The sequence below is a fragment of the Macaca fascicularis genome, chromosome 19 (assembly GCF_037993035.2).
Source record: "Macaca fascicularis isolate 582-1 chromosome 19, T2T-MFA8v1.1".
NCBI lineage: Eukaryota > Metazoa > Chordata > Mammalia > Primates > Cercopithecidae > Macaca > Macaca fascicularis.
The window spans coordinates 8,775,825-8,911,594 of NC_088393.1; the positions used below are offsets into that span (position 1 = coordinate 8,775,825).

General features: G+C 51.5%; 1 protein-coding gene across 14 annotated transcripts; it reads right to left on the reverse strand.

Moving 5' to 3' along the window:
• Positions 1-1,708: 1,708 nt before the first annotated feature.
• On the reverse strand, positions 1,709-90,858 carry FBN3 (fibrillin 3). 14 transcript variants are annotated; one of them, XM_005587796.4, is made up of 64 exons: positions 90,708-90,858; positions 88,520-88,703; positions 88,311-88,393; positions 87,314-87,412; positions 87,033-87,128; positions 86,061-86,156; positions 82,767-82,964; positions 82,544-82,669; positions 80,140-80,292; positions 79,869-80,051; positions 78,297-78,440; positions 78,101-78,220; positions 77,875-78,000; positions 73,778-73,900; positions 71,647-71,922; positions 71,310-71,363; positions 69,309-69,434; positions 69,097-69,222; positions 66,450-66,569; positions 66,205-66,342; positions 66,034-66,084; positions 65,620-65,745; positions 63,388-63,612; positions 63,069-63,194; positions 61,054-61,182; positions 58,190-58,315; positions 56,446-56,571; positions 56,173-56,295; positions 55,681-55,806; positions 54,538-54,663; positions 50,711-50,833; positions 50,398-50,520; positions 49,806-49,931; positions 49,593-49,715; positions 48,384-48,506; positions 47,982-48,143; positions 46,937-47,005; positions 44,437-44,562; positions 41,442-41,567; positions 40,605-40,754; positions 38,550-38,621; positions 34,598-34,723; positions 34,190-34,315; positions 33,756-33,881; positions 33,277-33,393; positions 32,677-32,805; positions 31,747-31,866; positions 29,419-29,544; positions 28,040-28,192; positions 27,833-27,898; positions 27,484-27,609; positions 25,994-26,113; positions 25,759-25,881; positions 25,010-25,144; positions 24,186-24,311; positions 21,658-21,864; positions 20,450-20,575; positions 18,322-18,444; positions 17,991-18,107; positions 11,604-11,732; positions 11,394-11,513; positions 9,392-9,626; positions 8,384-8,534; positions 1,709-2,560 (listed from the first exon to the last, which is right to left on the reverse strand). In XM_005587796.4, exons 2-64 carry the CDS (start codon positions 88,684-88,686, stop codon positions 2,219-2,221), a joined length of 8,430 nt encoding a protein of 2,809 aa, XP_005587853.3. In that variant the 5' UTR covers positions 88,687-88,703; positions 90,708-90,858; the 3' UTR covers positions 1,709-2,218. The 14 variants fall into 14 exon arrangements, with proteins under 14 accessions (XP_005587853.3, XP_065392456.1, XP_065392455.1 ...); XM_065536384.1 differs by having other exon boundaries at positions 28,100-28,192; positions 65,620-65,838; XM_065536383.1 differs by having other exon boundaries at positions 65,620-65,838.
• Between the last annotated feature and the right edge of the window lie 44,912 nt (positions 90,859-135,770).

Below are 135,770 nucleotides of genomic sequence, written 5' to 3' on the forward strand. Positions count from 1 at the left end.
AACCCTGGCTAATTTTTGTATTTTTAGTAGAGATGGAGTTTCACCAAGTTGGCCAGGCTGGTCTTGAACTCCTGACCTCAAGTGATCCACCCGCCTCGGCCTCTCAAAGCACTGGGGTTTTAGGCATGAGCCACTGCACCTGGCTGCCCAACTTCCTCCCCTTCCCTCGTCTTTTTTCTTTTCTTTAGTGGAGTCTTGCTCTGTTGCGTAGGCTGGAGTGCAGTGGCATGATCTTGGCTCACTGCAACCTCCACCTCCCGGGTTCAAGTGATTCACCTGCTTCAGTCTCCCAAGTAGCTGGGATTACAGGCGCCCACCACCACATGTGGCTTTTTTTTTTTTTCCAGTAGAGGCAGGGTTTCACCATGTTGGCCAGGCTGGTCTCAAACTCCTGACCTCAGGTGATCTGCCCACCTCGGCCTCCCAAAGTGCTGGGATTACAGGTGTGAGCTACCGCAACCCATCAGGTCACCCAACTTTCAACCTGGCCTGACCTTGGCCAAGGTGTTTAACTTCTCCAAGCCTGTTTTCCCTGTAGAACGGGGATGGTAATAGCATCTATCCCGTGAGGTTGTAGTGGCAACCAAAGTAGTCAATCATCCTAAAATACTTAGACACTCACGCCTGCAATTCCAGCACTTTCGGAGGCCAAGGCAGTAAGATCACTTGAGCCCAGAAGCTCAAGACAAGCCTGGGCAATATAGGGACACCCCTATCTCTGTTTTTTTTTGTTTTTCTTTTTGAGACGGAGTCTTGCTCTGTCGCCCAGGCTGGAGCGCAGTGGCACGATCTCGGCTCACTGCAAGCTCCGCCTCCTGGTTCACACCATTCTCCTGCCTCAGGCTCCCGAGTAGCTGGGACTACAGGTGCCCGCCACCACGCCCAATTAATTTTTTGTATTTTTAGTAGAGACAGGGTTTCACCATGTTAGCCAGGATGGTCTCGATCTCCTGACCTCGTGATCTGCCTGCCTCGGCCTCCCAAAGTGCTGGGATTACAGGCGTGAACCACCGCGCCTGGCTGGGACACCCCCATCTCTAAGAAAAATAAATTTTAGGCCAGGTGTGGTGGCTCACGCCTGTAATCCCAGCACTTTGGGAGGCTGAAGCAGGAGGATCATGTGAGCTCAGGAGTTTGAGACAAGCCTGGACAACATGGTGAAACCCCGTCTCTACTAAAGATACACAAATTAGCCAGGTATCGTGGCACACACCAGTAGTCCCAGCTACTTGGGAGGCTGAGGCACAAGAATCATTTGAACTCGGGAGGTGGAGGTTGCAGTGAGCCAGGACTGTGCCACTGTAGTCCGGCCTGGGTGACAGGGTGAGACTCTGTCTCAAAAAGAAAGAGAAAGAAAAAGAAATTTTAAAAAATTAGCTGGGTGTAGTGGCGTGCACCTTTGCTCCCAGCTACTTGGGAGAGGCTGAGGTGGGAGGATTGCTTGAGCCTAGGAAGCGGTGACCACAGTGAGCCATGATCGCGCCACTGCACTCCAACCTAGGCAACAGAGCAAGACCCTGTCTCAGAAAAAATAAAAAAAAAAATTGGAATGGTGTCTGGTATGCAGTACCTGATCAGGAAGCATGAGTCGTTATTACCAGTCTGGGGAGCCCACAAGGCCTTCTACTTCCCCAGGCACGAGATCTGCCTCGCCCAGCCCGAGGGCAGGATCTGCTTACTTCAAGAACTTGCCAACGGGCAGGCAGACTTAACCCAAAATAACTTTATTATCGTCTCCACTTTGATATAAAAGCATTCTCCAAATGGAGGGCAAATGCGGCAAGTCACGTGGGGTCTGGGCCCCCTGCACACCCTTCTGCTCCGAGGGATAAGCCCTGTGCCCACCCCAGTTGCCCACTGCCATGTCCTGCCAACCCCCCCACCAAACCAGGGCAAGCCACAGTGCAGTACAGAAGTGAAAGCCTGAGATTGACCAGACACGGTCACCACAGGGCCTCTTCCTGACCTTGGCTGTGGGGCGGGGGGTGCACATTGCAGCTTCTTCTTGTCTCCAGGAAAGACTGAGTAACTGGGGGTCCCCCGGGGCTGGCACAGAGGTCTGGGCAGAGGCCGGGCTCGCCTGAGGTTGACGTGTAGCATTTCACTCTTCCTGAGTTTCGGGGTTCCACCTGATCAGCTGTCACTGCTGGGGATCAGTCCTTCCCAGTTCCAGAAGCTCACTTCTCTGGACAGCTGAGGCCCATTGAGGCTCCTCCAACTAAAGCAACTGCAGCTGCACCTTCAGCCGCAAGGCCTGGCCCCGTGGCCCTGGCTGCCCCTCTGGCTGGACACCCCAGGGTCCTGCCACGTTGCTCACCACCTCCAGCTGGTAGGTTCCAGGCCTCGGCCGCCTCCGCCCCAGCTGCAGGGAGCTGAAGCCACGGAGGTGACGCATGCGGAAGAAACCTTGCTCATTTCCACGGGCAATGACGTAGCGGACCCGGCCCTCCAGACCCTCCAGGGCCGGCCGGAGCTCCACGATGCACTTGGCCCGGCCCAGGTGTGAGAGGTTCAGACCCAAGGTCAGCAGGGCCTCGGAGTCAAGGGTGGCCAGGCTCACCTGGGAAGAAAGGCCAGGTGTGTGGTCAGAGCCCATAATAATCCAGATGTGGAGTGGGTAGGGGGTCCTGGGATTGTGGCCAAAGAGGAGATTTTGGCCAGTCTCTAAAGTGAAGGAAAGAGCCATAAAAAGGAATGAAATCATGTCATTTGCAGCAATGTGGATGCAGCTGGAGGTCATTATCCTAAGCTCATTAATGGAGAAACAGAAGACCAAATACGGCGTGTTCTCAGTTATAAGTGGGAGCTAAAAATTACTTACCTGTAGACACAAAGATGGGAAGAACAGACAATAGGACTACTAGAGCAGAGAGAGAGGGAGGGAGACAAGGGTTGAAAAATGACCTATTGGGAGGCCAGGCGCGGTGGCTCACGCCTGTAATCCCAGCATTTTGGGAGGCCGAGGCAGGTGGACCACAAGGTCAGGAGTTCAAGACCAGCCTGACCAATACGATGAAGTCCTGTCTCTGCTAAAAATACAAAAATTAGCTGGGCGTAGTGGTGGGCGCCTATAGTCCCAGCTACTTGGGAGGCTGAGGCAGGAGAATCGCTTGAACCCGGGAGGTGGAGGTTGCAATGAGCTGAGATCACACTACTGCACTCCAGCCTGGGGGACAGAGCAAGACTGTCTCAAAATAATAAATAAATAAATAAATAAATAAATAAATAAATAAATAAATGGAAAACTACCTATTGGGAACTATGTTCACTGCTTGGATGAGGGATCAGCAGAAGCCCAAACCTCCTCATCATCCAATATACCCATCTATTAATAACAAACCTGTACCCTCTGAATCTAAAACGAAAAACAGGCTGGACACAGGGGCTCACGCCTATAATTCCAGCACTTTGGGAGGCTGTGGCAGGAGCTGAGGCCAGGATTTCTTTGTTTCTTTCTTTTCTTTTCTTTTCTTTTTTTTGAGATGGAATCCCGTTCTGTTGCCCAGGCTGGAGTGCAGTGACATGATCTCAGCTCACTACAACCTCTGCCTCCCAGGTTCAAGTGATTCTCCTGCCTCAGCCTCCCAAGTAGCTGGGATCACAGGTGCCTGCCATCGCGACTGGCTAATTTTTGTATTTTTAGTAGAGACGGGGTTTCGCCATGTTGGCCAGGCTGGTCTCAAACTCCTGGCCTCAAGTGATCCCCTCACCTCGGCCTCCCAAAATGTTGGAATTACAGGCATGAGCCACCATGCCCGGCCAAGGCCAGGATTTCAAGGACAGAAGGCAACATAGTGAGACCTCATCCACCCACAAAAAGTGAAAATAGTGCTGGTGCGCGTCTGTAGTCCCAGCTACTTGGGAGGATGAGGCGGGAGGTCCCAGGAGTTCGAAGCGGCAGTGAGCTGTGATCACACCTCTGCACTCCAGCCTGGATAACAGACTGAGACCCTCTCTCAAAAATATATACATGTGTTTATTAGGCACCCACTGAATTCCTGGCAATCTTTGAGGCACTGGAGGTTCAGCAATGAGCAGATAAAACTCCTTCCCCTCAGGGAGTTTACCTTCTAGTAAAGCAAAGCAGATAGTAAACAAATACATGGAAAATGTAAAAGTGACAAGATGTGCTATGAAAAAACATGAAGTTGGCTGAGGGCCAAGGTGGAGAGATCGCTTGAGCCCAGGAGTTTGAGACCAGCCTGAGTAACATGGTGAAACCCTGTCTCTATTAAAAATACAAAAAATTAGCCAGGTGTGGTGTTGCATGCCTGTAGTGCCAGCTACTGGGGAGGCTGACGTGGGAGGATCCCTTGAGCTCAGGAGTTCAAGCTGCAGTGAGCTATGATTGCACTGCTGCATTCTAGCCTGGGTGACACAGTGAGACCAGGCTCCCCGAAAAAAAAGAAATTGATTTTAAAAATCAATAAATAGGCTGGGCGCGGCGGCTTATGCCTGTAATCCCAGCACTTTGGGAGGCTGAGGTGGGCGGATCACGAGGTCACGAGATTGAGACCATCCTGGCTAACATGGTGAAACCCCGTCTCTACTAAAAATACACACAAAAAAATTAGCCAGGCAAAGTGGTGGGTGCCTGTAGTCCCAGCTACTCAGGAGGATGAGGCAGGAGAATGGCATGAACCTGGGAGGCGGAGCTTGCAGTGAGAGGAGATCACACCACTGCACTCCAGCCTGGGCGAGAGAGCAAGACTCCGTCTCAAAAAAAAAAAAAAAAAAAAAATCAATAAATAGGGTGGGCACGGTGACTCATGCCTGTACTTCCAGCACTTTGGGAAGCTGAGGTAGGTGGATCACTTGAGCCCAGGAATTTGAGACCAGCCTGGGCAACACAGTGAACCCTGTCTCTACAAAAAATACAAAAATTAGCTGGGCAGGCGTGGTGGTACACGTGCCTGTGGTCTCAGCTACTTGGGGGATTGAGGTGGGAGGATTGCTTGAGCCCAGGAGTTCAAGGCTGCAGTGAGCTAAGATTGCGCCACTGCATTCCAGCCGGGATGACAGAGTGAGACCTTGTCTCAAAAAAAAAAAGAAAAAAAAAAAGGAATAAAATATAAAGTGGAGAAAAATACTGCTTCCCTTGGCATCTCAAGTCTGGTTCTTCATCCGCAAGGCCAGTGGTCAGCTGGATCTGTAGACTCAGTGGCATAAGGCTGAGGCTGCTTCTGAGAGAGGCAGGGAGACAGCCACGGTTACACACTACAGATCCCTAGTCTCAGCTAAGGGACCTTGCTCAGACCCCTGCCAGCCTGGGCCAAGGGAATCAAAGATTTGCTCTCAGAGACCCAGCAGCCAGGGGATTATTCAGATGACATTGGGACCCAGAGCCCTAAGGTCACTCAGAAGCGTCTTGGGATGGTTGGTGTTAGGAACAAGGGCCTTTCCGCAGAAGCCAGCCCCTAAAAGAATGCCAGAGCTGACAGAGAAATGGGATGCCAAGCAGGGCCAGAGAGGACAGCGTAAAGGACCAGACAGAAGAGCCGCCTGATAGCTTCCGCTGTGCTTCCTGCATCTGGCTCTCTTTGAGAGCCCCCTGTGTGCCAATGACAAACCCTTCTTTATTTAAGCTCCTCTGAAGTGCCTTCCTGGTCTTGGCAGCTGGACAGGGCCCTGAATAAGACAGCGAGCCTCAATGGCAGGCTACCCCAGGGCTGGGTGACGTATCCAATCCCACAGAAAGTCATCTGTGTTTTCTTTGCCTTTGTTTTGGGGAGCACTGTGTTGGTTTGGCCTCATTTACATGCCGATGGAGTGTTTTGCTGTTGCATTCAAGTGAAAGTTATTCCTGTTCCCCAGCCCCTCAATTCCGGAGATCTCAGGCCTTCTTCCCACGGAATGTTGTTAAGACTTATGCTCTTACCGACACCTGCTGGCAGTTAGTGGGTATTGCAGGCAAAGGCACAACATAGCCCTATTTTTGAGACAGGGTCTCAGTCTGTCACCCAGGTTGGAGTGCGGAGGTGTGATCACAGCTTACTGCCGCTTCGAACTCCTGGGTTCAAGTAATCTTCCCGCCTCAGCCTCCCAAGTAGCTGGGACTACAGGCACATGCCACCATAGCTGGCTAATATTTTTACTTTTTGTAGGTAGAGGGGGTCTCACTATGTTACCCAGGCTGGTCTCAAAATCCTGGCCTTGGTTGGGCACAGTGGCTCACACCTGTAATCCTAGCAGTTTGGAAGGCTGACGTGAGCTGATCACTTGAGGCCAGGAGTTTGAGACCAGCCTGGCCAACATGGTGAAACCCCGTCTCTACTAAAAATATAAAAATTAGCCCTTCTCTGTCTTGATCTGCTTGTGCCCTGGGACCCTGACAACCACTCCACTCACTCTTATTGAGTACCAAAGGGTGTCAATACAGTAGTAAATCCTACAGACACAGTTCTGCCCTTATGAAGTCTACAGAAAATACCAGTAACTATGGGATAATATATACATCCACAGTTTTTCCCAGCAAGGGGGAAAAAATAACTAGAGGGGAAAAGGGCCTTTCAGTAATACAAAGTAATACACTCACATTTTATCTAATATAGAAAGCCTCTCAAGCCCAATAACTGTATCCCATTTCTCACTTTGTTTTTCCCCGTAGCACTTATCATGTATCATATTTGTCATGTGTTATAAAATATGATATGTTTTACATGTTGATTTCTTGTGTGTCTCCCTTTTAGAATATCAGTCTCACAAGGGCAGGTGTTTTTGTTGTTGTTTTTGTTCGCTGTTGCTCCATTACAGTGCCCAGCAGCGGTATTCAGTAAAATCCATGGAGTGAAGAAGCTTCGTCCTAAATGTCTGCAGTGGGGGTGAGCTTGGGGTAATGGTTTCCATGCTCAATGATAATTGTTTGGGAAACAATGTAAAGTGGTGGCTTCAGAAGGCAGAGGGGCCCAGGATGGCTGGCCATGGATGCCAAGGCTGCTTGTAAAGAGAAGTCCATGTGCCATAGCCATGGAATCTCTGAACCTCCATGTTCAAGTTCTGTAACTTGGGCATGTGCCCTAACCTCTCTGAGCCTCAGTTCCTCCATCTGTAAATTTGGGATAATAGTGGCATCTAGACCGGGTGCAGTGGCTCATGTCTGTAATCCCAGCACTTTGGGAGGCTGAGGTGGGCAGATCACCTGAGATCAGGAGTTCAAGACCAGCCTGACCAACATGGAGAAACCCCGTTTCTACTAAAAATACAAAATTAGCTGGGCGTGGTGGTGCACACCTGTAATCCCAGCTACTCGGGAGGCTGAAGCAGGAGAATCGCCTGAACCCAAGAGGCAGAGATTGCGGTCAGCTGAGATTGCGCCATTGCACTTCAACCTAGGCAACAAGAGCAAGACTTCGTCTCAAAAAATAAAAAATAAATTAAAAAAATAGTGGCATCTACACCTCCCAGCGTTGTCATAAACATTGAGAGGCTGTGAACACAGAGCACTTGGAGTGATACCTGCATACAGCAGGTGTTGAATACATTTTTGGCTTTCAGATCCCTTGGGTGATGGCTGCAGGACTGACCCGTAGTCAGGGACTCTTCAGTTGAGGGGCAAGCAGCTGGCAGCTGTGGCAAAACTGCCCTCTCTGCACACCTTGATGGGGTGGCCCGAGGGGGCAGGAGGGACGGAGGCATAGGCCTGCCCTACGGCTACCGAGTGGTGTGTTGAAGATCCCTGAGATTCCTAGAGACAAGGCAGGTTCAGGAACTCCAGGAGCACCTCAGGCACAAGAGCGGTACAGGGCAGATGCTGAGTGGGTATAGGTTGGGGTCCTGAGGCTCCTAAGGGGAGCCTTTGCTGGAGTCCCCAGAGAAAAGACTCGCCTCCCCAAGGCTCAGACAGGGAAGGGGCTTGGGCTTAACTTGGGCTAAAGGTTTGTGAGAACAGCCCAGAGGAATGCAAAGAAGAGCTGAGATGGGCAGAGCTGTGGCACAGAGGCCACTTAGGGCCCCATTGGAACTAAATCCCAAAAGGGTCCCAAGGGAGGGCTTCACCAACTAGGAGGTGAGGAGGTGACAGATTCCAGGGTGCAGGCAGGGTTGGAGGGGCCCGGGTATGTCCCCACATCCAAGTGCCTTTATAAACGGGACCCAGAGAGAGCGTCACAGCCCGGCCAGGATCTGTTTGGAAGATGCCTGACTTGTCACCAGGAGTGAGGTAGAGTGCTCAGGAGATGTGTCCCCCAGAGACCCCCCAAGAAAAATCCCAAGGCTGAGAAAGCACGAGAAGATCCGAAGCCAGCACATGACATGGGGAACCTGCTAGGATGTGGAGCCTGGTGCTCCTTCTTGGGAGGCTGACATGACTAAGTCGGGTCCACAGCCTCTTTCCTACACTCACCCGTTCCCTGGCCACCCCCGCCCAGTGCAGCACCCATGTCACCTGGTGGTCCCTGTGGGCACTGCGTCGTGGCCGGTCCCGAGCAGAGAGGCCGTTGATCTTGCATTCGTAGCAGGCTTCAGTCGAGAGCAGCTCCTCTTTGTCCGGGGCGTCCTGGGGTCCGGGACTGAAGCCCAGGCCGAAGACACAGTGCCTGCACCAGGATGAGCAGGGTGGGGGATTTCAGAGGTAGGCTCATGGGACCTCCCCAGCCACCTCGCTCCACCCGCATACTCTTTTCTGAGTCATGCTGCAGATGCCCACGCACACATGTGCCTCTAAGCATGTGCTGGTGTGACTCCGTGTGCATGAGTGTGTGTGCACCACATAAGGGTGTGCATGTGAGTCCCTTGGTTCACCTGGGCATAGGTGTGAACACAGGAGTGAGAGGACAGGCACAGGCTGGGATGGACAAATGGACATTAGCATACCCGGGGCGTGCGCGTGTGCCAACCTGTGTGTTCACATGGGGAATATCTCATGTGGGCACATGTGTGCTTGTAGGAATGTGTGAATCTCCCTGAGTGTGCCCGGGGCGGGGGGTGTGTATAATGTGAGCACTCATAGACAGCTGATGCGTGCCTCCTCACCTGTGCAAACCAGGATGTAGCAATGGCACAGTGCCCCCAGGGATGCAGGCATGCATGAGCCTGAGTGCACACTTGGACATGCGCGCATGCGAGCACACACACACACGTGTGCATGCTGGGATCTGTAAATGCACGAGGGTGCCCACGCATACTGGTACGGGTGTGTGCCATGTGGACAACTGCATGTTAGTGGTGTGAGCCTGTGTGTGCACAGATACAGGTGCCACTGTAACTCTGTGTGTCCAGGACTCTGTGCATATGTGGGTAAATGCCTGCATGCATGGGCAGAAGGAGCTCTTCTGGTAAATTCTTGGCATGCACAAAGCCCCGTGTGTGTGCGTGTGTATGTGTGTGTGGTTGCATGCACATGCATGGATGCTTGCAGGGCATGGAGTCTGTTCACCCCACTCCAGCCTCTCACCCTTGCCCAGCCCGGAAGAAGCCTTGAGGACAGCCACACAGGAAGCCACCGGGAGTGTTGGCACAGCTGTAGCTACAGGGGCCACGCCGTCCGGCGCACTCATCCACATCCTGGCAGCCCCCAAGGGTCTGATCAAAGTCAAAGCCAGAGGGGCAGACGCAGCGGAAGCCACCAAGAGTGTTGCGACAGGAGGCGCTCCCGCAGGTCGGGGGCGACAGGGCACACTCATTCTCATCTGTGGGAGGAAAGGAGGAGGAGAGGGAGGACACAGAGGTGGGGCAGGGCAGCCTTCTCACCCCCAGAGCCCTCCACCTGAAATGCTCTCTGTTCAGAGCCCAAGTCCAATGTCAAAGCCTCCAGCAACCTGGCAGTGAGCCCTGAGACTAGATCGGCCCCATAGCCCCGCTGCCCCAAACCCTGTGGTTCTCCTTCACTGCATCTCTCAACACTTCCCCTAAACCCCAAAGTGTGGGATGATCTAGAATAAGCTTTCTCACCCTCAGTGCTATGGACATTTGGGGCCGGATCTTTCTCTAGGGAGGAGCCGTCCTTGCACTGTGGGACGATGAGCAGTACCCCTGGTCTCCACCCGCTTGATGCCAGGAAAATCCATTTGCCTCCAATTGTCTGTTTAGAGCTGGGAGTTTCACTCTGTTGCTCAGGCTGGAGTGCAGTGGTGCAACCATAGTGCACTGTAGCCTTGACCTCCTGGGCTCAAGGGATCCTCCTGCCTCAGCCTCCCAAGTAGCTGGGACTACAGGTGTGCACCAATATGCCTGACTAATCTTTTAACTTTTTGTAGAGATGGGGGGTCTTTCTATGTTGCCTAGGCTGGTCTCGAACTCCTGGCCTCAAATGATCCTCCTACCTCAATATCCCACAAGAGTGAACTACCACGCTGGATCCCAGTTGTGATGATCAAAAATGTCTCCCAGACACTTCAAAATGTACTATAGGGGATGAAATGGTCCTCTGTTGAGAACCTAGTTAGGGGTCTAATTTATTCCTGTTTCCTTTGCTGGACTGAACAACTCAAGGCAGAAATGGTTTTTCAGCTCACTTCTGCATCTGAGCTCAGGGCCTAGTGAAAGGCAGGTCCTTGGCAAACAGTTGGGGAAAGAATGAATGAGTCAGTACAGAGCGGAGGAGACAAGTTGAGGAAGAGTTGCCAGCAAAGGCCGATGGTCTGTGGGATCCCCAAGATCCCCAGCGGACAAGCACCTTGCCTCGGGGGGCAGGGTCACGTGGTGTGGGAAGCCCGAGAACTTAGCTAAAGACCCACCATGAGAGACAAAAGGAGAGGGCAGAGAAGGCAGTGCCTGTGAGGCAGTGGGAGAGCAGGGACAGCCACATCACCAAGGCCACAGGAGAGAGTGTCCAGGAGGGGCAGACTGTGGTGCCCAGAGTAGTGGAGGTAGAAGATGGAGGCCAAGGAGAGGTCTCAAGAGAGAGCAAGTGGGCCTGAAAATGGTAGAGGGTGAAAGCTGCACTGTAGCGGAGGAATGAAAAGAGCAGTGAAACGGGCTGCCAGGAGGTCCTGGAGCAGCCAGAAGAAGGGGGAAGGTTGCGGGGCAGAAGGCTAGCTCCCCAAATAAAGGGCCTCTGCAACAGCTATGACAATGATATAGCATTCACACCTCCATCTCCCCTTGCAGCATCCATAGCAGACATCAGTAATCACACTCATGGCAGACATCACTAATCAATCACAGCACTCTTTCCCTGTGATCACAGAATTGCAGACTTCAGGTCTCAGAATCTTTCTCAACTGAGTCCTCCAGGCCACCATGCCCTAAGGAATGAACTCAGACACTTTTCCATGCTTATTCTGCTGCACCTTGACTCCCCAGCAGTGGGGAACTCACTACCTTCTGGGCTAGCCTGTTCAATCTTTATATAATTGAGCTTGTCACAACATCTTGCAGGGTAGTGTCTGTTAGTCGCCTGCTCTGAGCAGATTCTGGTGGGGGCCCCCGGCTTCTTCCCAGCCCCTTCCACTCACCCACACACTGGGCCCACTGGGAGTGCTGGGTGAAACCCTGGGGGCAGCCGCAGCGGTAGCCCCCTAGCTGGTTCTGACAGCCGTGCTGGCAGTGGTGGGGTCCATCACATTCATTCACATCTGAGACAGAGAGAGGGAGAGAGGGTTTACCAGACGGCTCTCAGGACCAACACCCCCAAACACTAGACCCCAGCCAAAGCTGGGCTATACCTTCACAGCCATGGCCTGAGCTGTCCAGGGTGAAGCCTTGGTGGCATTCACAGCGGAAGCTGCCCAGGGTGTTGTGGCAGTGCCCGTGGGCACCACATGGGCCAGGCTGGGCTGAGCACTCATCATTGTCTGCAGAGGAGAGAGATTGGGCAGGGTTGCTTGCTGGTTAAGGAACGCGTGTCAGGTGACACAATGCCAGTCCCACCACTGTGTGGCTTCAGGCAAGTTGCTCACCCTCTCTGTGCCTATTTCCCACGCTGTGAAATGAGATCTGTAACAGTTCCCGACTCACAGAATAGATGCCAATCTTTGAGATCCTGCACATAAAGAATCTCATCTCCACTGCCTTGAAGCTGTGTGTCCTTGGGCAACTTACCTACCTTCTCTGTGCCTCGATGTCCTCAGCTGTAACATGGAGATGATAATGTCTACCTCACTGCATTTTTGTGTGTGTGTGAGAGAGAATTAAATTAACTTAATCTTGTAAAAGACTTAGGGCAGTGCCTGGTAAAAGAGTAAAAGACAAACAAAGCTTCTTTTCCTTCTCCCATGGAAAAATGACATTGGGTTGCCTGTTGAGTTTTGTTCTCATGGAAACCTGACAATAGTGTGAGGTCAGCCGGTGCTATGGACTGAATGTGTCTCCAAAATCCTATGTTGAAGCCCCAACCCCCAGTGGGATGGTATTTGGAGATTAGGTGTTTGGGAGGTGATCAGGGTTAGAGAAGGTCATGAGGGTAGGGCTTTTATGATGAGAATAGTGCCCTTATAAGAAGAGATACCAGAAAGCTTGCTCTGTCTCCGCCAAGTGAGGACACAGCAAGAAGGCGGCTGTCTGCAAACCAAGAAGAGAGCCCTCACAGAACCAATCATGCTGCCACCTTGATCTTGAACTGCCCGGCCTCCAGAATTTAAAAAAAAAAAAATCTCTGTAGTTTAAGCCACCCAGCGTATGGGTTGTCCGTGTCTGTGTGTGTGTGTGTGTGTGTGTGTGTGTGTGTGTAAGCTATTGTTTTACACTGAATAGTCTGTGAACATCTTTCTATGTCTTTAAATAGTCTTACTATTCTTGGGGGCTGGTTACAGTGGCTCATGCCTGTAATCCCAGTGCTTTGGGAGGCCTAGGGAGTGGATCACCTGAAGTCAAGAGTTCGAGACCAGCCTGGCCAACATGGTGAAACCCCATCTCTACTAAAAATACAAAAAAAAATTTAGCCAGGTGTGGTGGTACACACCTGTAGTCCTAGCTACTAGGGAGGCTGAGGCAGGAGAATCGCTTGAACCCGGGAGGTGGAGGTTGCGATGAGCTGAGATTGTGCCACTGAACTCCAGTCTGGGTGACTGACAGAGAGAGATTTCATCTCGAATATATATATACACACACACATATATTTTTTCTTACTATTCTTATTTGCATAATTTTAAATGGCCACCACATCTTCACTTGGTGTGCATTTGCTCTGCTTCATTTAACCAACTGTTAATTTTCTTTTTTTTTTTAGATAGGATCTCATTCTGTCTCCTGGGCTGGAGTGAAGGGGCACAATCTCAGCTCACTGCAACCTCCACCTCCTGGGCTCTGGTGATCCTCCCACCTCAGCCTCCTGGGTAGCTAGGACTACAGGTGCACGAGACTATGCCTGGCTAATTTTTGTATTTCTCGTGGGGACTACATTGTCCACTATGTGCCCCAGGCTGGTCTCAAACTCCTGGGCTCAAGAGATCCTCCCGCCTCAGCCTCCCAAAGTGCTGGGATTACAGGTGCAAACCACTGCACCCAGCCCAGTTTTTGGATTTGAATTTGCTAAATCCTACACTTGCAGTCTATGGTATTTTGTTATGGCAACCTGAGCTGACTAAAATGGTCAGGTTGCTACGATGGTAGGACAGCATTGGTACAACGGCCAGAGAGCATTGCTACAAAGGTAGGAGCCCATGACTGGTATATTGCATTTGAACTGGGATTTTGGGGAATGAACAACAAATTCCTGGTGGAAAACCTTGCTTTTGGCTTCCTTGAGTACAGAGATTTTTGACTCCAAGCATATATCTGTGGAGATGTAGAGTCTCTCTCGGGGCCACGCACAGTGGCTCATGCATGTAATCCCAACATTTTGGGAGGCCAAGGTGGGCGGATCACCTCAGGCTGGGAGTTTGAGACCAGCCTGGCCAACATAGTGAAACCCCGTCTCTACTAAAAATACAAAAATTAGCTGGATGTAGTGCTGCATGCCTGTAATCCCAGCTACTCAGGAGGCTGAGGTGGGAGAATTGTTTGAACACAGGAGGCGGAGGTTGCAGTGAGCCACGATCACACCACTGCACTCCAGCCCGGGTGACAGAGTAAGACTCTGTCTCAAAAAAACAGAAACAAACAAACAAAAATTGAATATCTCTTGGGAACAACAGACATGGGAACATGAAGCTTCTAAGTAGGAGTGGCTCCTGCAGCTGCCTGAGCTGTCACTTGAGGGGCCACAGAGAATAGGTCTACACTCTGGCCAGAAAGAAATGTCTGGCACAGCCAGACACTGTGGCTCATGCCTGCAATCCCAGCACTTTGGAAGGCTGAGGTGACCAGATTGCTTGAGCCCAGGAGTTTAAGACCAGCCCGGGCAACATGGCAAAACCCTGTCTCTACAAAAAATACAAAAATTCGCCGGGCATGGTGGTGCACACCTATAGTCCTAGCTACTTGGGAGGCTGAGGCAGGAGGATCGCTTGAACCTGGGAGGTGAGATTGCAGTGAGCTGAGATTGCACCATTGCAATCTCCAGCCTGGGCAACAGAGCAAGACTCCATCTCAAAAATTAAAAACAGAAATATCCGCCACCACCCACAATTTCTTTCCCTTACATCTAGCAAAGCAAACCAAGCGTCAGGCTGGCCTACTGTGGTCATGTAGTTTGCTCTTCTATTAATAGTTTAGTCATCAGCAAATGGGAACACCCTGGGACAAAATCCAAGCCATTGTCTGTTGTATCAATAAAGTTTTATTGGCACACAGACACGGTCTTTCATTTATGTATCTCTCCGGTTGCTTTGATGCTACCACGGCAGAGTCCAATCATAGTGACAGAGACCATCTCAATTATAAAGCTGAAAATATTTACTTCTCTTGAGCCCTTTACAGAAAAGGTTTGTTGACTTTTTTTTTTTTTTTTTTTTTTTTTTTTGAGGTGGAGTCTCGCTCTGTCGCCCAGGCTGGAGTGCAGTGGCCGGATCTCAGCTCACTGCAAGCTCCGCCTCCCAGGTTCACGCCATTCTCCTGCCTCAGCTTCCCAAGTAGCTGGGACTACAGGCGCCCGCCACCACTCCTGGCTAATTTTTTGTATTTTTTAGTAGAGATGGGGTTTCACCGTGTTAGCCAGGATGGTTTCGATCTCCTGACCTTGTGATCCGCACGTCTCGGCCTCCCAAAGTGCTGGGATTACAGGCTTGAGCCACCGCACCCGGCCAGGTTTGTTGACTTTTGATCAAGTTGAGCCTCACACCACTACCTGCCTGGCTGAGAATTTAAACTCTTTTCTAGTGAGAGTCATGTGTGAGCTTGCTCCATGGATGGTACCCATGGGATGCATGGCCCTGGTCCATGCAGCTGCTCACACATCCAGTGAAAACTTTACTGTTTTTTTTTGTTTGTTTTTTTTTAATAGAGATGGGATCTCACTATGTTGCCCAGGCTGGTCTCAAACTCCTGAGCTGAAGCAATCCTCCTGCCTCAGCCTCCCAAAATACTGGGATCACAGGTGTGAGCTGAAAACTTTACTGTTGCAGAAAAAGTGAAATGCATCTTGTTTCAAGAGTCTTTGTTCAAATGTTCTCTCTCTCTTTCTCTCGCTCTCTCTCTTTTTTTTTTTTTTTTTCCGAGAAAGAGTCTTGCTCTGTCTCCTGGGTTGGACTGCAGTGGCATGAACATTGCTCACTGCAGCCTCAACTTCCTGGGTTCAAGAGATCCTCCCACCTCAACCTCCTGAGTAGCTAAGACTACAGTCAGGTGTCACCACCTCTAGCTAATTTTGTATTTTTTGTAGAGATGGAGTCTTGCCATGTTGCCTGGGCTGGTCTCGAACTCCTGGCCCTAAGCCATTCTCCCAAAGTGCTGGGATTACAGGTACGAGCCACAATGCCCAGCCAAATGTTCTCTTTTGGTGACACTTCACCTGATCCCTCTCTTAAAACTGAAGCCCTGGCCGGGCGTGGTGGCTCAAGCCTGTAATACCAGCACTTTGGGAGGCCGAGACAGGTGGATCACAAGGTCAGAAGATTGAGACCATCCTGGCTAACACGGTGAAACCCCGTCTCTACTAAAAAATACAAAAAACTAGCCGGGCGAGGTGGCGGGCGCCTGTAGTCCCAGCTACTTGGGAGGCTGAGGCAGGAGAATGGCGTGAACCCGGGAGGCGGAGCTTGCAGTGAGCTGAGATCTGGCCACTGCACTCCAGCCTGGGCGACAAAGCGAGACTCTGTTTCAAAAACAAAAAACAAAAAACAAAACACAACCGAAGCCCTCTCTGGAGGCTGAGGTGGGAGGATCACTTGACACCAGGAGTTTGAGGCTTCAGTGTGCTATGATCACATTTGTGAATAGCCACTGTACTCAAGCCCGGGCAACAGAGTCGTGAAGAGACTCCATGTCTAAGAAACAAAAAACAAAAACAAAAACAAAATCCAGGTGTGGTGAGCCTGTAGTCCCAAGTACTAGGGAAACTGCAGTGGGAGGATTGCTTGAGCCCAGGAATTTGAGGTTTCAGTGCACTGTGATCATATCACGTATTCCAGCTTGGGTGACAGAGCAAGACTCCATTTCTATAACAAACAAACGAACAACACAACACAACCAAAACCCAACAACAACAAATCTCTCCCTGCATCCCAAAACAACCCTGCGGTCCTCTCCTTCTTTCCTGAACTCCTGCTTTTATTTTTTCTTTCTTTCATGACACGCATCACCTTTGAGCACACTATTCTGTTAATTTTTTGTTTGTTTGTTTTTGAGACAGTCTTGCTGTGTCCCCCAGGCTGGAGTGCAGTGGCACAATCTTGACTCACGGCAACCTTCACCTCCCAGGTTCAAGTGATTCTCTTGCCTCAGCCTCCTGAGTAGTTGGGATTACAGGCGCCACCACCACGCCCAGCTAATTTTTGTATTTTTAGTAGAGACAGGGTTTTGTCATGTTGGCCAGGCTGGTCTCGAATTTCTGTCCTCAAGTGATCTGCCAGCCTCAGCCTCCCAAAGTGATGGGGTTACAGGCATGAACTACCACCCCCAGCCACACCATTCTGTTAATTTCTTGTTATGTCTGCTTCTAGTCTGATTCTGTGCCAGAAGGAAAGTTCCATGACGAAAGAGTCTTGCCTCTTATGTTTGTTGCTGTACCCCCAGGGTCTATAACAGGGCCCGACAAACCATTTCTGTTTCTGTAACAGGCTCTGTCCCAAGACTCTTCTCTGCCAATATAGTGCAAAGCAGCCACAGGTGATTGTAAGCAAGTGGGCTTGGCTGTGTGTCAATAAAACTTTATTAACAAAAGCAAGCAGGGGGCCGTGCTTGGCTGGCAGGCTGGAGTTTGCCACCCTTTGGTCTGGAGCACTGCCTGGTACACAGTAGGTGATGTCTGGGCAGATTAGTTGGAGCATGAATGGTGCCACCCTTGACTGGGCTCTGCCTTTGGGGAAGATTGGGTTCCCTGGGAGCCACAAGACACTAAGAAACAATGATGGTAACAGATGCTCTTGTGACTTTAGCTGTGGAACTGATTTCCTCTTGGGACTATGTGAGACCTGGGATTTCAGGAGCACTCTGGGGAGGCTCTGGGAGGGAGACCCAGCAGGCACTTGTCAGGGGGAAGGCAAGGTGCCATGAACCAAGGCCAGAGGGCCTCTCTCCTCCCAAAGGAGAGGAAGGAGGTTCTAGATGCCTCCAGGAAACAAGCACTGAGGAAGTAAGGACTTTGTTCTGATCACCCCCACGTTCCCAATGTCCAGTAGATGTTGGGTGCTTTTTTTTTTTTTTTTCTGAGACAGAGTTTCGCTCTTGTTGCCCAGGCTGGAGTGCAGTGGCGTGATCTTGGCTCACCACAACCTCTGCCTCCTGGGTTCAAGCGATTCTCCTGCCTCAGCCTCTCGAGTAGGTGGGATTACAGGCACCTGCCACCATTTCAGGCTATTTTTTTTTGTATTTTTAGTAGAGACGGGGTTTCACCATATTGGCCACGCTGGTCTTGAACTCCTGACCTCAGGTGATCCGCCCGCCTTGGCTTTCCAAAGTGCTGGGATTACAGGCAAGAGCCACTGTGCCCGGCCAACTTGATATTTTCTTGGTGAGCAAAATAACTAAGGCTAGGGTTGTGCATCACCTCCCGGTGAGGGGCAAGGGTCACTCACCGAAGCAGGCCTGGTGGCGCTGGGTGAAGCCGGGTGGACAGCGGCAGGAGAAGGCGCCCACAGTGTTGACACAGAGGAACTGACAGTTGTGCTGCCGGGAGGTGCATTCGTCCAGGTCTGCAGCACAGATAGTCCAGCAGGCTCAGGGCAGGGCCCAGTCGGGGGTTAGGGGCTTCCCTTGCCACCTCCAGGCAGAGGGATGACAAGAGAAAGATCCCGGAGATGGTGCTTGACTCCATGCAGATGGGAGGGGGTGAGATTGCAGGGGACAGGAGCAGGACCCTAGAGTGCATGCAGTGGCGGGAGTGGGGGAGAGTTGAAAGGACATCACCTTTGCAGGTCCTGCCATCCTCCTCCAGCAGGTAGCCTCGGGGACAGCTGCATAGGAAGCTGCCCTTCGTGTTTTTGCAGAGGAACGTACACCACTTGGGGACCTGGCTGCACTCGTCCACATCTAGGGAAGGACAGTGGGGTGTGGTGGGGTGGGGTTAGACAGACATTCCCTGGGGGTGTTCAGGGACTGGGGTCTCCACCCAGACCCGGACCATCCGGAATCTGTGGACTTACATAGGAATTAACACTTTTTCTGCAAAAAGCCAGATGGTAAACACATTTGGTTTTGCAGGCCACATCGTCTCGGACACAACTACTCCATGTGGCCTTTGTACCAGCAAAGCAGCCACTGAGGGTAAGCAGACAAATGTGTATGGCTGTGTGCTAATAAAACTTTATTGACAAGAACAATTGGAGGGCCAGATTTGACCCTCAGGCTGGGGTTTGCCTCCTGCTGACTTAGATGTACACTTGCTACAAAACGTAACTGAAAAATCTCAGGATGTGAAAAATAAAAGAAACAACAGCAGGAAAGTGGCCCAAATGGGATGGGGGTGGGAGAAGGAAAGGATGCTCCCTCCCTCCCTTCCTTCCTTCCTTCCTTCCTTCCTCTCTTTCTTTCTTGAGATGGACTCTTGCTGCATCACCCAGGCTGGAATGCAGCGGTGCAATCTCGGCTCACTGCAACCTCCGCGTCCCATGTTCAAACAATTCTCCTGCCTCAGCCTCCCAAGCAGCTGGCATTACCGGCACATACTACCACACCTGGCTAATTTTTTTCTTTTTCTTTCTTTTTTTTTAGTAGAGATGGTTTCACAATGTTGGTCAGGCTGGTCTCAAATTCCTGGCCTCAAGTGATCCTCCTGCCTCAGCCTCCCAAAATGTGCTGGGATTACAGGCATGAGCCACCTCACCTGGCGTTCTTTCCCTTCCTTCCTCTCTTTTCTTTCTTTCTTTTTTCTTTTCTTTCTTTCTTTTTTCTTTCTCCTTTTTCTTTCTTTCTTTCTTCCTTTCTTTCTTCCTTCCTTCCTTCCTTTCTTTCTTCTTTTCTTCCTTTCTCTTTCTTTTCTCTCTTTCTTTCTTGACAGAGTCTCACTCTGTTGCCCAGGCTACAGTGCAGTGGCATGATCTCAGCTCACTACAACCTCTACTTCCCGGGTTCAAACGATTCCCCTGCCTCAGCCTCCCAAGTAGCTGGGATTATAGGCGTGCAGAAGTACGTGCAGCTGATTTTTGTATTTTTAGTACAGATGGGGTTTCACCATCTTGGCCAGGCTGGTCTTGAAATACTGGCTTCAAATGATGTGCCCACCTTGACCTCCCAAAGTGCTGGGATTATAAGCATGAGCTACCATGTGTGGCCAGTTTTTTTTTTTGTTTTTTTTTTGTTTTTTTTTGTTTTTTTGAGACAGAGTCTTGCTGTGTCGCCCAGGCTGGAGAGCACTGGCATGATCTCAGCTCACTGCAACCTCCACCCCTCCAGGTTTAAGCAATTCTCTGCCTCAGCCTCCGAAGTAGCTGGGATTATGGGTTTACCGGCGCGTGCCACCATGCCTGGCCAATTTTTTTGCATTTTCAGTACAGACGGAGTTTCACCATCTTGGCCAGGCTGGTCTTGAACTCCTGACCTCGTGATCCACCCGCCTCGGCCTCCCAAAGTGCTGGGATCACAAGCCAACACGCCCGGCCTTCTTTTTCATTTTTTAAGAGACAGGGTCTCACTCTGTCACCCAGGTTGGACTGCAGTGGCACAATCACAGCTCACGGAAGCCTCAGACTCCTGAGCTCAAGCAGCCTCCCCAAGTAGCTGGGGCTACAGGCGCATGTTGGACTACAGGCCACCATTCCTGGCTAATTTTTTTTAGTGATGGGATCTTGCTATGTTGCCCGGGCTGGTCTGAAACTCCTGGCCTCAAGTGATCCTCCCACCTCAATCTCCCAAAATACTGGGATTACAGTGGCGGGCCATCGCACCTGGACCTCAGTTGTCTGTATGGTTCGGGCACCACTTTGTAAATGAAACCCTAACATTGCAAACCGCAAAGTCTCAGGGAAGTTGTGGTCAGGGGCTGCGCAGGAGGTGGCCGGGCTGGGCCAAGGGTGCAGGTGCAGAGGGCTGGGCTCACCCAGGCAGGTGGTAGCAGTAGCATCTGGTGTGTACCCGGCCTGACAGTGGCAGCGGAAGGAGCCGAGGCTGTTGATGCACTCTCCATGGACACACAGGTGAGCAAGCATACGGCATTCATCTACATCTGGGGAAAAGCAGGGCGCAAATGGGGCTGGCTGGCCGCCTTGGGCCATCGAGGCATGTCTCCTTCTCTCTGGCCGCAGCCATCTCCTCGGAGCAAAGTCCAGCCTGCCTTCCACACCCGCCACTGCACCCCAGCCCACGTGGACCCCATCCTCAGGCTGCGGATGACACCTGAGCCCGCAGGACAAGCCCATGAAGCTTCCCAGGGAGGGGGACACACATCCACCTCCCCCGGCCTCAACAGCGACACCTCCTCAGTGCACCAACATGCACAACAGAGACACACAGTGCATGCAACATGACACAACAACCACACACCGGACGCTCCTGCAGAAACATGGGAACATACACCCACACTCAGGGACTCCCGCATCTCCCCCCAGACACACCCCCAGAAAGCCATTTCCTCCCCAGTCCTATTGATGTCACTGCTGGTCACACAGATAACCCATCTCACTCTCAGTGACACACTCAGTGAGACACGCTGATGTCCCCACACTGGCTCACACGCACTCACACACCTGCCCTTGTACACTCACCCAAGCCCACAACACACAGGCCACCTCCCAAAGTGCTGCGATTACAAGCGTGAGCCGCTGTGCCCCGGCCTATTTTGTTTTTGTTTTTGGAGACAAAGTCTCGCTCTGTCGCCCAGGCTGGAGTGCGGTAGCACTATCTTAGCTCATTGCAGCCCCAAATTCCTGGGCTTAAGCTTAAGCAATCCTCCAGCTTCAGCCTCCCAAAGTGCTGGGATGACAGGTATGCCACTGGGAGGCAGAGGTTGCAGTGAGCTAAGATTGCACCACCGTACTCCAGCCTGGTAACAAAGCAAGACTGTCTCAGAACACACACACACACAAACATTGACTCACACACCTGCTCCCTCAACCCCTCGAGTTCTTCCACGCATATGGAGCACATGTACTGGTTCTCATATCTGCTAGCACAAAGACACACACACACACACACACGCACATAGAGTGGCTCACACATTCTAGCACCTGCTGCAGTACAGACGCATGACCCTGAGCAAATTCCCCCGCTTCTTGCCTCCCTGAGGGTCCTGAGGGCATGGGCACCCACCTCGGCCCTCAGCAGTGTAGCCTGAGCCGTGGGGGCACAGCTTCCTGTAGGCGGAGGTGCCAGGCAGGGGACAGAGCTCGCAGCGGGGCCCCCAGCCCCGACCACCCCCACAGCAGCACTCGGCCCTGGTGACAGCCTCGCTGCTGCTGGACAGAGCCTGGCACATAGCCTGCAGCACCTCGGCAAAGCAGGGCCCCTGCCGGATGTCTGCGGAGAACAACAGGAAAGCCAAGGGTCACTCCAGGAGGCCGGTTTGGGGGCAAAGACTGATCTTAGTTTGGGGCAAGCTGTTCTTTGGGGATGTTGGGAATAGGGGTGTCCAGGAGGGAGCTAGATACACAGGACAGATGGCTGGGGTTAGTTCCCAGGAAGTGGGAGATCTGGGGAAGGCTGGTTCCAGGGTGTGGCACCAGTGAGGTTGGAGGAGGTGTGGAGAAGGCCTCCCACTCTTCCAGGATTTAACAGAAGGGACAGAGGGAAGAGGGACAGCGGGGGAGCACTGGACGTGTGTGTCCAGATTAGCTCAGCAACCCCCTGGGTCGCCCCTCAGTGCCCCAGGCCCCTTGGGGAGCTCCCAGGCAGTGGGAGGGACAGGTAGTGGGGAAACAGGCAGTGGGAGGGACAGGCAGTAGGTGAGACAGGTAGTGGGAGGGACAGGCAGTAGGTGGGACAGGTAGTGGGAGGAACAGGCAGTAGGAGGGACAGGCAGTAGGAGGGACAGGTAGTGGGAGGGACAGGCAGTAGGAGGGACAGGTAGTGGGAGGGACAGGCACTGGGGGGACAGGCAGTGGGAGGGACAGGCAGTGGGAGGGACAGGCACTGGGGGGACAGGCAGTGGGAGGGACAGGCAGTGGGAGGGACAGGTAGTGGGAGGGACAGGCAGTGGGAGGGACAGGCAGTGGGAGGGACAGGTAGTGGGGAAACAGGCAGTGGGAGGGACAGGCAGTAGGTGAGACAGGTAGTGGGAGGGACAGGCAGTAGGTGGGACAGGCAGTGGGAGGGACAGGCAGTAGGTGGGACAGGTAGTGGGAGGAACAGGCAGTAGGAGGGACAGGCAGTAGGAGGGACAGGTAGTGGGAGGGACAGGCAGTGGGAGGGACAGGCAGTGGGAGGGACAGGCAGTGGGAGGGACAGGCACTGGGGGGACAGGCAGTGGGAGGGACAGGCAGTGGGAGGGACAGGCAGTGGGAGGGACAGGCAGTGGGAGGGACAGGCAGTGGGAGGGACAGGCACTGGGGGGACAGGCAGTGGGAGGGACAGGTAGTGGAGGGACAGGCAGTGGGAGGGACAGGCAGTGGGAGGGACAGGCAGTGGGAGGGACAGGCAGTGGGGGGACAGGCACTGGGGGGACAGGCAGTGGGAGGGACAGGCAGTGGGAGGGACAGGCAGTGGGAGGGACAGGCAGTGGGAGGGACAGGCACTGGGGGGACAGGCACTGGGGGGACAGGCAGTGGGAGGGACAGGCAGTGGGAGGGACAGGTAGTGGAGGGACAGGCAGTGGGAGGGACAGGCAGTGGGAGGGACAGGCAGTGGGAGGGACAGGTAGTGGGAGGGACAGGCACTGGGGGGACAGGCAGTGGGAGGGACAGGCAGTGGGAGGGACAGGCACTGGGGGGACAGGCAGTGGGAGGGACAGGCAGTGGGAGGGACAGGCAGTGGGAGGGACAGGCACTGGGGGGACAGGCACTGGGGGGACAGGCAGTGGGAGGGACAGGCAGTGGGAGGGACAGGTAGTGGAGGGACAGGCAGTGGGAGGGACAGGCAGTGGGAGGGACAGGCAGTGGGAGGGACAGGTAGTGGGAGGGACAGGCACTGGGGGGACAGGCAGTGGGAGGGACAGGCAGTGGGAGGGACAGGCACTGGGGGGACAGGCAGTGGGAGGGACAGGCAGTGGGAGGGACAGGCAGTGGGAGGGACAGGTAGTGGAGGGACAGGCAGTGGGAGGGACAGGCAGTGGGAGGGACAGGCAGTGGGAGGGACAGGTAGTGGGAGGGACAGGCACTGGGGGGACAGGCAGTGGGAGGGACAGGCAGTGGGAGGGACAGGTAGTGGAGGGACAGGCGGTGGGAGGGACAGGCGGTGGGAGGGACAGGCGGTGGGAGGGACAGGGAGTGGGAGGGACAGGTGGTGGGAGGGACAGGTAGTGGGAGGGACAGGTAGTGGGAGGGACAGGCAGTGGGGGGACAGGCAGTGGGGGGACAGGCAGTGGTGGGAACAGGCAGTGGGAGGGACAGGCAGTGGGGGAGACAGGCGGTGAGAGGGACAGGCGGTGGGAGGGACAGGCGGTGAGAGGGACAGGCGGTGGGGGGGACAGGCGGTGGGGGGGATAGGCGGTGGGAGGGACAGGCGGTGGGGGGAACAGGTTGTGGGGGGGACAGGCAGTGGGAGGGACAGGCAGTGGGGGGACAGGCAGTGGGGGGACAGGCAGTGGGAGGGACAGGCAGTGGGGGGACAGGCAGTGGGGGGACAGGCAGTGGGTGCCACATGGTAGGTGGGGGCATCCACTGTGCGTGGCCAGCCACACTCACCGTGGCACTCAGTACGGGTGGGGCTGGGCTGGAAGCCCTCATCACAGTCGCACCGGAAGCTGCCCTCGGTGTTGACGCAGCGGCCATTGACACAGAGGTCAGGCTGAGCGCGGCATTCATCGTCATCTGAGATGGGAGGGATGAGGCAGACCAGGGTGTGGGGTAGGCCACAGGCAACCTGTCTCTTCCACAGCCCCAAAGGGCCCCTTTGGGTCTGCCCAGGCCCTCTTGCTTATTTTTATTTTAATTTAATTTTATTAATTTATTTTTATTTTTATTATTTTCTATTTTGAGACAGAGTCTCACTCCGTCACCCAGGCTGGAGTGCAATGGCACCATCTCAGGTCACTGCAACCTTTGCCTCCTGGGTTCAAGCAATTCTCCTGCCTCAGTTTCCCAAGTAGCTGGGATTACAGATGCCCGCCGCCTTGCTCAGCTAATTTTTTTTAAATTTATTATTATTTTTAAATTGTTGGTAGAGACGGGGTTTTGTCATGTTGGCCAGCCTGGTCTTAAACTCCTGACCTCAGGTGATCTACCCGCCTTGGTTTCCCAAAGTGCTAGGATTATAGGCGTGAGCCACCGTGCCAGGCCTTATTTTTACTTTTATTGTTTTTGGAGATGGGGTCTCGCTCTGTTGCCCAGGCTGGAGTGCAGTGGCACTGTCCTAACTTATTGCAACCTCAAATTCCTGGGCTCAAGCGATCCTCCCGCCTCAGCCTCCCAAAGTGCTGGGATGACAGTTATGAGCCACTGTGCCTGGTCCGACCCTTTTGCTTCCACAAGGGGTTCCCTACACCCCTGAAGCTCCAGTACCCCCATACCTGTGCAGCCCTCCCCGGAGCCAGGCAGGGGCCGCATGCCTGGGGGACAGACGCACACGAAGGTACCGATGAGGTTCTTGCACTCCATGCCCCGGGCGTGGCAGTCCTGCTGACCATCTGCACACTCGTCCACATCTTCGGATGACCAGGGACAGATGGTCAGCCAAGGCCAGGCACCCCACGGCTGTGGGGACCTGGATTCCACCCTACGTCAGCCCTGGTGGGACCTGAGTAAATTCCCTGCAGGCCCTGTCAGGTGTCCATCCCTCCTAGGAAGGGAGCCTAGGAGGCTCCTGCCCAGCCCCAGCTTCCAAGAAGCTAAGGGAATCAGGAATTGTCCCACAAAGCTTGCATCCCCTGCCCACGTCAGGGTCTGTGAGTCTGCTCCTGGCCCCTGGAACACTGACTCTGAAACAGCCCCACAGACATTGAGTCCCAGACCAGGGTCTCCCACCCTTGACACTGTGAAATTTGGGATAGGAAAGCTCTCTGTGGTGGGTGGCTGTTCTGTGTGCATTGCAGGATTCTTTTTTTCTTTTTTTTTTTTTTTGAGACGGAGTTTTGCTCTTGTCGCCCAGGCTGGAGTGCAGTGGCAGGATCTCGGCTCACTGCAACCTCCGCCTCCCAGGTTCAAGTGATTCTCCTGCCTCAGCCTCCCAAGTAGCTGGGATTACAAGCATGCGCCACCACACCCAGCTGATTTTGTATTTTCAGTAGAGACAGGGTTTCACCATGTTGGTCAGGCCTACCTCGACACATGGCCCCATCCTCCCGCAGGGTGTAGCCGGCTGGGCAGGTGCACAGGTAGGAGCCCTCGGTATTGTGGCAGCGGAAGGCACAGAGCAGCGGGTTCAGGGAGCATTCGTCGATGTCTGGGGAGGCCAGTGGAGGTGCCAGCTGTGGGGGGGCTGTGGGTAGGACCTCCACTCCCTCCCCCAGGCATCTCCGTCACACGGCCCAGGTCCTGGGCAAGCAGAGTCGTACCCTCACAGGTCATCATGGGGCCAGGCTCAAAGCCGTCAGCACAGGCACATTCGAAGCCTCCGATGACGTTGGTGCATGTGCCCTGCCCACAGGGGTGGCCGACAGAGCACTCGTCTGTGTCTGGGTGGGGGTAAGGGGGTGGTCAATGCCTGCAGAGGGTCCCCCATCCTCAATAGCATCCCATCTGCCTGCCTGTTGACCACCACAGTTCGGATGGGGCCAGATCGAATGCACCTCTAGTCTGGCTATGGGGCAGGCAAGTGGTATGTGTTTAGTGAATGAATGAGTGAATGTGTGAGCAAGTGGGCAGGTAAGGGAATGCATGAGTGAGTAAGGGAGTGAGTGAATAAGCAATAAGTGAACGAATGAACCAGTGAATGAAGGAGTGATTAAACCAGTAACTGAAACTGAGGCAAGAGGGTCTCTTGAGTCCAGGAGTTCGAACAGAGCCTGGGTAACATAGCAAAACTTCATCTCTATAAAACATATAAATGAATAAGTGAATGAACGGTTAAATGAATAAGGGAATGAGTGAGTAAAGGGGTCAATGAGTGGGTGAATTAGTGAGTGAGTGAATGGAGGAATCAGCAAGGAAGTGAATGAATGAACAAGGGGGCAAATGAGGAAACGAATGAGTGAATAGGTGAGTGAAAGCATGAATGAATGAACAAAGGAACGAGTGAGTAAGTGAATAAATGAGTGATTGGATGGGTGAATGAGCAAGGAGACAAATGAAGGAATGAATGAATGAGTGAACAAATAAGCAAATGAATAAACGAGGGAGCAAACGAGTGAATGAGTGAATGAATGAGTGAATGAATGAATGAGCCAGTGACTAAATGAGGTGTGAATGAATGAGGGAGTGATTGAATGAACAAGTGAATGAATAAACAAGTGAAGGAATGAGTGAGCAAAGGAGTGAATGAGTGAGTGAATTAGCAAGTGAATAAGTGAGGGAGCAAATGAGTGAATAAGTGAGTAAATGAATAAATGAATGAGCAAGTGAATGAATGAGTGAGGTGTGAATGAATGAGGGAGTTAGTGAATTAACAAGTGAATGAATGAACAAGTGAAGGAATGAGTGAGCAAAGGAGTGAATGAGTGAGTGAACTGGTACATGAATGAGGGAGTAGATTGAGTGAATAAATGAGTGCATGAATGAGAAAATGAAGAAGTGAATGAGAAAATGGAGAAGTGAATGAGTGAGCAAGTGAATGAATAAATGAGTCAGTGAATGAATGAGTCAGTAAATGAATAAGTGAGTGAGTAAATGAATAAGTGAGTGAGTGAATGAATGAGCAAGAAAATGAGTGAGTAAGTGAATGAATGAGTGAGTGAAGTACAGAGGGAGGAAAAGCGAATGGGGGAGAGAGGCAGTGGGTAAGGACAGGATCTCGCCCACTGCCTGGGAGTGTCTTCCCTGCCCTGCTCTGTTCCTTCCTGTCCTGGGAGGGGCCTGGGACAGGGCTGGAGCAGGGCTGGCCACTCACCCACACAGTTGATGCTGGTGAAGTCCAGGCTGTAGCCAAGGGGACACTCACAGCGGAAGGATCCATCGGTGTTGACACAGATGCCGTTAGTGCAGACGCCAGGGTTCTCTGCACACTCGTTCACGTCTGCGGATGGCAGGTGTTGCAGACATGGCTCCTGTCACCATGCAATCCCCAGAGCCCTGGCCACACTCAAGGCCCCAAGGGGATGAGAGCCCAAGCCCCAGGCTGGGAGGGTCCAGGGCCACTCGGGCTCTCAGCGGGAGCCTGAGACTCAGAGACCCAGGCAGTGCGGAGATGGATCTGGGTGGCCCAGAAGGGGCTCTGAGCACGTGGGTGAGGGGCTCACCTTCTCGGGAGTCATCCGGGCCTGGGACTGCCCCGTGGCCAAAGGGGCAGAGCTCCTGAAAGGCAGCTGGACAGAGAGGGGGAGGGGAGTCAGAGTCAGGGCCCAGGTGCAGCCCCCAGGTGTGTGCAGGGAAGGATGAGGGAAGAATGAGAGAGGAAGGTGAGGGCGCATCATGACAGGGGAGGCTGGACAGGGGTGGGCACTCACCGCTGCCTTCCTGGGGACACAGCTCACAGGGGTCTCCCCAACCCTCCCCAGGCCTCTTACTGCAGCAGCAGCGGGTCTTGGTGGTGTTGAAAGCTTTGGGCACCGAGCACTTCCCAGCCTCAAAACGGGTGAAGCAGAAACTCTTCCGTGTGTCTGTGGGATGGGGGCTCCATTACCCTGATTGAGGGCCACTGGCAGTGCCCACCTGCCTCTCTGACCTCTCGCACCCCAGTCCTGGTGAATAGGTTGTGCTGATCCTGCCAGTGGCCAATCAGAACATGCCACGCCCCTGGTCATGGTGATTGGTTTGAGGATGGACATGTGACCTACTCTGGGCCAATGAGGATCTGCCCTGGGTTTTTCATTGGTGGTGGTGGTGGTGGTTTTTTGTTTTTTTCAGATGGAGTCTTGCTGTGTTGCCCAGGCTGCAGTGCAGTTGTATGATCTTGGCTCACTGCAACCTCTACCTCCCAGGTTCAATTGATTCTCCTGCCTCAGCCTCCCAAGTAGCTGGGATTACAGGCATGTGCCACCACACCCAGCTAATTTTTGTATTTTTAGTAGAGACAGTGTTTCACCACATTGGCCAGGCTGGTCTGAAACTCCTGACCTCAGGTAATCAGCCTATCTCAGCCTCCCAAAGTGCTGGTATTACAGGCAAGAGCCACCGACCCCAACCTGCCCTGGGGTTTTTAGGGGACAGCTGGAATTGCACCCCACTTTATTGCTTTGGGGTGTTCTCATGCCAGGAAGAAAGATCAAACTTGGTGGTTACTCTTGGATCAAAAACCCCTTCCTGGAGAGGCAAAATGACTGATTCCAGAAAGCCCGAGGAACCTGGAATTCAGACTCCAAAACCCAAATCTTCGGCTCTGGACGCCTATCAAGTCCTCACCAGCAGGCTGGGGTCCCAGCCTCCCAGAACAGCAATTATTCGTTGAGGTGCACTGCAGGCTCTGCTCTCACCCTTATTGCCCCTGACCTGTGAGAGAACAGGCTGGCTCAAGCTGGGTGAGGTTAGCCCACAGTAGATGAGGCTAGCCCAGTTGAAACGGAGCCAGCCCAGAGTAGTCTAGGCTAGCTCAAACTGGACAAAACCAGCCCACTGACAGCCTATAGTCATGTGACCAATACAAGGAAAACCTAAATGAAGCACACACAGGCTAGCTCAAAATGGACCAGGTTAGCCCTCTGTAGACATGACCTCTATAGCCAAGAGGTTGCTGGCACTAGGATAACCCTGCTAATGCAGAGAGACACCTCTGCCTGGTCAAAGCTCCCGTAGGGTCATACAAGAAACTACAGCCCTCTTTTCTGGGCAATCTGACCCTTCCCCGCCCCACTTCCCACCCTCTTCCCTGAGCCCTGTGCAGACTCACCAAAGCAATGGTGCTCATTGTCAGAGAGGACAAAGCCAGGTGGGCAGAGGCACTGGAAGCTCCCAGGGCTGTTGCTACAGGTGCCAAAGAGGCAGAGGTTGGGCTCATCTGAGCACTCGTCGATATCTGGAAGGGCAGGGACATGAGCTGGGTGGGGGGCAAGCAGGACCTCCACCAGTGGGGAGAGGACTCCGCTGTGAGGAGGGGCAGATGGAGTGCAGGTCCAGCCAGGGGCTGCAGCGGGGCTGGGGTCCTGAGAGCTCAGTATGAGCTGTAGCGCGAGGTGAGCATTGTGTATGCACGTAGGTCCTTCCCGGAAGGTGTCTCCAGAGTAAAGGTCATGGTCAGGAAGAGTTCATGATTAGAGACTGAAACTGCACATAGTACAGCCTCTATGGAAAACAGTGTGGAGATTCCTTAAAGAACTAAAAGTGGAACTACCATTCAATCCAGCAATCCTACTACTGGGTATCTACCCAAAGGAAAGTAAGTCATTATATGAAAAGGACACATTCACATGCCTGTTTATAGCAACACAATTCACAATCGCAGAAATATGGAACCATCATGTTTATAAATGCCCATCAACCAATGAGTAGATAAAGAAAATGTGGTATGCAATACACCGTGGAATACTACTCAGCCACAAAATGGAACAAAATAAGCGCAGTGGCTCACACCTGTAATCCCAGCACTTTGGGAGGCCAAGGTCGGTGGATCACTTGAGTTCAGGAGCTGGAGACCAGCCTGGCCAACATGGTGAAACCCCCGTTTCAACTGAAAATGCCAAATTTAGCCAGGCGTTGTGGTGGTGCACACCTGTAATCCCAGCTACCAGGAGGGTGAGGCAGAAGAATCACTTGAACCCGGGAGGTGGATATTGCAGTGAGCAGAGATCGTGCCACTGCACTCCAGCCTGGGTGACAGAGCGAGATTCCATCAAAAAAAAAAGACAAAATAATGTCCTTTGCAGCAACTTGGATGGGGCTAGAGGCCATTATTCTAAGTGAAGTAACTCAGGAATGGAAAATCAAATATCGTATGTTCTCACTTACAAGTGGGAGCTAATCTATGAGGATGCAAAGGCATAATAATGACATAAAGGATTTTGGGGACTTCCAGGGAAAGATGGGAGGGGGGTGAGGGACAAAAGACTACATACTGGGTACATTGTATACTACTCAGATGACAGGTGCACCAAAATCTCAGAAATCACCACTGAAGAACTTATCTATGTAAGCAAAAGCCACATGTCCCCCCTTAACTGTTGAGATTAAAATAAGAAAAAATAGAAAAAATTTTTAAAACCTTAAAAAAAAATAAAATTGCACAAAGCTAACTGAGACTGGATATATTTACCCTACACTGGATGGGGTTAGCTCATGTTGTATTAAGCTAGCCCAAATAGAATAAATCACAATAGGCTGGGCGTGGTGACTCATGCCTGTATTCCCAGCACTTTGGGAGGCTAAGGTGGGAAGATCACTTGAGGTCAGGAGTTTGAGACCAGTCTGGCCATCATGATGAAACCCCGTTTCTACTAAAAATACAAAAATTAGCCAGGTGTGGTGATGAGCACCTGTAATCCCAGCTACTCAGGAGGCTGAGGCAGGAGAATCGCTTGAACCCAGGAGGTGGAGGTTGCAGTGAGCTGAGAGTGAGACTCTGCCTCAAAAAAAAAAAAAAAAAAAAAAAAAAAGAATAGATCAGAAGAGATCAGGCCAGACTGGTTCAGATTATACAAGGCTAGCCCAGATGGAAGCCCAGATCAGAGGAGTTCAGGCCAGACTGGTTCAGGTTAGCCCAGGCTAGCCCATTTGCTCAGGCCAGACTGGTCCAGGTTAGACTACAGTGAACAAGGTAGCTCATCTGCTCAGCCCAGGTTGGTCCAGGTTAGCCCACACTCTCTGAGGCTAGCCCAAGTGGATAAATGGACCAAAGGAGATCAGGCCAGACTGGTTAGTCCAGACTGCATGAAATCATCTCTATAGGTGATTACAACAGTGAAGCTTGGGCCAGACTGGTCCTTGATCACCAGTTAGCAAGTGAGGAGCTCTACATTTGGGTGCACTGAGAAACGGTGAGACCCCCCACACCCATGTCAATTTATAGGATTCACGAGGAAGCCTGTGGGCACCAGAGACAAAATCCTGAGCGCAAAGTCCAGAAACAATCAGAATGACAATAATAGTTTATGAAGCTGTGTTTCACTCTGCGTTAAGTACATCTCCACCTTCGTCACAACCCTAGCTGGTATTCCCATTTTATGGATAGAGAAAGAGAGGCACTCCCTGGTCCCAAAAATGGGAGTTGGGGCTGGACACTCACCAATGCAGTGGTCACTCTGCACCTGGAAGCCAGGGGGACAGATGCAACGGAAGGAGCCCTCGAGGTTCTGGCAGGTGCCTGGTAGGCAGGTTCCTGCGAGGCTGAGGCACTCATTGGTGTCTGCGAAAAGAAGAAAGAAGGGTCCTTGTGCCAGCCAGGATGCAGGGGGCTCACCTGGGACTGGGACCAACACCTGCAATTACTGTGTGATCACCGAGGGCCCAAGGACAAGCCCTCGCAGTGGCAATTCTGGCTCCAGGGCAAGGGCTGAGACTCAGGACCACAGGGACAGCTGGGGAAGGATTATCTGACTCTCGTGGGGTTATAGGTGGGGCCAGATGGTGTCCAGTGGGAAGAGGTAGCAAGATTCCTAATCTGGCACCACCAGCAGATTCCTTCCATGGTAACTATTTAGCGCTTCTACTATTCTTTGCTTCTGGAAACTTACATTTTCAAGACAGCCTCACCCTACACCTCAAATCCCATACATAAAAACATAGGTTTGATGTACTGGTTTTATAATTATTTAATTAATTTATTTATTTTGAGATAGGATCTTTCCCTGTTGCCCAGGCTGGAGTGCAGTGGTGTGACTCCAGCTCACTGCAGCCTCAAACTCCTGGGCTCAAGTGGTTCTCCTGCCCCAGCCTCCCGAGTAGCTAGGACTACAGGCAATAGCCACCACTCCTGGCTAATTTTAATTTCTTTGTAGAGACGATAGCTCACTATGTTGCCCAGGCTAGTCTCAAACTCCTGGCCTCAAGCAATCCTTCCACCTCAGCCTCCCAAAGTGCTGGGTATTATTTTTTTAAACCTTAATATAAATGCTTGGGTAGTAAAAGGATCTATGCTCACCCAGAAGTACCAAACTGTGGTGTACATGGAGCAGGGGCTGGTTAAGATGCCTCCAAGCACCATAGGCAGACTCACCCACACAATTCTTCCCATCAGTTGTGAGCTCAAAGCCATCCTGGCAGAGGCAGTGGAAGGAACCAGCTGTGTTGAGGCAATGGCCAAATCGGCACACCTGCCCCACCAGGGTAGTACACTCGTCAAAATCTGTAGAGGGGAGATAGGCAAAATCTGTAGAGGGAGAGGGTCACCCACAAAACTTGAAGGGATCAAGGCTTCCTTGTACTTCTGTCTGCAACTGAGTTGAGTTGATAGCATTGGCTTCAACTTGAGCACTCATGTATAGACTGTGTATTAACCTTCCACCTATCTTACAAGGTAGTTGCTGATATTTTCTAATATAACTATGTAATGCTATGAATTTGCCTCTAAGTGCTCCCTTAGCTGCATCCTATGTATTTTCATATGTTATGCTTTCATTTTCATTTTCTTTTACTTCAAAATATTTTCTAATTTTCCTTATGATTTATTTGACTTGTAGATTATTTAGGAGTACGTTATTTAATTTCTAAATATTTGGAGACTTTCTGGGCATCTTTCTGTGGTCAATTTCTAGATTCACTTCCTTAGATTCTGAGAACCTACTTTGTGGCCAGCCTGCCAACTGAGCGGACTCACCCACACAATCCCCATTGTGTGTCACCACAAAGCCAGGGAAGCAGAGGCAGTTGTAGGAGCCGATGATGTTCTTGCAGGTCCCATTTCCACAAGGCTGCTGGTCACACTCATCAATGTCTGCAGAAGCAAAGCCCAAGAGCCCAGCCCAGCTCACCCAGGGCATTGGGGGACTTAGGGAGTGAGAGGCCAGCTGGACCTAGTGGTCCTCCCCTGCACCCAGTCCTGCCTAGATGACTGGACAGTGACCCCTGGGGGTGATGGCTGGGAAGTACTCCTGTGTGATCTATCACCCCCATTTTACAAATGGGAAAATTGAGGCACAGGGAGGCAGATCAGCCATTTACCCAAGATCTTAATGTCAGGACCCAGACTTGGATCTGTCTGTGAACTAGGATGGACAGAAACACCACTTCCATCCCAGGGGAGGTGTAGACCCCAGGCAGCCTGACTTGAAAGGAGGGGGAAGATGAAGGTCTCACCCATGCACAGGGTGTGGTCTGCAGAGGCCTGGTATCCACGGTGACACAGACACATGTAGCTGCCTTCTGTGTCCATGCAGTCGCCATGGCTACAGACATTCGGGATCTCCCGACACTCATTCCGTCCTAGGGGTGCAGACAGCATGGTGTCCCCAGGGCCCCTACCACACAGTGTTTGCCTGAGCTCTCCCTACTGCAATGGAGAAGCCAGAGCCTGCCTTGAAGTTCCCCACTCAAACTTCCACCAGGGGTGTCAGGCTCTCAGCATTGACCTGAGCTCTCACTTCCATCACATCCTATTAACAGACACTCTCAATACATCCCCGATCCCTCTAATAGTATAGATAAGGAGAAAGACCTGGACAGATCCATACCCCATCTAAGTCCCCATGGGCAACAGAGCCCAGCTCCCTCCTCCCAGAGACCCTGCTCACCCACACAAGCCCCGCCTGGCGACAGTTTGTACCCTCGGGTGCACTCGCAGCGGTAGCTGCCGGGGACGTTGATGCAGTCGGCATTCTGCTGGCAGGGACTCTCCCTGCTGCCACACTCATCGACATCTGGGCAAATACAGCAAATGAGGTGGGGGTGACAGAGAAGCCCATCCTGACAGAATCAAACCTGAAACCCAGTCCAATGCTTCGGAACAGGTGGTCTCTCTGGAAGCAGCCAGAGCTGGAGTGAGGGTGGTTATATGAGATGGAGGCCCTTGGAAAGGTGTTAGCCCATTATACAGATGCAGAAATGGAAACTTACGGAGTTTTAGTTACTTGCCCAGATTGCACAGTGGCAGACATGCATCCCACCCAGACCCCAGGGCTGGGAACAGGGAGAGGTGGCACCTTCACAAGCCAGCAGGATGCTGTTGTAGTTGAAGCCTGTGGGGCACTCGCAGCGGAAGCTCCCCATCTGGTTGATGCAGACACCACTGGCACAGATGGCGGGGATCTCCCCACACTCATCAATGTCTGCAGAGGGCATCTGCCATTAGGGGCAGCCCAGCCCCCTGGGACTTCCAGTGACCCTCAGCGAAGGGACCCACTAGCCCTGCAATCTGGTTGAGGATGTTGTGGCCACAAATCAGCACACACTCAGAAAAATCTTGCTGTGGCCAAAATACATCCACTCACACCAGAAAGAGATCAGGATGTGAGAGGAAAGACAAGAGCAGAGAGCGAGTGTGTGTTTTTCTAAACTAAAAATGCACATTTCCTGTGACCCAGCAACCTTGCTGGAAAGAAACGGCCTTAAGCGTAAGCAGGATAGCGGTATGAGATGCTATTTAGCAAGAAACTGGAAACATCAATTGATGAATGCAGAGCAAAATATGGGATGTCTGTACCATGGAATATTCTTCAGCCTTATTAAGGAATAAAGCCCTGTAACATGTGACAACGTGGTTGAAACCTAAAATAATTCTTCTAAGAGAAGCCAGACACACAGGAACAATATTGCATGACTCCATTTAAAGGAAATGTCCAGAAATAGCAAATCAATAGAGACAGAAAGTCGATTTATGGTTGCCAGGGGCAGAAGGGAGGGGGTAAAGGGAGTGACTGCTAATAGGCATAGGGTTTACTTTTGTGTGATGAAAATGTTTTAAACTTAGATTGAGGTGATGGCTGTGTAACACTGTGAATGTACTCAAAACCACTGAATAGGACACTTTAAATGGGTGAAGTGTGTGCTATGTGAATTATTTCTCAATAAAGCTGTTATATATAAACAATGTAAATGTCTATCAGTAGGAGACTGGAAACAACCTAAGTGTCCATCAAAAGGGGACTTGAAAGAACCTAAGTGTTGGCCGGGCGCGGTGGCTCAAGCCTGTAATCCCAGCACTTTGGGAGGCCGAGACGGGCGGATCATGAGGTCAGGAGATCGAGACCATCCTGGATAACACGATGAAACCCCGTCTCTACTAAAAAATACAAAAAACTAGCCAGGCGAGGTGGCGGGCGCCTGTAGTCCCAGCTACTCGGGAGGCTGAGGCAGGAGAATGGCATGAACCCGGGAGGCAGAGCTTGCAGTGAGCTGAGATCCGGCCACTGCACTCCAGCCTGGGCGACAAAGCGAGACTCTGTCTCAAAAAAAAAAAAAAAAAAAAAAAAAGAACCTAAGTGTCCATCAATGGGGAACTGAAAACAAAAAAAAAAAGAACCTAAGTGTCCATCAATGGGGAACTGAAAACAATCTAAGTGTCCATCAGTGGGGGACTGGAAACAACCTAAGTGTCCATTAATAGGGGACTGGAAACAACCTAAATATCCATCAATGTGGGACTGGAAGCAAACTAAGTGTTCATCAGTGGGGGACTGTGATGAAAATGTTATTTTTGTGTGATGAAAATGAGTTCTAAACTTAGATTGAGGTGATGGTTGCATAACTCTGTGAATGTATTCAAAACCACCAAATAGGACACTTTAAATGGGTGAAATGTGTGGTATGTGAATTATATCTCAATAAAATTGTTATAAACAATATAAGCGTCCATCCATAGGGGACTGGAAACAATCCACCTATCTATCAATAGGGGACTGGAAACAACCCAAGTGTCCATCAAAAGGGGATCTGAAACAACCTAAGTGTCCATCAAAAGGGGACTTGAAAGAACCTAAGTGTCCATCAATGGGGGACTGAAAACAATCTAAGTGTACATCAGTGGCGGACTGGAAACAAACTAAGTGTCCCTCAATGGGGGACAGGAAACAACCTAAGTGTCCATCAATGGGGGACTGGGAACAACCTAAGTGCCCACCAATAGAAGACTGGAAATAACCTAAATATCCATCAAGGGGGGACTGGAAACAAACTAAACGTCCATCAATGGGGGACTGTGATGAAAATGTTATTTTTGTGCGATGAAAATGAGTTCTAAACTTAGATTGAGGTGATGGGTGCATAACTCTGTGAATATATTCAAAACCACTAAATAGGACACTTTAAATGGGTGAAGTGTGTGGTATGTGAATTATATCTCAATAAAATTGTTATAAACAATATAAGTATCCATCTGTAGGGGACTGGAAACAATCCACCTATCTATCAATAGGGGACTGGAAACAACCCGAGTATCCATCAAAAGGGGATCTGACACAATCTAAGTGTCCATCAGTAGGGGACTGGAAACAACCTAAGTTCCCATCAGTGGGGGACCTGGGATGTATCTGCACCATGAACCACTTCTAGGCAGGGCAAAGAAAGAGGCTGCATGGCAGATAGTAACCTGGCCAGTTCCTCAAGACACAATTTGGATGAAAAAAGCAAGTTGTAACCAACATGTCAAGCATTACATAATTTATGTAAAATGCCCCAGAAACCAACGTCATATATTTTCAGTGGGAGACCTATTATGTAATGAAGGAAGAAAAAACTAGAAAGAAATATTCCAGCTATAAAGCATAAGAATGTCCAGAGAAGGAGAAAAGAGACAGAGTTGAGGTGATAACTGGAGGAGAAGTGAGTTTTATTTGCCATGGTTTGATTTTTTAAGAAGAATATATTCAGAGGATTAAAACAAATGAAAATGGGCTTATCAGTTAAACACTGCATGGTTGAAATTTGGCATGCAGGTGTTAAATTATGCAATACCTTGCTAACTTAAAAAGGGAGCATTCTGGCCAGGCGCAGTGGCTCACACCTGTAATCCCAGCACTTTGGGAGGCTGAAGTGGGTGGATCACCTGAGGTCAGGAGTTTGAGAACAGCCTGACCAATAGGGTGAAACCCTGCCTCTATTAAAATACAAAAATTAGCCGGGCGTGGTAGCAGGTGCCTGTAATCTCAGCTACTCAGTAGGCTGAGGCAGGAGAATCGCCTGAACCCAGGAGGTGGAGGTTGCAGTGAGTTGAGATCGTGCCATTGCACTCCAGCCTGGGCAACAAGAGCAAAACTCCATCTCAAAAAAAAAAAAAAAAAAAAAAAGGGGCGGGGAGCAGTTTGACACAAACTGCAACACAGATGCACTGAGGACATCATGCTCAGTGAAATAAGCCTGACACAAAAGGACAGATCCTGTGGTTCCACTCACAGGAAGTCCCTAGAACTGTTAGATTCAGAGTCAGAAAGTAGAATGGTGGGTTCCAGGGACTGAGGGGAATGGGGAGTGAGAGTTTCATGGGGACAGAGTTTCAGTGGGAGAAAATGAGAAAGTTCTGGAGATGGCGATGGTGATAGTTGCAAAACAATGCAAATGTACTTAATGCCACTGAACTGCGCACTTAAAAATGGTTCAAATGGTATTTTTCTGGAGACCAAAAAAAAAAGTCTCACTCTATCCCTCAGGCTGGAGTGCAGCGGATCTCGGCTCACTGCAGCCTTTGCCTCCCGGGTTCAAGCCAGTCTCATGCCTCAGCCTCCCGAGTAGCTGGGATTACAGGCATGCACCACCACGCCCAGCTACTTTCTGTATTTTTAGTAGAGACAGTTTCACCATGTTGGCTAGGCTGGTCTCGAACTCCTGATCCACCCACCTCGGCCTCCCAAAGTGCTGGGATTACAGGCATGAGCCACCGCGCATGGCTAGAAAGGTAAATTTTATGTTGCATATATTTAACCATCATTTTAAAAAATGGATAACGGTTTAATAAAAATTTTAAAGTGTCATTCTTTAAAAAAAAAAAAAAAAGTGTTTTTGAGGGCAGGATTCCTGGGGAGTTGGAGGTCTGTGGGAGGAGGAAGAGGGGAGGATGGAGGAATGGATGTAAGGAAAAGAGCTGTAGGGGAGGGGAGGGGTGGGAAGAAGCAGACCCAGGTGGATGGGTGCCCCGGGATAGAGCAGGAACCGCTCACTCACCAAGGGGCTTCCGAGTGTGGATGTCAATGAGGAATCCCGGGGCCTGGTTTCCGCATAGAATCTGGTAGTCAGCTGCGCAAAGGGGAACAAAGTTGAGTCTGGGGCTGCAGGCCTGACCCCAGCCTGCTCCCCATCTAGAGGGGACACCTCATCCCTGGAGCCCAGCCCTCAACTGGCCACCTTGAACTTTTTTTGCTCTCCCCACCCTTTGCCTCCTTCCACTTATTTAATTTAATTTAATTTAATTTTTTTGAGACAAAGTCTCACCCTGTCACCCAGCCTGGAGTGCACCGGTGCAATCACGGCTCACTGCAGCCTCAACCTCCCAGGCTCAGGTGACCCTCCCACCTTAGCCTCCCAAGTAGCTGGAATTACAGGCATGAGCCACAATGTCTGGTTTTTAAAGCCACCTAGTTTGCAGTAATGTTTTGCAGCAGCTCTGGGAAATGAATACGGAAATGAATAAACCCCTAGAAGCCCCCTTCCCATCACTGCCCCATTCCTGCAGCTCTTCCTGGTGCCTGGGCTGGCTGCTAGATCATTCCGACAGGACTCATTCCTGCTGTCAATACACTCTGTTCAGTCCTGCCTCCAGGCCTTGGCTCCTGTTGTGCCCCTGCCTAGAACACCTTCCCTCATCCTGACCGATGTTCCCATCAGGGTCCCAATCCTGGCTCTGAGTTTCTCCAGGTCTGCCCCTTCCCCAGCCCAGGAGGTCTATGGTCTCTCTAACCAGCTGTGCTTTCCTCCCCAGCCTGGGACATTTACCGACCCCCTCCCACCCTATCCCACCCCCAGCTACTCCTGTGAATCATCAAGGGCCTTCCCTACCCATGAAAACTCCATTGATCCATCCTGAATTCTCAAAATCTGCAAAATAGAAGAAAAGCTGCCTTGCTCACTTTAAAGTATTGCCTTCTATACATGGGAACTGACACAGTTTGGCTGCGTCCCTACCTAAATCTCAACTTGAACTGTAGCTCCCATATCCCCACATGTCATGGGAGGGACCCGGTGGGAGGTAATTGAGTCGTGGGGGCGGGTCTTTCCCGTGTTATTCTCGTGATAGTGAATGAGTCTCATGAGATCTGATAGTTTTATAAAGGGCAGTTCCCCTGCACATGCTCTCTTGCCTGCCACCATGTGAGACGGGCTTTTGCTCCTCCTTCACCTTCTGCCATGATTGTGAGGCCTTCCCAGCCATGTGGAACTGTGAGTCCTTTAAACCTCCTTTTTTTTTTTTTTTTTTCTGTTCTGAGATAGGGTCTTGCTCTGTCACCCAGGCTGGAGTGCACTGGTGTGATAGCGGCTCACTGCAATCCCCACCTCCCAGGTTCAAGCAATTCTCTTGCCTCAGCCTCCCAAGTAGCGGGGATTATGGGCCTGCATCACTACGCCCAGATAATTTTTTTTTTTTTTTTTTTTTTTTGAGACGGAGTCTGGCTCTGTCACCCAGGCTGGAGTGCAGTGGCGCGATCTCGGCTCACTGCAAGCTCCGCCTCCCGGGTTTACGCCATTCTCCTGCCTCAGCCTCCCGAGTAGCTGGGACTACAGGCGCCCGCCACCTCGCCCGGCTAGTTTTTTGTATTTTTTAGTAGAGACGGGGTTTCACCGTGTTAGCCAGGATGGTCTCGATCTCCTGACCTCGTGATCCGCCCGTCTCGGCCTCCCAAAGTGCTGGGATTACAGGCTTGAGCCACCGCGCCCGGCCTATTTTTTTTTTTGTATTTTTAGTAGAGACAGGTTTTCACCATGTTGGCCAGGCTGGTCTCGAATGCCTGACCTCGAGCGATCCACCCGCCTTGGCCTCCCAAACTGTTGGGATTACAGGCGTGAGCCACCACGCCCATCCAAACCTCTTTTTCTTTATAAATTACCCAGTATCCAGGATTTCTTCGCAGCAGTATGAGAATGGACTAATAGGGGGACAGAACTTCAACTCTCTGGCTCTCATCAGAACAAGAATTAATCTAAGAGCCCTAAGGGCACTGTGTTTCCTTAACCATTATGCTACGAGGGGCCAGGCTGGGAAGAAGGTTGAGGAGGGTTACTCACGGCTGGTGGGAGTGGGGCAGGCCTCACAGGGTCTATTCCAGGCCTGGCCAATGTTGTAGGAGCAGCAACACATTTTTCGGGTCACGTTGAAGGCCAGCTCATTTTGACATGTGCCGTTATAGTGCCGGAAGCAGACACTCTTCCTCATATCTGTAGTTGGCATAAAGGAGAAGAATGTGGGTAAGGGTCACCTAAATCAGTGGAAGAGGGAGCCAAAGAGATGGGAACTCGTTAACTCATTCATTTGAAGATTACTGGCTTGGCCAGCCACAGTGGCTCACGCCTGTAATCCCAGAACTTTGGGAGGCTGAGGTGGGCAGATCACTTGAGGTCAGGAGTTCGAGACCAGCCTGGCCAACATGGCGAAACCCTGTCTCTGCTAAAAATACAAAAACTAGCTGGGTGTAGTGGCACACGCCTGTAATCCCAGTTACTTGGGAGGCTGAGGCAGGAGAATTGATTGAACCTCAGAGGTGGAAGTTGTAGTGAGCCGAGATTGTGCCACTGTTCTCCAGCCGGTGCAACACAGCGAGACTCTATCTCAAAAAAAGAAAAGAGAGGGATTACTGCCTGGCTTGATTGGCTTGATGTCTCTCCCCCAACACACTTGGGGGATCTATTCATTTTTTTCAGCCTTTTTTGAGCAGTGCACAACCTGAGCAACTGTTCATGGCAGCTCTGGGCTCTTGAATCCTGCGGTTTTGTTTGCTGCCACATATCAGCACATCATATATGCTTATCCTCCCTGTCCATAGGCTTGAAGGCTCCCAGCAGTTCCTCCCATGCCCAGGTGCTGCTTCTGTGACTGCCATTTCCCTAGGTCATCATGCTTCTTACCCATGCAGTTGTTGCCACCATTGATTTGGAGGTATTCTGCAGGGCAGACACAGGTGTAGTTTCCCAGGGTATTGTAGCAGGTGCCAGGGCCACAGATGCCCGAGTGTGTGGAGCATTCATCAATATCTGCAGGGAAAGGAGGAGTGGAGGGGAACAGTGGGCAGCATCCAGGAATTGTCTGAATAACTCCCCTCCAGAGACCCAGCAAGGCCACTTCACTAGGGACCTAAGTTTGGTTTCAAAATCAGCCTAAAACGCACACACATCTTAGTGATGAAGAAAACTGTAATATGGGCTGGGCACGGTGGCTCAAGCCTGTAATCCCAGCACTTTGGGAGGCCGAGACGGGTGGATCACGAGGTCAGGAGATCGAGACCATCCTGGTGAACACAGTGAAACCCCGTCTCTACTAAAACTACAAAAAACTAGCCGGGCGAGGTGGCGGGCGCCTGTAGTCCCAGCTACTCGGGAGGCTGAGGCAGGAGAATGGCGTGAACCCGGGAGGCGGAGCTTGCAGTGAGCTGAGATCAGGCCACTGCACTCCAGCCTGGGCGACAGAGCGAGACTCCGTCTCAAAAAAAAAAAAAAAAAAAAAAAAAAAAAAAGAAAACTGTAATATGGGCCAGGCATAGTGGCTCATGTCTGTAATCTGAGCACTTTGTGACGCCGAGATGGGAGGATCATTTCAGCCCAGAGTTCGAGACCAGTCTGGGCAACATAGCAAGACTCCATCTCTACTAAAAATTTTAAAAAATTAGCTGGGCATGGTGGTGCATGTCTGCAGTCCCAGCCACTTGGGAGGATCACTTGAGTCCAGGAAGTTAAGGTTGCAGTGAGCTGTGATCACACCTCTGCACTCCAGCCTGGGTGCAGAATGAGATCCTGGCTCTAAAACACAAATAAACAAAAACCCACAAACAAACAAAAACAACATGATGTTAAGGGGAAAAAAAAAAGTTTACAAGCTGGATGCAGTTGCTCATGCCTATCATCCCTGCTTTGGGAGGCCAAGGCAGGAGGATCATTTGAGGCCAAGAGTTTGAGACCAGCCTGGGCAACATAGTGAGGTCCCATCTCTTCAAAAAATGAAAATTTAGCTGGGCATGGTGGCATACACCTGTGATCCCAGCTACTTGAGAGGCAGAGGTGGGAGGATCACCTGAGTCCAGGAGGTCAAGACTACAGTGAGCTGTGATTACACCACTGCACTCCAGCCTGGACAACAGAGTGAGACACTGGCTCTAAAAAAAAAAAAAAAAAAAAAAAAATTCATAAAAATAAAGTTGATGATGATACTGCTTCTATTAGGAACAAAATGACCTGAGTTCACGAGTCAGTTTTATAATCACCAAGAATGGATCATCCACGTCTTCCCAATATGATATGATAGGAATCAAGAACCTTATGGATAAAGTATTCTTGGGGGAAAAAAATTGATTCTCAATCTGATCATTACTCTAGTCCATGGGGCAGTAAGCTTTTTCTGTAAAGAGCCAGATTGTTTTGGTTTTGCAGACCAAACTACAGTGTGTCATGATTATTCAATCTGCCAATGTAGTAAGAAAAGCAGACACAAAAAATATGCAAACACACTGTGGCACTGGTTGTGCTCCAAGGAAATTTTATTTATGGACCCCTGAAATTTGAATTTTATACAACTTTCTCCTTCCTTCCTTCCTTCCTTCCTTCCTTCCTTCCTTCCTTCCTTCCTTCCTTTCCTTCCTTCCTTCCTTCCTTCCTTCCTTCCTTCCTTCCTTCCTTCCTTCCTTCCTTCCTTCCTTCTTTCCTTCCTTCCTTCCTTCCTTCCTTCCTTCCTTCCTTCCTTCCTTCCTCTTTCTCTCTGTCCTTTTTTTTTTTTTTTTTTGAGTCAGAGTCTCACCCTGTTGCCCAGGCTGGAGTGCAATGGCCTTATCTCGGCTCACCGCAACCTCCACCTCCAAGGTTCAAGTGATTCTCCTGCCTCAGCCTCCCGAGTAGCTGGGACTATAGGCGTGTGCCAGCATGCGCAGCTAATTTTTGTATTTTTGGTAGAGATGGGGTTTCACTATGTCGGCTAGGCTGGTCTCAAACTCCTGACCTTGTGATCTGCCCACCTCGGCCTCCCAAAGTGCTGAGATTACAAGCGTGAGCCACCGTGCCCAGCCTTTTTCTTTTTTTTTTTTAAGACAGGGTCTTGTTCTGTCACCCAGGCTAGAGTGCAGTGGCATAATCACAGCTCACTGCAGCCTCAACTTCCGAGGCTCACGTGATCCTCCTGCCTCAGCTTCCCAAGTAGCTGGGATTACAGGCATGAGTCACCATGCGTGGCTAACTTTTTAATTTTTTGTAGAGACAAGGTCTTGCCAGGTTGCCCAGGTTTGTCTTGAACTCCTGGCCTCAAGCAATCCTCCCACTTCAGCCTCCCAAACTACTGGGATTACCAGTGTGAGCTGCCACGCACCCAGCCTTGAATTTCATATAATTTTCATGTGTCAAAAAATGTTATTCTTCTTTTGTTTTTTTCAACCACCGAAAAAAGTGTAATAAAGTATTCTTAGCTAGCAGGCAAAAATAGGTTGTGGAATATTAGCATGCTAAGAGTGATGTCACCAAAAATAGCAGAGTAGGGAACTCCAGGGCTCCATTCCTCCACAAAAGTAACTATTGAGCTGGCAAAACAGACAAAAATCAACTTTTGCAGAACTCTGGAATCCAGTCAAAAGCTTACAACACCCAGACAAAGAAATGGTGAAGAAAGAAGCTGCTGTACTTTGTAAGGGAGTGTCGTGGCGTTTTTAAGGGCCTGCCTACCATCCCCCACGCCACAGATCCACAGCAGCCATGAACATCTTAAAAGCAGCAAGAGGGAACTGACAGATCATGACAAAAGAGGAGGCAGGGGGCAGAAGCCTTTCTATGAGGCCTTCCCTCCTCGACCCTTGTGAGGCTTGGCAGGGCACGAAGGCAGGGAGAGAGCGGAAGAGCCTGACCCACCCCAAAGAGAGTCCATGCTCACCCTCACAGATGCGGGTGTGCTCACTGAGGTGGTAGCCAGGTGGGCACTCACACTGGAAACTGCCAAAGGTGTTGATGCAGTCACCCCCTTGACACAGCCCTGGCAGCTCTTGGCACTCGTCGATGTCTGTCAGGAAGTAAGGAAGCCATGTTTGGGAGCTAAACTCATGCAGAGGACTTAAGGGGCACCCACGCTAAGCTCTGGGTTTTCCAGGGCCCTCTCGAGGATCCCCAAGAGCTGTCCATGACTGATAGACATTCGAAGGGTCTATCTTGACGGCTGGACACAGACTCTCTTGAGTTAATGTTACCCTAAATTCAACTCCATTCCCTTCATCTGTTAATCCATTCTCCCATCCACCACATAGTTTCCTCTAGATAGAGAACTAGATAGTTTTCTTCCTCTAGATGGAGAATAGATAGTCTTCTCCAACCTCGTCACTCCCTAACAAAAGGATGGATGGGAGGATGGATGAATGGATGGATGAGCGGATAGATGCATGGATATGAAAACAGTGAATGGGTAAATAAGCAAGTGGGTCAATGAATGCGATGATGAGTGAGTGGATAGATAGAAAGATGGATGGGTAGGAAGGTGGATGGATAGGAAGGTGGATGGATAGGAAGGTGGATGGGTAGGAAAGTGGATGGGTAGGAAGGTGGATGGATAGGAATGTGGATGGATAGGAAGGTGGATGGATAGGAAGGTGGATGGGTAGGAAGGTGGATGGGTAGGAAGGTGGATGGGTAGGAAGGTGGATGAGTAGGAAGGTGGATGGGTAGGAAAGTGGATGGGTAGGAAGGTGGATGGATAGGAAGGTGGATGGATAGGAAGGTGGATGGATAGGAAGGTGGATGGGTAGGAAGGTGGATGGGTAGGAAGGTGGGTGGATAGGAAGGTGGATGGATAGGAAGGTGGATGGATAAGAAGGTGGATGGGTAGGAAGGTGGATGGATAGGAAGGTGGATGGGTAGGAAGTTGGATGGATAGGAAGGTAGATGGGTAGGAAGATGGATGGGTAGGAAGGTGAATGGATAGGAAGGTGGATGGATAGGAAGGTGGATGGATAGGTGAGTAGATAGATAAAAGAGTGAATGGGTGGGTGGATGGATAGATGGATGGATGGATGGATGGATGGATGATGGATGGAGGATGGGGGATGAATGGATGAACAGATGGGAGATAGAAGATGGATGGAAGGGTGGATGAATGGAGGGATAGAATGGGTGGATGGGAAATGGGTGGATGGATGAGTGGATGGATGGATGTATTGAGGATGGATGGGTGAATGGGGGATAGATGGATGGGTGAGTAGATGGATAGAAGAATGAGAGATAGGTGGGTGGGAGATGGATGGATGGAAGAGTGGGAAATAGGTTAATGGATGGATGAATGGGGGCTAGCTGAAGGATGGGGATGGATGGATGGGTGAATGGATGCATACAAGGATAGCAGAGGGATGAGTGATGAATGGATGAATGGGTGGATGGAGCACGGTTGGATGGAAGGATGGAGGGATGGATGGAAGGATGGACGAACGGAAGGATGGATGAATGGGTAGATAAAGGATAGTTGGATGGAAGGATGGAAGGAAGGATAGATGAATGGGTAGATGGAGGAGGTTAGATGGGTAGAAGGATGAATGGATGGAAGGATGAGTGGAGGATGGATGAATGGATGGATGGTCGGGTGGAAGGATGGATGGATGGATGGATGGAAGGATGGGTGGATGGAAGGATGAATGGACAGAAAGATTGGGGATGGATGAAAGAATGGGGTACAGATGAAGGAGAGGGGATGAATGGGAAACCAGATGGATGGATAAAAGGATAGGAGAGGGATGAGTGAGGGATGGATGAATGGGTAGATGGAGCATGGTTGAATGGAAGTATGGAAGGAAGAATGGGTGAATGGGTACATGGAAGATGACTGGATGGAAGGATGTATGTATGGATGGATGGATGGAAAAAATGGGCAGAAGGATGGATGGATGGATAGATGGATGAATGGATGGATGGAAGGATGGATGGAAGGATGGATGGATGGATGGATGGATGGATGGATGGATGGATGGATGGACGGAAGGAAGGATGGAAGGAAGGAAGGAAGGATGGATGGATGGATGGATGGATGGATGGATGGATGGATGGATGGATCGATGGATGGATGGATCGATGGATCGATGGATGGATGGAAGGATGGGTGGAAGGATGGGTGGATGGAAGGATAAATGGATGGAAGGATGGAGGATGAATGGAAAGATGGAGAACAAATGAAAAGATCAATATACCAACAAGTGGAAGAAACGGCTGAAAGAACAGATTAAAAAAATTCAACACAAACTAAAAGCATAGTGTGGTCCTGCTGCCCAGCCTCCAGGTGTAAAGATTTGCCCCATCCCAGGACAAAACTGCTCAACTCTGCACTTTGGTGAGATGGGGATGAGAGAAAAGTCAGTCTTTAGGCAGACGGATGGATGGATGGTCTGCCAGGAACTCACCTTCCAGAATGACAGTGATGGGGTTAGGCCGGAAGCCCTCACCACCTGGGCACAGGGTTCTGTACTCAGCTGTAAGGGAAACAGACTCCTGTGAGGTGGAGTATTGGGGCAAAACTTAGGGGAAACAGGGGAGCAACAGCAGGAAGCCTGAAAAGGGCGCAAGAGCGGGCTCCCATCCTTCTACTGTACTAACTACATCCCCATATCTCTTTAGCCTCTTAGGGCCAAGGGACTTCGGCCAGTCCTGGGACTGCGTGTGTGTGTGTGTGTGTGTGCATGTGCGTGTGCATACGTGTGTGTGTGTAAATGTGGATTCCCATTCAACATGTGAGCAGAGTTACATGGTAGTGGCTGGGGGCAGGAAGGAGAGAAGATGATTCCTTCTGATCCAAAACCATATCCTAGTGTAACTGCAAGTTTTCCCCATGCAAGGAAGACCCTGGACATCCACACACGCACACACCTGAATAGGTGGACAGGTACCTCCCTGTTTCACACCTGAGGACTTTGCACATACTGTTCTCACTGCATTGCACATCATTCCCCCTACTCTGCTAGGAAAACTCCTACACATCCTTCAAAACCTCACTCACGCCTCCTCCCCTGGAAAGCCTTCCCCACAGCTTTCTCTTCTCCACAGCTTTCTCCTGAGCTATGGCTATGCCTCAAAGAAAACCCTTAGGACAGCTCTACTCTCATAGTCCTGAAACTTGGTTTAAGAGTGAGGGAGAAGCAGTGTGCAGAGGCTGTGGTTCATCCTTCTCCGAGTCCCCAGCCCCCAGCACATGACACAGAGGAACTCTCAGTGTTTGCTGACTGACTGAGTGATCAAGTGACTACAAACACAGAGAATTTACAGAAAGCAGCCTTGGAGAGAGGCCCAGCCAAGAGTACACTGTATGACCCAGGATGAGCCCCTCTCCTTCCCCAGTTCTTGGTTTTCCTGTCGCCTAAGCCCCACCTCCCCTTAGCAGAGATGACCCCCTAAGCTCCCGGGTCTCGGTGGCTCAGGCCACGGTGCTCAATGGTCCCCACAGGGACTCACTGGTGTTGGCCACTGGGCACAGCTCGCAGGGATTGCCCCAAGCCCGGCCCAGGGAACAACAGCAGGAAGCCCGGGTGACACCAACTCCGATCTCAGCACTGCAGGAAATGCCACCGTCCCCTCGGTCATGCGTCTCCAGGAAACAGTTCCCAGCCCGAGTGTCTGAACAGGCAGAAGGGGATGGTTAGCAGGTGTCAGGGGGAAAGCCGCACGTGTTCGTGTGCATGCATGTGTCTATTTCAATGGGTGACAAGGACAACCGCTCTTGCGGGAGACCAGCAGATGTCCCGTTTGTCAGGAGCAGGTAGATTTGAACACGTGGACATCTGAGTTAACCCGGGGGCAATCCCACCCACCTCTGCTGGCCCCAGAACCCTGATCTGGAGCTGAGCATGGACTCACCCACGCAGCCCACTCCGCTGGGGTTCAGCTCAAAATCCTGGGGGCAGCGGCAGAGGTAGCTGCCGGGGGTGTTAACGCACACGCCGTTGATACAGTTTACTGGGTCTGCACACTCGTTAATGTCTGTGGGGAGGAGGCGCGGTCCTCAGCAGGGAGCCCTGCCTTGGCCCCCCTCCCTCCTGGCTTCATCCTGGGAAGCTGCAGCCCTCACTCAAGGTCAACTTCTGGGCACCAGGGGACAATGTCATGTCCGTCCCTGGGAAGAAACCTAACGGGACAGGAACCTCCAGTCTGCCCTGTCCCCTCCAATCCCATTCCTTCTCCTGCTCTGTTCTGCTTGGCAGAGTTTTGCTCGTTGAACTCTACCTGCCCTGGGTTCCATGCAGTCAACATATGAAAACCATATCTATTTTATTTTTCTTAATTTATTGATGTTTAGAGACAGGGTCTTGCTGTGTTGACCAGGCTGGAGTGCAGTTGCGCAATCACGGCTTACTGCGGCCTCAGACTCCTGGGTTCAAGCAATCCTTCTGCCTCAGCCTTTGGAGTAGCTGGGACTACAGGTGTGCACCACAATGCCCAGCTAATTTTTTATTTTTACTTTTTAGAGATGGGGTCTTGCTATGTTGCTCAGGCTGGTCTCCAACTCCTGGCCTTGAGTGATCCTCCCACCTCAGCCTTCCAAAGTGCTGAGATTATGGGCATGAGCCACCACACCTAGCCAAAACCCATCTATAGAAAATACTTTCAAACCATGGGTTAGCACATTCCAATCTGTAGGCCAAATCCGGTCTACCACCTATGTGTGTCAATAAAGTTTTATTGGTACAGGGGCCACATTCATTCATTTACATATTGCCTGTGGCTGCTTTTGAGCTACAATGGCAGAGTTGAATCATTATGACAGAGACTGACTGTGTGGCCTGCAAAGCCAAAAATATTTACTATCTGCCCATTTCTAAAACACACAGAGGTGGGAGACCCTTTTGGCAGCTAGGGTGGAGAGGCCACTTCAATCACTGAACTTATTCAGCTGGGGAACAGGCACGGGAAATGATGGGGACATCAGGCAAGGTGCTCCCTACCCCCCCACAAGACTCCAAGGGAGGATGCTTGAGAAGAGATCTGAGGGCAGTGAGGGAGCGAGCCATGTCCCCTGCCCCAGCTCCTGCTCTCTCCTCCCTCCTTCCAGCCCAGATGACCTCACACCTGTGCAGTTGCCACCCCCTCGGTCCAGTTCGTAGCCACCATCGCAGATGCAGCGGAACATTCCAGGCAGGTTCTCACAGCTCCCAAATGCACAGAGGTTCCCTTGCGCACACTCGTCCACATCTGCGGGGACCCTGGGTCAGCCTGCCCCACCCAGAGTCTGCGGCAGGGACCCACCCACTCTGTCTTCTGCCCTGCCGGGCCCGGCCTCACCCTGGCAGGCCCGGTGGTCCTCAGTGGGGTCAAAGCCCATCTCACATTCGCAGCGGTACCCGCCGGGCGCATTGAGGCACTGCCCGTTATCACAGAGGTCCACGTTCTCGGCACATTCGTCTCTGTCTGAGGGGTCCCAAGATTCGGAGGACTGGAGACTGGTGGACCCGGACCCATGCAGGGTGGGTGGGAGGGAGGCCCCAGTCACTGGAACACTTCGCTGTCAGCCAGAGTCCCAGGCAAGTAGCCCTGGGGACTCCGTCTCTGACTCAGGGTGGGAGGCAAGTGACCAAAGAAGGGTCAGGGAGGGGAGAGGTGGTCTGGACTCTTGGACCCCAGAGAGGGTACCCAGTCACTCCGGATCCAGGGAGGAGAGCAGCCAGGAAGGAAGTGTCTCATGCACTTAGGGGTTCAAGGGAGCCGTGGGCAGGCAGTAGCACCCCCTGGGCCGAGGACACAGCCTCTCCAGCACCCATGGAGCGATGAGTGAGTCAGAAGGAGTCAGGAGGTTGAGTGACCATGGCGGCCACCGTGAATTCAGCCCCCGTGGCTGTCCCTCTAGGGCCCCTGCCCTCCCACCCCCTAATCTCACCTTCGCAGGAGAAGCCATCCCCGGTAAAGCCCTGGCGGCAGGTGCAGCGGTAGGAGCCAGGGACATTGAGACAGTCACCTTTTGGGCTGCACCGGTGCTCCTGGGAGACGCATTCATCCAGGTCTGCAGGAGACGGAGCCCAGGCCCCCCACCCCATGGCGTGTGCATTGTGGGGGGCAGAAGGGAGAAAGACTCTTCAATCCTCCAACCCTGACTGCCCCCCTGCAGACACCCCCACACCCCACCCTCCCACTGCCTTGCCCCTCACCTACCTCTTCTGCTTTGCCCCGATTTCCTGCCCCCAGGTACTCACCATGACATTCGAAGCCATGCCCCTCCCAGCCTGGCAGGCACCTACAGCTGAAACTCCCTGGGATGTTGAGACAGGAGGCATGACTGTCACAGTTGTGTCCTCCAACCTCGCATTCATCCACATCTAAAGGGAGAGGAGGCACAACGCCGAGACCCAGTCACAGAAGGAAAGACTCGATGCAATAGCAGCTGAACGGGCGGGGACTCTTCCTCTCTAGGGGAGAGCTGGTCCAGAAAGCCTCCTCCCCTCCACTGGGGGAGCTTCCATCTTTACCCAGAGCCCGAGAGGAAAACCCCCAAACCTAACAGACATGACTCTCAGCAGCCCTCAGAAATGGTCTGAAATAGCAGCATGAAAGACTTGGGGTAGATATTAAGAGTGACTGTCCAGCCAGGCACGGTGGCTCACGCCTGTAATCCCAGCACTTTGGGAGGCTGAGGCAGGCAGATCATGAGGTCAGGAGATCAAGACCATCTTGGCTAACACGGTGAAACCCTGTCTCTACCAAAAATACAAAAATTAGCTGTGCGTGGTGGTGGGTGCCTGTAGTCCCAGCTACTCAGGAGGCTGAGGCATAAGAATGGTGTGAACCCAGAAGGCAGAGCTTGCAGTGGGCAGAGATCGCACCACTGCACTCCAGCCTGGGCAACAGAGGGAGACTCCGTCTCAAAACAAACAAATGAAACAAAAACAAACAAACAAAAAAACAAGTGACTGTCCGGATGAACACGCCCCCTTTCCAAGCCAGGATTTCCCTGTCCACCAGCATTTCCAATCCAGAGTCAATTCTGCCTCACCCTTATGATCTCTGCCGCGTTAAATCTGGGTGAGCTACTGTTACTAAACATTTGTTTACCACACTCCTGTTCTCGCTGACATAAATCATGTTTTAAAAGACAATTTTGGATCCACATCAACAACCTCTAAGAAGTCATGAGCTTGATGCTATGTTGTGTAACATTTGTTTCTAATACACATTAAAATAACCATCTAACTGGAGTCGATAGAATTGTGTCCCCTTAAAAGGTATGTTCAAGTCCTAAACCCTGAAACCCGTGAATGTGACCTTATTTGGAAACAGGGTCTTCGTAGATGTAACTAAGTTAAGATGAGGTCATCCGGATTAAGGTAGGCTCCGGTCCAGTGACTGGTGTTCTTCTAAGACCAGTGACTGGCTGTGTAGCCAGATGCAATGACTTACATCTGTAATCCCAGCTACTCGGGAGGCCAAGGTGGGAGGATCACTTGAGGCAAAGAGTTTGAGACCAGGTTGGGCAACGTAGTGAGAACCTGTTTCTACAAAAACACCTTTCATTCCCCCCCTCGAGGCATGGTTTCACTCTGTCACCCCAGCTGGAGTGCCGTGCAGTGGTGCAATCTAGCTCACTGCTGCCTGGATCTCCTGGTCTTAAAGCAATCCTCCAGCCTCAGCCTTCTGAGTAGCTAAGACTACAGGTGAGCGCCAGCATGCCTGGCTAATTTTTTAAATTTTTGTCTCAAACTCCTGAGCTCAAGAATCCTTCCACCTCCACCTCCCAAAGTGCTGGCATTACAGAAATGAGTCACCATGCCTGATCAACAAAAACTTTTTAAAAAATTAGCCCGGCATGGTGGCATGCACCTGTAGTCCCAGATACTCGGGAGGCTGAGGCTGGGAGGATTGCTTGAACCCAGGAATTTAAGGCTATGAACCAGTTCATGAGCTATGATCACACCACTGCACTATAGCCTGGGCGACACAGCCAGACCTTATCTTTACAAATTAGATACTATTGGGTGCAGTGACTCGTAATCCCAACAAATTGGGAGGTCGAGGCAAGAGGATTACTTGAGTCCAGGAGTTCAAGACCAACCCGAGTGACATAGTAAAACACTATCTCTACCAAAAAAAAAAAAAAATTAGCTGAGTGTGATGGCACGTGTGGGAGACTGAGACGGGAAGATCACCTGAGCCCGGAGAGGTGGAGGCTGCAGTGAGCTATGATTGCATCACTGCACTCCAGCCTGGGAGATAGAGTGGGACACTATCTCAAAATAAATAAATAAATAATGTAAAAAATGAAAAAATTTAAAAAACAGATACACAGAGAGAAGAAGGCCTTGTGAAGATGGAGACAGAAACTTGAATGACACGTCTACAAGCTGAGGAACACCAAGGAGGCATGGAACAGGTTCTCCCTCTGAGCCCCCAAGAAGGTACTAACCCTGCAGACACCTTGATTTCAGACTTCTGGTTTCCAGAACTATGATTCTAGAAGGAGAATACATTCCTTTTTAATTAAAAAACAAGTTTTGGTTTTTCTTTTTGAGATGGAGTTTTGCTCTGTGGCCCAAGCTGGAGTGCAGTGGTATGATCTCGGCTCACTACAACCTCTGCCTCCCAGATTCAAGCGATTCTCCTGCCTCAGCCTCCCGAGTAGCTGGGATTACAGGCATGCGCCACCACGCCCAGCTAATTTTGTGTTTTTAGTAGAGACGGGGTTTCACCATGTTGGCCAGGCCGGTCTCAAACTCCTGACCTCAGGTGATCCACCCACCTCAGCCTCCCAAAGTGCTGGGATTACAGGTGTGAGCCACCCTGCCCAGACTAATTTTTAAAATTTTTAATGGAGATGGGGTTGTTGTCTCTATTAATGTTGCCATATGGCCATGTTGTGATGTATCCATGTCACCCAGGCTGGTCTCGAACCCACAGGCTCAAGCAATCCTCCCGCCTTAGCCTCCCAAAGTGCTGGGATTACAAGTGTGAGCCACCGTGCCAGGTGGAGAATCAATTTACTTTTTTTCTTTTTTTTTTTTTTTTTTTTTGAGACGGAGTCTCGCTGTGTGGCCCAGGCTAGAGTGCAGTGGCCCGATCTCGGCTCACTGCAAGCTCCACCTCCCGGGTTCGCCATTCTCCCGCCTCAGCCTCCGAGTAGCTGGGACTACAGGCGCCCGCCACCACGCCCGGCTAGTTTTTTGTATTTTTTTAGTAGAGACGGGGTTTCACCATGTTAGCCAGGATGGTCTCGATCTCCTGACCTCGTGATCCACCCGCCTCGGCCTCCCAAAGTGCTGGGATTACAGGCTTGAGCCACCGCGCCCGGCCACTTTTTTTCTTTTGAGATGGGGTCTCACTCTGTTGCCCAGGCTGGAGTGCAGTGGTGCTATCTCGGCTCACTGCCACCTCTGCCTCCCGGGTTCAAACGATTCTCCTGCCTCAGCCTCCCAAGCAGCTGGGATTACCATGCCTGGCTAATTTTTGTATTTTTAGTAAAGATGGGGTTTCACCATGTTGACCAGGCTGGTCTTGAACTCCTGACCTCAGGTGATCTGCCCACCGCAGCCTCCCAAAGTGCTAGGATTACAGGCATGAGCCACCGCGCCCGACCCAGAGAATCAATTTCTTTTTTTTTTTTTTTTTTTTTTGAGGCGGAGTCTCGCTCTGTCGCCCAGGCTGGAGTGCAGTGGCGCGATCTCGGCTCACTGCAAGCTCCGCCTCCCGGGTTCCCGCCATTCTCCTGCCTCAGCCTCCCGAGTAGCTGGGACTACAGGCGCCCGCCACTACGCCCGGCTAATTTTTTTGTATTTTCAGTAGAGACGGGGTTTCACCGTGTTAGCCAGGATGGTCTCGATCTCCTGACCTCGTGATCCGCCCGTCTCGGCCTCCCAAAGTGCTGGGATTACAGGCGTGAGCCACCGCGCCCGGCCTCTGCTCTTGCTTTAACACAAGAAGCCATCCGTGGAAATCTATGAGCATGAACTCTGGCTGTGCTCGGCATGAATCGCATGATTCCCAAAAGGGCCCAGGGAGTCTTCTCTGCCTGCACCGCTGACCGCCGGCTCACCAGAGCAGCCCGTGGCCCCCTTCCTGACCATGTAGCCCAGCTGACAGTGGCAGACAAAGGAACCCTTCGTGTTCTCGCAGTCCCCGTGGAGGCAGATGTGAGGGTTCAGGTCGCACTCATCCACATCTGTTGGGGAAGAAAGCATGAGGTCTGAGGACTGGGTGCAGGGGTGACGGGAGAGGAAGTGGGTGAGGGTGGGAGGGAGAGCCCCAGCATTCCTGACTGTCCCGCCACACGCGTCCTCTCTGCTAGGACTCGCTTTCTTTTCTCCAGGGGCGGGGAGCTCCCTCTGCATCCACTACTGGGTAATCGGGAATGTTCTGTGAGCCTTTCGCAGTGCACATTCCAAAGAACACACCAGGAATGTGCTTCCAAAAGTATTTTATGGTCAAATACATTTAGAGAAGGCTGAGATCCACAAAGCTAACCAGGGTTTCCTCCTGCAGGACTTTTCAGAGCCTTTATGCCAACGTGCACAGTGGATCTGCAACAGGGGCATGGAGTAGAACGCATTCCCTAAATGCATTTGTTCACAAGGCCCATCGCTGAGACTTGTTTGCTCTCTGAGACTCCTATAAACTGGAACACTCTAAGCTCTTTAAGCTTCACTCGGTTTCTTGGCCGGGAGTTACATTGTTACTTCCTGGAACTTCCACAGGCAGGCCTCAGCTTTGTCCTGATGGGGCACCCAGCACACAACAGGACAACCTGTAGCTGGGTGAGGATAGCAATCGCCACCTTACAGAACACAGCTCTGAGTCTGTTTCCCGCCTTGTCCACTGTCCTCTGCCAGAAACCCCTTTGTCTTTGGTAATCGTAACGCACAGACCTTGAACAGGACACGATCCTCCGATAGGTGTAGCATATGTCATATTAAACAAACGCCATTTAAAAGAGCAAGGTTTGGGGAATTCTGCTTCTGTTCCATAAATGGGATCTCATGGGCTTTGGGAAGCAGACTTGGGATACGGGGGATGCTTAAGTGGAAAACCAAGTGCTGTTACAAAACCTCATCTCTCTACCCGCAAATGGCAGGGGTGGGGTCCAGCATTTGTCATTGTCATGCCTATGTACCACCTTGTGGAAGACCTGGTGTGTGAATTCTGACACCGCCTCCTCCACCCCGCCATCCCGGCTCCTCACCAACACATGTCCTCATGTCCGGCGTGGCCACGAAGCCATCATAGCACAGGCAGCGGTGACCCCCTGGCACGTTGGTGCAGTGGCCTTGGTCACAAACACTGGGGTTCTCTTCACACTCATCCACGTCTGGGGGAACAGGGTTGGGGACTGTGCTTAGCTTTGCCCTGATAGACCACCCAGCACACATCTGCTCCCCAGCCCCCAGGACGACCTGTAGCCAGGTGAGGACAGCGATGGTCACTCAAGCAGTCTGGGGGCGCCCAGGCAGTTCTGAGTTTGTTTTCCACCTTATTCACCCTCCTCTGCAAAAACCCCAGGGGCTCTCCCACAGGGTGAGCAGCCTGCCTGGGGCCAGGACAAGCCAGGCAGGGGGTGCCTCGGGTCTGGTTGGCTTCGCTACGCTGTGCTGGGCTCCGGGCCAGTGTAGGACCCGGCCAGCACCTCCTCCTCATCCCCCACGCCAGGCAGTGGGAAGAAGTTGTGCCCACCTACCTGCACATGCCCTTCCGTCGGGCATCAGCGAGTAGCCCTGCCCACAGCTGCACCGGTAGCTGCCCTCAGTGTTAATACAGTACACGTCACACCCACCATTCCGGACCCGGCATTCGTTGATGTCTGCAGGATGCAGGGCAGACAGGGGCTGGGGCTGGGGGGAGGGGGCTGGTTTGGGGGTGGGAGCAGAGTGGAGTTGAGGACAGGAGGGGCTGCCACTATGGCTGGGGATGCGGTTGGTGCCCAGGGCCCAGCAGGTGGGCACAGTCTCACCCACGCAGCCTTGGTGGTCAGGTGTGCCCTGGAAGCCGGCGTGGCAGGAGCACTGGAAGGCACCGATGACATTGACACAGTGGCCATAGGGACATAGGCCATCCCTCAGGGAGCACTCATCGATGTCTGCGGGGGAGTGCAGATGAAAGACAGGCCTGTGCCCCATCTGCCGTCTGTGTGACCGTGAGACACACTGGGGCACACACGCATGCTAAGCAACTCACGCTGCCGACACTGGCACAGCCCCGCATGTGCCTGTCCATACACTCGCATTCACTCACATGCAAATACCCACACTCTCCTATAAACACAGACACCCAGATACACACCACACATGCCTGCTCACACAGGCTCACAAACACACCCCGGCACCCACTCACGTGTGAACACACTCGCCCTTGACAGACACACACAGGCACACTCAGATACACACTCACACTCAGGGGCACACTCCTAAATTCACAACACACCTTATATCCACTTGCATACAAATACACTCACCCGTGTGTAAAGACACATCCACACCCAGGGCACACTCACACCCATGTGCACACACAGACACACAAACACCCACATGCACAAACACACACACACACAAACACACCCATGTGCACAGACACACACATAAACACACCCTCAAACATACCTGTCCTTGGACAAACACAAGTCCACACCCAGACAGCCACACCCAGAGGTACACCCACACAGACCCACTCACAAACACATACTCACACCCACTCACACACAGACATACCTCCCTTTATAAACATGCATTTGCATCCAACTACACATCACATTCTCTTGCACACGCGCACACAGACTTACATACAAACACAACTGCTCAGAAATTAGCCAGGCATGACCGGGCGCGGTGGCTCACGCCTGTAATCCCAGCACTTTGGGAGGCCGAGGCGGGCGGATCATGAGATCAGGAGATTGAGACCATCCTGGATAACACGGTGAAACCCTGTCTCTAACTAAATACACAAAAAAAAATTAGCCAAGTGTGGTGGTGGGCGCCTGTAGTCAGGGTTCCTTGGGAGGCTGAGGCAGGAGAACGGCGTGAACCCGGGAGGTGGAGCTTGCAGTCAGCCGAGATGGTAGCCACTGCACTCCAGCCTGGGCGACAGAGTAAGACTCTGTCTCAAAATAAATAAATAAGCCAGGCATGGTGGCGCATGTCTGTAGCCCCACCTACTTGGGAGGCCGAGGTGGGAGGATCACCTGAGCCTGGGAGGTGGAGGCTGCAGTGAGCTGTGATCGTGCCACTGCAACCCAGACTGGACAACAGACTGGGACCCTGTGTTAAACAAAACAAAATGAAACACACACACGCACGCAAACACACTTGCCCTTGGTAGATACATTCATAGCCAAATACACACTCAAACCGTCTTGTGTGTTCACACAGATGCACACACACACTCACACCTACTCACATGCAAACACTCCCCATTGTACAGACACACACACAGTCACACAAATGCACAAACGCCTGCCGTTGTACAGACACTCACACATGTGCGTGTTCATCTAGACACACACACTCCCGCCATCTTGCATATAAACCCACTTACACACACAGGTACACACTGACACACACTTGCACGCTCACACACTGGCCTCAGAGAGACAGATACACATGCCCACCCTCTCACTCATCCAGCCCACATTCACCTGACACCCACGCACTCTCACACACACGGGCTCACGCTCACACTCACACACCCGGATGCACACTCACCCTCACAGGCAGTGCCCTTGGCTGTCAGCTCGTGCCCAGGGGGACACTGGCACTTGTAGCTCCCATCCGTGTTGGTGCAAGTGCCTCCCCGGCAGAGCAGTGGGTCCCTGGCACACTCGTCCACGTCTGAAGGTTGGTGTGGAAAGAGAGAGCAGGTGTGAAGGTGCTGACACAGGGAGGGAGCGATGAGGTTCATGCTGGCTTCTCCCCCCACCTCCCCAGCCCCCTTCACCCCAGTGGGAGCCAGGAGAGCCTGGGGGCTCCGGGCTGGGATGACTCAGGGGAGTGGGGTCTGCACCAGGAGCAGAGACCAGCCAGATAGGGAGGGAGGCTGAGATTCTCAGAAGAACAAAGGCCATGAAGTTGACACTCTTGGTGCCGCTAGAAAAGGCACTAAGAAGTGCCATCATTGACTTTGTTATTCATTTGATGAGCATTTCACGTGCATCCTCTGACCTAGAGGCACTGCAGGGAGCTCCAGCTCCAGGGAGCCCTCTTTCCTCCTCCATTCCCTGCAGGACACGCCAGAAAGCTGAGGCTCAGTCCCGCCAGGACTCAGGGCAGGGAGCAGGCAGCCTCACCACGGCCTCATCACTCTTAAGCCACAGGGGCATCCTTCCATTCCTCAGGCCCGCCCCAGGGCCTTTGCACATGCTGTTCTCCAGTGTCTTCACCCTGTTCACTGCTACTGCATTCTTTCTTTCTTTTTTTCCTTTTTTTTTTGTTGTTGTTATTTTTGAGACAGAGTCTCACTCTGTTGCCCACGCTGGAGTGCAGTGGCACCATCTCGGCTCCCTGCAACCTCCGCCTCCTGGGTTCACGCAATTCTCCTGCCTCAGCCTCCCAAGTAGCTGGGATTACAGGCGTGCATCACCAAGCCCAGCTAATTTTTGTATTTTTAGTAGAGACAGCGTTTTACTATGTTGGTCAGACTGGTCTCGAAATCCTGACCTCAAGTGATTCAACCTCCTCGGCCTCCCAAATTGCTGGGATTACAGGTGTGAGCCACTGAGTCCAGCCTTTTATGTTTGGTTTTTTTTGAGACAGATTTTCACACTGTCACCCAGGCTGGAGTGCAGTGACACGATCACAGCTCACTACAGCCTCCACCTCCCAGGTTCAAACTATCCTCCAACCTCAGCCTCCTGAGCAGCTGGGACTACAGGCAGGCGCCACCACGCTCTGCTAATTTTTCAATTTTGTGTAGAGATGGGGCCTCTCTATGTTGACCAAGCTGGTCTTGAACTCCTGGCCTCAAGCAATCCTGTCTCAGCCATCTCTCATCAGACCATGTGGCCTTTTTAAGTGCTTCTGACAGTGGCAATTTTGCATTTTTTTCTTTTCTTTCTTTTTTTTTTTTTTTTTTTTTTGAGACAGAGTCTCGCTCTGTCGCCCAGGTTGGAGTGCAGTGGCCGGATCTCAGCTCACTGCAAGCTCCGCCTCCCGGATTTACACCATTCTCCTGCCTCAGCCTCCCGAGTAGCTGGGACTACAGGCGCCCGCCACCTCGCCCGGCTAGTTTTTTTTGTATTTTTTAGTAGAGACGGGGTTTCACGGTGTTAGCCAGGATGGTCTCGATCTCCTGACCTCGTGATCCGCCCGTCTCGGCCTCCCAAAGTGCTGGGATTACAGGCTTGAGCCACCGCGCCCGGCCTTTTTTTTTTTTTTTTAATTTGGAGACAGAGTCTCGCTCTGTCGCCCAGGCTGGAGTGCAGTGGCACGATCTCAGCTCACTGCAACCTCCACCTCCTGGGTTCAAGCAATTCTCCTCAGTCTCCCAAGTAGCTGGGACTACAGGCACCCACCACCACACCGAGTTAATTTTTTGTATTTTAGTAGAGATGGGGTTTCACCGTGTTGCCCAGGCTGGTTTTGAACTCCTGAACTCAGGAAATGTGCCCACCTCAGCCTCCCAAAGTGCTGGGATTACAGGCATGAACCACTTTGCCTGGATTTTTCTTTTTCCTTCCTTCCTTCCTTCTTTCTTTGTTTCTTTCTTTCTCTTCCTTCCTTCCTTCTCTTTCTTTCTTTCTCTCTCTCTCTCTCTCTTTCTTTCTTCTTTCTTTCCTCTTTCTTATGACAGGGTCTCACTCTATCGCCCAGGTTGGAGCGCAGAAGTGCAATCATGGTTCACTGTAGCCTCAACCTCCTGGGCTCAAGGGATCCTCCCTTCTCAGCCTCCCGAGTGGCATGTGCCACCATGCCCAGCTAATTTTTTAAAAATTTTGTAGTGAGAGGGTCTTGCTATGTTGCCCAGGCTGGGCTCGAACTCCTGGACTCAAGCGATCCTACTGCCTCGGCCTCTCAAAGTGCTGGGATTACAGGCAAGGGCCACCGCACCTGGCCCAATTTTGCATTTCCTCAGCGATTCATGTTATTCATGTCTGTCTTCCTGTTAGGCTGTGAGCTCCAGGGAAAGAGGGCTCCCTGGAGCTGGAGCTCCCTGCAGTGCCTCTAGCTCAGAGGATGCACGTGAAATGCTCATCAAATGAATAACAAAGACAATGATGGGGACGAGAGGCCTTGTAACTGGCAGTATTTCCCAGGCTTCTCTGAGGGGCCCTGTCCTCTACCCAAGCTACACACCCTCCCTGGGAGACCTCACCCACCCCAGTGTGCCGGCCACCCCCAGGTCTCAGCCCCCAGGTCTCTTTCCTAAGGACGATGCCTCATGGACCCCAGACTCACCACAACCCAGCTAATTTGCAGCTCCTCCCTCCTCCTGCCCCCTCCATCCACGTCCACACAGCAACAGCCGTCCCCACCCGTCCCCACCCTCCGTCTCCTCAATGCCCCACCCTCCGTCTCCTCAATGCCCACCCTGCCCAGGGCGCCCACCACACCCCTGCCCGGCAGTCACCAACCCATGCAGTCCTTCATCAGCATGAAGCCGCTCTCGTAGCCGGGAAAACACTCGCACTCAAAGCTGCCTGGTGTGTTGACACAGGCGCCCTGGCCGCAGAGGTCAGGGGAGATGCGACACTCGTCGATATCTGTAAGGAGAGGAGGCAGAGGCTGGAGGCGCCGTGTGTGCCACATCACGGGGCACAAGGCAGAGGGGTCTCTGTCCTTTGATGGGGGTGTGGGCTAGAGGAAGCCTGTCTGCAGACATAAGGAGGCACAGGCCAAGAGGGGAGGGGTCCCTGGATGCAGACACAATGGGGTGCCGGAGGGGGTCATCAAATCTGTAGATACGACAGGCGGAAGAGAAGCTCCCAAAAGGAACTGAGGAAATGGAGAGACCCCGAACTAAACATGACAAGGGCAGGGAATTTTCTCACAGTCCGGAGCTCTCCATTTTCTTTATATTGGTGGTAGATTTGTTTGTTTTATTTTATTTTATTTTTATTATTTATTTATTTATTTATTTATTTATTTATTTATTTTTAGAGACAGTCTCGCTCTGTCACCCAGGCTGGAGTGCAGTGATGCAGACTCGGCTCACTGTAACCTCTGCCTCCCAGGATCAAGCGATTCTCCTGCCTCAGTCTCCCGAGTAGCTGGGATTACAGGCATGCGCCACTGTGCCCGACTAATTTTGTACTTTTAGGAAGATGGGGTTTCACCATGTGGGCCAGCCTGTTCTCGAACTCCTGACCTAAAGCAATCCACCCACCTCGGCCTCCCAAAGTGCTAGGATGACAGGCGTGAGCCACCGCACAGAGCCTGTTTGCTTTTTCAGAGACAGGGTCTTGCTCTGTCACCCAGGCTGGAGTGCAGCGGCGTGATCACAGCTCACTGCAGCCTCAACCTCCCGGGGGCTCAAGGGATCCCTCTGCCTCAGCCTCTCGAGTAGCTGGGACTACAGTTAATGCAATAATAATTTTTTATTTTTTGCAGAGATGGAGGTCTTGCTGTGTTACCCAGGCTAGTCTCAAACTCTTGGGCTCAAGCAATCCTCCTACCTTGGCCTCCAAAAGTGCTGGGATTACAGGCGTGAGCCACCAGGCCAGCCCTGGAGGCCTCTAAAGGTCACCTTTGCCAGCCCCTTCTTTTATGTTTTATTTACTTATTTATTTATTTTTGAGATGCAGTCTCGTTCTGCTACCCAGGCTAGAGTGCAATGGCACGATCTTGGCTTACTGTAACCTCCGCCTCCTGGGTTCAAGTGATTCTCCTGCCTCAGTCTCACAAGTAACTGGGATTACGGGTGCCCGCCACCACACCCAGCTACTTTTTGTACTTTTAGTAGAGACAGGGTATTGCCATGTTGGCCAGGCTGGTCTCGAACTCCTGACCTCAAGTGATCCACTCACTTTGGCCTCCCAAAGTGCTGGGATTACAGGTGTGATCCATCGCGCCTGGCCCAGTCCCTTCTTTTATAGTCAGGGTTCCTGCAGCCCAAGGAGAGCAATCACCTGCCCTAGGTCACACTGCACAGAAGCAGACACAAGAAGTGCCTAAAGAACAGGTGCTTGCTGGGCACGGTGGCACACGCCTGTAATCCCAGCACTTTGGGAGGCTGAAGTGGGTGGATCACCTGAGGTTGGGAGTTCAAGATCAGCCTGACCAACATGGAGAAACCCCATCTCTATTGAAAAATACAATATTAGCCAGGCATGGTGGTGCATGCCTGTAATCCTAGCTACTCAGGAAGCTGAGGCAGGAGAATCTCTTGAACCTGGGAGGTGGAGGTTGGAGTGAGCTGAGATCGTGCCATTGCACTCTAGCCTGGGCAACAAGAGTGAAACTCCGTCTCAAAAAAGAAGAAGAAGAAGAAGAAGGAGAAAGAGAAGGAGAAGGAGAAGGGGAAGAGGGAAGAGGGAAGAGGAAGAGGAAGAAAGAAGAAAAAGAAAAACGGGCATGTCTCTACGTCTTATTCGAGGCCCCATCCCTGGCAAGGATCACGCTCTCTCCAAGAGGCAGAGGTGGCACCTACCTGTGCAGTTCCGTTCTTGGGCATCCAGGGCGAAGCCCCCCGCACAGGCACAGTGGAAGCTGCCCACCGTGTTTCTGCAGGTACCGTGCGTGCAGAGGCCAGGGAACGCCTTGCATTCATTCACATCTGAAGTACAGGAGCATCAAATCACCCTGATGTCCCCAAGTTTGGGATCCATACACCAAGCCCTCCCTGGGTTCTTCATGCCTGGCCTTGCCCACATCCCCTTTTCCCCAAACACACCTCCCATCTCCAGGCTTTTGCCCGTGCCGTGCCCCTCCCCATCCTTCCGGGGGCCTGACTCCTTCCCCAACCGCACCTTTATAGAACGGCCGGCCAGACAGGAAGTCCCGGCTGGCAAAGCCCAGCCCCCGCGGGCACAGGCTGGCGAACTCCAAGGACTCGGGATCTGGGCAGGCCTCGCACTCGGCTCCCCAGGCAGCCCCAATGGAGCAGCAGCAGACGTCCATCCGGTACTTGCCAGGCAGGGTGACCCCACACTCATCCTCGTCCCATCGCAGGAAACATGGTTCCAATCTCACATCTGCACAAGGGAACGGTCACGGCGTCCCCACCCCTGCCACACTGTGCCCGCTGCGAGACAGGCGTGCCGCTCAGTCACTCTCATCGGAAACTTTCTCCCGGACGCGTCAGGTCGAGGGCCAGAGTGAAAATGGGTGACTTCCTCCAGGCACTGCCTGGGGGGGTACTATGTGTGCTGTTCTGTAGCGCTGTTCTATCCGTTTATTTTTCTTAATGATTGATTCATTGGTTGATTGATTTGTTTTGAGACATAGTCTTGCTCTGTCGCCCAGGCTAGAGTGTAGTGGCACAATCTCAGCTCACCGCAACCTCCACCTCCCAGGTTCAAGCAATTCTCCCGCCTCAGCCTCCCGAGAAGCTGGGATTACAGGCGTGTGCCACCACACCCAGCTAACTTTTGTTTTTTTTTAGTAGAGACTCGATTTCACCACGTTGACCAGGCTGATCTCGAACTCAAGTGATCTGCCCACCTTGGCCTCCCACAGTGCTGTGATTACAGGCATGAGCCACCGTGCCTGACCAATTTTTTTTTTTTTTTTTAAGACAGAGTCTCGCTCTGTCCCCTAGGTTGTAGTACAATGGCACAATCTCAGCTCACTGCAACCTCCACCTCCCAGGTTCAAGCGATTCTCCTGCCTCAGCCTGCTGAGTAGCTGGGATTACAGGCACCTGCCACCACGCCCGGCTAATTTTTGTATTTCAGTAGAGATGGGTTTCACCATGTTAACCAGGCAGGTCTTGAACTCTTGACCTCAAGCAATCCACCCGCCTTGGCCTCCCAAAAGTGCTGGCATTATAGGCGTGAGCCACCACGCCCAGCCTAACTTTTGTATTTTTTAATAGAGACTCGGTTTCTACACGTTGGCCAAGCTGATCTCAAACTCAAGTGATCTGCTCACCTCGACCTCCCAAAGTGCTGGGATTATAGGCGTGAGCCACTATGCCTGGCCACTAAGGATTTTTAGGGCAGTGAAACTACCCTATGTGACACCACAATGGTGAACGTATGTCATTATACATTCGTCCAAACCCACAGAACGTCCAACACACCAAGGGTAAACCCTAAGGTGCTCTATGGACTTGGAGATGACAATGATGTACCTGTGTAGTTTCATCCATCGTAACAAATGCACCCTCTAACCCTGGGGCAAGATGTTGATAGTGGAGGAGGCTGTACGTGCGTGGAGGTGGGGGCTATGTGTTCATATTTGCTGTGAACCTAAAACCGTCCTCAAAGATAAATCCTGGCTGGAATTCCAGCACTCTGGGATGCTGACGTGGGGGGATCCCTTGAGGCCAGGAGTTTGAGACCAGCCTAGGCAAGATAGTGAGACCCTGTCCCTACTTGAAAAAAAAAAAAAGTACCAATAAAGAAATAAATTAGCTGGGTTTGGTGGTGCACACCTGTAGTCCCAGCTGCTCAGGAGATCAAGGTACAAAACTCAGCTGAACCCAGGAAGTGCAAGTTGTAGTGAGATGAGATTGTGCCACTGCACTCCTGCCTGGGTGACAGAGTGACATCCTGTCTCAAGAAAAAAGAAGAAAGAAAAAAAACCCACCCAAATGTCTTTCATGATGTGTTAGCTGAAGGCGGAGGATCCCAAAGGATGCCTGAAATCTCTCCTATTCGGGCTGGGTGTGGCGGCTCACGCCTGTAATCCCAACACTTTGGGAGGCCGAGGCGGGCAGATTGCCTGAGGTCAGGAGTTCGAGACCAGCCTGGCCAACATGGTGAAACCTTGTCTCTACTAAAAATACAAAAATTAGCCAGGCGTGGTGGCGCATGCCTGTAATCCTAGCTACTCAGGAGGCTGAGGCAGGAGAATGGCTTGAACCCAGGAGGCGGATGTTGCAGTGAGGTGAGATCGCGCCACCGCACTCCAGCCTGGGCGACATAAGCGAGACTCCGTCTCAAAAAAAATAATCTCTCCTGTTCCTAGAGTCGCTGCGGGTGGAGGGAACGAAGGAAGGACGCGTGGGCCCATGTGCGGACCTCGCCTGGACTCACCCACGCACAGCCGGCCCGAGGCTTCCAGCATCAGGCCCTCTGGACACTCGCAGCGGAAAGACCCAGCGGTGTTGACACAACGCCCGTTGGGACAGGCTCCCGGGAAGGTCTCACACTCGTTCACATCTGGGTGGCGGGAAGTAAGGGAGGAGGGAAAGCCGGAGGGTCCAGGGAGGGGAAGGGCGCTGGCTGGCCATTCCCCTGGGGTCTCAAGTTGTCCTTGGGGAGGAAGGAAGGGGATGGGGACAGGGATTGGGGACTGTCAAGAAGGCCTGGGGACCAAGGAGGGAGAATGGCTGTCCCCATCGTAATAGACTCCAGGGCGGGGCTGGAGGTGGCACCCATGGGGGTGATGCAACTGGTTGTGTACGGGCTCTGGAGTAGGGGGTGAGCTGGACATGGGCAGGGAGTTACCATCGCAGGTGACACCCGTCATCCGGGCAAAGCCCCGGGCACAGGCAGGGTCTGCAATTGGAAGAACGAGAATGAAAAGTGGAGTCATTCTCTCATGCCAGCCCCAGGGGGGACCTGCCCTGTTGAGGGCTTTTCCCATGGGCACCTGGGAGGCCCTGAGGAGGATGTTACCGATCTCGCAGCGTTCGCAGGGGCTCCCCCAGGCTGCCCCGAGGGTGGCGCAGCACTCGGACCGCAGGCTGGCTCCCTGAAGGTTCACCTCACAGCGGTTCTCCTGGATCTTCAGCCAGCAGGTGCCCTTGGTGCTATCTGGGGAGAAAAGGCGGGTCACCTGTCTCACCTGCCGAGCCCACACCTGCACCCTGACCCACAGATGCCCAGCCTCTGGAACGCCATCGGGCTCCAGGGCCGCTCACCTAGACAGATGGTGCCAGAGGGGTCCAGCCGGCTGCCAGGGGCACATTTGCAGGTGTAGGAGCCAGCCAGGTTCTGACAGACGCCGTTCACACACGGGCTGGACAGGCATTCATCGACGTCTGCAGGGACAGCCCCCCACCAGGCCGTGAACTGCAGGAGGAGGAGCCTTACCTGGCCAGGACCCCTCCTCCCCCAAGGGACCGCTGCACCCAGTGGCACAGGGTGCACCCAAATGCACAAGTGTGCAGAAGGCACTGGAATCAAATGCGTGTGCAAGCACACATGTGTGCTGAGCTGTGTGTGTACACGCTGTAAGAGACAGGAAATGCTAAACTGTTTTCTTTTTTTTGAGACAGAGTCTCGCTCTGTCACCCAGGCTGGAGTGCCGTGGCACCATCCCAGCTCACTGCAACCTCTGTCTCCCAGGTTCAAGCGATTCTCATGCCTCAGCCTCCAAGGTAACTGGGACTACAGGCATGTGCTACCTTGCCCGGCTAATTTTTTTTTTGCATTTTTAGTAGACGGGGTTTCATGATGTTGACCAGACTGGTCTCAAACTCCCAACCTCAGGTGGTCCACCCGCCTCGGCCCCCCAAAGTGCTGGGATTCTAGGCATGAGCCACTGCACCCAGCCAAAACTGTATTCTTACTCTCACCTTCAACACACACAACACAACACAACACAACACAGAATACATCAGTGATCAGACGTGGATTTTTTTGTTTGTTTGTTTTTGCCAAACTGCCCAATTCTCCGACACCAGCAGGGTGCCCTATAGTTCAATTCTGACGCTATCTGCCTGGAGTTGAAGTCTGACTCCACAGGTTGAGGGCTCAGTCCCACAAGACTGCCATCCACGCAGATGCCAATTGAAAATCGGGGCCTCCAGAATTTCTGCCTTCTCCTCGGGCTTGATCATCCACTAGAGTGACTCACGGGACTCAGGGAAATACTTAACTTATGTTTACTAGTTTATTATGAAGGATATTACAGGCTGGGTGCAGTGGCTCATGCCTGTCATCCTAGCATTTTGGGAGGCTGAGGCGGATGGATCACTGAGGTCAGGAGTTCAAGACCAGCCTGGCCAACACGATGAAACCCCATCTCTATTAAAAATACAAATTAACAGCCAGACGCGGTGGCTCAAGCCTGTAATCCCAGCACTTTGGGAGGCCGAGACGGGCGGATCACGAGGTCAGGAGATCGAGACCATCCTGGCTAACACAGTGAAACCCCGTCTCTACTAAAAAATACAAAAAACTAGCTGGGCGAGGTGGCGGGTGCCTGTAGTCCCAGCTACTTGGGAGGCTGAGGCAGGAGAATGGTGTAAACCCGGGAGGCAGGGCTTACAGTGAGCTGAGATCCGGCCACTGCACTCGTCTGGGCGACAGAGCAAGACTCCGTCTCAAAAAAAAAAACAAATTAGCCGGGTGTGGTGGTGCACGCCTGCAGTCCCAGCTACTTGGGAGGCTGAGGCACAATCATCTCTTGAACCACGGGAGAATTGCTTGAACCCAGGAGGTAGAGGTTGCAGTGAGCCGAGGTCGCGCCATTGCACTCCAGCCTGGGCGACAGAGCGAGACTCTGTCTCAAAAAGACAAAATAAAAAAATAAAGGATATTAAGGATATTACAAATGACGAACAGCCAGATGGAAGAGATGCATGGTGCGGGGTATCTGGGAGGAGACGTGAAATTTCCGTGCCTGCTCTGGGCATGCCACCTTGCCAGCACACAGATGTGTGCATCCACCTGGAAGCTCTCCAAACTCCATAGTTCGAGTAGGACTTCTGGGATGTGTGTCTAAATGTGTGCCCCTGAGTGTGTACAATTGTGTGTGACTGGGACCACAAGTGTGGGAAGTGTGAGAATGAGTGTATGGGCCAGGCATGGTGGCTCGCGCCTATAATCCCAGCACTTTGGGAGGCTGAGGCAGGTGGATCACTTGAGGTCAGGAGTTTGAGACCAGCCTGGTGAACATGGTGAAACCCTGTCTCTACTAAAAATACAAAAATTATCTGGGTGTGGTGGATGCACCTGTAATCCCAGCTACTCAGGAGGCTGAGGCGGGAGAATCGCTTTTACTGGGAGGCGGAGGTTGCAGTGAGCCGAGATCGCGCCACTGCACTCCAGCCTGGGTGATAGAGCAAGACTCTGTCTCAAAAACAAAAAAAAAAAGAATAAGTGTGTATGTAAATGTGAGTATATGTGTGTCTTTGAGTGCGTGTGTGTGAATGTAGGTACATATGCAAGTGTATTTGAGTATGCATGTCTGTGTACACACGCACACAGCATGTCTGAATGTATGTGTCTGCATGTACACAGCATGTGCAGTGTGTCTGGGTTTATGTATGCATGACACATGCAACGTGCATGTCTGAGTGTGGCTGTGTGCAGGATGTTTCTGAGTGTGTGTATATGTGTCTTGTGTATACACCTCATGCAACATGTGTGAGTATCTGAGCGTGTGCATATATATGTGTGTGTGCACACTACATATAGCATGCATGTGTGTGTGAATAGAGGTAACATGTAAGCATCTTTGAGTGTGTGCATGCCTCTGTGTGCACACGCTACACACAGAGTATGTCGGGGCATGTATGTGTGTGTGTGTGCGCAAACCCACGTGAGCCCGGGACCCTGTACCTTTGCAGATCTCCGTGTCCTGCCAGAAGTGGAAGCCGGGGGGGCAGGAGCAGCTGTAGCTGCCTGGGCTATTCTGACACCACCCGTTGTCACACAGGAGGCTGTTGAGGGCACACTCATCCACGTCTGTGGGTTGGGGTTGGGAGAGAGGGGTGAGGGGTCTGCAGTGGAGGAGGTTGCCCATGCATCCACCCGCCAGGTGGCATGCTTACCTGTGCACTCCTTGCCTGAGGCACCTGCCTCATAACCCAGGTTGCAGATGCAGCGGTAGCTGCCCCGAAGGTTCTCACACACGCCATTGGCACAAACCTCAGGGTCCAGAGCACACTCGTTGATGTCTGCGGCAGGAGGAGGGTGTGTCAGCAGCAGGAGAGTGTGTCCTGGTGCCCCCAGGGGTCTCTAGAAGTCAGATTCCCCAAGGCAACAGCTCCAGCCCAGACCCGGCCTCATTTTTCTCTAAACCAGAGTTTCTCAGCCTGAGCACTGCTAACATTTGGGGCCAGATCATTTTTTGCTGCGAGGGGCCATCCCATGCATTTTAGGATGTCGAGCAGCTTCCATGGCCTCCACCCATGAGATGTCAGTAGCACCCACCCCGCCCCAGTATTACTCCAGACATTGTGAAATGACCTCGGCAGGGCAGGGGCCAAATTATCTCCAGTTTGGAGATAGTGGAGCAGACATCCATAAGGGTGGCACTGTCATAAAAATAAAAGCAATTATAGGCCAGATACGGTGGCTGTCACCTGTAATCCCACCACTTTGGGAGGCTGAGGTGGGAGGATTGCTTGAGCCCAGGAGTTTGAGACCAGCCTGGGCAACATAGCAAGACCCCATCTCTATAAAAAGTAAATTTTTTTTTGAGACAGGGTCTCATTCTGTCGCACAGGCTGGAGTGCAGTGGTGCGATCTCGTCTCACTGCAACCTCTGCCTCCCGGGTTCAAGTAATTCTCATGACTCAGCCCCCCAAGTAGCTGGGATTACAGCCACCGCGCCTGGCTAATTTTTCTATTTTTAGTAGAGATGGGGTTTCACCATGTTGGCCAGGCTGGTCTAGAACTCCTGACTTCAAGTGATCCACTTGCCTCAGCCTCCCAAAGTGCTGGCTTTACAGACGTGAGCCACCACACCTGGCCAAAAAGTAAATTTTTTAAAAATTGGCTGGGCATGGCGGCTCATGTTTGTAATCACAGCACTTTGGGAGGCTGAGGTGGGTGGATCACTTGAGGCCGGAAGTTTGAGACCAGCCTGGGCAACATGGCAAAACCTTGTCTCTACTAAAAACAAAACAAAACAAAACAAAAAAATTAGCCAGGCGTGGTGACGCATGCCTGTAATCGCAGCTATTTGGAAGGCTGAGGTAGGAGAATCGCTTGAACCCAGGAGGCAGAGGTTGCAGTGAGCCAAGATCACACCACTGCACTGTAGCCTGGGTAACAGAGCAAAATGAAAAGAAAAGAAAAGAAAGAAAGAGAGAGAGCGAGAGAAAGAAAGAAAGAGAGAGAGCGAGAGAAAGAAAGAAAGAGAGAGAGAGAGAAAGAAAGAAAGAAAGAGAGAGAGAAAGAAAGAGAGAAAGAAAGAGAGGAAGGAAGGAGGAAAGGAGGGAGGGAGGGAGGAAGAAAAGAAGGAAGGAAGGAAGGAAGGAAGGAAGGAAGGAAGGAAGGAAGGAAGGAAGGAAGGAAGGAAGGAAGGAAGGAAGGAAGGAAAAACAAATTAGCAGGTCATGGCGGTGAGTGCCTGCAGTCCCAGCTACTCAGGTGGTATCGCTTGAGCCCAAGAGGTCGAGGTTGCAGTGAGCCGTGATTGCACTACATTACTTGAGCCTGGGCAATAGAGTGAGATCCCATCTCTGAAAAAGGGTGGGGGTAATCTTGGACACAGACACACATACAGGGAGAACACCATGTGAAGGTGGAGGCAGAAATGGGGCAGCGCCTCTACGAGCCAAGAAACGTCAAAGATTGCTGGCCACCACCAGAAGCTGGGACAGATTCTCCCTCAAAGCCTCCGAGGGAACCAGCCCTGCCTGCACCTTGATCTCTGACCTCTGGCCTCCAGAAGTGTGAGAATCAACCTATGTTGTCGAAGCCATCCAGTCTGGGGCACTTTGTTATGGGAACCCCAGGCAAACCGTACAGCCCCTGACCACAGCTCTCCCCACATCTGGTAGGGGCAGGCTGGCTGCTGTTTGGAGGGGCTGGGCTCCACTTACCTCGACCATCCGTGGTAATGCCAAGCCCACTGCTGCACAGTGCCTGGAACTCGGCTGGGGACGAAGGGACAGAGTGAGATGGGTCAGGGAGCTTAGCCATGGCTTGGATTCAGCCACAGGCAAAGGACGAGGTCTTTTCCACAGGCAAGACTCTTGGTCTTGGGCAAGAGTTTGGGACTAAGACGCAACTCCGCACCCCAGAGAGAAAGCAACTCCCTTCAGCCTCTTTGTCAGAAGAGCCTCCACTCCATGGGAGCTACAACCCCCCACCACAAGCGAGGACCAATGGAGGCACTCAGACCAAGGGGGCCATGGGGATCGGCAGCCAGATGCTCACCAGAGTTCTTGGCAGGACAAAGCTGGCAGGGCTCCCCAAAGCCGTGGTCTGGGTTGGCACAGCAACACTCGGACTTGGTGACGGTGCCAGGGAAGGGGCGGGCACAGGAGCCCTTCTCGATGGCCCTGTAGCAGGTGCCTCGCACATGGGTGTCCATGCACATGCGGCCATCCGTGCCCACTGCCAGCCCCCCCAGGCAATGGCAGCGGAAGGAGCCCTCGGTGTTGGTGCAGCGGCCGTTCACACAGATGCCAGGCGTCTGGCACTCGTCAATGTCTGCAGAAGCCGTGGGGGCACGGGGATGGGTTCCAGCCTCCTCCCTTCCTCTCTCCCCTCCCCATCTCCCACCATTTCCATTTTCCCAGCACTTCTTCTCTGCTTCTTTGTTTTTGGATGGAGTCTCGCTCTGTCGCCCAGGTTGGAGTGCAGTGGCACAATCTCAGCTCACTGCAAGCTCCACCTCCCAGGTTCACACCATTCTCCTGCTTCAGCCTCCCGAGTAGCTGGGACCACAGACACCCACCACCATGTCCAGCTAATTTTTTGTATATTTAGTAGAGATGGGGTTTCACCGTGTTAGCCGGGATGGTCTCAATCTGACCTCGTGATCCACCCGCCTCAGCCTCCCAAAGTGCTGGGATTACAGGCATGAGTGACCGTGCCCAGCTCTTCTTTGCTTCTTGCTCCCTTTCTCTCTCCTCTCCCCATCTCCTACCCTTTCCATCTTCCCAGCCCTTCCGTTACTTCTTTTCCAGTTTCTTGTCTTTCCAGTTTCCAGTTGTCTGTGTCTCTGTCCTCTCCTCCTCTTGTCTCCTTCCTCTTCTCCTCCCCCATTTCTCCCCATCTTTCTTTCTTTCTCTGTACCTTTAAACACATTTTCCTTTTTTTTTTTTTTTTTTTTGAGACGGAGTCTCACTCTGTCGCCAGGGCGCGATCTCGGCTCACTGCAAGCTCCGCCTCCCGGGTTCACGTCATTCTCCTGCCTCAGCCTCCCAAGTAGCTGGGACTACAGGCACCCACCACCACGCCCGGCTAATTTTTATATTTTTTTTTTTTTTAGTAAAGATGGGGTTTCACCGTGTTATCCAGGATGGTCTCGATCTCCTGACCTTGTGATCTGCCCACCTCAGCCTCCCAAAGGACTGGGATTACAGGTGTGAGCCACCATGCCTGGCCTAAACAAATTTTTTAAAGGCAGGGTCTGACTCCCAGACTGGAGTGTAGTGGCATGATCGTAGCTCACTGCAGCCTCCGTCTCCTAGGCTCAAGCGATCTTGCTGCCTCAGCGTCCTGAGTAGCAGGGACTACAGGGGTGCATCTCCATGTTCGGCTAATTTTTAAAATTTTTCTATAGAGATGGAGTCTTATCATGTTGCCCAGGCTGGTCTCAATCAAACTCCTGAGCTCAAGTGACCCTTCTGCCTCAGCCTTCCAAAGTACTGGGATTAAAGGTGCATGCTACCATGCCCAGCTAATTTTTTTTTTTTTTTTTTTTTTTTAGGTAGAGATGGGGTTTGACTATGTTGCCCAGGCTGGTCTTGAACTCCTGGCCTCAAGAGATCCTCTAATCTCAGCTTCCTAAAGTGCTGGAATCACAGATGAACCTGGCCCCTCCCCATCTTATAACCCATCTCTCTCTCTTTTTTTTTTTTTTTTGTCTTTTGAGACAGAGTCTCACTCTTGTCACCCAGGTTGGAGTGCAATGGCACAGTCTCAGCTCACTGCAACCTCTACCTCCCAGGATCAAGCAATTCTCCTGCCTCAGCCTCCCAAGTAGCTGGGATTACAGGTGCCCACAACCATGCCCGGCTAATTTCTTGTATTTTTAGTAGAGACGGGTTTTCACCATGTTGGGCAGGCTGGTCTCAAACTCCTGACCTCAAGAGATCCATCTGCCTCGGACTCCCAAAGTGCTGGAATTACAGGCGTGAGCCACGGCACGTGCCTCTTCCTTTCTTCCTTTTCTTGTTCTTCGCTTCTTCCCTTTTCCCTCCTCCTCTTTCTCTCCCTACTCCTTCTCCTTCTCTCATGCTCATCCTGTCCCTGTCCGGTCCCTCTCCTCTTCCTCCCCCTCCCTCTGCTTCCCCATCTCCCTTCTCCCCTCCGCTGGCCAGTCTTGCTCCAGGCTTACCCATGCAGTAGCGGCCGCCAGGCGCCAGCAGGAAGCCAGGTTTGCAGAGGCAGGAGAAGCTGCCATCCTCATTGAGACACACGCCGTTGACGCACATGGTGCTGGTGGCACACTCGTTGTGGTCTGGGGACAGCAGGAGAGGCTGAGTCCAGGCGGGGGGCCGGGTGCCCGGCCCACACTGGGACCCTCTCTCTCCCTCCTCCAAACTCCAGGGCTGAGCCCCCCAGGATCCCTCCCTGGGATGTGGGAGGCAAACAAGCTGTGGTTGTCTGTGACTGTGTGTGCTTGTATATTAGTCTGTCCCCTGGGATGTAAGTTCCCTGGGGCACGACCCCTGTCTTGCTCAGGCTGCATACAGTAGGTGCTGCATAAATATTTGCTCAAAGCTGAATAAAGGTGGTGGGGGTTGCATAACATTGGGAATTTATTAAATTTCAGTGAATTGTTCATTTTAAAATGTTTAAATATTTTTAAAAGACTTATTATTATCATCATTATTATTATTTTTGAGACAGTCTCGCTCTATCACTCAGGCTGGAGCACAATGGTGTGATCTCGGCTCACTGTAACCTCTGCCTCACAGGTTCAAGCAATTCTTCTGCTTTAGCCTCCCGAGTAGCTGGGATTACAGGCATGCACCACCATGCCCGGCTAATTGTTTTTGTATTTTTAGTAGAGACGGGGTTTCACCATGTTGGCCATGCTGGTCTTGAACTCCTCACCTCATGATACGCCCACCTCAGCCTCCCAAAGGGCTGGGATTACAGGCTTGAGCCACCGCGCCCAACCTCTTGTTCACTTTTAAATGATTAAATTTAGGTTGTGTGAATCTTACTTCGATTTTACAAAAAGGAAAGGGAAATAAGGTTAGTAAGAACATAGTCTAATTTAACAGAAGGTGGCAGGCGCAGAAATGACTTGTTTTCCAAAATGTCAGCTTTAAATAATAAACAACTGAACATACATTAAAAAAAAAAAGCATGAAATGCCACCACAGAAATTTACACATGAGCATTCACAGAAGTATTATTCCTAACAGCAAAAAGTGAAAACAAACCAGTGTCCTACTGATGAACGGATCAACACACTGTGGTCTATTCATGTAAGGGAACATTATTCAGCCATGAAAAAGAATGAAGCCAGAAATGCTGGCTCATGCCTGTAGTCCCAGCTACTCAAGTGGCTGAGGCAGGGGGATTGCTTGAGCCCCCCAGAACCCCTCCCTGGGGTGTGGGAGGCAAAAAGCTGTGGTTGTCTGTGGCTGTGTATGCTTGCATATTAGTGTGTCTGTTAGGATGTGAGTTAAAGTCCAGCCTAGGCAACATAGTGAGACTCAACCATAAAAAAATAAATAGATAGCCAGGCGCGGCAGCTCACACCTGTAATCCCAGCACTTTGGGAGGCTGAGGCGGTCGGATCACCGGAGGTCAGGCATTCGAGACCAGCCTGGTCAACATTGTGAAACCCTGTCTCTACTAAAAATATAAATGTTAGCTGGGCACAGTGGCACACAGCTGTAATCCCACCTACTCAGGAGGCTGAGGCGGGAGAATCGCTTGAACCCATCACGCCATCACACTCAGCTAATTTTTGTATTATTAGTAGTGACAGGGTTTCACCATGTTGGCCAGGCTGGTCTCAAACACCTGACCTCAAGTGATCCTCCCACCTCAGCCTCCCAAAGTGTTGGGATTAGAAGCATGAGCCACTGTGCCTGGCTCAAAATTTATTTAATTAAAAAAAAAAAAATTGAGGCCTGGCATGATGGTTCACGCCTGTAATCCCAGCACCTTGGGAGGCCGAGGCAAGCAGATCACGAGGTCAGCAGATCAAGACCATCCTGGCCAACGTGGTGAAATCCTGTCTCTATTAAAATAAAAAAATTAGCCGGGTGTAGTGGTGGGGGCCTGTAGTCCCAGTCACTCAGGAGGCTGAGGCAGGGGAATCGCAATCACTTGAACCCGGGAGGCAGAGGTTGCAGTGAGCTGAGATTGCACCACTGCACTCCAGCCTGGTGACACAGCGAGATGCCATCTCAAAAAAAAAAAAAAAAAGGCCGGGCCCGGTGGCTCATGTCTGTAATTCCAGCACTTTGGGAGGCCGAGGTGGGCAGATCATGAGGTCAGGAGATCAAGACCATCTTGGCTAATACGGTGAAACACCATCTCTACTTTACTAAAAATACAAAAAAATTAGCCGGGCGTGGTGGCGGGCGCCTGTAGTCCCAGCTACTCAGGAGGCTGACGCAGGAGAATGGCATGAGCCCAGGAGGCAGAGCTTGCAGTGAGCCAAGATCGTGCCACCGCACTCCAGCCTGGGCAACAGGGCAAGACTCTGTCTCAAAAAAAAAAAAAAAAAAAAGGAAAGAAAAAAAGAAGCACCAATACACGCTGCAATATGGATGAATCTTGAAAACATCACATTCAGCAAAAGAAGCCAGTCACAGAAAACCATGATTCCCTTTTGTCCGGAACTGGCAACTTCATTGAGTCAGAAAACCGATTCACCTAGCACCCAGGGCTGCAGGTGAAGACAGAGAATTATAGAGTGACTATTAATGAATACCAGGTTTGTTTTTGAGGCAATAAAGGTATTTTCCAGTTGGGTTGTAGTGATGCTTGTCCACCTCTGTGCATATACTAAAAACTGTTGACTAGTACACTTCAAATGGCTAATTTTATGGTATATGAATTATATATCAATAAATGCCAAAAATGTCTTTTTAAATGAAGGAATACAGAACGCACAAGATCCTTCCCCCTGAGGGAAGACTTGAAGGCAGACCTCCTGAGATAAGGTGACAGAGTCAAGGGGTTCCCTTGGGTTATGGCTTGTGGCAGCCAAGTCCCCATTGGCTCCCACAAGCCATAACCCACCATATTCCAGAGAAAGCTGATGGGGGGCGCTCTCCAAGGTCCTGATCTCAACCCCCACCCCCACCCCCACCCCCACCCCCACCCCCCGGGCCCCCTCACTGGCCAGGCTCTTCCAAGCCATCCTAGGATGGGGAGGGACCCTGCTTCAGGCCAGGGTCAGGCGGTTGCCAGTGTGGTCTTGCCTAAAAGACCCTTTTTCTTTTTCTTTTTTTTTTTTTTTTTTTGACAGAGTTTCACTCTTGTTGCCCAGGCTGGAGTGCAGTGGTGCGATCTCAGCTCACTGCAACCCCTGCCTCCCACGTTCAGGTGATTCTGCTGCCTCGGCCTCCCGAGCAGCTGGGGTTACAGGTGTCTGCCACCATGCCCGGCTAATTTTTTGTATTTAGTAGAGACAGGGTTTCACTATGTTGGTCAGGCTGGTCTCGAACCTGACTTCAGGTGATCCACCCACCTCGGCCTCCCAAAGTGCTGGGATTACAGGTGTGATCCACTACACCCGGACTTCTTTTTTTTTTTTTGTCTTTTTAGGAGATGGAGTCTCGCTCTATCAGCCAGGCTGGAGTGGAGGGGCACGAGCACAGCTCACTGCAGCCTCAATCTTTTCAGCTCAAGAGATTCCCCTGCCTCAGCCTTGCAAAGTGCTGGGATTACAGGCATGAGCCACCAAGGCTGGCCCCAAAAGGTCCTTTTTTTTTTTTTTTTTTGAGACGGAGTCTCGCTCTGTCCCCCAGGCTGGAGTGCAATGGCACGATCTCCGCTCACTGCAAGCTCCGCCTCCCGGGATCCCACCATTCTCCTGCCTCAGCCTCCCGAGTAGCTGGGACTACAGGCGCCCGCCATCGCGCCTGGCTAATTTTTTTGTATTTTTAGTAGAGACGGGGTTTCACCGTGTTAGCCAGGATGGTCTCGATCTCCTGACCTCGTGATCCGCCCGCCTCGGCCTCCCAAAGTGCTGGGATTACAGGCGTGAGCCACCGCGCCCGGCCAAAAGGTCCTTTTTTGTGATTCATGGAATAAATTCAGGAAGGAGGAAACGAAGGGGGGAGTCAGGGTGGTCGGGGGATAAGAAGGGTCTAAGGTGGGCTGCTGGGTTCAGAGGGGAGCAGAAGAGATGTCGTAGGGAGGGGGTGGGTTTGGTGGCAGAGTGAAGATTTGAGGTGGCTGTAAAAGGCAGCTAGTGGGGCCCAGAAGCCCCTGCCCACCCGCCCACCCCCAACTCACCCACACAGTTCTTGCCGTCAGGACTCAGCTCGAAGCCTGCATTGCAGACACACTGGAAGCTGCCCTCTGTGTTGACACAGCGGCCCAGGTGACAAAGGCCGCCACTGACAATGCACTCGTCCACATCTGTGGGGAAGGCAGGTGGGCAGTCAAGAGGCGCCCCCCACCCTCCAAGCCTGGGCCAGAACCCCCACCATCACCCCCACTCTCGGATGGACAGCCGTACCCACGCATGCCTGCTTGGTGGGCGTGGCCTGGAAGCCCGGGTAGCACCGGCAGTGGTAGGTGCCAGGGATGTTGACGCAGTCACCGTGGTGGCAGGGGCTACTGGTGCATTCATCTACATCTGAGAGGAGAGGACCCTGAGCCCCCGCACCAGCAGGGCAGTGAGAACCCACCCTCCCCACCTGGCCGTGGCTCACCAATGCACTCGCCACGCACGTCCTGGGTGTAGCCCACGTTACACTCGCAGCGGTAGCTGGAAGGAGTGGGCAGGCAGCGACCATTCAGACACAGGTTGGTGAAGTGTCGGCAGATGTCAATGGTCTGGTTCAGGGTAGCAGTGCCTACAGGTGGGGCCAGCAAAGGCATCTGAGCAGTGGCTGGCCCCTGCCCCAGTCTGGAGCCTGGGCTTCACCTCTCTGGGCCCAGATACCCCCTCTAAGGTTGGCACCCTGCCCCAGCTCAGATTCTGCCCTCTCTCACCCGGACAGTCCTGCCTTAGATTCAGAACTCCAACCTGGGACCTAGATCCCTCCAACCTGGTGCCTAGATCCCTCCAACCTGGGGTCTAGATCCCTCCAACCTGGGGTCTAGATCCCTCCAACCTGGGGTCTAGATCCCTCCAACCTGGGACCTAGATCCCTCCAACCTGGAGCCTAGATCTCTCCAATCTGGAGCCTAGATCCCTCCAACCTGGAGCCTAGATCCCTCCAACCTGGGGCCTAGACCCCTCCAACCTGGGGCCTAGACCCTCCAACCTGGGGCCTTAGATTCCTTCAATCTGGAGCCTAGATCCCTCTAACCTGGGCCCAGAGATGCCCAGACTCCCACTCTGGGCCCAAATCCTCACTATGGGGCAAGACCCCAACCCAGGCCTAAATCCTTCATCTCAGACACCCACACCAGACCAAAACTTCCCACCCAAAGCCCAAACCCTGACTTATTTATTTTTTTTAGAGAAAGGGTCTCACTCTGTCACCCAGGTTGGAGTGCAGTGGTGCAATCACAGCTCACTGTAGCCTCCAATTCCTGGGCTCCAGCGATCTTCCTGCCTCATCCTCCTAAGTGGCAGGGACTACTGGTGCGCATCACCACACCTAGCTAATTTTAAATTTGCTGTAGAGACAGGGTCTTGCTATGTTGCCCAGGCTGGTCTCAAACTCCTGGCCTCAAGCAATCCTTCTACCTTGGCCTCCCAAAGTACTGGGATTACAGGCATGAGCCGCTGTGTCCAGCCCAAACTCTTAACTCTGAAGACCAGATTTTCCAGTTACCTCCATCCCCATTCACTACCAGCACTGTCATCCCTACTAACCAGGCCAGGAGTTCCCCCTCCAGAGCCCTAACCCTCTCTCTGAGGCCTGGACACCCTCCCCTGTTCAGAGCTCTCTCCCCAGATCCAGGACCATCCTTCAAGTCTTGGAACATGGCCGGGTGCGGTGGCTCAAGCCTGTAATCCCAGCACTTTGGGAGGCCAAGACGGGCAGATCACGAGGTCAGGAGATCGAGACCATCCTGGCTAACACAGTGAAACCCCGTCTCTACTAAAAAATACAAAAAACTAGCCAGGCGAGTTGGTGGGCACCTGTAGTCCCAGCTACTCGGGAGGCTGAGGCAGGAGAATGGCGTGAACCCAGGAGGCAGAGCTTGCAGTGAGCTGAGATCACGCCACTGCACTCCAGCCTGGGCGACAGAGCGAGACTCCGTCTCAAAAAAAAAAAAAAAAAAAAAAAAAAAGTCTTGGAACGTTCCTCCCAAGCCCCAAGTCTCACCAATATTAGAGTTGCCAGGGCCCAGGCTGGGGACCCCACGCCCATCGAAGCCATGAGGGTTGAATCGTGCCGGCCCAAGACGGGGGCCCATGCCATTGGATCCAAAACCCAGGAGGCCAGGGAAGAGGCCAGGGTGGCCGGGTAGCAGCGGCAGCCCTTGGGCGCACAGTTGCTGGAACTCATCTGCAAGGAAGCCGGGTTGAGGCCAGGCCCTTGGTCCTCCCCCGTCCCCTCCTCCCCCGCAGCCCTGCAGGCTGCAGTTCTTACTCACTGGAACCCCGAGGAGGACACAGCTCAGGGGTCGGGCCAGCTGCCCAGCACCTGCCCTTCTCGCAGCAGCACTGCCTGCGAGTGTGGTGGCCGGTGAGGTCTCCGGCACAGCGGCCCCCGAAAAGCACTGAGAAGCAGGTGCCGGCCCGGTGGTCTGTAAAAGATCAGAGGGTGAGCCCATGAGCACAGGACATCAGTGACCAGACCTGGATCCAAATTCCAGCTGTAGCTGCACTGCCTGTAGGACGGGTCTGTTTGCTACTCTGTGCCTCAGTTTCCCATCCATAAAATGGGGACACTTGGAGCATCCACCTCACCTGGGGAAAGTATTACCTGGGTGAAAAGTCTGACATAATCCAGATGCAGTAGCTCATGCCTGGAATCCCAGAACTTTGGGAGGCCGGGGTGGGCGGATCACTTGAGGTCAGGAGTGCAAGACCAGCCTAACCAACATGACGAAACCTCGTGTCTACTAAAAACAGAAAAATTAGCCAAGCATGGTGGCAGGCACTTGTAATCCCAGGTACTTGGGAGGCTGAGGCAGGAGAATCATGAATTGATTGAACCCAGGAGACAGAGGTTGCAGTGAGCTGAGATCCTGCCACTGCACTCTGGCCTGGGCAACAGAGCAAGACTCTGTTTCAAAAAATATAAAGGGCCGGGCACAGTGGCTCACGCCTGTAATCTCAGCACTTTGGGAGGCTGAGGCGGGTGGATCACGAGGTCAGGAGTTCAAGAACAGGCTGGCCGACATGACGAAACCCCGTGTCTACTAAAAATACAAAAATTAGCCAGGTGTGGTGGCACGCACCTGTAGTTGGGAGGCTGAGGCAGGAGAATCACTTCAACCCGGGAGGCAGAGGCTGTAGTGAGCCGAGATCGTGCCACTGCACTCCGGACTGGGCGACAGAGCAAGATTCGGTCTCAAAAATAAATAAATAAATAAATAAAAATAAAAAAAGAAAAGTTTGACATATGGCCAACACCCGTTCAGTGCCATCTCTTATTACCAAGATTTCCAAGTTATCACACAGAGGTAGTGAGCTCCCCGTCGCTGCAGGCATCCAACCACACTAAGGAAGACCCATTGGCGCGGAAGGACTGCCCCAGTGGGATACCAGGCAGGGACACTGAGATCTGCAGCTGTGTGTCTTTGCTTGCTGGCTTCAGGCATTACGCAGCAGCCTAATGTGAATTTCAGAAAGGGGTCCCAAAGGAGTCGAGGGGATGGATTGATGACCACAGCCCCTGGGGAGACTGAGGCAGACAGGCTCCCCAGGTATGAGAACCACCAACACTCTTCCACTTCCCACTGCGCCCTCAAGGTCAATGGCTTTATGCAGCGATCGGATTTCTCAGGCTCTGGCTTAAAGAGCATATTTTTAGGCTTAAAAATGCACAGAGCTTGGCCGGTAGCCCACAGTTAAAAAACTCCTCCCAGGCGCTGGGAGGGCCACTGAGAGCCGCCCCTGACCTGCCCCAAGCTGGGAAAACACGCAAATGTTTCCACCTCTCTGGTCCCCGCCCCGTGCACCTGGGGACCCCCCAGGTATGTGTGTGGGAGTCAGGGTTTTTCGTTCTCAGTCTCATCATAGCCCCTCAAAGGGGGCTGGGCCTGCCCAGACGAGGAAAGGTCAACAGACTCCTCCAAAGTCACACAGCTGCAAAAGTGGGTGGAGGATGGGAAACTCGATTTCCCAATCTCAGGGGGCCCAACAGGCAACAGCCCCTTAAGCAAGAGAGACGGAATATAAGAATTTTAACAAAAATGCTCAGGCACGGTGGCTCATGCCTGTAATCCCAGCACTATGGAAGGCCAAAGAAGGTGGATCACCTGAGGTCAGGAGTTCAAGACCAGCCTGGCCAACATGGAGAAACCCCATCTCTACTAAAAATACAAAAATTAGCCAGGCGTGGTGGCGGGCACCTGTAATCCCAGCTACTTGGGAGGCTGAGGCAGGAGGATCTCTTGAACCCGGGAGGCAGAGGTTGCAGTGAGCTGAGATTGTGCCACTGCACTCCAGCCTGGGTAACAGAGCAAGACTCTGTCTCAAAAAAAAAAAAAAAAAAGAGAGAGAGAGATAGAGAGCTGAACAAGGTGGTCTCTCTCCTGCCCGCTCTCTCCTCCTCCAGCCCCGCGGTTCACTCAGGCAGTGGGTGCCATCCAGGCTGCTGGCAAAACCTCGGGGACAGGGGCGCACATAGCTCCCGACAGCGTTGGTGCAGTCACCCTGGAGCAGAGGCCGGGCACGCGGAGACGCTCATTCACATCTACATAGACAGAGACAAGGTCAGAACTGGGCACCTCACTAGCCTGACCCCTCTGCCTTCCTGCAGGGGAGCCTGAGCCCCCCCAGACACGAGTCACAGAGGAGCTCCCAGGTTGTCCCCCTCTAGTCACCCACCTTCACATGCAACACTGCTGTCACCGAGCCGGTGTCCAACTGGACAGTGGCAATGGAAGGAGCCCACCGTGTTGACACAGCTGCCTCCCTGGCACAGGCCTGGCACGGCCTGGCACTCATCCACATCTGCAAGGGCAAAGCCCGGCAAGGGAGTGAGAGGCCCATCAGAAGGAAGAACCAAGCTGGCCAAGGCCTCCCACTCAGCCCTGACCCCACTATTCACCTTGGCAGGCCCCCGTGTGGATATTGGGGATGAAGCCTCGGCGGCAGGGGTGTGGCTGTGCAGGGCAAAGTTCACATGGAAGGCCCCAGGCACGGCCCACAGTGGCACAGCAAAGCGCCTTGGTGCACGCGAGGCCTGTCAGCTGATGCTGGCACCCCTCGGGGCCCACTTGGCCAAAGCAGGGTCCCGTCCGGTAATCTGCAGGGCAGACAGCTGTGGGTACCTGGCTGAGGACTGCCCCTGTCTAGAGAGCTCTGCATCTCTAACACCTTCTCAGTGCCCCCTGCACCCATAGACCAGGCTTTACTTATGCTGCTTCCTTCCTAAATAGAATATCTTTCTTCCCCTTTCCCTACCTAACGAACTCCTATTCACCCTTCAAAACCCTTTTTCTTCAAAACATTTCCTGACCAACTTCCAAGAGAGAGACTAGGATCTCCAAGCCCGTAAAGCTCAGGGCCTGTGTGAACACCCTGTCTGAACTGATGGGACTCCTTTCCCAGGCCTGTCCTCCCTTCAGGCCTGGGCAGGGACCCACGGACGCCCAGCTAAAAAGCATGTCTAGTACTTGAGCATATGCCTGGCCCTGCCATATCTCCCAGATTTGGGGAAGAATCTGTTATCTGCCTAAATTCTCTGGACCCCCAACATCACATCCTCAGTCCCCATCAGGCCCAGCCCAAGGTGACCGCATTGGTTCCCCCAACCCCAGTACATGAGCCCAGATGCGACTTCTTGGCTCTCTTCTCCAGATGTTTCCAATAAAGGAGTTAGCTCTCAAACAAGGGCAGCCCCTCCCAAGAGAAGAAGCCAAAGTCACCCCCAACTCAGGCCCCATAAGGAGGAGGGGCTTCACAGAGACCCCCCACCCCCAGGCTGTCCTGATGCCAAAATGCAATTCCTGGTAGCTCCCCCACTTCCCCCTCCCCCTCACTCTCCTGCCACCCAGAGCTTGGCCCGCCTCCAACAGCCCATGTTCCAATTCTGCAGTTTCCAGAAGCCCACCCTCAAACCCAGGTCACTTCCCCAGCCCCTCCAGCTTCTAGTACCCAGGTCCTGCCTATCCTCGCCTTCCTGGGTTGAAACGCCACGCCAGGCACTCAGATGCCTCCTGCATCTGAAAATCTCACAAGCCTGGACGTCCCTGACACCACCCACTCCTGTTCTCTTTCTCTTTCTCAGCCCACTGTGGGCTCTGTTTTTCCTGTCTGTGCTTAAATGTCCAGGTAGCTGTCTCTGCTGGTGCTACTTCTCTAGCGGGGATCCTCAGCTGAACCCTGGGCTTCAGTCCCCATGGACGGAGCAGCTCCAGCCGCCGTCTCAGCCCCAGGCCTAAGTGTCCAGCTGCTTCCCAGACAGCTTGCAAGTCCCCCAGCCAACACAGAGCTTAGTCTTCCTCCTCCCTGCCGGGATGCACCACTAGCTTCCCCCCAATTTTCAGACCAGGCCTGGGGTTCATCTTGACTCCTTCTCTCTTCTCTCCCCATCGCTGCCACACCTCACTGCTCACAAGAAAGTCATCACTGTGTCCATTCTCCTTTTTTCTTTTCTTTTCTTTTTTTTTCTTTCTTTTTTTTTTTGAGACAGGTCTCGCTCTGTCTTCCAGGCTGGAGTGCAGTGGTGCGATCTTGGCTCACTGCCTCCCAGGTTCAAAAAATTATCACACCTCAGCCTTCCAAGTAGCTGGGACTACAGGCACGCGCTACCACACCCTGCTAAATTTTTTATTTTTAGTTTTAGTAGAGATGGCTTTTGCCATGTTGGCCATGGCTAGTCTCAAACTCCTGGCCTCGAGTGATCTGCCACCTCGGCCTCCCAAAATGCTGGAATTGCAGGTGTGAGCCACAGTGCCTGGCCTCTTTTCTTTCTTTCTTTTTCTTTTTTTCTTTTCTTTCTTTCTTTTTTTTTTTTAAGAGAGATAGGGTCTGGTTCTGTCACCCAGGCTGGAATGCAGTGGCACTACCACGGCTCACTGCAGCCTCGAATTCCTGAGCTCATGCAATCCTCCCACTTCAGCCTGAGACTACAGATATGCACTACCACGCTAGGCTAATTTTTTACTTTTTGTAGAGAGGGGGGTCTCACTACGTGCCCAGGCTGGTCTCAAACTCCTGGTACGTCCACCCTCTTAATTTTGGTAACAACCTCTCAGCAGGGGACCCCATCCATTTTAGCCTTCTTAAAAATGGGATCATTTTTAGGAGTTAGGGTGACTGGGTGTGGTGGCTCATTCCTGTAATCCCAGCATTTTGGGAGGCCAAGACAGGCAGATCACTTGAGGCCAGGAGTTCGAGGCCAGCCTGGCCAACATGGCAAAACCTCGTCTCTACTAAAATTACAAAAATTAGCTGAGTGTGGGGATGCATGCCTGTTATCCCAGCTACTTGGGAGGCTGAGGCAGGAGAATCACTTGAACCTGGGAGGCGGAGATTGCAGTGAGCTGAGATCGTGCCACTGTACTCCAGCCTGCGTGACACAGCAAAACTTTGTCTCAAAAAAAAAAGAAGAAAAGAAAAAAAAAATAATTAGAGTGCAATAAAGAGGGGGTTTGCCCATCTCATGAGGTCCAATCCACCCTACCAGATCCAGCTGAGGGGTCCCCTCCTCCAGGAAGCCCTCCTTGACTCCCTTCCGTGGAGCAGATGGTTTCTCTGTCCTTCATGTGCTCCAAGGCTGCCCCAACCTTTGTCTGAGCCTTGAAACCCCCAGATAAGAATCTTCTGGCTGGGTGCGGTGGCTCAAGCCTGTAATCCCAGCACTTTGGGAGGCCGAGACGGGCGGATCACGAGGTCAGGAGATCGAGACCATCCTGGCGAACACGGTGAAACCCTGTCTCTACTCAAAAATACAAAAAACTAGCCGGGCAAGGTGGCGGGCACCTGTAGTCCCAGCTACTCGGGAGGCTGAGGCAGGAGAATGGTGTAAACCTGGGAGGCGTAGCTTGCAGTGAGCCAAGATCCGGCCACTGCACTCCAGCCTGGGTGACAGAGTGAGACTCTGTCTCAAAAAAAAAAAGAATCTTCTGCTTGCAGTTTCTTCTCCCTACACCTCAGACCGGCACATCCTCTCTTTTTCCTACCAGACTCCAACACAGGCCGTCGCTCAGAGCCAGTGAATAGCAGATGTTTTGAAGAATAGATGAGCAAATGAAAGAAATGTCCTCAGACTGCCCCAACCGCGGGAAGGAGGCCAGTTGGGGCCTCTCAAGGCCTGGCCATGTCTCAGGGGCTTCCAGGAAACCCCCTTTCCTCCATCAAGTCCCCTGTCTGCCTCCCACCCCTGCGTGCTTGGTACCTCTCTCACACCGAGGTCCCATGAAGCCGTACACACAGGCGCAGCGGTTGGGCCCAATGCAGCGACCCCCATTGTGGCAGCCGCGGTCACAGATGGCTGTGGAGGGAGAAAGGGTGGTGGCTGGAGGTCCCCCGGCAGCAGAGAGAGCTGGGGTTCACAGTAAACCCCTTTTCACCCAGGAATCCCCAGGATCTGGCCCAGGTTGAATGATAAGACTGAGGCTGGGCTCATGGCTCACGCCTGTAATCTGAGCACTTTGGGGGGCCAAGGCAGGTGGATCACCTGAGGTCAGGGGTTCAAGACCAGCCTGTCCAATATAGTCAAACCCTGTCTCTACTAAAAATACAAAAATTAGCCCGACGTGGTGGTGAGTGCTTGTAATCCCAGCTACTTGGGAGGCTGACACAGGAGAATTGCTTGAACCTGGGAGGCAAAGGTTGAAGTGAGCTGAGGTGGTGCCACTGCACACCAGCCTGGGCAACAGAGCAAGACTCCATCTCAAAAAACAAACAAACAAAAAAGGCCGGGCGCGGTGGCTCACGCCTGTAATCCCAGCACTTTGGGAGGCCAAGGCAGGCAGATCACGAGGTCAGGAGATCGAGACCATCCCGGCTGACATGGTGAAACCCCGTCTCTACTAAAAATACAAAAACAAAATTAGCCAGGGGTGGTGGCGGCGCCTGTGGTCCCAGCTACTTGGGAGACTGAGGCAGGAGAATGGCGTGAACCCAGGAGGCGGAGCTTGCAGTGAGCCAAGATCATGCCATTGCACTCCAGCCTGGGCGACAGAGCGAGACTCTGTATCAAAAAAAAAAAAAGAAGAAGAAAAACGACTGTGACAATAAATGTCCCCTGCAATCTCCAGTCCAGGAATAAGGACCCCCTGGGCAGTGGGCAGCTGGCAGCAGAGACCAGTGCTCTGGGATCGCAGTTCCAAGTGTGCGAGGAGGGGAGTCCCACGGGGATACTCACGCTGCCCACACACGGTGCCTGTGTAGCCCTTCTGACACAGACAGGATGCCCCCCGGCAGGTGCCCCCATTCATACAGCTCACACTGCACCCTGACCCTGGGGACAGGAAGGTGGGATGCATAGTAAGGTGGAGACAGGCCCCGAGATGCCCTCCCAGGAAGGTTGCAGGACTAGGCATGCTCAGCCCCGCTCCTGTCCTTCAACAAAAGCAGCCCGGGCTCCTCGTGGTAACCGGAACACTGTTACCTTCTCCCTCCCCCAAGAGGCCACTTCCCGCTCACCTCGGCTCACCCCGCAGCTGGGAGCCAGCGTTCCATCCGCACAGGTGCACAGGTTGGGCTGTGAGCAGAAGCCCTCACCACAGGCCCTCCTACAGATGGCTGGATGGGTGCAGCAGGTGGCAGTCAAGACCAGGACCGAGCCTGGGCCATGCCTGCTCCATCAGTGTCCGGGCTGGCTAGAACACCTTGGTGGACACTGCTGATCATCTGCATCCCCGGCTCTGCTCATAGCACACCACCCCTCTTTTCATGGGACATCCCCCCCACTCTCAGGCTGGGCTGGGCAGGTGGTACGACCCAGGCTGTGGGTTGGTGATTCTGCCACAGCCACTGGGAGAGAACGCTCTTTGGGCCAGAGCTGCCGAGCTGTGAGGACAGAGCTGGAGGTGCTGGGGTTCTGGATACTGTGGTTGGGTGTCTCCTGGGAAGTGGAGTCAGATTCCGGAGACAGAGACAGAGACAGAAAGAGTGGGTGAGGCCAGAGAGAAGCAGAGAGAAAGAGACTCAGAGAGAGAGAGAGAGAGAGAGAGAGAGAGAGAGAGAGAGAGAATCAGATAGATAGACAGTAACCAACAGAGAGAGACCAGGTGCGGTGGCTCACACCTGGAATCCTAGTACTTTGGGAGGCTGAGATGGGAGGATCGCTTGAGGCCAGAGTTCGAGATCAGCCTGAGCAACACAGAGACCCCCATCTCTAAAAAAAATAATAATAAAGAAAAGAAACCAACAGAGAAAGACACGAGCAGAGATGAACAGAGAGACGCAGAGACAAAGAAAGGGAACCAGAGAGATAGACAGACAGACACAAAGAGGTTGTAGGGCAAAGGAAATGAACATGGCAGGTTGGCCTGGAACCCTGAGGACAGATGCAAGGGCCATTCCTGCGGTTCAGCCAGAGGCCCCTGGCTAAGTCCCCGTGTAAACAGAGCTGGACCTGCAGGCAGGTAAGAGTGTCCCCGGCCTGTGCCTCCCACCTCCAGAAGGCAGCAGCACTCACGTACGACACACTGGCTCCTGCCAGGGAATGTTCTCCAGCCCGGACAGCAGTAAGCGTGGAACCGGGAGCCGCACACATTCGGCCTTTGGGGACAGCGAGATGGGTCTGGTGAGCCCCTGCCCGGGTAGACATCCCCCAGGCATTCCGCTGCCCCCAGGACAGCCCAATCCACACCGAAGGGGTCTCCCAGCAACCCAGGTACCACGCACCCCTGCAAGATGCCTGGGCTGCCCCGCCTCCGCACACGTCCAGGACCTGCAACCTCCAAGGCCCCATCCCAGCGGCCTTGGCCACCTGCCATGCACAACAGGGCCGACCAGGCCAGCAGGAGCCGGGCCAGGGGGCCCCTTGCCAAACACAGACCCTCCAGAGTCATGGCGTGTCCCCTGGAGGCTGCGGAGAGGAAGCAGAGTCAGCCCTAGAAGAGCCCCTCACCCTGGCCATGGGAGACCCAACACAACGAGGAGGGCAGGGTGGTTGCCAAATGGGGCAGCCCTGGGGCCTCTGGGAGCCCAAGGAGGCATCCAGCCCCAACCGGGAAGCAGTGAACAGTCAGAGGAGGCTTCCTGGAGGAGGTGTGATATTAAAGAAGGGTCTTGGGGCTGAGGGTGCACAGCCAAGGCAAGACATGGAAGGGAGGGGAGAGAGGGCCAGGTGGGGCCAGGTGGGGCCAGGTGGGGCCAGGTGGGACCAGGCGTTGCAGGAGTGGGCGTAGCGGTGTCATGGAGCTTTTGCTCATTTGTCAAGGACAATGAAGAGCCCTTGAAAAGCTATGAACAGGAGGAGCAAAGTCAAAATGCATGTTAGGTGGAGTGGGGAAGGGCAGCAGGGTCCCCAGCAGAAACAGGGTGTCAGGAGGCTGGGAGCTGTCCAGATGGCAGAGAGAGGAGAGGAATGGGAGGCTGATGTCATGGGAGGTGGGGGGCGTTGAGGAGATTCCTAAAGTTCTGGCTGGGAAGGTGGAGCCAGGAGAGCGTCCAAGGTGTGAGGAAGGTGGTAAGTCGTGGGAGGCAACCACCCCACTGTCACTCAGTGACACAGATACCCCACTCCTGCAACGCCTGGCCCCACCTGGCCCTGTGTCCCCTCCCCTCCATGTCCCACGCCCGTCTTGCCTCAGCTGTGCACCCTCAGCCCCAAGACCCTTCTTTAACACCACACCTCCTCCAGGAAGCCTCCTCTGACTGTCAGGGCTGGATGCCTCCCTGGGTTCCCCATGGGCCTCAGGGCTGCCTCGGGCAACCACACCACTGTCCCTCATTCCGGGCAGGGGGCCCAGCCAGGGGCTGGAACTTCCCAATGCAGAGAGTACCCCTGTGCCCAGCAGGGAAGGAACCGCTGCTGTGCCCATTTCACAGATAAGCAAACTAAGGCCATCACACCATGTGTGAGGGGTTAAGCCTGAGCTTAAGCCCAGGAAGAGGAGGAGGAGGGTGAGAAGATCAGTAACGGAACTCGCTCCTGCCCCCCGTGGCTGGGTCTCTCCTGGGTCATGAAGGACGGGAGGAAGAAGACCGGGACAGGAGATGACCGTTTGGAGGGTGGAGGCAAAATACTTGAGGGAAAGAAGCCAGACCAAGTGGCCTTCCTGTTCCATTCAGGTTCTAGCAAGGAAAGAAACTGGGCCTAGGTGGAGAATGGGCGAGGAGGCCTGCTGTGTGGCCTTGGCCACGCCCCTCTCCGGGCCAACCGGGTTGTCCAAAGGCCCAGGAGCAGGGAGAGACCCCTGTCAACGTTGGAGAGTTGGCTGGCTGGGGAGGAGCGCCCTCTTTTTGCTTCTCTGTTGTCCGGGTAAGTCGGCACTTTGAGAATCTGTGGACTCGAAGCAGCCTCGGGGCCTGCAAACCCTCCTCCCCCCACTCCCTCCGCCCCAGCCCCCTGCCTCGGGTGGGGTGGGGGAGTTAGGTGGGGTGGGGAGTCTCTGGCTTCATTTGCCTCGGTCCCCCCTACACACCGCTGCCTCTGCGAGCCACACCCTGGAGTTTGTGGAATGAATGAGCAGAGAAGGCGCGCCCAGCACGGGGTGTGGAGGCTGAGGGCCAAGGAGCGAGGGATCCCAAGCTCCGCCGACGGGGAGAGGGCGCCCCGGGAGCCCGCGGGGCGTGAGCTCTACCTGGCAGAGCCCCCGGCCGCGACCACACTTGGCTCCGCCCTCACCTGTGGGGTCAGGGGCCCCGCGCCCTGGCCGAGCCCCTCCCGCTGGGTCCCCGCGCCCCCACTCCCCACTGCGGCGGGCGCCACTAGAAGGCGGAGAGGGGAGGGGGCTGGGCCCGGGGCTGCCCGGCTGCGAACAAAGGAATCCTCTCCGCCTCCCTCTGCCGGCCCCCCCGCCCCCGCCTTCCCCACCCTTCGGGGCCAACGATCTCGCCCTGCCGGGGGCCCCGCGCCTTCACCTACCTGCGAGGCGGCGCGCGTGGAGGCGGGCACGGCAGACGGACGCGCGGGACTCAGCGCTGCAGGGCGGGCTCCTGTGGCGCCGGGGACCCGGGGCGGGAACGCGAAGCCGAGAGGCCGACCCCGCCGCGTTCTCAGCCCAGAGCTGCCACTCGAGGGGAGTTGGGGGCGGGAGGAGTTGGAGGAGGGCGCGTTTGCACCTCGTAGCTCCCGGGGCGGGGACGGGGGGCTGCGATCCGGGGCGGGGAGAGAGGCTGCGGCTCGGGGAAGGGCCTGGGGCTCCGAGAGAAAAACTCCGATGGGCTGGAGGGGTGGGAGGGCGGACGGGGGGCTCTGGGCTGGGGGCGCCTAGTTGGGGCTGAGGGGGCCGCGTTTTCGGATCAAGATTGAGATGGAGGTGGGGCTCTGATTTGTGGGGGGCCTGGACGACAACCTGGGCAGACAGGTCCCAGGACTCACCTGGGCGGCCCTCCCACGGCCTCCCAAGCTGCCGCCCCCTCCCTTGAGCAAGGAGAATCGTTGGAAACTCACCTGGCTCTTGGAGCCTGGATTGTTAACTAGGCTGAGATCAGAGGCCCCTAAATATGTTGAAAAAACATTGGGTAAAGATGTAAATCCCAGGGAGAAGGGCCCAGGTTTTTCCTCTGGTTCTCAAAATGAAGAAGTTAACAATACAAACGGTGTAAACTTTCAAATCTCTTTGAACCTGTTTCTCCACCTACCAAAGGGACCAGACAAGAATTTCGGCTCCCTATCTGTTGTCAGTACTCCAAACAAAAATTTCTAGGCTTTTCCACCACCTTCCTACCTTTGAGAATAGACTTTTAACATGGGGATCTCTCAGAAGCTGTGCGTTGGGCCTGAAGCTGTTACTCCATCCAGCAAACTCCTATGCATCTGTCAAAGACCCGTTCAAAAATTCCCTTCCTATCCGCAAATTGTGAGTTTATTCTATTGAATTCCCAAAGCTGATTGTGCTGACTATTCCCCCACCACAGTACTTCTGGAATGTAATAAATAAGTAAGCCCAATGGACTTGAAACCAGGTAACATAGTGAGATCCCATCTCTAAAAAAAAAATAATAATTAAAAAATAAAAAAGAATTAGCCAGGACTGGTGGCATGCATCTGTAGTCCCAGCTACTCAGGAGGCTGAGGCAAGAGAATTGCTTCAGCCTAGGAGGTTGGGGCTGCGGTGAGCTATGATCATGCCACTGTACTCCAGCCTGGGCAACAGAGCGAGACTCTATCTCCAAAAACTGGAGACCCTGTCTCCATTCCAGAAGTGCTCTGGTGGGAGTATATTCAGCACAGTCAGCTGTGGGAGTTCAATAGGGTAAACTCAACAATTTGCAGGGAGGGAAAGGATTTTGTTTTTGTTTTGTTTTGTTTTGAGACGGAGTCTCGCTCTGTCGCCCAGGCTGGAGTGCAGTGGCGCGGTCTCAGCTCACTGCAAGCTCCGCCTCCCGGATTCAGGCCATTCTCCTGCCTCAGCCTCCTGAGTAGCTGGGACTACAGGCGCCCGCCACCACGCCCGGCTAATTTTGTTTCTGTATTTTTAGTAGAGACTGGGTTTCACCGTGTTAGCTGGGATGGTCTTGATGTCCTGACCTCTTAATCCACCCGCCTTGGCCTCCCAAAGTGCTGGGATTACAGGTGTGAGCCACTGCGCCCAGCCTGTTTTGTTTTGTTTTTTGAGACAAAGTCTCACCCTGTCACCCAGGCTGAAGTGCAATGGCGCGATCTTGGCTCACCGCAACCTCTACCTCCCAGGTTTAAGCAATTCTCCTGCTTCAGCCTTCCAAGTAGCTGGGATTACAGGCTTGTGCCACCAGGCCTGGCTAATTTTTTGTATGTTTAGTAGAGATGGGGATTCACCATGTTGGCCAGGCTGGTCTCGAACTCCTGACCTCGTGATCCGCCCGCCTCAGCCTCCCAAAGTGCTGGGATTACAGGTGTGAGCTGCCGTCTCCGGCCTGGGAGGGGATTTTTGAACTAGGTTTTGACAGTTGCATAGGAGTTTGCCGTAGGAAACAGAACAGGCAAAAGCCTGGAGATGGAGAGAACTTAGAACAAACATGCCTGGATGGAGTGAGGTTGGAACTTTAGGGGAGAGGAGAAGGAGGGAGCAAGAGGAAAGCAGGAAACATAAGAAGAGGGTAGAAGCACCCAGGAGCCCTCAGCAGGCTCCCCACCGCCTCTGAGGGGAGACACAGTGGGGGGACTCACAGAAAGGGGAGGTTCTCCCAAGGCTCCACTTCCAGGTCTTAGACTGTGTCCGGGGAGCATTGAAGGCCCCAGGGCTAGGCTCGGGGAGCATGGGACAGACGCCAACTTCAGGGACAAGATCCAGTCATCCTGGCCAAGGGCGGGGTCCTGGGACCCTGTGAGAAGGGTCAGGTGGGGTGCTGGGGCATGGGGAGGGTGGACTGGGGAGGGAACCCCAGGATCGAGGTGGCCCAGCAGAGACAGAGGGGTGGGGTTCCTGTTAAGGGGGGTGCCCAGGGGCTATTGTGGACAAACTAGTTTCCCCGGACACTTTGGACACCTCTTTCCAGGCTCCTCTGCCAAGGTCCACTCAGAATTGTTCTGCAACAAATGTCTCTTACATGGGCATGGGGACAAGCACCGGGTGCCCTAGAAGCAGCCCAGTATAGGTGCAAAAGGTGGGGAGAGATTGTCCCATCCCAGGGACATTGCACGGCCACTGTTGCCATGGCTAAGTCTGGAGCAGGGTTTTCCTGGAAGAATTGTGGGAAGGCAGTGACTCAGCCCTAGAAGTCTCCCTACCTGCTCTCTAGAAGCCAGGGGAGAAGGAAGCCAGAGGGTGTGGTAAGGCCAACATGTGGAGCTGTTGGAAGTCCCTGCACCCGGAAGTTCTCAATGACAGCAGAGCGTGGGCAGTGGTTGGTTGTTCACAGCCCCCCACCCAAGCTACTGTCCACACCACGTGCTGTGGTTTCAGACTTCTCATGATGCCACCCTGGTCTGTTATTGCCAGTTATTGATGTGGTATCACAGTGTCACCCCCCACTGTGCCCTCATTATATCACGCTGTTAAGAAGGGACATTTAGGCTGGGCACGGTGGCTCACACCTGTAATCCCAACACTTTGGGAGGCCAAGTTGGGCGGATCACGAGGTCTCAAGTGGCTAACATGTGAAATCCTGTCTTTACTAAAAATATTTTAAAAATAGCCAGGCGTGGTGGCATGCACCTGTAGTCCCAGCTACTTGGGAGGCTGAAGCAGGAGAATCGCTTGAACCTGGGAGGCAAAGGCTGCAATGAGCCAAGATCATGCCTGGGCGACAGAGCGAGACTCCATCTCAAAAAAGAAGAAGGGACGTTTAGGCTTTAAATCCTACGCCGTATCACAGTCCACCCACTGAGGACTGTACAAAACACACACATGGTCTTTCCATCCAAATTGCATCATCAGCCAGCCACTGTGGCTCACGCCTGTAATGTCAACACTTTGGGAGGCCAAGGCGGAGGATCCTTTGAGGCCAGGAGTTCAAGGCAAGCCTGGGCAACATAGCAAGACCCCATCTCTACAGAAAAATAGAAAAATTAGCTGGGCATGGTGGCATGTACCTGTAGTCCCAGCTACTTGGGAGCCTGAGGTGGGATGAGGGCTTGAACCCAGGAGTTTGAGGTTGCAGTGAGCTATGGTGTTGCCTCTGGACTCCACTCTGGATGACAGATCGTGAACCTGTCTCTAAATATATATGTATATCATCATCATCACCATGTTCCTATTCTACAGTCACTTGTCCCTATAACCCTGTCTCATTGTCACCTGTCCATGTGACACCCTGCTCTTTTCTGGTTGCTTCGCTACCTGGGACATGCCTGTCTCCTGTCACCTTCACAGCTGCACCTTTCTGCTATGAGGTAGTCCCCGGCTCATGGTCATACCATCATCCAGAGTGCCAGGTTCTTAACATCACAATCTACTGGCATCAGCACCAACCAGGCTCAGCAGAAAGAGTGACCAAGCTTGGCGATGCCATAGCCAGCCGCGTTCACCCATATCACACGTGGATCAAGCCCCAGGAAGACGCCATTCATTACCAACTGGCACCTCAAGCCCTGATGTTGCTCAGTGATCCGAGATGCTGGCAAAATGAGGTCCCTCAGCAAAATGAGGTCCATGGGGGCTCCAATGGACGCCTCCCAAGGTTCACCACCTGACACCCTGGGTGATGGTATGACCATGAGCCGGGGACTATGTCCCAGCAGAAAGGTGAAGGTGTGAAGGTGACAGGAGACACTTTGAGTGACAGGGGCTCAGATGGGGATCTGGTGTTTTAAAGTTGTTGTGTTTTTTTTTGGTTTTTTCTTTGTTTTTTAAAACGGAGTCTTGCTCTGTAGCCCAGGCCGGAGTGCAGTGGTGCAATCTTGGCTCACTGCAACCTCCGCCTCCCGGGTTCAAACCATTCTCCTGCCTCAGCCTCCCAAGTAGCTGGGACTACAGGCACGCATCACCATCTAATTTTTTTAAATTTTATTTTGTATTTTTCGAGATGGAGTCTTGCTCTGTCACCCAGGCTGGATGTCACCCAGTGCCATCTCGGCTCACTGCAACCTCCGCCTCCCATCAAGTGATTCTACTGCTTCAGCCTCCTGAGTAGCTGAGATTAAAGATGCCCGCCACCCACGCCTGGCTAATTTCGTATTTTTAGTAGAGACAGGGTTTTACCATGTTGGCCAGGCTGGTCTCGAACTCCTGACCACAGGTGATCCACCTGCCTCGGTCCCAAACTGTGGGGATTACAGGTGTGAGCCACCACGCCCAGCCCCTAGTGGGTGTTCTTTTTTTTGTTTGTTTTTTGTCCCCAGCCACCCACCGCTGCCGCCCGGAGATGGAGTCTTGCTCTGTCACCCAGGCTGGAGTGCAGTGGCAGGATCTTGGCTCACTGCAACCTCCTCCTCCTGGGTTCAAGCAGTTCTCCTGCCTCAGCCTCCTAAGTAGCTGGGATTACAGGCGTGCACCACCACACCCAGCTAATTCTTTTTTTTTTTTTCTTTTTGTATTTTTAGTAGAGACAGGGTTTCACCATGTTGGTCAGGCTGGTCTCGAATTCCTGACCTTGTGATCTGCCCGTCTCGGCCTCCCAAAGTACTAGGATTACAGGCATGAGCCGCTGCACCTGGCTCCTAGTGGGTTTTAAAATTACAGTGTCACCTGTCGCTGTCACCTGTTGCCTCCCCATCATTCCCAGTTCCTGTGACATTGTCACCTGTTGCTGTCACATTGTCACACTATTAATGTCCCCCAGAGCTGTCCCCCCCTCCGTTGCTGCCACTGTCATCCCGTTAAGGTCACTGTGAGTCACTGCAGCCCCACCCTCCGTCTGACTTTCTGAGCAGCCATGGAGCCCCCCCTCATAGGTGGGACTTGACTGTGTGCAGGGCCAGCAGACCCCACATGTTCGTTAGCATGGAGACAGGAGTGTGCAGGGTGTGCCTAGGAGCACAGGGTCAGGGCTGGGGACAAGGAGATGGGAGGAGGGATGGGGAGATGCCTGCAGTGTGTGGAGTGCACTGGGCCAGCCTAGGCTAGGGTGGCTTGGGGACAGAGCCCTCTTTGTGTAAGCACAGGAAGCAGCTGGGAGTTGGAGCATTGCGTACAACGCCAGGAGTTTGGCCACATGCCCAGGAATGAGGCTTGGAGCGAGGAGGGAGGCCGTGGAGGACCCAGGAAAGCTCCGAGATCAGGCTGGATCCTCATAAGAGACCCCCAAGACAGGCTCAGCTATCATCCCATTACACAGATGAGGAAACTGAGGCACAGAGCCACCAGATCGCCACTGGGACCCCACCACCAGGAAAGAATACATACAGGCAAATCTGAACCCAGGCCACTAAGCTGGAAGCCTTCCCCATGGCCTTGGGCCCCTGCCTCATTGCCTCGATGTTCTAGTCAGGGGACCTGTCTAGGGTCCATATACAATATATTATTTCTCTTTCCAATAAACACACATGTTTGCACCTTTATACATTCTGTATTTCTGTATTTGCCCTTTTTCCTCTTTGTAAAAATAATTAAAAAAAAAAAAAAAAAAAGGCCAGGCGCGGTGGCTCAAGCCTGTAATCCCAGCACTTTGGGAGGCTGAGACGGGCGGATCACGAGGTCAGGAGATCGAGACCATCCTGGTTAACACGGTGAAACCCTGTCCCTACTAAAAAATACAAAAAACCAGCTGGGCAAGGTGGCGGCGCCTGTAGTCCCAGCTACTCGGGAGGCTGAGGCAAGAAAATGTCGTAAACCCGGGAGGCGGAGCTTGCAGTGAGCTGAGATCCGGCCACTGCACTCCAGCCTGGGCGACAGAGCAAGACTCCGTCTCAAAAAAAAAAAAAAACAAAACAAAAAACAAACAAAAAAAAACAGGGTCTCCACCTGTCTAATTTGTAATTTTTTTTTTTTTTTTTTTTTGCTGAGATAGGGTCTCACTATGTTGCCCAGTCTGGTCTCAAACTCTGGGATCAAGTGACTCTCCCAACTCATCCTCCCAAAGTGCCAAGATTACAGGCATGAGACAGCGCACCTGGCCTCTTTCTCTTTCCTTCTTTCTTTTTTTTTTTTTTTTTCTTCCTTCAGATGGAGTCTCGCTCTGTCGCCCAGGCTGGAGTGCAGTGGTACAGTCTTGGCTCATTGCAACCTCCACCTCCCAAGTTTAAGCAATTCTCCTGCCTCAGCCTTCTGAGTAGCTGGGATTACAGGCACCTGCCACCACCACGCCTGGCTAATTTTTTGTACTTTTAGTAGAGACGGGGTTTCACCATGTTGGCCAGGCTGGTCTCAAACTCCTGACCTCAGGTGATCTGTCCTCCTCAGCCTCCCAAAGTGCTGAGATTACAGGCGTGAGCCACAGAGCCTGGCCTAGACATTTCACGTAAATGGAATCACACACTAGGTGGCCCTTTTTTTTACTTTTTGGTGACAGAGTTTCCCTCTGTTACCCACACTGGAATGCAGTGATGTGATCTCGGCTCACTGAAACCTTCCGCCTCCCTGCAACCTACCCCTCCCAGGTTCAAGCAATTCTCCTCCCTCAGCCTCCCGAGTAGCTGGGATTACAGGTGTGATCCACCGCGCCCAGCCTACGTAGCCTCTTAATCTGATTTCTTTCACTTAGCGTTATTTCTGAGGCTTATCCGCATACTATGTGTCAGTGTTTCTTTCCTTTTATTTTTTGTTTGTTTGTTTGTTTGTTTTTTCAGACAGGGTCTTGCTCTGTCACCCCGGCTGGAGTGCAGTGGCATGATCACAGCTCACTGCAGCCTCAACCTCCTGAGCTCACGCAATCCACCTGCCTCAGCCTCTGGAGTAGCTGGGAATACAGGTGCACGCCACTACACCTGGCCAGTGTTTAAAATTTTTTGTACAGATTGGATCTTGCTATGTTGCCCAGGCTGGTCTCAAATTCCTGGCCTCTAACAATCTGCCTGCCTCGGTCTCCCACAGTGCTGGGATTACAGGCGTGAGCCACCATGCTGGCCCTCTTTTTACTTCTTTTTTTTTTTTTTTTTTTTTTTTGAGGCAGAGTCTCGCTCTGTCACTCAGGTTGGAATGCAGTGGTGCAATCTTGGCTCACTGCAACCTCTGCCCCCGAGTTCAAGCGATTCCCCTGCTTCAGCCTCCCAACTAGCTGGGACTACAGGCACACGCCACCACGCCAGGCCAATTTTTTTTTTTTGAGATGGGGTTTCACCATGTTGGCCAGGATGGTCTCTGTCTCCTGACTTCATGATCCGCCTGCCTCGGCCTCCCAAAGTGCTGGGATTACAGGCATGAGCCAGTGAGCCACCACGCCCAGCCTCTTTTTACTTCTTAATACATCTTGGCAATATTTCCATGTCGAGCTGGGAGCAGGGGCTCACACATGTAATCCTAGCACTTTGGGTCGCCAAGGCAGGCAGATCCCTTGCGCCCAAGAGTTAGAGACCAGCTGGGGCAACATGGCAAACTCTGTCTCTACAAACAATACAAAGATTAACCAGGCATGGTGGCAGGAGTCTGTAGTCCCAGCTACTCAGGAGGCTGAGGTGAGAAGGACACTTGAGCCCCAGATGTCTGGGAGCCCCAGATGTCACTGTAGAGGCTGCAGTGAGCCGAGATCACGTCACTGCACTCCGGACTGGGAGACACAGCAAGACCCTTTCAGAAAAAAGAAAGAAAGAAAGAGAGAGAAAGAGAAAGAGAGAGAGAAGAAAGAAAGAAAGAAAGAGAGAGAAAGAAAGAAAGAAAGAAAGAAAGAAGAAAGAAAGAAAGAAAGACAAGACAAGACAAGACATAAAAGAAAAAAGAAAGAAAAAGAAAGAGAAGAAAGAGGCGGGGCGCAGTGGCTCATGCCTGTAATCCCAGCACTTTGGGAAGCCAAGGCAGGTGGATCACGAGGTCAGGAGTTCAAGACCAACCTGGCCAACATGGTGAAACCCCATCTCTACTAAAAATACAAAAAAAAAAAAAAATTAGACGGGCATGGTGGTGGGCACCTGTAATCCCAGTTACTTGGGAGGCTGAGGCAGAGAATTACTTGAACCCGGGAGGCAGAGGATGCAGTGAGCAGAGATTGTGCCACTGCACTCCAGCCTTGGCGTCTCCAGACGAGACGCCCATCAAAAGAGTGAAACGCCATCATGAGAAAGGAGAAAGAAAGAGAGGAGAAAGAGAGGAAGGAAGGAAGGAAGGAAGGAAGGAAGGAAGGAAGGAAGGAAGGAAGGAAGGAAGGAAGGAAGGAAGGAAGGAAGGGAGGGAGGGAGGGAGGGAGGGAGGGAGGGAGGGAGAGAGGGAGGGAGGGAAGAAAGAGAAAGGGAGAAAGAGAGAAAGAGAGAAAGAGAGAAAGAGAGAAAGAGAGAAAGAGAGAAAGAGAGAAAGAGAGAAAGAGAGAAAGAAAGAAAGAAAGAAAGAAAGAAAGAAAGAAAGAAAGAAAGAAAGAAAGAAAGAAAGAAAGAAAGAAAGAAAGAAAGACTGGGGTGCAGTGGCTCATGCCTATAATCCCAGCATTTTGAGACACCGTGGTGGGCTTTGAGGTCAGACTTCGACTGGATTAGGATTAGTCCTGCTGGGAGAAGGGAGGACTCTGGCACCCACCGGCAGCTCTGCCATCTGCACCCATTTATCTGGGGCCCCAATGCCTGCCCAGCCTCTCTCGCTCTGGTCCCATACCTGCGGGCAAAGCGTGCTCTTGCAGCTTTCTGCCCTGCCCCCTGAAACCTTAAGGGTGCCATTAGTTAAGTCAGACAAGAAGACTGACACTCAAAAATGAAGTTGGTTAAGTGCAAATGGTCAGATCCAGAAACCTGAACATCACTGATCTTCAGAAAACGCACATGTGCCAGGGCATTCATTGGCACTCAATAAATGCTGAATGAATGGATCAGTAAATGAATGAATGGCGAGCAAATCTGATATGACCGGAAGGAAGGTGTGGAAGTTGCTTGTGGAGAGATGAGCAGGACTCAGATTGAAAGGAGTCTTGAAAGCTAGGAGGGTGGACGTGACCTGGCAGCAGCAGGGAGCCATGGTGGGTTCTAGGCAGGGAGCCACACCATCTGATTTGTTTGAGGACCTAATTGCCAAGAGGGAGTTAATCAAATCTGTCACTAGGGGGCACTCAAGTCTTCCCATAGATTATTAGGTGGCCACTGGTCACAGGGAGCTTTTGAGCATTTGAACCAGTTCTATGGAGATGTAAGTGTGAAATCCACACGGAATCGCAAGCACTTCATAAAAGAAAAGGAATGTAAGATGCCTAAAATAGCAATGACAGGGGTGAAATGTTGATATTTTGGGTACACGGGACTACATAAATTACATTATTACAATTTCATCTGTTTCTTTTTACTTTTTAAAATGTGGGTTCTAGGCCTCTCAGTGGCTCACGCCTGTAATCTCAGCACTTTGGGAGGCCCAGGTGGGTGGATCATGAGGTTAGGAGTTCGAGACCAGCCTGGCCAAAACAGTGAAACCCCGTCTTTACTAAAAATACAAAAAAAATTAGCTGGGCATGGTGGCAGGCACCTGAAATCCCAGGTACTTGGGGGGCTGAGGCAGGAAAATCACTTGAAACTGGGAGGCAGAAGTTACAGTGAGCCAAGATCGCACCACTGCACTCCAGCCTGGGCAACAGAATGAGACTCCATCTCAAAAAAATATATATAAATAAGTAAATAAATACAAAATAAAATGTGGGTTCTAAAAGAGTTAAGATTGTCCATGTTGGTTGCATTAGTTTTTATTTTATTTATTTTGTATCAGGCAAGATCCTGTTCTGTTGCCCAGGCTGGAATGTAGCGGTGTGATCACGGCTCACTACAGCCTTAACCTCCGAGGCTCAAGCAATCCTCCCACATCAGCCTCCCAAGTAGGTCAATTACAAATACACACCACCACACCTGGCTAACTTTTGTATGTTTTGTAGAGACAAGGTTTCATCATGTTGTCCAAGCTGATCTCGAACTCCTGGGCTCAAGCGATCCTCCTGCCTCCCCCTCCCAAAGTGCTGGGATTACAGACATGAGCCTGACCTTGCATTTATATTTCTTTTCTTTTTTTTTTTTTTTTTTTTTTGGTATTTTTAGTAGAGACGGGGTTTCACCGTGTTTGCCAGGATGGTCTCGATCTCCTGACCTCATGATCTGCCCACCTCGGCCTCCCAAAGTGCTGGGATTACAGGCGTGAGCCACCGCACCCGGCCGAACATACTTTTTTATTCACAGGACTTTCTGGAAACTTATTAGACCACTTACTAAAATCTGAATTCACTCTTTTTCTTTTTTCTTTTTTCTTTTTTTTTTTGAGGCCAAGTCTCACTCTGTCACCCAGGCTGGAGTGCAGTGGCACGATCTTAGCTCACTGCGAGCTCCTCCTCCCGGGTTCATGACATTCTCCTGCCTCAGCCTCCCGCATAGCTGGGACTATAGGCGCCCGCCACCACGCCTGGCTAATTTGTTGTATTTTTAGTGGAGACGGGGTTTTACCATGTTGGCCAGGATGGTCTTGATTTCTTGACCTCGTGATCTGCCTGCCTTGGCCTCCCAAAGTGCTGGGATTACAGGTGTGAGCCACCGCACCCGGCCTATATTTTTAATTTTAATAGATGTTGCCAGGTTGTAGATATTGACAAATTGATCCTAAAATTGATACAGAAAGGCAAAGACAGAGAATAACCTACAAAATATCAAAGAAGAACCAAGTCAGAGGACTGTTACTATCCAATATCAAGACGTTCCGGAAATCTGCAATAACCAAGACAGTATTGGCAAAAAGAAGACACACAGATCAACAGAACAGAATACAGAGTCCAGGCCGGGCGCAGTGGCTCACGCCTGTAATCCCAGCACTTTGGGAGGCCGAGGCGGGAGGATCACGAGGTCAGGAGATCGAGACCACCCTGGCTAACACGGTGAAACCCCGTCTCTACTAAAAATACAAAAAATTAGCCGGGTGTGGTGGCGGGCGCCTGTAGTCCCAGCTACTCGAGAGGCTGAGGCAGGAGAATGGCGTGAACCCAGGAGGCGGAGCTTGCAGTGAGCCGAGATTACGCCACTGCACTCCAGCCTGGGCGACAGAGCGAGACTCCGTCCCCCCTCCCCCCCCCCCAAAAAAAATACAGAGTCCAGAAATATCCACACAAATATAATCAATTGATCTTTGACAAAAGTGCACAGGCAATTCAGTGAGAAAGGACAATCTTTTTGCTATCTATACAATGAATGTGCTCCCTGCCCGATGCACATTAGAGGCCAATACATGGCACCAGCTTTTGAGAAAATAAAAGCTTTATTTCCAGTCGACTGCAAGCAGACAGGAGGAAACACTCAAATCTGTCTCCGGGAGCTGCAGGCTGGGGCAGCTTTTATAAGCGTAGGGTAATGAGGCGTGTTCTGATTGGATCTTGCACTGAAGTGATGCTGGGAGGCATGATCTGATTGGATCTGGCCATGGGGTGATGCCAGGGCTCTCTCTGATTGGATCCTAGGTCCTGTCATGCAGTGTCTGCTTCTTAATTCAGTCTCCACTCCTCCCTCCTCAGTGGGAGCACTTAGGTTCTGACTGTGGTTACACTCTTGGTTCACCTGGACGTGCTCAGGTTATGTGACCTTCTACCTGGGGGTCAGTGGCAACTGAAAAACCACTCACGACTTTGCTACATAAAAGCTGAACCACCGGGGCCGGGCGCGGTGGCTCACGCCTCTAATCCCAGCACCTTGGGAGGCTGAGGCGGGCGGATCACGAGGTCAGGAGATCGAGACTAGCCGAGACCATCCTGGCTAACACAGTGAAACCCTGTCTCTGCTAAAAATGCAAAAACAAAATTAGCCAGGCATGGTGGCAGGCACCTGTAGTCCCAGCTACTCAGGAGGCCGAGGCAGGAGAATGGCGTGAACCCGGGAGGTGGAGCTTGCAGTGAACCAAGATCGCGCCAGCGCCACTGCACTGAGCGACAGAGCGCTCTGAGCGACAGAGCGAGACTCCAAAAAATAAAAATTAAAAAAAAAGTTGAACCATTGGAAGGCCGAGGCGGGTGGATTGGCTGAGGTCAGGAGTTCGAGACCAGCCTGGCCAACATAGTGAAACCTCGTCTCTACTAAAAATACAAAAATTAGCCGGGTGTGGTGGTGCTCACCTGTAATCCCAGCTACTTAGAAGGCTAAGACAGGAGGATCGCTTGAACTCAGGAAGCAGAGGCTACTGTGAGCCGAGATTGTGTCATTGGACTCCAGCCTGGGTGACAGAGTGAGACTCTGTCTCCAAAAAAAATGAAATAAAAGGTGAACTACATTGGTCTGGTGTGGTTACATTTTCCACAGATGGTGCTAGAACAATCAGATGTCCATATGCAAAAAATAGGCACAGACTTTACACCTTTCATAAAAAATGAATGCAGCCAGGTGCAGTGGCTCACACCTGTAATCCCAGCACTTTCAGAGGCTGAAACAGGAGAGTTGCTTGAGCCCAAGAGTTCAAGACCGGCCTCGAACATAGTGAGAACCCATCTCTACAAAAAATTTTAAAACTTTTTTTAAATCTAAAAACAAAACAAAACAAAAATGAACACAGGACAGGTACGGTGGCTCACACCTGTAATCCCAGCACTTTGGAAGACCAAGACGGGTAGATCACCTGAGGTCAGGGGTTCGAGACCAGCCTGGCCAAGATGGTGAAACCCTGTCTCTACGAAAAATACAAAAATTAGCCGGGAGTGGTGGTGGGCACCTATAATCTCAGCTACTTGGGAGGCTAAGGCAGAAGAATCACTTGAACCTGGGAGACCGAGGTTGCAGTGAGCCGAGATCACGCCACTGCACCCCAGCCTGGGCAACAGAGTGAGAGTCAGAAAAAAAAAACAAAAAACAAACTGAAAAATGAACACAAAAGGGAGCATAGTGAGGTACCTAGAATTGGAAAATTCACAGAGACAGAAAGTAGAATGGAGGTTACCAGGGGCTGGGAGAAGAGGGATGAGGTGTTATTATCATCATTATTATTATTATTATTTTGAGACAGTGTCTCACTCTGTCACCAGGCTGGAGTGCAGTGGTACAATCTCAGCTCACTACAACCTCTGCCTCCCAGGTTCAAGAGATTCTCCTGCCTCAGCCTCCTGAGCATCTGGGACTACAGGCATGCGCCACCATGCCCAGCTAATTTTTTTGTATTTTTAGTAGAGACAGGGTTTCATCATGTTGGCCAGGATGGTCTCGATCTCCTGACCTCGTGATCCACCCGCCTCGGCCTCCCAAAGTGTTGGAATTACAGGTATGAACCACCGCGCCCAGCCAGTGCTATTATTTAATAGGTACAGATTTCCTGATGGAAAAAGTTCTGGAGATGGATGGTGAAGATGTTACAGGAAAGGGCTCCCAGTTCAGACTCCAAGAGATGGTTCTTACATCTCACACAAGAAAGAATTCAGGGCAAGTCCATAAAGCGAAAGCAAGTTTATTAGGAAAGTAAAGGAATAAAAGAATGGCTATTCCATACACAGAGCAGCCCTGAGGGCTGCTGGTTGCCCATTTTTATGGTGATTATTATTATTATTATTATTATTATTATTATTATTTTGAGATGGAGTCTCGCTGTGTCGCCCAGGCTGGAGTGCAGTGGCGTGATCTCGACTCACTGCAAGCTCCGCCTCCAGGGTTCACGCCATTCTCCTGCCTCAGCCTCCCTAGTAGCTGGGACTACAGGCGCCCACCACCATTCCCGGCTAATTTTTTTTTGTATTTTTTAGTAGAAACAGAGTTTCACCATGTTAGCCAGGATGGTCTCGATCTCCTGACCTCGTGATCCTCCTGTCTCAGCCTCCCAAAGTGCTGGGATTACAGGTGTGAGCCACTACGTCCAGCCGGGTCTTGCTCTTTTGCCCAGGCTGGAGTACAATGGCATGATCACAACTCACTGAAGTCTAGACATCTAGGGCTCAAGCCATCCTCCCACCTCAGCCTCCTGAGTAGCTAACACCAAAGGTGCATGCCACCACACCTGGCTTATTTAGTTTATCTTTTGTAGAGATAAGGCCTCACTATGTTGCCTAGGCTGGTCTCGAACTCCTAGGCTCAAGCAATCCTCCCACCTCAGCCTCCTGGGTACCTGGTACACAACCACAGATGTGTGCCAATGCGTCTGGGCACAGGATTCACTTGCTTTCCAGCAAATTGCAACAGGAGGTCACAGAGTGACAGAACTGAGATCTGATCCAAGCGTCTGTGGAGGGTGCAGCTGTCAGACCCTGTGGCGAGGTCAAATGCGCAGGTGGGTGGCTAACTTGGGTTCTATCCCTTAGCCCTAGTGACATGTGTGGAGGAAACCCCCTTCCCTTGCTGCTTGACCAGCTGTCTGGGGACACAGGAGCCAGGTAGGGCAGGGGAACAGACCCTAGGGAAAACAAGGGAAAAGGCTGGACTAGTGGCACACACCTGTAAGTCCCAGCCACTCGGAAGGCTGAGGTGGGACGATCACTTGAGCTGCACCACTGCACTCCAGCCTGGGCACAGAGTGAGGCCCTGATCCAAATAATATTACATAAAAATACAGAAAGAGAAAGAAATGACAGCATGTGGAGGAGCCTACAGAGAAGAGAAACAATGAAGTGCTTCCTAGTTTGGGGGGTCTTTGGGAGATGGGGCCCCACAGTAGGGGACTGGTCTTTCTGTGAGGTTCACTTGAGGCCAGAAGTTTCTCTATTTTCTGGTGTTTTGGCATCTCGGGCCTTGCTAATGCCGGACAGACAGCTTCTCCCAGGGTTTGCCGATTTCTTCAGGGTTAGCTAATTTGTTCGAGAGTTTGCAAACAACTGGCTTGTCCGAGAGCACACACAGTTCCTCACACCCCACAACCACCTTTTTTGCAGAGCTGTGACAACTCAAGCCTGTTGCCCTGACCTGATTGCTTTAGGGCCAGGTGCCAGGCAATTAGGGACAGCACGTATGCACCAGAGCCTGGAGAAATTATTCAAATTAGTCTGTGGCAACTTTCATCGGCCTCACTGTGCCTTTCTCATGGAAACTATAATAAAGGATCTTACCCACATTTTTTTTTTTCTTTTTTTTTTTTGAGACGGAGTCTCGCTCTGTCGCCCAGGCTGGAGTGCAGTGGTCAGATCTCAGCTCACTGCATCTCAGCTCACTGCAAGCTCCACCTCCTGGGTTTACACCATTCTCCTGCCTCAGCCTCCCAAGTAGCTGGGACTACAGGCACCCGCCACCTCGCCCGGCTAGTTTTTTGTATTTTTTAGTAGAGACGGGGTTTCACCATGTTAGCCAGGATGGTCTTGATCTCCTGACCTCGTGATCCGCCCGTCTCAGCCTCCCAAAGTGCTGGCATTACAGGCTTGAGGCACCACGCCTAGCCTTTACCCACATTTTCTCCTGCTCTCTCTGCCTCCTCTTTTTTTTTTTTTTTTTTTCTTTTTTTTTTTTTTTTTGAGACAGAATCTCTTTCTGTTGCCCAGGCTGGAAGGCAGTGGTGCAATGTCGGCTCACTGCCACCTCCGCCACCTCCGCCTCCTCCACCTCATTGTACCACTGCACACCAGCTTGGGCAACAGAGCAAGACCCTGTTCTCAAAAAAAAAAAGAGAGAGAGAGAGAGAGAGACCGAGGGGCGGTGGTTCACGCCTGTAATCCCAGCACTTTGGGAGGCTGAGGCAGGCAGATCAGCTGAGGTCAGGAGTTCGAGACTAGCCTGGCCAACATAGTGAAACCCCATTTGTACTAAAAATACAAAAATTAGCCGGGCATGGTGGCAGCTGCCTGTAACCCCAGCTACTCGGGAGGCTGAGGCAGGAGAATTGCTTGAACCCAGGAGGCGGAGGTTGTAGTGAGCTAAGATTGTGCCACTGCACTCCAGCTGAGATTCTGTAAAAAAAAAAAAAAAAATGCTGCTGGCCGAGGTGGCTCATGTCTGTAATCATGTCACTTTGAGAAGCTGAGGAGGGAGGATCGCTTGAGGCCAGGAGTTTGAGACCAGCCTGGGTGGCATAGCAAGACCCCATCTCTAAACATAAGATTTTTTTCAACCAGTTGTGGTGGCTCATTTCTGTAATCCCAGCACTTTGGGAGGCTGAGGTGGGTGGATCACCTGACGTCAGGAATTCAAGACCAGCCTGGCCAACATGGTGAAACCCCATCTCTACTAAAAATACAAAAACTTAGCCGGGCGTGGTGGCAGGTGCCTGTAATTCTAGCTACTCAGGAGGCTGAGGCAGGAGAATTGCTTGAACCCAGGAGGTGGAGGTTGCAGTGAGCGGAGGTTGCACCATTGCACTCCAGCCTGGGCAGCAAGAGCGAGACTCCATCTCAAAAAAAAAAAAAAAAAAAAAAAGACTTTTTTCTAAGAGACAGTGTCACCTAGGCTAGAGTGTCACCCAGGCTGTGTCACCCAGGCTGGAGTGCAGTGGCATGATTTCAGCTCACTACAACCTCGACCTCCTGGGCTCAATCAATCCTCCCACCTCAGCCTCCTGAGTAGGTAGGACCAAAGGCATGCACCATCATACCCGGCTAACTTTTGTATTTTTTGTAGACACCAGGTTTTGCCATTTTGCCCAGACTGGTCTCAAACTCCTGAGCTCAAGACATCCTCCTGCCTTGGCCTCCCAAAGTGCCGGGACTACAGGCATGAGCCACTGCACCCGGCTGGCAAAATAAACTTCCTAAATCGGTTGAGACCTGATTCAGATACTCTGAGTTTACACAGCTCAATTCATATCTGTTGATGCATCAAATGAATGGATTTTCTTTTTCTTTTCTTTTTCCTTTTTTTTTTTTTTTTTTTTTTTTTTGAGATGGAGTCTCGCTCTGTTGCCCAGGCTGGAGTGCAATGGTGCGATCTCAGCTCACTGCAACCTCTGCCTCCCAGGTTCAAGCAATTCTCCTGCCTCAGCCTCCTGAGTAGCTGGGATTACAGGTGTGCACCACCACGCCCAGCTGTTTGTATTTTTAGTAGAGACAGGTTTTCATCATGTTGGCCAGGCTGGTCTTAAACTCCTGACCCCAGGTGATCTGCCCGCTTCAGCCTCCCAAAGTGCTGGGATTATAGGCGTGAGCCACTGCGCCCGGCCTAAATGAATGGATTTTCTGCTTCTGTTCAGGGGCTTGGGTAAAGCTGTCATGAGGATAAAAGGATCAGAGAGATGAAGGGGCTATAGAAGTGAGAGGAGTGCCAGACACGGTGGTTCAAGCCTGTAATCCCAGCCCTTTGGGAGGCTGAAGCAGTCGGATCACTTGAGGCCAGGAGTTCAAAACTATCCTGACCAACATGGAGAAACTCCATCTCTACAAAAATACAAAAATTAGCCGGGCGTGGTGGCAGGTGCCTGTAATCCCAGCTACTCGGGAGTCTGAGACACGAGAATTGCTTGAACCTGGGAGGTAGAGGTTGCAGTGAGCCGAGATCAGGCCGTTGCACTCCAGCCTGCGTGACAGAGCGAGATTCTGTTTCAAAAAAAAAGAAAAGAAAAAGGAAATGAGAGTAGTTACAGGTCACAGGGAGGGGGATTCTGGGCGTGGGCTACGCCATATTACACGGAGGTCTCGGGAGGTTGGAAGCTCCAGGAATTGCCCTCAAGTCACAGGTTCCTGCTTTGTGGGTCCTGAGGCTTCCCTCTGCGCAGGAAAATTCTGGATTTCTTTCTGCTGCTGTCTGGGAGCATTGGCCACTGCCCAGGCTGCCTCAGTTTCCCCCTGGAAGACCAAAAACACAAGGGTGGGGGAAGCCACAGAGCACGGGGTTTGGGGCACCTTTCTCAGGCAGGTCATGGGCCTCTTGTGACTGGATGAGGCTATTTTGCCTGCCCTGAGTTCACGCTGGGAGAAAATCGTCCCTTTCCCGGAGTATTTACCCACCGAAGAGGAGCAGGGCCGCGAACACCGTCCGGAGTGAGATGTCCAGGTATGAATTATGTCTCTGACCACATGGCACTAGACAGTTTAGATTCCCCCTAAGCCTCAGTTTTCTCATCTGTGACATGAGAGAAATAATATTAGGTTGGTGCAAAAATAATTGCATTTTTTGCCATTACCATTTTTTTTTGTTTGTTTTTTCTCTGGCTCTGTCTCCCAGGCTGGAGTGCAGTGGTGTGATCTGGGCTCACTGCAAACTCCACCTCCCAGGTTCACGCCATTCTCCTGCCTCAGCCTCCCCAGTAGCTGGGACTACAGGCGCCTGCCACCACGCCCGGCTAATTTTTTGTATTTTTAGTAGAAACGGGGTTTCACCGTGTTAGCCAGGATGGTCTCAATCTCCTGACCTCGTGATCCGCCCTCCTCAGCCTTCCAAAGTGCTGGAATTACAGGCATGAGCCGCCGCGCCCAGCCTTTTTTTTTTTTTTTAAAGACAGAGTTTCGCTCTGTTGCCAGGCTGGAGTGGCACGATCTTGGCTCACTGCAACTTCCGCTTCCCGGGTTCAAAGAATTCTCCTGCCTCAGCCTCCCGAGTAGCTGGGATTACAGGCGCCCGCCACCACACCTGGCTAATTTTGTATTTTTAGTAGAGACAGGGTTTCACCATGTTGGTCAGGCTGGTCTGGAACTCCTGACCTTGTGATCCACCCACCTCAGCCTCCCAAAATGCTGGGATTACAGGCGTAAGCCACCATGCCCAGCTTTGCTATTACTTTTAATTGCAAAAACCACAATAACTTTTGCACCAATGCAATATTTACTTCTGGAGAGGATGGTGTAGGTTAAATGAGATATTGATGGATAACCCTTAGCAGAGGGGCTGGCACGATCCATTGTGGACCCTATAAACAGCCTAGAAAATAAGAAGAGAAGCTGGGTGCAATGGTTCACTCGTATAATCCCAGCAATTTGGGAGGCTGAGATGGGAGGATCACTTGAGGCCAGGAGTTTGAGACCAGCCCGGGCAACATAGTGAGACCCCGTCTCTAAAAATAATCTTTTTTGTTTGTTTGTTTGTTTGAGATGGAGTCTCGCTCTGTTGCCCAGACTGGAGTGAAGTGGCGTAATCTCGGCTCACTGCAACCTCCGCCTCCAGGGTTCACGCCATTCTCCTGCCTCAGCCTCCTGAGTAGCTGGGACTACAGGTGCCTGCCACCACGCCTGGCTAATTTTTTGTATTTTTAGTAGAGATGGGGTTTCACCGTGTTAGCCAGGATGGTCTCAATCTCCTGACCTTGTGATCCGCCTGCCTTGGCCTCCCAAAGTGCTGGGATTACAGGTGTAAGCCACTGCACCTGGCCTCTCTAAAACTAATCTTTAAAAATTAGCCAGGTGTGGAGGCATGCACCTATAGTCCCAGTTACTCGGGAGGCTGAGGTGGGAGGATGGCTTGAGCTCAGAAATTCAAAGCTGTATTTGAATGTATGAGCCATGATTGGGCCACTGCACTGCAGCCTGGGCAACAGAGTCTTAATAATAAAAATACAGAAAAAAAAAAGAAGGCCAGGTGAGGTGGCTCACGCCTGTAATCCCAGCACTTTGGGAGGCCGAGGTGGGTGGATCACGAGGTCAGGAGATCGAGACCATCCTGGTTAACACGGTGAAACCCCGTCTCTACTAAAAATGCAAAAAATTAGCCAGGCATGATGGTGGGCACCTGTAGTCCCAGCTACTTGGGAAGCTGAGGCAGGAGAATGGTGTGAACCCTGGAGGTGGAGCTTACAGTGAGCCGAGATCGCGCCACTGCACTTCAGCCTGACAGAGCGAGACTCCATCTCAAAAAAAAAAAGAAAGAAAGAAAGAAAGAAAAAGAAATGACAGCGTGTGGAGGAGCTCATACAAGAGAGAAACAATGAAGTGCTTCCTAGTTTGGGGGTCTTTGGAAGACGGGACCCCATGGGAGGGGACTGGTCTTTGGGTTGTTGAGGTAATTTAATTCATCGTTCTTTTGTGAGCTAATTGTGTGTGGAACTTAATGTATGTTTGGTCATCATCCTTTGGGGAATCTGCTGCTATCAAGAAAAAAATAGTCAGGCGGGGTGTGGTGGCTCACTCCTGTCATCCCAGCGCTTTGGGAGGCCGAGGCGGGCGGATCACTTGAGATCAGGAGTTCAAGACCAGCCTGACCAACATGGTGAAACCCCGTCTCTACTAAAAATACAAAAATTAGGCGCGGTGATGGGCACCTGTAATCTCAGCTACTCAGGAGGCTGAGGCAGGAGAATCGCTTGAACCTTGGAGGCGGAGGTTGCAGTGAGCTGAAATCATGCCACTGCACTCCAGCCTGGGTGACAGAGCAAGACTCTGTCTCAAAAAAAAAAAAAAAAAAAAAAAAGGCCAGGTGCAGTGGCACATGCATGTAATCCCAACACTTTGGGAGGCTGAGGCAGGTGGATCACCTGAAGTCAGGAGTTTGCGACCAGCCTGACCAACATGGTGAAACCCTGTCTCTACTAAACACACAAAAAAATAGCCAGACGTGGTGGTGCGTGCCTGTAATTCGAGCTACTTGGGATGCTGAGGCAGGAGAATTGCTTGTACCTGGGATGCAGAGGTTGCAGTTAGCCGACCTCACACCATTGCCTTTCAGCCTGGGCAACAAGAGCGAAACTCCGCTTCAAGAAAAACAAACAAACGAACAAAAAAATATACACAAAATGTTAGCCTAAGTAATGTTCTCAACAGTAGGTACATAGGCAAGGTATTTATTTCAATGAACAAACACAAAATTACCGACATGGAAAAGCTAATCTGATATAGTTGAAATGTAAATACGGTAGATTAGCATGTGGTCTCAAATTCTGAAAAATATGGGATCTGAAAGAAAAAAATTAATCTTGAATTTTGGTATAACTTACATCTTGTAAATCCTATTTGTTAAATCACGTTACTTTAGAACAAAGAAAATGTCCTGTTTTTAAACAAAAAGGAAGTGTTGAAAGGAAACGTATGAAAATTGGCTAGCTCTTTAGAATCGTTCTGACAGTTTTGGAACACAGAAAAATTCTGATACATTTATTTTATTTTTTATTATTATTATTTTTGAGATGGAGTCTTGCTCTGTCGCCCAGGCTGGAGTGCAGTGGTGTGATCTCTGCTCACGTAGTTGCACTACAACTGTATATAGATTCTTGGCTACTAAGCCGGTAGCTGGGACGATATAAATTTAATACAGCTGCTATCTGAATAACAAGCATGGAAAAGTGAATATGTGTGTGTGAAGATATGACTCTATGAACATACAACCTATGACATTTTCTGTAACCCTAATCAATTTCTTCTAGTTCAGTGAGTTGACCCCCTTCATGGTCTGTGTTAGGGGCATGTGAAAGAGGTGATTGAGGCCGGGAGCGGTGGCTCAAGCCTGTAATCCCAGCACTTTGGGAGGCCGAGACGGGCGGATCACAAGGTCAGGAGATCGAGACCAGCCTGGCTAATACGGTGAAACCCCGTCTCTACTAAAACATACAAAAAACTAGCCGGGTGAGGTGGCGGGCGCCTGTAGTCCCAGCTACTCGGGAGGCTGAGGCAGGAGAATGGCGTAGACCCGGGAGACGGAGCTTGCAGTGAGCTGAGATGCGGCCACTGCACTCCAGCCTGGGCGACAGAGCGAGACTCCGTCTCAAAAAAAAAAAAAAAAAAAAAAAGAAAGAGGTGATTGATTGATTGATTGATTGATTTAGAGATGGAGTCTCTCTCTGTCACCCAGGCTGGAGTGCAATGGCGTGATCTTGGCTCGCTGAAACCTCCGCCTCCTGGCTTCAAGCAATTCTGCTGCCTCAGCATCCCGTATAGCTGGAACTACAGGCACCTGCCACCACGCCCGGCTAATTTTTGTATTTATAGTAGAGACGGGATTTCACCATGTTGGCCAGGCTGGTCTCAAACTCCTGACCTCAAGTGATCCACCCACCTCGGCCTCCCAAAGTGGTGGGATTGCAGGCATGAGCCACCACACCCGACCAAAGAGGTGTATTATTATTTTGCAATTTCCTTTTAACCAGCCAGTTTTGTTATCTATTTCCGATTATGTTGCTGATACAGGCCATTTTCTGTTATCAGATCAAAAGCAGCAAAGGCAGGCATAGCAGTGCACACCTATAGTCCCAGCTACTCAGGAGCCTGATGGGAGAATTGCTTGAGCCCAGGTTGAGGCCACAGTGAGCTGAGATGGCACCACCATACTCCAGCCTGGGTGACAGAGTGAGACCCTGTCTCAGTTAAAAAAAAAAAGAAAGGATAAGAAAAGAAAAGAAACAGGCCGGGCGTGGTGGCTCACGCCTGGAATCCCAGAACTTTAGGAGGCTGAGGCAGGTGGATCACTTGAAATCAGGAGTTTGGGAGCAGCCTGGCCAACATGGTGAAATCCTGTCTCTACTATAAATACAAAAATTAGCCGGGTGTGGTGGCAGGTGCTTGTAGTTCCAGCTATACGGGATGCTGAGGCAGGAGAATTGCTTGAACTCGTGAGGCGGAGGTTGCAGCGAGCCGAAATCACACCACTGCAGTCCTGCCTGGGCGACACAGCGAGACTCCGACTCAAAAAAACAAAAACAAAACAAAACCTGCACATGGATATTTACAGCAGTGTTATTCATAATTGCATAAAACTTGGAAGCAACCAAGATGTCCTTTGGGAGATTAATTAATAAATAAACAGTGGTACTTTCAGATGATGGGAACTCATTAATTAAAATAAATGAGCTCTTGATGGGCATGGTGGCACAAGCCTGTGGTCCCAGATACTCAGGAGACTGAAGTGGAAGGATTGCTTGAGCCCAGGAGTTCCAGGCCAGACTGGGGGACAGAGAAAGATCGTGTCTATAAATAAATTAATTTAAATTACACTATATTTTTTCTTCTCTTTTCTTTTGACAGAGCATCTCGCTCTTGTCACCCAGGCTGGAGTACAGTGGTGCCATCTTAGCTCACTGCAGCCTCTGCCTCCCAGGTCCACCCTGAGCAACATAGCAAGGCCCCATCTCTACAAAAAAAAAAAAAAAAAAATACAAAAATACAAAAATTAGCCAGGTGTGGTGGTGTGCATCTGTAGTCCCAGCTACTCGGGAGGCTGAAGCAGAAGGATGGCTTGAGCCTGGGATGGCTTGAGCCTGGGAGGTGAGTTGGCACTGAGCTGTGATTGCATCACTGCTCTCCAGCCTCAGGGACAGAGCCAGACCTTGTCAAAAAAAAAAAAAAAAAAAAAAAAAAAGCCCATAGAAAAACAAATACTGTTTTCCGATGCTTGAGTGAAAGAATCCAGTCTCACAAGGCTACCCAGTATGTGACTGATTCCATTTATATGACAGTCCCAGAAAGGCTAAACTGTGGTGACAGAGAGCAGATCAGTGGTTGCCAAGGAGAAGGAAGGAAGGACGTGACTCCTAACGGGCAGCATACGGGAATTTTAGAGGGTGATGAAGCTGTTCTTTTTCTTTCTTTCTTTCTTTTTTTTTTTTTTTTTATTTGAGACAGAATCTCTCTCTGTCGCCCAGGCTGGAGTGCAGTGGATTTCGGCTCACTGCAACCTCCACCCCCTGGGTTCAAGCAATCCTCCTGCCTCAGCCCCCCAAGGAGCTGGAACCACAGGTGTGTGCCACCATGCCCGGCTAATTTTTGTATTTTTTTTTTTTTTTTAATTTTTGAGATGGAATCTTGCTCTGTTGCCCAGGCTGGAGTGCAGTGGCGCGATCTTGGCTCACTGCAACCTCCACCTTCCAGTTTCAAGTGATTCTCCTGCCTCAGCCTCCCGTGTAGCTGGGACTGCAGGCGCCCGCCACCACGCCTGGCTAATTTTTTGTATTTCTGGTAGAGACGGGGTTTCACCATGTTAGCCAGGATGGTCTCGATCTCCTGCCCTCGTGATCCGCCTGACTTGGCCTCCCAAAGTGCTGGGATTACAGGCGTGAGTCACTGCCCCCGGCCTAATTTTTGTATTTTTAATAGAGACGGGGTTTCACCACATTGGCCAGGCTGATCTCAAACTCCTGACCTCAGGTGATCCACCTGCATCAGCCTCACAAAATCCTGGGATTACAGGCATGGGCCACCCCATCCAGCCTTTTTTTTTTTTTTTTCCCTCCCTCCCTCCCTCCCTCCCTCCCTCCCTTCCTTCCTTCCTTCCTTCCTTCCTCCCTCCCTCCCTCCCTCTCTCTCTCTCTTTTTTTAGACAGAGTCTTGCTCTGTCACCCAGGTTGGAGTGCAGTAGTGTGATCTCAGCTCACTGCAACCTCTGCCTCCCAAGTTCCTGTGATTCTCCTGCCTCAGCCTCCCAAGTAGCTGGTATTACAGGCATGCGCCACCACACCTAGGTAATTTTTGTATTTTTGGTAGAGATGGAGTTTCACCACGTTGGCCGGGCTGCTCTTGAACTCCTGACCTTACATGATCCGCCAGACTTGGCTTCTCAAAGTGCTGGCATTACAGCCGTGAGCCACAGCACCCAGTCCGATTTTTAAATGTTTTGTAGAGATAGGGTCTTGCTACCTTGCCCAGGCTGGACTCCAACTCCTGGGTTTAAGCAATCCTGCCTTGGCCTCCCAAAGTGCTGGGATTACAGGTATGAGCTGCTGCATCCAGCCAAAAAAAAAAAATTATTTAATGCAGAAAAAGAAAATCCCGTTACCTGACCCCTGGCTGTCCTCAGCTGGCCCATAAGACCCTGACGACCTTTGTGCTCTGAATCAAGGGTTGGCATGTCTAGACCTGCTGCAAGCTACAGATACTCAGAACTACGCTCGAGGTCGCAGATCCTACATATGATTCCCAGAATCCGCATCCCACCTGCACTCTTTCTTGTAGACCGCACCTTGTTCATGAGGCCCAAGGACAAATGGCAGCTACCTTCCAGCCCTGGGCAATGGCTCAGCCTGTACTCCCAGCCCTTCGGGAGGATGAGGCAAGAGGATCACCTGAGGTCAGGAGTTCGAGACCAGCCTGGCCAACATGGTGAAACCCCATCTCTACTAAAAATTCAAAAATTAGCTAGGTGTGGTGGCCCCTGCCTATAATTCCAGCTACTCAGGAGGCTGAGCCAAAAGAATCACTTGAACCTGGGAGGCGGAGGTTGCAGTGAGCTGAGCTCACGCCATGGTACTCTAGCCTTGGCTACAAAGTGAGACTCTGGCAAAAAAAAAAAAAAAAAAAGAAAAAAAAGAAAGAAAAGAAAGAAAAAAATAAGAAAAGTAAAAGCTACCTCCCACCAGCCACAATGGCTCATGCCTGTAATCCCAACACTTTGGGAGGGCTCACAACTATAATCTCAACACTTTGGGAGCCCAGAAGTTCAAGACCAGCCTGCAGCCTGGGCAACATAGCAGGAACCTGTCTCTAAAAAGGAAGAAAAGAAAAATTAGCCAGGTATGGTGGTGCACATCTATAGTCCCAGCTACTCAGAAGGCTGAGGTGGGAGGTTGGCTTGAACCTGGGAAGTTGAGGCTGCAGTGAGCTATGATCATGCCACTACACTCCAGCCTGGGCAACAGAGTTGGACCCTGTCTCAAAAGAAAAATAAAAAGTCTATCTTTTATATGGTCTTTCTGGCTACCTCAGTCACACTGATCCCTTGGCTATACTGATCATTCAGTCACATCCCACTCTGGCCCCTAGACTTCCCTGGCCACTGACCTATAGTGACCTGCTCTCTTTGGCCACTGCAGGGAGACACATTTGAAACCTACAAGTACCCAGGAAAAAAAAAAAAAGAAAGGCCATTAGTTCTTTAATCTGTATCTGTTTATAAGCAGAATTGTATCCATAAGCAGCCCAGAGTGCTATTATGTTTCAAATTTATATAAACAGTATCACACTAAACTAACATTGCACAACTTTAATTTCTTTTTGAAACAGCACCACGTTGGGATGGGCGCAGTGGTTCATGCCTGTAATCCCAGCACTTTGGGAAGCCAGGGCGGACGGATCACGAGGTCAGGAGATCGAGACCATCCTGGCTAACACAGTGAAACCCCATCTCTACTAAAAATATTTTAAAAATTAGCCGGGCATGGTGGGGGGTGCCTGTAGTCTCAGCTACTTGGGAGACTGAGGCAGGAGAATGGCGTGAACTGGGAGGTGGAGCTTGCAGTGAGCCGAGATTGCACCACTGCACTCCAGCCTGGGTGACAGAGCAAGACTCCATCTCAAAAAAAAAAAAAAACAGTACCACGTTAAGATACATTTATGTTGACATAGAGTAGAGCTGGAGAGAGTGAGAGTGAGAGCAAGGGCAAGAAAGAGAAAGTTAGAGAGACACAGAGACAGAGAGAGTTACTTATTCCTTTTCACTCCTGTATAATATTCCATTACCTTACCATTACATTTCATTCTCCTTTCATTTCTCTACTCCCTCATTGATGGACATTCTGATAGTTTCTTTCTTTTCTTTTCTTTCTTTTTCTTTTTTTTTTTTTTTTTTTTTTTTGAGGAGGAGTTTCGCTCTTGCTGCCCAGGTTGGAATGCAATGGTACAATCTTGGCTCACTGCAACCTCTACCTCCTGGGTTCAAGCGATTCTCTTTTTTTTTTTTTTTTTTTTTGAGACGGAGTCTCGCTCTGTCGCCCAGGCTGGCGTGCAGTGGCCGGATCTCGGCTCACTGCAAGCTCCGCCTCCTGGGTTTATGCCATTCTCCTGCTTCAGCCTCCCGAGTAACTGGGACTACAGGCGCCCACCACCTCACCCGGCTAGTTTTTTGTATTTTTAAGTAGAGATGGGGTTTCACTGTGTTAGCCAGGATGGTCTCGATCTCCTGACCTTGTGATCTGCCCGTCTTGGCCTCCCAAAGTGCTGGGATTACAGGCTTGAGCCACTGCGCCCGGCCTCAAGCAGTTCTCTTGCCTCAGTCTACCAAGTAGCTGGTATTACACGCATGCACCACCACGCCCGGCTAATTTTGTATTTTTAGTAGAGATGGGGTTTCTCCATGTTGGTCAGGCTGGTCTCAAACTCCTGGCTTCAGGTGATCTGCCCGTCTTGGCTTCCCAAAGTGCTGGGGATTACAGGTGTGAGCCACTGCGCCCAGCCTCTTTTTTTTTTTTTTTTTTTTTTTCCGTTAGAGATGGGGTCTTATCCTGTCACCTAGGCTGGAGTGCAGTGGTGTAAACATGGCTGACTGCAGCCTCAACTTCCTGGGCTCAGGTGATCTTCCCACCTCAGGCCCTTGAGTAACTGGAACCACAGGTATGCACTACCACGGCCAGCTAATTTTTAGTTTTTTCAGAGATGGGGTCTTGCTATGTTGTCCAGGCTGGTATTGAACTCCTGGACTCAAGCAATCCTCCTGTCTCAGCCTCCCAAAGTGCTGGGATGACAGGAGTGAACCACCGAGCCCAGTCTAGTAGTTAAGTTTTGAGGGAGTCAAAAGTTATACGTGGGGGACTGGGCATGGTGGCTCATGCCTGTCATCCCAGCACTTTGGGAGGCTGAGGCAGGCAGATCACTTGAGGTCAGGAGTTAGAAAACAGCCTGGCCAACATGACTGTCTCTACTAAAAATACAAAAATTAGCCAGGTGTGGTGGCACGCATCTGTGGTCCAGCTATTCTGGAGGCTGAGGCATGAGAATCCCTTGAACTCAGGAGGCAGAGATTGCAGTGAGCCAGGATTGTGCCATTGCACTCTAGCCTGGATGACAGAGTGAGACTCTGTCTCAAAAAAAAAAAAAAAAAGAAAAAAAGGTCATATGTGGGTCCAGGTGGGGTGACTCATGACTGTCATCCCAGCACTGTGGGAGGCCAAGGTGGGAGAATCACTTGAGTCCAGCAGTTCAAGACCAGCCTGGAAAACATACCAAGACCCCTGTCTCTACAAAAAAAATTAGCTGGACATGGTGGCAGGTGCCTGTAGTCCCATCAACTCAAGAGACTGAGGCAAGAAGATCACTTGAGTCCAGGAGGTCAAGGCTGCAGTGAGATATGACTGTACCACTGCACTCCAGCCTGGGTGACAGAGAGAGAGAGAGAGGGAGGGGAGGAAGGGAGGAAGGGAAGGAAGGGAAGGAAGGAAAAAAAAAAGATAAATGAAAAGGAGGCCGGGCACAGTGGCTCATGCCTGTAATCCTTGGCTCAAGCCAAGGCGGGTGGATCCCCTGAGGTCAGGAGTTCGCAACCAGCCTGGCCAACGTGGTGAAACCCTGTCTCTACTAAAAATACAAAAACTAGCTGCTCTTGGTGGCAGGTGCCTGTAATCCCAGCTACTTGGGAGGCTGAGACAGGAGCATCAATTGAACCCAGGAGTCAGAGGTTGCAGTGAGCTGAGATTGTGCCACTGCACTCCAGCCTGGGCAACAAGAGCAAAACTCTGTCAGAAAACAAACAAAAAAGAGAAAGGGAGGGAAGGAAGGAAGGAAGGAGGGAGGGAGGGAGGGAAGGAAGGGAGGAAGGGAGGAAGGGAGGAAGGGGAAAAGAGAAAGAAAGGGAGGGTAGGGAGGGAAGGAAGGAAAGAAAGCAAATGAAAAGGACAAAAACTCCAAAGGACAAATGAGCCTTTCACAAAAGATGATCTCCAAATGGCTGATAAATGAAAGAGGGCTGACCTCATGAGTCATCAGAGAAATGCATATGAAACCGAAAATGCTGGCCAGGCGTGGTGGCTCACGCCTGTAATCCCAGCACTTTGGGAGGCCGAGGTGGATGGATCACGAGGTCAGGAGTTCAAGACCAGCCTGGCCAAGATGGTGAAACCCTATCTCCACTAAAAATACAAAAATTAGCTAGGTGTGGTGATGGGCGCTTGTGATCCCAGCTACTGGGGAGGCTGAGGCAGAGAGTTGCTTGAACCCAGGAGGCGGAGGTTGCAGTGAGCCAAGATCGTACCACTGCACTCCAGCCTGGGCAACAGAGCGAGACTCCATCTCAAAAAAAAAAAAAAAAAAGGAAACCCAAAATGCCATAGCACTCTTCGTCTATCCAAATAGCTCATGTGAGAAGTTAATACCGAGCTATACTCCCACGCTCCTGGAGAGAGTGTGAAATGGTACAACCGCTTTGGAAAACTGGCAATATCCAGGAAGCTGAACAAACACCCACACAATATGAATCAGCATTTCTACTCCTAGGTATAAACTTAAAGAATATATATTGTCATATTCATCCAGAAACCGGCCAGAATGTTCGCAGCACCTCTGCTTACCACAGTCAGAAATTGGAAACAACGCAGATGCCTAAAAAATGTTTAGGTAAATAAACTGGTAAGTCACAAAAGGGAAGACAACTGATTCTCCACCGGGTGGTGATCTTAATCGCTTCTTAGGGGACATTTGGCAACGTCTAACGATGTTTTGAGTTGTCAGAACCCGAGGGCGGAGTATTACTGTCATGCTGTGAGTACAGGCTTGGGATGCCACTAAATACCTACAATGTGTAGGAACAAAAATTACTCAGCTCCAAATGTCAACAGCAGTTGAGAAACCTTGCTACACCAAATGGCAACAGGCTGGACGCTGTGGCTCATGCCTGTAATCCCAGCACTTTGGGAGGCCAAGGCAGGAGGATCACTTGAGGTCAGGAGTTCGAGACCAGCCTGGCCAACGTAGTGAAACCCCATTTCTACAAAAAACACAAAAATTAGCCAGGCATGGTGGCGCGGTCCTGTGGTCCCAGCTATTTGGGAGGCTGATGTAGGAGAATCACTTGAACGTGGGAGGTGGAGGTTGCAGTGAGCTGAGATGGTACTCCAGCTTGGGTGACAGAGCGAGACTCTGTCTGAAAACAAAAAATTGGCAAGGAACAGTAAGTGTAACCTACAAAAATGTGGATGCACCACACAAACCTGGTGTTACACGAAAGAAGCCAGACATAAAGGAAACATCCTGCTTGCTTTCATTTATATAATGTTCAAATAGCAGACAAAGTGATTCTAGACTGTTTAAAATCAAGATAAGGGCTGGGCATAGTGGTTCGCACTTATAATCCCAGCATTTTAGGAGGCTAAGGCATGAGGATTACTTGAGGCCAGGAGTTCCAACCCAGCCTGGGCAACATAGTGAAACCCGTCCCTACAAAAAAATGCAAAAATTTGCTGGGCATGATGGCGTTTGTGCCTGTAGTCCCAGCTACTTAGGGGGCTGAGGTGGGAGGATCGCTTGAGCCCGGGAGGTTGAGGCTGAAGTGAGCCATGATTGCACCACTGCACTCCAGCCTGGGTGACAGAGCAAGACCCTATCTCTAAAAAAAAAAAAAAAAAAAAAAAATGAGGTTACCCTTTGTGGAGAGTAGCAGAGCAGGGCAGGGTACAATGGGGGACTTCTAGGGGCTGGTGATGTTCTTTTTTTTTTTTTTTGATATGGAGTCTTGCTCTGTCGCCCAGGCTGGAGTGCAGTGGCTTGATCTCCGCTCACTGCGACCTCTGCCTCCCAGGTTCAAGTGATTCTCCTGCCTCAGCCTCCCGAGTCACTGAGACTACAGGCACCTGCCACCATGCCTGGCTAATTTTTTTGTGTTTTTAGTAGAGATGGGGTTTCACCATGTTGGCCAGGATAGTCTCAACCTCTTGACCTTGTGATCCACCTGCCACAGATGTGAGCCACCACGCCCGGCTGATGTTCTGTTCTTGATCGAATCTAGGTCCTGGCTATACACATACATTCACATAATAAAAACTCCTTAAGGCATATATTTATGATTATTTGTTGTTGTTTGTTTTTGTTTTGTTTTTGTTTTGTTTTGAGATGGAGTCTTGCTCTGTCGCCCAGGTTGCAGTGCAGGGGTGTGATCTCGGCTCACTGCAGCCTCCACCTCCTGGGTTCCAGTGATTCTCCTGCCTCAGCCTCCCAAGTAGCTGGGATTACAGGATACCCAGATAATTTTTGTTATTTTTAGTAGAGACAGGGTTTCACCATGTTGATCAGGCTGGTCTTGAACTGCTGACCTCAGGTGATCTGCCTGCCTCGGCCTCCCAAAATGCTAGGATTACAAGCGTAAGCCACCGCACCTGGCCACATTTATGAATTTATGCATTGTTTTCTTTACTAAAAGTGTGCTATACTTTTCTTTCTTTCTTCTTTTTTTTTTTTTTTTTTTTTTTTGAGACGGGGTCTCACTCTATCACTCAGGCTGGAATGCAGTGGCACAATCTCCACTGACTGCAAATCCCAGGCACAAGTGATCCTCCCCCTTCAGCCCCCACTGGAGTAGCTGGGGTTACAGGTGTGCGCCACCATGCCTGGCTAATTTTTGTATTATGATAGAGATGGGGTTTTGCCATGTTACCAGGCTGGTCTCAAACTCCTGGACTTAAGTGATATGCCCACCTCAGCCTCCCAAAGTGCTGGGATTACAGGCGTGAACCACCATGCTGGGCCTTAAGTGTCCTTTACTTAAACAAAAGTTCTAAAAATTTAAAAAAAAAAAAAAAAAAATATATATATATATATATATATATATATATATATATATATATATATATCTCCTATCTTCCTTCCATCCCTTTGTCCTGTTTAGACCTTACCCACTCTGCACTGGGTGACTTCACTTCTCCTACCTGCCCTCTCTCCCACAGCCCCTCCGATAGAAAACAACCAGGGATGGCCAGGCGTGGTGGCTCTTGCCTATAATCTCAGCACTTTGGGAGGCCCAGGTGGGAGGATAACTTAAAAATTAGATGAGGTGGCATGCACCTGTAATCCCAGCTACTCGGGAGGCTGAGGCAGAAGGATCACTTGAGCCCAGGAGCTGGAGGCTGCAGTGAGCTATAGTGGTAACACTGCACTCCAGACTGGACAAACACAAAGACACCCTGTCTCAAGAAAAAGAAGGAAAGAGAGAGAGAGAGAGAGAGACATAGAGAGGGAAGGAAGGAAGGAAGGAAGGAAGGAAGGAAGGAAAGGAAGGAAAGGAAGGAAAGGAAGGAAAGGAAGGAAAGGAAGGAAAGGAAGGAAAGGAAGGAAAGGAAGGAAAGGAAGGAAAGGAAGGAAAGGAAGGAAAGGAAGGAAGGACACATGCACACATGCAGTAGTTCATCCCAGTAAAGGAAGGAAGGACACACGCAGTAGTTCATCCCAGTAATCCCAGCACTTTGGGAGGCCAAGGTGGGAGGATCACCTGAGGTCAGGAGTTTGAGACCAGCCTGATCAACATGGTGAAACCCCCTCTCTACTAACAATACAAAAATTAGCCTGGCATGGTTGTGCATGCCTTCAGTCCCAGCTACTGGGGAGGCTGAGGCAAGAGAATTGCTTGAACCCAGGAGGTGGAGTTTGCCCTGAGCCACGATTGTGCCACAGCACTCCAGCCTGGGCAACAGGGCGAGACTCAGTCTCAAATTAAAAAAAAAAAGAAAAGAAAGAAAAGAAAAAAAGAGAAAAGAAAAGAAAGCAACCAGGGGAATTCCTGGGGCACATAACTAAGACTACGTTCCTTCCTGCTCTAAACTCTCCCATGGCTCCCTATTACCCCCAAGATTAGATCAAAGTCTTTATTGAGATTCCCAGACTTTCTTGACTTCACCTCTGGTTCTCTTGCAGCCTGATCTCTCCCTGCTCTCTCTGCTCGCACCATTAACCTTGGGCCCAGAACGTGCAGCTTCCAACTTCTGGGCCTTTGCACATGCAGTCAGCTTTGCATAATTGCCCTTACTGCCCCTGGCATATTCTTGTTCTTTGAGGTTCAGCTCGAATGTCCCTGCTCTGGGAAGTATCCCTCTCCTTCAGACCCTCCCTCCCACCCCTACCCAGATCTAGGGGCCCAGGAGGCTTTGGGCTGGGAAGATTAAGAAGAAGATGATGAATAAGTTGGTTCTAGCAGTTCTTCCTTCCTTCCTTCCTTCCTTCCTTCCTTCCTTCCTTCCTTCCTTCCTTCCTTCCTTCTTTCCTTCCTTCCTTTCCTTCCTTTCCTTCCTTTCCTTCCTTTCCTTCCTTCCCTTCCTTCCCTTCCTTCCCTTCCTTCCCTTCCTTCCTTCCTTCCTTCCTTCCTTCCTTCCTTCCTTCCTTCCTTTCTTTCTTTCTTTCTTTCTTCCTTCCTTCCTTCCTTCCTTCCTTCTTTCCTTCCTTCCTTCTCTCTTTCTCTTTCTTTTCTTTCTTTCTTTCTCTTTCTTTCTTCCTTCCTTCCTTCTTTCCTTCCTTCCTTCTTTCTCTTTCTTTTCTTTCTTTCTTCCTTCCTTCTTTCCTTCTCTCTCTCTTTCTTTTCTTTCTTTCTTTTATTCTTTCTTTCTCCCTTCCTTCCTTCCTTCCTTCTTTCCTTCCTTCCTTCCTTCCTTCTTTCCTTCCTTCTTTCCTTCCTTCCTTCTCTCTTTCTCTTTCTTTTCTTTTCTTTCTTTTCTTTCTTTCTTTCTATTAAGGATTTAACCCCCTTGTACACAATTCACTCTTTTTAAAGAAAAAAACTGAGGCTGGGCATGGTGGCTCACGCCTGTAATCCCAGCACTTTGGGGGGCCAAGGTGGGTGAATCACAAGGTGAGGAGTTCAAGACCAGCCTGGCCAACAGAGTGAAACCCCGTCTCTACTAAAAATACAAAAAATTAGCCGGGTGTGGTGGCAGGTGCCTGTAGTCCCAGCTACTCGGGAGGCTGAGGCAGGAGAATGGCGTGAACCCGGGAGGCAGAGCTTGCAGTGAGCCAAGATCTTGCCACTGCACTCCAGCCTGGGCAACAGAGCGAGACTCCATCTCAAAAAAAAAAAAAAAAAAGATGCCGGGCGCGGTGGCTCACGCCTGTAATCCCAGTACTTTGGGAGGCCGAGGCAGGCGGATCACCTGAGGTCAAGAGTTTGAGACCAGCCTGGCCAACATGGCAAAACCCCATCTCTACTAAAAATACAAAAATCAGCCGGGCGTGGTGGCAAGCACCTATAATCCCAGCTACTTGGGAGGCTGAGGTGAGAGAATCACTTGAACCTGGAAAGTGGTTGCAGTGAACCGAGATCGCGCTACTGCACTCCAGCCTGGGTGACAGAGCGAGACTCCATCCCCCCCCAAAAAAAAAGAAAAAAAGAAAAGGAAAGAATTGAAATGTAAGGCTGTGTAAGATTTGTTTTTAAACTACACAGTGTCTTTTCTTTTTTTTTGTATAGTTAGCATATTACTGAATGTGTCTTTAGATAGCCCTGTTCTGATGGTATTTTCTTTTTTTTTTTTTTGAGACAGAGTATTGCTGTGTCAGTCTGGATGGAGTGCGGTGGTGTGATCTCGGCTCACTGCAACCTCCACCTCCCAGGTTCAAGCAGTTCTCCTGCCTTAGCCTCCCAAGTTGCTGGGATTACAAGCGCATGCCACCACACCCAGCTAACTGTTTTGTATTTTAGTAGAGATGGGGTTTCACCATATGGGCCAGGCTGGTTTCGAACTCCTGACCTCAGGTGATCCACCTGCCTTGTCCTCCCAAAGTGCTGGGATTACAGGCATGAGCCACTGCGCCCAGCCTCCTGGTGGTATTTTCAACAGCCACTAACCTTGCCGGGTATAATATGGTGGTTGTAAATTGCAATGGAAAATACTAATTTTTTGTATTTTTAGTAGAGATGGGGTTTCACCATATTAGCCAGGATGGTCTCAATCTCCTGACCTCGTGATCTGCCCGCCTCATCCTCCCAAAGTGCTGGGATTACAGGCGTGAGCCACTGCACCCGGGCTTTTTTCTTTCTTTTTTTTTTTTTTTTGAGACTGGGTCTCGCGCTGTTGCCCAGGCTGGTGTGCAGTGGCGCGATCTGGGCTCGCTGCAACCTCCACCTCCAGGGTTCAAGCGATTCTCCTGCCTCAGCCTCTGGAGTAGCTGGGACTACAGGTGCATGCCACTACGCCCGGCTAATTTTTGTATTTTTAGTAGAGACGGGGTTTCACTCTGTTGGCCAGGCTGGTCTCAAACTCCTCACCTTGTGATTCACCCATCTCGGCCTCCCAAAGTGCTGGGATTACAGGCGTGAGCCACCATGCCCAGCCTCAGTTTTTTTTAAAGCAGGTTCTTGGTGCACAGCACAAATTAGTTATATATGGGGATGGTAGGTTTTTGGGTTTCTTTCTTTTTTTTTTTTAGTACTGAATCTCACTCTGTTGCCCGGGCTGGAGTGCAGTGGTGCGATCTCAGCTCACTGCAAGCTCCGCCTCCCGGGTTCAAGCAATTCTCCTGCCTCGGCCTCCTGAGTAGCTGGAATTACAGGCACCCACCACCATGCCCAGCTAATTTTTGTATTTTTAGTAGAGATGGAGTTTTGTCATGTTGGCCAGGCTAGTCTCGAACTCCTGACCTCAGGTGATCCGCCTGCCTCGGCCTCCCAAAGTGCTGGGATTACAGGCGTGAGCCACCGTGCCTGGCCTAGGTTTCTTATTTTTCTTTTTTCTTTTCTTTTTTTTTTTTTTTTTTTTTTTTTTTTTCTGTAGTCAGTGCACACATATCACACATACACTGCGGTTTTACAAAATAAGAGACAAAGATCTGAGTCAAATGCAAAAGTTGAGATGCTCATCCCATGGTCCTTTCCTCCAGGGAAGTCCCCAGTCCCTGAGCCACCCCAGGGGACTCATGGGCTGGCAAGAACTGAGAAACCCCAGCCAGGCCTCTTGCTCCTCCAGAGTTGCAGGGGGACAAGGCAGGAAACCCAAAGGTCCTGAGACCCTGAGTCTGGAGACTGCCCCTCTTTTCCTGCAGCCACTTCCTGTGTCCCCAGCCCTGCACCCCCATCCCCTCCCCCAACTCTGCTGGTCCAGCCCTGGCCTCCCTCCCGCCACTCACTTCCGGAGGATGCCCCAGCCTGTTGAAGACATGGGGGAAGTCCAACCTGGCTGGGGATGCCACAAGGGGGCAGGGTTACAGCTATTTCTTTTATTATTTATTTTGATTTTTTCTGAGATGGAGTCTCGCTCGGTTGTCCAGGCTGGAGTGCAGTGGCACAATCTCAGCTCACTGCAACCTCTGCCTCCCGGGTTCAAGCGATTCTTCTGCCTCAGCCTCCGGAGTAGCTGGGATTACAGGCGCATGCTGCCACGCCCGGCTAATTTTTTGTATTTTAGTAGAGACGGGGTTTCACCATGCTGCCCAGGCTGGTATCGAACTCCTGAACTCAGGCAATCTGCCCACCTCGGCCTCCCAAAGTGCTAAGATTACAGGCGTGAGCCACCGTGCCTGGCCAGCGCTGTCTTATTTCTAGTTCATACTCTAAATGTTCATACTTGACTCACCCCAGTCTATCTCTAGCCACAGGCCTCCACCACGCAGCCCACCAGCCCACATCTTCACTGACATAGACACCAGGCAGGCTTCCTTCAAGGCCGCTGTTTTTGCCCCTTCTCAACTAAAGCCTGTAGCCTCGCACAGACACATAGGCTTGGAGGGCCACTAACTCACTGCCAGACCTTGGACAAGTCGCTCCACCTCCCTGATCCTGCCCTTCTGCATCTGAAAAGCGTAGTATTAAAGGAAAATGCATCTGTCTGCACGAAAACAGAAACACAGCTCCTAGGTTCTGGTTCCAGTGGCTCTCAGGTTGTGTGACTTTGGGCCAGTGTCCTAACCTCTCTGGGCTTCAGTTTCCTCACCTGTCAAAGAGGAATTAACAGGACCCACTTCACAAGGCTGTTGCAGGATCAGATGAGTTCATTTAAAAGTGTCTGCAGCCTGAGCAACCTAGTGGCACCCCAACTCTAACACAATTTAAAATGTGGCATGCACCTGTAGTCCCAGCTACTTGGGAGGCTGAAGATGGCTTGAGCCCGAGAGCTGGAGGCTGCAGTAAGCTATGATCATGCCACTGTACTCCAGCCTGGACGACAGAGCAAGACCCTGTCTTTTGTGTGTGTGTGTGTGTGTGTGTGTGTGTGTGTGTGTGTGTGTGTGTGACGGAGTCTCGCTCTGTCACCCAGGCTGGAGTGCAGTGGCATAAGAGATGAAACACACCCCAGCCAGGTGTCTGCCTTGCAGCTGGGACTAGCTTCTCCCCACACTTCGTCCTGTCTTTACCCAGGGGGCCTTCAACTATCGTGCACCTCCCATCTGAGCAGACTCCGAGGACATCCCATCTCCAGCCCAGACGCACACTCTGAGCTTCGTCTATGTGCGCCTCCCAAGTAGCTGGGACCGAAAGCACGTGCCACCAGGTCAGGTTTTTTATGTTGTTGTTGTTGTTTTGTTTTGTTGTTGTTTGTTTGTTTTTTGTAGTGATGGGGTCTCTCTATGTGGCCCAGGCTGGTCTCAAACTCCTGCCCTTAAGCAGTCCTCCCACTTCGGCTTCCCAAAGCATGGGAATTACAGGCGTGAGCCACTATACCACTACACCGGCCCAACGTTTGTTTCAATAGAGCCCCTTCTCTCCTCCACAGCTCCTCTTTGCACCCACCCACCCCCTCAGCTGAGGGACACTTCCTCTTTGGGATCTTACTCATGCCTTGAACATCCTGTTCTCACCCACATCTCCCCATCAAACGCCCCCAACGCTGACCTGGATTGACCAAGAAGCCTACTCATTAGCTTCAGCTCAGTGATCCCAGAAAAGAAACCCCCCTCTAATTAAACACGCACGAAAACCCCAGAACAGAGGCGAAAAGCGTTGATGGGAAAGAACTGTATCTTCTGGAAAGTACAAATGATGACAATGAATCCATTCGATGCTGTGGTTAACAAGATGCGGGCTATAATGGAAATTACAAGCTAACTCTCAAAACCAAAAAAGAAATTAATTCATTGAAAGTTTTTTGTTTTGTTTTGTTTTTTTGAGGGGAAGGCATTTTTTTTCCTCTACAAATTGGTGTGCAATAGTTTACGTTGAACTTTCCAGTATGATTCTAGAGAGTCAATTTTGGGAAAAATGAACACATTTAAAAAAATGCTTGTAGGGTAGTATGGTTTGAATTGCGTCCTCCAGAGAGATTTGTTAAAGCCGGGCCCTTGTGAATTTAACCTTATTTAGAAACAGGGTCTTTGCAGTTGTGACCAAGTTAAGATGAGGTTATCCTGGATTAAAGTGTGATATGATCCAATGATTGCTGCCCTTCTAAGAAGGTCATGCATGGCCTGCTGGCTCATACCTGCATCCCATCTACTCAGGAGGCTGAAGTGGGAGGATCATTTGAGCCCAGGAGGTCCTGGCTGCAGTGAGCTATGATCTCACGACTGCACGCCAGCCTGGGCCACAGAGCAAGACACTATCTCTGAAAAACAAAACAACAGAAAGAAAAGAAAAGAAAAAGCCAGCCAGGCACAGTGGCTCACACCTGTAATCCCAGCACTTTGGGAGGCCAAGGTGGGTGGATCACAAGATCAGGAGTTGGAGAACAGCCTGGCCAACATGGTGAAACCCTGTCTCTACTAAAAATACAAAAAAAAAAAAAAAAATTAGCCGGGTATGGTGGCACATGCCTGTAATCTTAGCTACTCGGAAGGCTGAGGCAGGAGAATCCCTTGAACCCAGCAGGCGTAGCTTGCAGTGAGCCGAGATCGTGCCATTGCACTCCAGCCTGGGCGACAGAGCAAGACTCCGTCAAAAAAAAAAAAAAAAGGTCTTTCCTACACTCTTATTTTTAATTTTTATTTTTCTTGAGACAAGAGTCTCACTCTGTCACCCAGGCTGGAGTGCAGTGGTGCAATCACAGCTCACAGCTCACTCCAGCATTGAACTCCTGGTCTCAAGTAATACTCCCACCTCAGCCTCCCAAAGTGCTGAGATTACAGGTATGAGCCATGGGGCTTAGCCAAGAAAGGTTTTTTTGGGGAGTAGGTCGGGACTGATGTACAACTGAATGCACAGGAAAGGCCTTTCTAAGAATAAAATAAACATAAAAGTTACCAAAGGACTGGGCGTGGTGGCCCAGTCCTGTAATCCCAGCACTTTGGGAGACTGAGGCAGGTGGATCACCTGAGGTCAGGAGTTCGAAACCAGCCTGACCAACATGGTGAACTCTCTCTCTACTAAAAATGCAAAAATTAGCTGGGCGTGGTAGTGCACACCTGTAATCCCAGCGGGAGGCTGAAGCAGGAGAATCTCTTGAATCTGGGAGGCAGGGGCTGCAATGAGCCAAGATCACGCCACTGCACTCCAGCCTGGGTGACAGAGCGAGGCTCCATCTCAAAAAAAAAAATGGAGGAAGAAGATTGCAGCTCATAGAATAAGAAGTAATTTCCTTAATACTAAAAAGAACTTCTATACATATTTTACCACAATAAAAGTAAAGAGGCTCTATAAACCAATAACAAAAAGGCTGTCGCCTGCAAAAAAACAAAACAAAGAAAATGTTTCCAGGGAAAGACTAGAGGTCCACGTTTAAAAATGTCTTATTTTAAAGGCCAGGCGTGGTGGCCCATGCCTGTAATCCCAGCACTCTGGGAGGCTGAGGCGGGTGGATCACCTGAGGTCAGGAGTTAGAGACTAGCCTGGCCAACATGGTGAAACCCCGTCTCTACTAAAAATACAGAAAATTGGCCAAGTGTGGTTGTGGGTGCCCATAATCCCAGCTACTTGGAGGCTGAGGCAGGAGAATTGCTTGAACCTGGGAGATGGAGGTTGCAGTGAACCAAGATCACACCATTGCACTCCAGCCTGGGCGACAGAGCAAGACTCCATCTAAAAAAAAAAAAAAAAAAAAAAAAAAAAAGGTTTTATTTTAGAGACAGGGTCTTGCTGTGTTGCCCAGTCTAGAGGGCACTGGTGCAATCATAGCTCACTGCAGCTGCAAACTTCTGACTCAAGTGATCCTCCTCCCTGAGCCTCCTGAGTAGCTGAGACTACAGGCATGAGCCACCACAACTGGACAAGATCCACTTAAAAATATATATAGAGAGAAAGATGGAATCTTGCCGGGCGTGGTGGCTCAAGCCTGTAATCCCAGCACTTTGGGAGGCCGAGACCGGTGGATCACGAGGTGAGGAGATCAAGACCATCCTGGCTAACACGGTGAAACCCCGTCTCTACTAAAAATACAAAAAACTAGCCGGGCGAGGTGGCGGGCGCCTGTAGTCCCAACTACTCGGGAGGCTGAGGCAGGAGAATGGCGTAAACCCGGGAGGCAGAGCTTGCCGTGAACTGAGATCCGGCCACTGCACTCCAGCCTGGGCGACAGAGCGAGATTCCGTCTCAAAAAAAAAAAAAAAAAAAAAAAAAAGAAAGACAGAATCTCACTATTTCCCAGGCTCATCTCAAACTCCTGACCTCAAGCCATCCTCTGGCCTTGACCTCCCAAAGTGCTGGGATTACAAGCATGAGCCACCCTGCCTGGCCCTGAGATCCAGTTTTTAAATACAGAGATGTTCAACCTCACTCGAAATAATAAAAATGCAGGCTGGGTACAGTGGCTCACGCTTGTAATCCCAGCACTTTGGAAGGCCAAGGCAGGTGGATCTCCTGAGGTCAGGAGTTCAAGACCATCCTGGCCAGCATGATGAAACCCCGGCTCTACTAAAAATACAAGACTTAGCCGGGCGTGATGGCAGGCACCTGTAGTCCCAGCTACTTCAGAGGCTGAGGCAGGAGAATTGCTTGAACCTGGGAGGCGGAGGTTGCAGTGAGCTGAGATCATGCCATTGCACCCCAGCCTGGGGGACAAGAGCGAGACTTCGTCTCAAAAAAATAATAAATAAATAAATAAATAATGCAAATGCAAATGAGAACTACATACTTTTAAACCTCTGAGTTAGCAAAGATTAGAATGTTTGATAACACGTGGAGGCTGAGTCTTTTGTGGGGAAACCTTTGGCAATAGTTATCCAAGATACACCTGCTCACACCCTTTGACAAGTAATTCTACTTCTAGGAATTTACTGATGAGATCTGTTCATGCTGGGTTGACATATGACCTCTGCAGCAGGTTATTCGTTTCATCGTTGCTTGGATCAAAAACAACCGCCTAGACTGGGCGCGGTGGCTCACGCCTGTAATCCCAGCACTTTGGAAGGCCAAGGCGGGCGGATCACTGGGGTCAGGAGTTCGAGACCAGCCTGACCAACGTGGGAAAACCCTGTCTCTACTAAAACCACAAAAATTAGCCAGGCGTGGTGGCAGGCACCTGTGATCCCACCTACTGGGGAAGCTGAGGCAGAAGAATGGCGTGAACCCAGGAGGCAGAGCTTGCAGTGAGCCGAGATCGTGCCACTGCACTCCAGCCTGGGCAACAGAGCAAGACTTGCTCTCAAAAAAAAAAAAAAAAAAAAAAAAAACCTCCTGGGCTCAAGCGATCTTCCCACCTCCGCCTCCCAAAGTGCTGGGATTACAGGCTCGAGCCGTCACAGCTGGCCTAAAATGAGAAGTTGAAGTGCACCTGCTTCACAGAGAAGGCCAGCTGTATCCATCTCTTTACATCACTTTGCACAACCCCAGCAATGACCAGCTTGTCACTGCTCCAGGATAAGATTTGTCACTGCCCTTTCCTTACCCAGGGTTCTAGGGCTGTGATTGAGCTCAGCCACTGGGAACCTCAGGTGGGTGCAGGGCCTGGCTTGGCAGGAGCCATCGTCAGTGAGAACCGGTTAGCCTGCTGGACTTATGCTGGGTTGCCAAGTGCCCTGGGGAGCTGGGCAGGGAGCCATGTGGCAGGTGGGGGAGATCAGGTGCCAAGTACCTACTCTGGGCAGATGAGGATATTTAGGCATGGAGCAGGGGGGAGCCTTGGAGAAAGGTGAGCAGAGGAGGTGACCCTCACTGCCACCAGCCAGGCTCTAGCCTTCCCTCATCCCCTGAGCTCTGATAATGTTACCTCTAAATCTCCCTGGAATCCCTCCCTCTTGTCCTGTCCATCACTCCCGAACCAGGCCCCAGGTCCTCCCATCCAGCTGCCCATGGTGGAGTGACACCTTCCCCAGCCTCCCACAATGTTCTTTCCTAATTTTAAGTCCAATTGTTGGCCAGGTGCGTTGGCTCATGCCCATAATCCCTTGAGAGATCACTTGAGGTCAGGAGTTCAAGAGCAGCCTGGCCAACATGGTGAAACCCCGTCTCCACTAAAAATACAAAAATTAGCCGGGCGTGGTGGTGCGTGCCTGTAATCCCAGCTACTCGAGAGGCCGAGGGAGGAGAATCACTTGAACCTGGGAGGCAGAGGTTGCAATGAGCTGAGATCGAACCACTGCACTCCAGCCTGGATGACAGAGTAAGACTCCATCTCAAAATAAATAAGTCCATTGGGTGCCTCTCCCTGGAGAGAACCCAGGAGGGCTTATTGTGGCTGGGCCAGCCCTGCTGTCCTCCCAGGAAACTCCCTCTCAGTATAGTTCCCCCACCCGCTCATTTCTCAGGGCTCAGATGTCACCTCTTCCAGGAAGCCTGCCCTGAACACCCACTCACTCTCAAGCTTGAGGTCCGGCCTGAGCGCCATGCTCAGGGATTGGGTGGAAGGTGGGCACAGGCAAGAAGCTGCCCAACTGCAGAAGGTGCAGCCTGAGTCCCTTCCTGCTTGGCTGACTCCAGGTGTTTTCCTCCAGCTTCCCAACCTTTTACCTTCCAACTGAACTCTTCCCAGCCCTGGCCTGCCTGGGTCCTCTTTTGAGCTCCCCTACTCCGCTTCTCCGGAGTCCTGGGCCTTCTCCCCTGGGGCTTGGACTCCACCATTCCACCATGCATCCTGTATTATATTATCATTATTATTTATAGATACGGGAGTCTCACTATGTTGCCCAGACTGGTCTTTTTTTTTTTTTTTTTTTTTTTTTTTTTTTTTTTTTTTTTTTGAGACGGAGTCTCAACTCTGTCGCCCAGGCTGGAGTATAATGGCGTGATCTCGGCTCACTGCAACCTCTACCTCCCGGGTTCAAGCCATTCTCCTGCCTCAGCCTCCCGAGTAGCTGGGATTACAGGCGCCACCACCATGCCAGGCTAATTTTTTGTATTTTTAGTAGACACGGGGTTTCACCATGTTGGCCAGGCTGGTCTCGAACTCCTGACTCATGATCTGCCCGCCTCAGCCTCCCAAAGTGCTGGGGTTACAGGTGTGAGCCAGCACGCCCGGCCTCCTTTATTTATTTATTTTTTTAATTGAGACAGGATCTCACTCTGTTGCCCAGGCTGGAGTTCAGTAACATGATCATAGCTCACTTCAGGCTTGACTTCTGGGCTCAAGTGATCCTCCCACTTCAGCCTCCTGAGTAGCTGGGACTACCGGAGCACACCACCACACTTGGCTAATTTTTGTAGTTTTGGTAGAGATGGGGCTCTTGCTATGTTACTGAGGCTCGTCTCAAACTCCTGAGCTCAAGCAATCCACTCACTTCAGCCTCCCAAAGTGCTGGGATTACAGATGTGAGCCACCAAGCCCGGTCATATATTATTATTAATACAAACAAAAGTCATGCTCTGAGCACCCTGGAGGGTGCAACGCATGATATTCAATAGCTCCCTAATCACAACAACTGAGAATAGTTGCTTTATTATCTTTCTTTTCCAGGCGTGCAAACAAGCTCTTGGAGAGAAGGAGAGGAGAAAAACAGGTGAATACGGTGGGGGTGGGGTAGAGCAGGCAATGGAGGAAGAAGGGGACCGAGGGCTGAGGGAGAAGGATGTTACACTTTTGAAAAGGGAAAGAGGCTGGGGCATGGCAGCTCTCGCTTGTAATCCCAGCACCTTGGAAAGCGGAGGCAGGAGGATCACTTGAGCCTAAGAGTTCCAGACCACACTGAGCAACGTAGACCCCACCTCTACCAAATTTTTTTTTTTTTTTTTTTATTGAAACAGTCTCCCTCTGTTACCCAGGTTGGAGTGCAGCAGTGTAATTTTGGCTCACTGCAACCTCTGCCTCAGACTCTCGAGTAGCTGGGACTACAGGTGTGCACCACCACGCCCGGCTAATTTTTTGTATTTTTAGTAGAGACGGGGTTTCACTGTGTCTCCCGGGTTCACGCAATTCTACTTCCAGCTGATTTTTGTGTTTTTAGTAGAGACGGGATTTCGCCATGTTGGCCAGGCTGGTCTCGAACTCCTGACCTCAGGTGATCCACCCGCCTCAACCTCCCAAAGTGCTGGGATTACAGATGTGAGCCACCGCGCCCAGCCTCTAACAGATTTAAAAAAAATAAAAATAAAAAATAAAGAAAAGAGAAGGCCGGGCGTGCTGGCTTACGCCTGTAATCCCAGCACTTTGGGAGGCAAGGCCGGCAGATCACGAGGTCAGGAGTTTGAGACCAGTCTGGCCAACATAGTGAAACCCCGTCTCTACTAAAAAAACAAAAAACAAAAAAAACAAAAAAAAAAACCCAAAAACTTAGCCCTGTATGGTGGTATGCGCCTGTAATCCCAGCTACTCGGGAGGTTGAGGCAGGAGAATCAAGTGAACCTGGGAGGCGGAGGTTGCAGTGAGCCGAGATCGCACCATTGCACTCCAGCCTGGGCCACAATGCGAGACTTCGTCCCCCTGCCAAAAAAAAAAAAAAAAGATAGAAAAAAGAAAGAAAGAAAAGAAAAGAGAAACAGTGTAGCAGAGGGAAGGCTAAGTGCAAAGGCCAGGAGTCTGAACTTGGAGGGACAGGTTCTTCCACACTTGCAACAGAGGTCTCTTGCCTCCCTGACCGCCCCCGCCGCGCCCGCTCCCCGCGCCCCTTTACTGTGAGAAAATAAAATCTCAGCTTGCCTGGGGCCCTATGGCCAGGGAGGCCTCAACTTCACCCGGATGGGTCTCGGGTCTGCTGAGCTGGGTCAGAGAAAGATTTATTATCCCCATTTTACAGAGGCTTATTGTCTCTGTAAGGCGAAGCCACTTGCCCAGAGGACACGCGGTGGGCCAGCGACTCTGAAACCCCCTGGGACTGTCCTCTATTCAGG

What these genes read in the sequence shown, in the direction of transcription:
- FBN3 (XM_065536383.1), bottom strand. Translation starts at nt 88,686, where the DNA reads ATGACTCTGGAGGGTCTGTGTTTGGCAAGGGGCCCCCTGGCCCGGCTC. An exon ending in GCGCCACCAGGCCTGCTTCG is followed by an intron (nt 11,733 to 17,990) that starts GTGAGTGACCCT and finishes TCTCCTCTGCAG; the next exon opens with ACAATGATGAGTGCTCAGCC. An exon ending in TTCTTCCGGGCTGGGCAAGG is followed by an intron (nt 8,535 to 9,391) that starts GTGAGAGGCTGG and finishes ATCCTGGTGCAG; the next exon opens with GCACTGTGTCTTCGGCCTGG.